General features: G+C 39.6%; 2 protein-coding genes, 2 non-coding genes and 1 pseudogene across 18 annotated transcripts; 4 read left to right on the forward strand and 1 right to left on the reverse strand.

The window, feature by feature from the left end:
- Positions 1 to 22168: 22168 nt before the first annotated feature.
- LOC122441880 lies at positions 22169 to 24466 on the reverse strand (annotated as a pseudogene).
- Positions 24467 to 26105: 1639 nt separating this feature from the next.
- On the forward strand, positions 26106 to 26176 carry TRNAG-CCC. The gene has a single exon. It is a non-coding gene; the product is annotated as a tRNA-Gly (tRNA).
- A 263-nt stretch (positions 26177 to 26439) lies between these two features.
- Positions 26440 to 63639, forward strand: TIA1 (TIA1 cytotoxic granule associated RNA binding protein). 12 transcript variants are annotated; one of them, XM_043468967.1, is made up of 13 exons: positions 26451 to 26739; positions 36971 to 37073; positions 39759 to 39857; positions 40613 to 40667; positions 40838 to 40870; positions 42113 to 42200; positions 45356 to 45431; positions 51786 to 51894; positions 52277 to 52372; positions 52470 to 52554; positions 52896 to 53019; positions 53877 to 54022; positions 60215 to 63639. In XM_043468967.1, the coding sequence occupies exons 1-13, from the start codon at positions 26714 to 26716 to the stop codon at positions 60246 to 60248; spliced, it is 1074 nt and encodes a 357-aa protein (XP_043324902.1). In that variant the 5' UTR covers positions 26451 to 26713; the 3' UTR covers positions 60249 to 63639. The 12 variants fall into 12 exon arrangements, 11 of the variants coding, with proteins under 11 accessions (XP_043324902.1, XP_043324894.1, XP_043324896.1 ...); XM_043468959.1 differs by lacking the exon at positions 60215 to 63639 and adding an exon at positions 54951 to 58011 and having other exon boundaries at positions 26452 to 26739; positions 53880 to 54022; XM_043468961.1 differs by lacking the exon at positions 60215 to 63639 and adding an exon at positions 54951 to 58011 and having other exon boundaries at positions 26455 to 26739; positions 36971 to 37067; positions 53880 to 54022.
- Positions 63640 to 64446: 807 nt separating this feature from the next.
- C5H2orf42 (chromosome 5 C2orf42 homolog) lies at positions 64447 to 101928 on the forward strand. 4 transcript variants are annotated; one of them, XM_043468954.1, is made up of 10 exons: positions 65263 to 66536; positions 78348 to 78625; positions 79095 to 79929; positions 80637 to 80747; positions 86060 to 86164; positions 87470 to 87574; positions 90717 to 90824; positions 92700 to 92800; positions 94092 to 94254; positions 100785 to 101928. In XM_043468954.1, exons 3-10 carry the CDS (start codon positions 79107 to 79109, stop codon positions 100991 to 100993), a joined length of 1725 nt encoding a protein of 574 aa, XP_043324889.1. In that variant the 5' UTR covers positions 65263 to 66536; positions 78348 to 78625; positions 79095 to 79106; the 3' UTR covers positions 100994 to 101928. The 4 variants fall into 4 exon arrangements, with proteins under 4 accessions (XP_043324891.1, XP_043324889.1, XP_043324888.1 ...); XM_043468953.1 differs by having other exon boundaries at positions 65263 to 66479; XM_043468956.1 differs by lacking the exon at positions 78348 to 78625 and having other exon boundaries at positions 64447 to 66479.
- A 34018-nt stretch (positions 101929 to 135946) lies between these two features.
- On the forward strand, positions 135947 to 136018 carry TRNAE-UUC. Its single transcript has one exon. It is a non-coding gene; the product is annotated as a tRNA-Glu (tRNA).
- The last annotated feature ends 8161 nt before the right edge of the window (positions 136019 to 144179 follow it).

A 144179-nucleotide genomic window follows, 5' to 3' on the forward strand; every position in this document is an offset into this window, starting at 1 on the left:
AAAAGACATGATGTTCAACTCCAGTAGTAGTTTAGAAGAATGCAACTGCAAATAAGGAGAAACCAGTTTTCATCAACCACATTAGGAAAAATTAATAAAAATAACATCTAAATGTAAAAAAAAACAAGGCAGAATAGATATAGATGTCAGGTACTAACTATGTTGGTTGGAGTGTGAGTGACAAAACTTTTTAAAAACAATTATTTAAAAAAAAACAATTATTTATTAAGATACATATAGAGATAACACTTAATTCATAAAGCCCATGTTTGGAAATCTATTCAAAAGAAATTAAAGAATCAGTCATAAGGATATATGTACCAGGATGCTTACTGCAACATTGCTTGAGGGCCAGGATTGGGGGGTAGGGAGGAGGAACAGGCATAAATACTAGCAGACATAAGGGAGAAACTCACTGGAACACAAAAATTAGGGGGAATTTTTAAAAATAACTTTATTTATTTGTTCTATCTATTTTTGGCTGTGTTGAGTCTTCATTGCTGCACGGGCTTTTCTCTAGTTGCTGCGAGTGAGAGCTACTTTCTGGCGGCGGTGTGAGCTGCTCACTGCGGTCACTTCTGTTGCTGTGGAGGGACTCTTGGGCTCTAGAGCATGTGCTCAGCAGTTGTGGCGCACAGGCCCAGTTGCTCTGCAGCATGTGGGATGCTCGCAGACCAGGGACAGAACCAGTGTCTCTGCATTGGCAGGTGGATTCTTTACCACTGAGCTACCAGGGAATGTCCAAAAATTGGGGGGAATTTAACACCACACTCACATCAATGGACAGATCTCCAGTCAGAAAATCAGTATGGAAATACTGGTCTTAACCAACATGGTAAACAATTGGATTTTATAATTATATAAAGAAAATTGTATTCGGAACAGCAGAATACACATTCCAGTGCACTTGCATCACTCTCCAGGATAGATCACATAATAGGCCATAAAATAAAAGTTTATAACTTTGAAATCATATCAAACATCTTTACCAACTACAACACTATGAGAATAGAAATCAACTACAAGGGGGAAATGTGAAGAAAATACAATACAAACACATGGAAGCAAAATAATACGCTACTGAACAACCAATGGATCTCTACAGAAATCAAAGAGGAAATCAAAAAATACCTGAAGACACATGAAAAAACAAAAAAGCAATGACTCAAACGCTATGGGATGCAAAAAAGTAGTTGTAAGAGATAATTACATAGCAATAGAAGCCTACCGCAAGAAACAAGAAAAATCTCTAATAAACAACCTATACTTACACCTAAGAAAACTAATAAAAGAACAAATAAATCTAAGGTTAGTAGAAGGAAAGAATTATAAACTCAGAGGAGAACTAAGTAGAAACTAAAAAAAAAAAAGAAAATACTAGTGAAACTAACATCTGGTTCATTGAAAAGAAAAACCAAAATTGACAAATCTTTAGCCAGACTCATCAAGAAAAAAAAAGAGAGAGGGACCAAATAAATAAAGTCAGAAATGAAAAAAAAAGAAGATACAACTAATACCATACAAATACAAAGGATCATAAGAGAATGTCTAAGTTCTAAATCGCTTCAGTTGTGTCCAACTCTTTGTGACACCATGGACTGTAGGCCACCAGGCTCCTCTGCCCGTATGACTCTCCAGGCAAGAATACTGGAGTCAGTTGCCATGCCCTCCTCTAGGGGATAGTCTCCACCTAGGGATTGAACCCACATCTCTTATGTCTCCTACACTGGCAGGCAGGTTCTTTACCCCTAGTGCCACCTGGGAAGCCCTCATAAGAGAGTACTAGGATCAATTATATGCCAGTTAAATGGCAACCTAGAAGAAACTGACAAATTCCTAGGAATGTGTAATATCCCAAGACTGAATCAGGAGGAAATAGAAAATATGAAAAAAAGAAAATACACACAAACCAATTATCAGTAATGAAACTGAAACAGTAATAGAAAAATTCCCAACAAATAAAAGTCCAGGACCAGGTAACTTCACAGATGAATTCTACCAAACATTTAGAGAACAGTTAACACTTAAATTTTTAAAAATTTTTAAATTTTTAAAAAACTACTCTAAAAATTGCAGAGGAAGGAGTGCTTACAAATACATTTCAAGGCCAGTATCACTCTGAAAACAAAACACCGACAAAGATACCACACCAAAAAAAGTATAAGGTGATATCACTTAGGAACACAGAGGCAAAAATGCTCAAGAAATTATGACCAAACTGAATTCAACAATTACATTAAAAATATCATACAGCATGATCAAGTAGAATTTATCCCAGGGATGCAAGGATGGCTCAGTATTCAAAAATTAATCTATATGACACACCATGTTAACAAATTGAAGAATAAAAATCATATGATCATCTTGAAAGATACAGGAAAAGCTTTTGACAAAATTCAACATGCATTTAGAATTAAAAATCCCAGCAAACTGTGTACAGAGAAAATAAAATTCAACACAATAAGGGCCATATATGACAAGCCCACAGTTACTATCACACTCAACAGTGAACAGCTGAAAGCATTTCTTCTGCGATCAAGAACAAAGAAATTGCTCTTGCCACTTTTATCCAACATATTAGTGGAAGTTACCCCAATCAGACAAGTAAAAGAGATAAAAAGAATCCAAACTGGATAGGAAGATGTAAAACTATCACTATTAGTAGATAACATGACACCATAAACACAGAAAAATCTAAAGAAACTACTAAGAGTATAAATTTAATATAGAGACATTTGTTGAACTTCTATTACTAACAACAAATTATTAAAAGAAATTAAGGGGAAATCCCACTTTCAATTACATTAGAAAGAATAAAATACCTAAAAATAAGTCTACATAAGGAGGTAAAAGACCTCCACTCAGAAAATTATATGAAACTGATGAAAAAAAATACAGACAACATGAAGAGATGAAAAGATATACCATGCTAATAAATTAGACAATTTCATATTGTTAAAATGACCATACTACCCAAGACAACCTATAGAATCAATGCATTGCCTATCAAACTACCAGTGGCATTTTTCACAGAACTGGGACATAATTTTTAAATTTATATGGAAACACAAAACATCCTGAACAGGGAAAAAAAATCTTGAGAAAGAAGAACAGAATTTTAGGTGTCATGTGCCTTGACTTCAGATTATACTATAAAGCCACAGTAATGAAAACAGTATAGTAATGGCATACACACAAAAAAATACATAGCTCAATGGAACAGAATGGACAGTCCAGAAATGAACCCACCCACATGGGCAATTAAATTAAGACAAAGGAAGCTAGAATACACAATGGGAGAGAGATAACCTCTTCAATAAATGGTGACAGGAAAACTGAACAGTGACATGCAAAAAATCAAACTGGTCTACTCTCTCACTCCATACACAAAAATAAATACAAAATGAATTAAAGACATAAATGTTAAGACCTGAACCATAAAATTTCAGAAGAAATCATAGGCAGTAAGTCTTTAATATCTGTCTTAACAATATTTGTTATATGTCTCCTCAAGCAAGGGAAACAAAAGCAAAAATAAACAAATGGGACTACACTGAAGTTAGAACTTTTGTACAGTGAAGTAAACTGTCAACAAAAGAAAAGCACTACCTACTGAATCAGAGAAGATAGTTACAAATGCTATATCCAACAAGGGGTTAATATCAAAACTATCTAAAGAACATATATAACTCAACATCAAAAAATAATGTCTGTTCAGAGCCTCTGCCCTACTGGAAAATGGGCAGAGGCTCTGAACAGACATTTTTCCAAGTAAGGCATACAGATGGTCAACAGGCACACGAAAAGGGGTCAACTTTGCTAATCATGAAAGAAATACAAATCAAAATCACCATGCAATCACCTCACACCTGTCAGAATGGCTATTTTTAAAAAGACAACAAATAAGTGCTGGAAATAACAAGGCATGGAAAAAAGGAAAAAAGGAAATCCTCTAGAACTATTGGCACATGCTAAGTTGCTTCAATCCTGTCAGACTCTGCGACCCTATGGACTGTAGCCCACCAGGTTCCTCTGTCCATGGGATTCTCCAGGCAAGAATACTGGAGTGAGTTGCCATTTCCTCCTCTAGGGGATCTTCTCGACCCAGGGATTGAACCCACTTCTCTTACCCTTCCTGAATTGGCAGGTGGGTTCTTCAGCACTAGCGCCACCTGAGAAGCCGGGTACTATTGGTAGGAATGTCACCTGGTATAGTCACTGTGGAAAACTGTACGGAGAGTCCTCAAAAAATTAAAATAGAATTGTTAAAGGATCCAGCAATTCCATTATTAGTTATTTATCCCCCCAAAATGAAAACATTAATTAGAAAATATGTATGCACTGCTAAGTTCATTGCATCATTATTTATCATGGCCAAGATACGGAAGCAATCAAAGGTCATCAGTAGATGGATAGATTAAAAAGATATGGCACATATATATTCACACAATAGAATATTATTCAGGTCAGAGTTTAAGTTTGATAAGCACTAGTTAACAAAAACAGAAGAATTTCACTTAGACTAATCCCTGCTTCTCAATTTTTGTAATCTTACATTTCCCTGACTCTACTAGGCCCCTGTTCATCTCCCTCCCTATTTCCTCATACTCCTTTTAAATCAAAATATCACCCCTGTACAAATAAAGTTTGATTTGTTCACATTGGACTCTTCCCTACAGCAACAGCATATTGCTGACTAAAATTTAAACATTAACTTGAGTCTGGCATTGTTTATCAATAACAACCCTCAAATCAATAATTCCAACACTGCTCCATAGGCTTTTTGGTTTTGGTTTGATTTTTGTTTTGTTTCTGTCTTTGAAACTACCTTGAAAGAATTTCATTTCACAACTTCCAATTTCCACACATCTGATTTTCTTCTTATTCTAGATAGTCCAAATGACATTTATTCTGTCTTAGGAATAAAAGCAAATTTTGAGGCAATAGGAGAACATATTTGACTACATAAAACATAAACATTTTCAGATGGCAAGAGATAAAATTTTAAAAGTTAAAAAATGCATGAGAATGAATATTTGCCATCAAAATGGCAGATGAGGGAATCCCCTGGGGGTCCAGTGGTTAAGAATCTGCCTTGCAATGCAGGGGGTGCAGGTTTGCTCCCTGGCTGGGTAACTAAGATCCCACATGCCATGGGGCGACTAAAGGCCCATGCACCACAACTAGAGCCTGCACACTCCAGAGCCCACGTGCCACAACTAGAGAGTCCACAGGCCACAGCTACTGAAGCCTGTGCTCGCTGGAGCCCGTGCACCACGACGAGAGCCTGTGTGCCACGGCTAGAGAATCCGTGTGCCGCAATGAAAGAGCCCACATGATGCAACAAGGGTCGTGCGTACCACACCTAAGGACCAACACAGCCAAACAAATAAGTATTTTTAAATGACAGATGAGACTGTAGTTTATACCACAAACATACAAAGAGCTCTGCAAATGGATAAGAAGGGGTAAACAACTCAATATAAATACAGACTAAATACATGAGTAGGGAAATCACAAAAGAAAGAGCAAGTACCACCGAGAAAAAAAAAAAAAACCCACACATGAATGGATGATAACTCCAATAGCACTTTAGACAAAAGCAAACTCAAACAAGAGATACTAGTTTTCATCATTTATATTGGCAAAAATTAATGATAAGAACATCTTAATACAGGAAAAACTGAGGTGGACTGGGTGGGGTTTTCAGATACTAACTATTGGTGTTATGGATGACTATAACTTTTTAAAGACAATTATTTAGTAAGATATATATAGAGAGAGATACCATTTAATTCAGAAATCTCACGTTCAGTAATTTATTCAACAGTATTTAAAGAAACAGTCTTAAGGATATGTGTTCCAAGATTCTTAATGCAACAATGATTGTAGTAAGGGGGAAAAAAATTGGAAGATGTATAATTCAAACAGATATAAAGGGAGAAATTGACCAAAACACAGAAATATTGGAGAATTTAACACCACACTCACATCAATGGACAGATCTTCCAGACAGAAAATTGATAAGGAAACACTGGTCTTAAATGACACAGCAGACCAGTTGGACTTAATAAATAAAAAAAAAGAAAATTGCATTCAACAACAGCAGAATATGCATTCTTTTCAAGTGCAAGATAGGTCACATGATAGGTCACAAAATAAGTGTCAGTAAAATTTAAAAGATTGAAACCATGTCAAACAGCTTTTAAAACCACACCACCATGAGACTAGAAATCAACAGTAATGGAGAAACATGCCAAAAAAACCCCCACAATACACACATGTGGAGGCTAAACAATATGCTACTCAAAGACTAAAGAAATCAAAGGGGAAATTAAAAAATACCTGAAGACAAATGAAAAAACAAAAACACAGTGACCCAAAAGCTATGGGATGCAGCAAAAGCAATTTAAGAGGTAAGTTTACAGCAATAGAAATCCACCTCAAGAAATAAGAAAAATCTGTAATAAACAACGTAAACTTACACCTAAGGGAACTACTAAAACAACAAACAAATTCAAAATTTACAGAGCAGAATTAATTAAAAAGAAACTAAGAAAGAATAGAAAATACTAGTAAAACAAACAGCTGGTTCATTGAAAAGATAAAACAAAACTGACAAACCTTTAGTCAGATTCATCAACAGAAAGAAGAGAAAGGGATCAAATAAATAAAGTCAGAAATGAAAAAGGAGAGGATATAACCAATACCACAGAAATGTAGATGATCATTTGAAAGTACTATTAACAATAATATGCCAATTAAACAGACAACCTAGAAGAAACTGACAAATTCCTAGGAATGTGCAATACCCTAGGACTAAATTAGGAAGAAATAGAAAATATGAACAAACAAATTGCCAGCAATGAAATTGAATCAGTAATAGAAAAACTCCCAACAAACAAAAGTCCAGGACCCTACAGTTTCACAGGTGAATTCTACCAAACAGAGAACACACTTAGCCTCCTCAAACTACTCCAAAAAATTGTGGAGGAAAGAATGCATCCAACCTCATTCTACAAGGCCAGGAGATAAGAGGCCAGAGAAAGAAATCACAAAAAAAGAAAATTACATACAAAACAAAAAGAAAGAAAATTATAAGCCAATATCACTGATGAACATAAAAATGTTCAATGAAATATTAGCAAACCAAATTTCAACAATATATTAAAAGGATCATACATCTTGATCAAGTAGGCTTTATCCCAGGGATGGAAGTAAGATTCAACATCTGATAATCAATCATAGGATATACCACATTAGCTAATCAAAAAATAGAAATAATATGATAATCTTATAGATGGAGAAATATCTTTTGACAAAATTGAACATTTATTTTTTATTAAATCTCTCAACAATGCATGCTTAGAGGAAACATACACCAACATAATAAAGGCGATATATGACAAACCCATGGCTAACATCATAGTCAGTGGTAAAAAGCTGAAAGCATTTCCTCTAAGATCAAGAATAAGACAAGAATGAACACTCTTGCCACATTTATTGATAGTAATATTGGGATGCCTAGCCACAGCAATTAGTAAGAAAGAGAAATAAAAGAAATACTAATTGGAAATGAAGAAGTAAAATTGTCACTGTTAGCAAATGACATGATACCATACACTGACCATCCTAAAGACACTACCAGAAAACTACTAGCAGTCATCAAAGAATTCAGTAAAGTTGCAGGATCCAAAATTAATATACAAAAATCTGTTGCATTTCTAAGTCCTAACAACAAACTACTAGAAAGGAAAGTTAAGAAAACAATCCCATTTACAGTTTCATAAAAAGAATAAAATATCTAGGAATAAATCTAAATAAGAGAGTGAAAGACCTGTACTTGAAAAATTATAAGACAATGAAGAAAGAAATTGAAAATGATACAAATGGATGGAAAGATATATTATGTTCACGGGTGAGAAGATTTCATACTGTTAAAATGACCATACTACCCATGGAAATTTATGACTTCACAGTAATCCATATCACAGCACCAACATCATTTTTCACAAAACTAAAACAAATAATTTTAAAATCTGAATGGAAACACAAATGACTCCAAAGAGCCAAACCAATCTAGAGAAAGAACAGAGCTACAGGTATCATGTTCCTTACTACAAAGTCACAGTAATGAAAACAGTATGGTAATGGCACACAAAAAAACAGACACATAGGTCAATGGAACAAAATAGAGAACCCAGAAATGAAACCACACTTATATAGGCAATTAATCTAAGACAAAGGAAGCAAGTATACACAATAGGGGAAAAACAGCCTCTTCGATAAATGGTTTTGGGAAAACTGGACAGCTACATGCAAAAAAATCAAATGCAACTACTCTCTAATACCATGCACAAAAATAAATTCAGAATGGATTAAAGACTAAATGTAAGACTCAAACCATAAACCAGAGGAAACCATAAGCAGTAAGCTCTTTGACATCAGTCTTGGCAGTATTTTTTTTTGGATATGTCTCCTCAGGCAAGGGAAATAAAGGCAAACATAAACAAATGAGACTATATCAAGTTATAAACTTTTCCATGTGAAAGAAAGTATCGATAAAATGAAAAGATCAACTGAATGAGAGAACATATTTGCAAATGATATATTCAATAAGAGGTTAATATCCAAAATATACAAAGAACATAGACAGCTCAACATAAAAAAAAATTCAAAATGGGTAGAGGCTCTGAACAAACATTTTTCCGAAGAAGACATACAGATGACCAACAAGTACATGAAAAGGGTCAACTTTACCAACCATTTGAAAATTCGAATCAAAACCACAATGAAATATTTCCTCACACCTGTCAGATGGCTATTATAAAACAGACAACAAATCACAAATGTTGGCATGGATGTAAAGAAATAGGAATCCTTGTATAGTATCAGTGAGAATGTAAATTGATGTGGCCACTGTGGAAAACACTACAGAAACTCATCACAAAATTAAAATAGAACTACTTGGACCCAGCAATCCAATTCTGGATATTAATCTAAAGAAAATTAAAATACTAATTAGAAAACATGTATGAACCCCTATGATCACTGCAGTATTATTTATAGTAGCCAAGATACAGACGCAACCTAAATGTCTATCAATAGATGAATGGATAAAGAAGATGTGGTATAAATAATGGAATATTTCTCAGCCATAAACAAGAATGAAATCTTGTCATCTGCAACAACATAGAGGGACCTCAAAGGTGTTATGCAATGTGATATAAGCCAGACAGAGAAAAACAAATACTGTATGATTTCACTTATATGTGAAATCTAAAAAACAAAAAAAAACAGGGAATTCCCTGGTGATCCAGTGGTTAGGATTCCACAGTCTCACTGCTGAAGACCTGGGTTCAATCCCTAGTCAGGGAACTAACACCCCACAAGTCATGCAGCAGCCTAAATAAATAAATATAATTTTTAAAAATAAAAGCCAAAACAAATGAACAAGCATAACAAAACAGAAACAGTATCATAGGTACAGACAGTTAACAAGTGGTTTTCATCGGGGAGGGACTGGGGAGAGGAAAGAAATAGGTTAGGGCAATTAAGAAGGTACACACTTCCAGTTGTGAAATAAATGAGTAACAGGTATGAAACACACAGTGTGGGGATTATAGTCAAACTATACGGTCGGCATCTTTGTACACTGACTTATGACTATAATTATTGTGGTGACTACTTTTTAATGTTTGGAAATATTCAATCACTATGTTATACAGCAGGACCCAACAGTATTGGTATTGTACTAATACTGGTATTGTATCTAACAGTAACAGTATTATAGGTAAATTGCATTTCAAAACAAATTCTTAGAAAAAGAGATCAGATTTTTGGTACCAGAGGTGGATACCGAGAGGGAAAACTGGATGCAGTCAGTCGTTAAGTATGAACATCCAGTTACAAAATAAATAAGTTCTAGGAATGTAATGTGCTACATGATAAATATAATTAACACTGCTCTATGTTATATATGAAAGTTGTTAAGAAGATAGATTCTGAGTTCTGGACACAAGGAAATACGTATATTCTTCTGTTTCTTTAACTTTGTATCTACATGAGATGATGGACGTTTCTTAAATTTACTATGATCATTACCTCATAGTGTATGGAAGTCAAATCACTATGTTGTATACCTTAAATTTACACAGTGCTCTAGGTCAATTGTATCTTTAAGAAAAAATGAAAAAAAAAATTTGAAAACATTAACATAGTTACTAACAGCTCCAAGCTGCATCCTTGGGATGACCCCAGTGCGCTTTTTAGTGCCTGAGAAAACACAAAGCTGCCCAAAGAAATTACTGTTTGTGGGAACTTCCCTGGTAATCTAGTGGTTAAGAATCTGCCTTGCAAGGCAGGGGATATCAGTTCCATCCCTGGTCAGGGAACTAAGATCCCACATGCCCAGGTGCAACTAAGCCACTGCACTACCAACTACTGAGCCCATGCACTGTAACTGGTGAGTCCATGTGTCTCAACAAAAGGTCTTGCAAAATGCAATGAACATCCCACACGCCACAACTAAGACCCAACCCAGCCAAATACATACATATATTTTTAAAAAAGAAATTAGTGTCTGTTCCAGCAAACACTTTGAGTCCCTGCATGCCTGCTGTCGCTAAGTCGTATCTGATTATTTGCAACCCTGTGGACTGTAGCTCATCCAGCTCCTCTGTCCGTGGGATTCTCCAGGCAAGAATATGGGAGTGGGTTGCCACTTCCTCCTCCAGGGGGTCTTCCTGACTCAGAGATCAAACCCACATCTCCTGCATTGAGAGGCGGATTCTTTATCACTGAGTAACCTGAGAGATAGAGCCCCTATCTTCTAGCCTCTTAGGAATGGTATGAGTCTAACTACGATAAGCACAAGTTAATGAAACCCTAGTTTCACTTGAATTAATCCTTGCGTCTCATTTTCCAAAACTTCTACTTCCTTGACTCTACTGAGCTCCTAATTATTCCACTCCCTATATCCTTGTGCCTTTCTAAAACAGCAGATCACCTCTATACAAACTGAAGTGAAGTGAAAGTCGCTCAGTTGTGTCCGACTCTTTGCAACCCCATGGACTATACAGTCCATGAAATTCTCCAGGCTAGAATACTGTAGTGGATAGCCTTTCCCTCCTCCAGGGGATCTTCCCAACCCAGGTATTGAATCCAGGTCTCCTGCATTGCAGGAGGATTCTTTACCAGCTGAGCCACAATGGAAGCTCAAGAATACTGGAGTGGGGCTCAAACTGAGCTATCAGGGAAGCCCCTGTACAAATTGAAATTGATTTCAGTTCACATTGGAATTTCTGTATTGCAATAGTATATTACTGATACAAATTTAAACTTAATTAGTGTCCACACTGTATTCAAACTTAACCTTCCCCTACTGTGATAGTATATTATTGACTACAATTTAAACTTTAAATATTGTCCAACATTTTTTATATTTGACAACACTGATATTTATAACTCTGCCAAAGCTCCATGTTTCTTTCTTTCAAACCACCTTGAAGAAATTCATTTTACACCTTCTCATTTCCCCATAGCTCATTTCTTTCTTATTCTAAGTAGTCTAAATGATTCCTTATTCTGTCTTAGACAGCATGTTGCAACCTGGCGGGACATAGACCAGAACCTGCCCCATGACTCAAGGGTGCGGCAAACTGTGCCCTCCTGATTGTCCTAGTAAGCATGCTTAAGGGACATTTTTGGGCGGGACATGCTCTCTGCTCCACTTCACTGCCTACCCCTGCATCCGTCCTCATGGAAACAAAACAAGATATTCCTGATCAACAGCAGAGCCTTCGCTAATCAAACTCCCCAGTATAGCTATTCCCTAATGATCTCATGTGACTCCTGGTAATAAAAGTGTGGGCTGAAAGGACCCATTTTGTCTTCCTGCCATGGAGAGCAGGAAGGCCCCCTGACTCCCCGATTGCCAAATTACACGTGTCTGTCCTTTCATTGCACTCGCCCCTGTTTCAGGTCTTTCTCACCCGCTATGCTGGATACAGCAACAATACAGAAAATTCAGAAGCACTATGAAAAGATAAACACATTTGATTACATAAAATTTAAACATTCTCAGATAGCTAGAGATAGAATTTTTATAGTTTTTAAAAAGACATGAGAAAAAATCTGTCACTAATGTGACAGGCAAGATTGTAGTTTATATCAGAAATATACACAGAACTTTACATATGGATAAAAAGAGGTAAACAACTCAATATAAATACACTAGGTATATAAAAGGCAAATCAAAAAAGAGAAAGCAAGTACCATTGGTCAAAAAAACACACATGAAGAGATGCTAAACTCCAGCAGCAGTTTGAAAGTGACAGTCACTCAGTTGTGTCCGACTCTTTGTGACCTATACAATCAGTCCCCATGGACTACACAGTCCACGGAATTCTCCAGGCCAGAATACTGTAGTGGATAGCCTTTCCCTTCTCCAGGGGATCTTCCCAAGCCAGGGATTGAACCCAGGTCTCTCACATTGCAGGCAGATTCTTTACGAGGTGAGCCATAAGGGAAGCCCAAGGGAAGTAGTACTTTAGATGAATGCAAATTCAAACAGGGAGATACAAGTTTTAATCAATCATATTAGCAAAAATTAAGACTAAAAACAATTTAAAGGAGAAGAAAATGAGAGGAAGTAGTTGATGATCTCAGGAACTGACTTTGTTCATGTGGATGTGAATGAATAAAACTTTTTAAAAACATTAGTTATTAAGATATGTAGAGAGAGATACCACATATTTCAAAAATCCCAAATTTTTGAAAATTTTCCAAATAGGAAATCTATTCTATAGAAATAAAAGAGCTAGTTACAAGGATATATATACTAGGATGCTTATTGCAACATTATTTGTAGTTTAGGGGGAAAAACAGGTATAAAATAATAACAGACCTAAGGGAGAAATTGACTGAAATGCAATAATAGTAGTGATGTTAACATCCCACTCACCAGGACTTCCCTCCTGGTCCAGTGGTTAAGACTCCCACTGCTGAGGGCCCAGGTTCAATACCTGGCTGGGGAACTAAGATCCTGTAAGTAAAGCAGCACAACAACAACAACAAAAAAAATGACAACACATAATAACTGTTGGTGAGGATGCAAAAGAAAGGAAACCCTTGTGCACTGTAGATGGGTATGTAACCTGGTGCAGCCACTGTGGTAAACCATTTGGATAGTAAAAAAAAAAAAACCAACATGGTCAAAAAAAAAAAAAATTAAAACAGAAATACTATACAATTCAACTGCTTCACTTCTGAGTATTTATCAGAGAAAAATAATAATAATTCAAAAAGATATGTGCACCTTCATGTTCACTGCAGTATTATTTACAAATAGCCAAGATATGGAAGCATCTTAAGTGCCCATCAATAGATGAATGGATTTAGAAGAAATACTGTATGATTTCACATATGTGTGGAATCTAAAACAAAACAAATGAATAAACATAACAAAACAGAAACAGAGTTATAGATACAGAGAATGACCAAGTAGTTGTCAGAGGTGGAGGTCATGGGTAGGAGTGAAATAGATGTAGAAAAACAATTAAAAAAAAAAAGTAAAAAAAAAAAACAGTGGACCTTGAATGTATGTCAATGAATGCTATTTATGGTCATTTATTCAGTTTGCCATTGAATAAATTGTGGCACATTCTATGAACTCTTTGCAGCTGCCTTCTCAGTACTCTGCAGGTATCCCAGTGAGTTCTCATACCGAGATCTTAATTTTTTTTTTTGAATATTTACTTATTTGGCTGTACCGGGTCTTCATTGCTGCATATAGGAACATTTAGTTGCAGCCTGTAAACTCAATTGCAGCATGTAGTATCTAGTTCCCTGACCAGGCATCAAACCCAGGACCACTGCATTGGGAGCACAAAGTCTTAGCCACTGGACCACCAGGGAAGCCCCAGAGCGTATCAAATGATGACCTGAAAATTTTATTCTTGGAGACTTAAGGGGCACTGGTACATTTCTTAGGCAGGGACATAATGGGATCTGAGTGGGGTGCTCAGGGAAACATAGGTGGCCATGTTTTTGTTAAATCTGGCTTAATTGAAAAACAAGTAGATACATGGTCTGAACAAACTGCTAGTGAAATGAAAGGCTGAATTATTCTGCTCTGAAGGAAAGGGACACTTGCTCCTTCTGGCCACAAGATGTCCTCAGGCAACTGAGAACCTAGTGGAAGCGTCTGAAGATCAATCCTTCCAACGTGGACCAGTCTCACAGGGAATCTGAACACAACCATTAAGTGAATGTTGCTCTTCCTGAGGCGCGCTATGTAAAGACTGATCATCTAGAGCCCTGAGCACCCAAAGCAGCTTTAAACTATCAGAGGGAAAAACAGAGACACGTCAAAGAGTCAAACCAATCCAAGGCTAACTCTTTGGGGAGCTTAGACTCAGAAACAGTACACATCTGATCCACCACACTCTTCTCAGAAAATTGTTCAGATCGTATCTGAGTTAGGATACCAAATTAATAACAGGAAATTGTTCCTCGAAAGCCTAACAGCTCCCTGACAGGCACCTATGGGAACCCCCGTAGGGTTTATATACACTTATGGACAGGGAAGTCTGGTGTGCTGCAGTTCATGGGGTCGCAGAGTCAGACACGACTGAGCAACTGAACTGAACTGAACCATGGACAAAATACTTGCAAATGCTTATTTAGTTGGGAACTGAGGAAAGTTGTGCCCCCAAAACGACCAAGATGGAGCTCTTCTCACCTTTCCAGACTGGCTTTGCATATGCTGTTACATAATGCCAGCTTGATCAACATCTTTTCAGAATTCAGACCCTAAGGGAACAAGTTCTTCTGGGAGGAACTTGCTTTTTTCTCCCTAAGCCTTGAGATGTAAATTTTCTACAAGGGTTCTCAGGAAGTCTTACCTTACTCCTATCTAAACCATCTCTAATTCCTGAAATTGAGAAGAAAAAAATGAAAAAGAGGCCTTTTTAAACTCATGCAAATAAACTTAACTACTCCAATTGTTGGGGCTTCCCAGATGGCACAGTGGTGAAGAACCTGCCTGCCAATGCAAGAGACAAAAGAGATGTGGGTTTGATCCCTGGGTCAGGAAGATCTCCTGAAGGAGGGCATGGCAACCCAGTCCGGTATTCTTGCCTGAAGAATCCCATGGACAGAGGAGCCTGGCAGGCTACAGTCCATAGGGTTGCACAGAATCAGACACGATGGAAGCAACTTAGCATGAACGTACTCCAATTGCTATTTACAAACTAGTGAGTTTATATTGTAATACCTGATTCATGACTAGATTTGAAAATTAAGTCATGAAATCTCTGGTTGTGTCTGTCTACATGTGTGTGCGTGCTCAGTCGCGTCTGACTCTGCAATACTGCAGTGGGTTGTCATTTCCTCCTCTAGGAAAGGATCAAATCCATGTCTCCTGTGGCTCCTGCATTGGCAGGTGGATTTTTTACCACTGAGCCACCTGGCAAGTCCTGTATGTATATAAGTTATAGATATGATATATCTTTACTGTGAATGACTTTACCAAAATTAACTTGTAAATTAACTGTATTTAATTGGCTCAAAGAAAACTAAACTCTTAATGTAAATACTCAGAAATAGAAAAGAAACTAACTCAAATGAATTTTAGGTTCATATGATTTAAAAAATACTCAAAAACAGTTTTACTAGAAGTCAAATAAGTCTTATTATATGTTAAAAAAAATATCAAGAAAAAGAACTTGATTTGATGAAACCAAGATTCTTTCATCAATTGCACTGTAATTAGATCTTTAACCATCCCTTTTAAAGACTTTTGTCATTTAACAGACAGCTATTGTTGCTCTCTGATGCTTTGGAAAAAGATGCTTCATCCTCAAGAATATTCATAGTAAGGACCTTTTGACAAGTACAGGTTTCTAATAACTTTCAAATCATACCACTAATCTGAGTAAGAAATTAAAGAATTCTTTTTTTTTATTGCACATCACTCCTTTATTTTATACTGATCTGGAAAAAAGTTTTAGTACAGTTATGCTCAAATGAGTACTGGGTCCAAGTGCTGGGCCAAGCAACTGAAACACGATTCAGAAGTCAGGCACAGTGAGAGACACACTTGGACATGATCAAGAGGCATTCCGCTGCCATAAAACAGTAAGGCAGGGGAGGGATTCTAAAACACACAGCAGGATGAACTCCTACACCTTAGAAGTCAAGGAGCTTATCCCATGAGGGTGTAAGGAATGACTTATTTGCTGATGACCACATGTGGGAGTATTTCAACTGCCACTAAAAACCCCAGAAGGGTTGTTTTTTTTTTTTTTGTATATATATATGTATATATATATATATTTTTAAGTAAATGCAACACAAAAACATTCAGGATTGATCCAGCCTTTTAGAGTCAGGGAGGAATGTTTGATTCAATCACCATGCAGGTTACATTCATCTTCCACTGGAATGACGAGCCCTGAGTCACCTAACAGAACAGTGCCCAGCTGGCCTCTGGGGACACGAATAGGCTCTTACTTCTCCTCATTGGTCACACCTCAGCATGGTTTTCTCCCTGTCCCCTACTCAAGCAGCTCCTTAGTACTAAACCACCATCAAACCCCGAAATTAAAGAATTCTAATGGAAAACTGATGATGGTTTCATAAACCCTTAACAGACAATCAAGATCAACAAGAATTAGCTACAATAGGACTGAATGAACTGATGAACATGGTTATAATTTTTATGACTTTTTGTCTGAAATACTATTGGTTTTCAATATTTGCTTTCCAGTTTTAAGGAAATCTTTCCCCTTAAGCTAATAACGACTTACAGCAACTCGGTGTTAGTCACTCAATCCTGTCCGACTCTACAACCCTATGGACTGTCCATCTCTTTGCAACCTTATGGACTGTCCATAAGCTCTTCTGTCCATGGAATTCTCCAGGCAAAAATAGTGGAGTGGGTAGCCATTCCCTTCTCCAGGGGACCTTCCTGACCCAGGGATCAAACCCAGGTCTTCTGCATTGCAGGCAGATTCTTTACCATCTGAGGCACCAGGGAAACTTGTACCTTTTTAAGCAGAATTGAAATATTTATCCTTTCTCCATAACTGCTCATTCCAGAATTTGGTAACTCTTAGTGAAAATTCTTATTTTTAGGCAATATAGTTATTTGATAAGTTTAATAAGAATTTGTCTTCCTTACAACAGCACATAATTGGAAACACTGGTAATATTACTTTGGCTTTGATTTGAATGTCATATTACAGGGTATTTATAGAATCAAATATGACCAAACAGCTTTGAAGAACTAATGTGAACTTCATAAAGCCCCTTGGAAAACAACCTGGTACTCTGCTTGCAGGGTTCTCAGCAGCCTTACTAGGTAAATAAAGAAGTTCACCTCCTGGCTGGTAAAGGAATCTCCAGATATTCATTCTGGAGACCTCTAGAAGACAGGAATTCACCCAAATCTATAGATACTGCAGTCAGAATCTACTAGCAAGCCCTTAAGGTGGCTTTCCCGCCCTTGAGAAGCCTTTTAAACGTTCAGCCTGAGATTCCTTATGAAAACTTCCAGCAAAACCAATTTAGAGTCTATAGAATCAATTCGAAAAAAAAAAAGAATCAATTCGGAGAAGGCAATGGCAACCCACTCCAATACTCTTGCCTGGAAAATCCCATGAGCGGAGGAGCCTGGTAGGCTGCAGTCCATGGGGTGGCAAAGAGTCGGACACGACTGAGCGACTTCACTTTCACTTTTCATTTTCATATTTTGAAGAAGGAAATGGCAGCCCACTCCAGTATTCTTGCCTGGAGGATCCCAGGGACTGCGGAGCCTGGTGGGCTGCCGTCTATGGGATCGCACAGAGTCGGACATGACTGCAGCGACTTAGCAGCAGCATAGAATCAATTGCTGCTGCTAAGTCACTTCAGTTGTGTCTGTCTCTGTGCAACCCTATGGACTGTAGCCTGCCAGGCTCCTCTGTCCATGGGATTCTCCAAGCCAGAATACTGGAGTGGGCTGCCATGCCCTCCTCCAGGGGATCTTCCTGACCCAGGGATCGAAGCCACATCTCTTATGTCTCCTGCATTGGCAGGCAGGTTCTTTATCACTAGTGCTTTATGTAAATAATCAGGACAAGTTTATTGAAACCAGGTTTATTTTGCAAACAAATTAGTCTTAATTTGGCTATATTTAGTGGAAATGAGGATAATTTTATTTTTCCAGGTACCTTTTATTTAATGAATTAATTAATTTTAATTGGAGGCTAATTACTTTGCAATATTGTAGTGGTTTTTGCCATACGATGACATGAATCAGCCACGGGTGTACATGTGTTCCCCATCCTGAACCCCCCCCTCCCACCTCCCTCCCCATCCCATCCCTCAGGGTCATCCCAGTGCACCAGCCCTGAGCACCCTGTCTCATGCATCGAACCTGGGATGTTGCTCTGTTTCACATATAATATACATGTTTCAATGCTATTCTCTCAAATCAGGAAATGAGGATAATTTTAGAGAGAAAAAAATTATGTTTCAACAATATAACTTTGTGGATATTAAATTCTAGTGTTCAGTTGTTGTTTTTTTTAATTTACTGCCTAACACTCATTTCCTGAATGGCTTCTCATTACTATGTTATAGAATTGTTAACTTTAAATTTTTAAAGGGCATTCTAAGTTTCTTTCTGAAACTTATCACAGTAATCTATCTTTAGGTGAAGATCAAGTACCACATGACCTGCAATCAGGCAGATTATGCATACTAGGAAAGACATTATTTAAAGGACTATCTCCAACCTAGATGGAAGACTCTTACCAGGTATTCTTATCTAACTCACATACAGTAAAACTAAAGGAAATTGACTTTTGGATTCTTATTTCCCACTTCAAAAGGGCCCTGCACTGGGATAGTCTATGGAGAAACCTGCTGACTGCAACTCACTTTATTTATTTATTTATTTATTTTGGGGTGTTCAGTTGTTGCTTTATTCTTGGTTCAGGTGACCAAGGAGGATAGCCATCACTCCCTATCCATCCCTGGAGACTTGGTGGGGGAGGAGCTTCCATCCCTCCACCCCACCCCCTCAACTCACTTTAATACATTGCTCACATAGAAAGGAAACGACACCCACACTAGGACAAGAAGACAATATCAGAAGTAGACAGCTATCCGAAGATGCTGGACCTGACTTGTATGATCATTTATAGTTTTTTTTTATTTCTTGGACTTTTGTATAAACCAACTTTTTTCTATCACGGACACAAATCCTATGTAGAGTTTTAAATTAATTCAATTGTTTTACAGTCAATAGCCTATATCCAACTTTTCCAAGTGTACCGTGGTAGACTTCTCTCCAAGGCTCTAATTGGATGACCCTTAGAAATTTTATTTTAGAAGAAAGATACTCTAGGACTGTATAAACTACGGTTGATATCACTAAGTGGGACCCTCTTACCCAGCCAATTAATGACATTTGTTTGGAATATGGCCATAAATACTCCTTTTCACTAGATGCTAAATATATTAGTTAGCTCCTACCAAGATCCAGTGGATTCATGGAACAAATTTATGGCCTTGGCTCTCCCCAGGCTGCTTAGAAAGATGCACTATCAGTTTTACTCATGCTCAAGGTCACCTAGAGGAGGTAGCCTTTGAAACTGCCCCATCAATCTGCCTTTAAAGTGAACACACAGGGATCAATCAGTCTTCCACTGGTATGATCACTTAGTCACGATATTTATCCTTCATTTGAAATAGAAGATGTCATTATTCACAGAGACTTTAACAAAATTCACCCAGCAAGCCTTAAATGATAGTAACCAAGCCATTAGTTTGCTTAATTCAGAAGTTTCCATAATGAGAAAATCCCGTAGCCCTTGATATTTTAACTGCTTCCCAAGAGGCTTCTAATATAACCCATATTGTGACACAAATGAAGACTCCAATTTCCGTTCTGAATGACCTTCTTTCGCGTTTAGGGGAGATGCAAGGAAAATGGTTTGGTTTGGGAAGGAAGAGATCGTATCTTTACTAACGGTATTGTTACTCTTTTTAATATATTTATTTATTTATTTGGCTACACCAGGTCTTAGTTGCAGCATGGGGCATCTTCAATTTTCATTGTGTCTTAGTTGCAACATGCAGGATGTAATTCCCTGACCAGGGATCGAACCCAGGCCCCCTGCATTGGGAGCCCAGAGTTTTAGCCACTGGACCATAGAGAAGTCCCTGACATTGTTATTCTTTTTTGCTGTTATTGTTGTTATTCTTGATGGTAATTTTGATTATAGCTTGTGTGACTTATAAAGTGATGGCTTCCTGCATTTCATGCTGTGTATCACCAACTTCTACTGAGATAGTAACATCTAAACTGCTTGAAATTATTGATCACATCTATAGTTCCCTATAAAATAATGAACATTCACAATGCATATACAATGTAAAATTGGCTTAAGTTCTATTGGACAATTTGGAATTGACTGTCAGTCCAACTCTTCTTAGACACTATGGACTATACCCCACCAGGCTTCTGTGTCCATGGGATTCTCCAGGCAATAATACTGGACTGGGTTGCCATGTCCTCCTCCAGGGGGTCTTCCCAACCCAGGGGATGAACCCGAGTCTCCTGTGGCTCCTGTACTGCAGGAGCAGGCAGATTCTTTACCACTGAGCCACAGAGGAAGCCCCTCTACTAGTACTGCTGCTGCTGCTAAGTCACTTCAGTCGTGTGTGCGACCCCTTTGACGGCAGCCCACCAGGCTCCCCTGTCCCTCGGATTCTCCAGGCAAGAATACTGGAGTGGGCTGCCATTTCCTTCTCCAATGCATAAAAGTGAAAAGTGAAAATGAAGTCGCTCAGTCATGTCCGACTCTTAGCGACCCCATGGACTGCAGCCCACCAGGGTCCTCTGCCCATGGGATTTTCCAGGCAAGAGTACTGGAGTGGGTTGCCATTGCCTTCTCCGCCTCTACTAGTACAATCCCCCCTACAAGGAAAGAAAGAGCAGGCTTTTAGAACCAGGAATGGAGGGATATGATGGACCTAGGTAAGCAACCATTCTGGGTGGCATCTAGGGACCAAATATTTGATTACCAAATGCCTTCTATCAAAAGATTAAGGATCAAAAGAGGGAGGTGATGAAACAAAATAATTTTTAAGGCACGCCAAAAAAAATTTAAACATAAAACTCCTTCTGCTCACTTAGGCCGCTACTTCTCTTTAGTGTGTACCCTGCTTCCGCAATTATGTGTTAACTAGATTTCCTTAAAAGACACAGGAATTCCTGCTTGATGGTAAAGAGCAATTATTTCTGGCACCAGAAAAGTAATTCCTTAAGATATAACGTGAGGTATTGAGCATGGGGGTGTTTTATTTCTTTTCCTCCTCAACTGAAGAGGGTTTTCATTTCCAGCTCAAATGTTCTTATTTTATTTATTATTATTATTTTCTGGCTGCACCATACACCTTGCAAGATTTTAGTTCCCCAACCAGGGATTGAACACAGTCCTGGGCAATGAAAGCACTGAGTCCGAACCACTGGACCTCCAGGGAATTCCCACATTTCTTTCTTAATCCTTAATCTGCATCTGTACATGCAGATTTGGATGATGCAAACTGTCATCATTTGCTTTGTCTTCAAAATGTATATAACCATGCATTAATTTCTTTCTTTCTTTCTTTTTTAGTGCTAACATTCCAGCAACAGCACAAGATGAGCTGTTGCTGCAGCCACAGGAGGAGGACTATGGGCAGGGCAGGAGGAATGCTCCCTCATTCTAGGAGGATGGGAACAGTTCTGGCTGCCCCAGAGTGGGATGTGTGTGGGTCTTTGGCCAGGCCACAGTCTACATAGGGAAACAATCAGTCACAAAGTTATGCGAATGCCACATAAGCTTGGCTATCAGCCTGGGCACCACAAAGGAGCCCAGGGCAGATCCTCTGCACATTCGTTGTTAAAAACTCTGCAGGGTGAGGCTGAACATGAGTTTATTACAAAAGAGTTGTACTTAACAAAAATCAGTATACACAGGTGAAAAACTCTCAAAATTCTCATCTATGTGTCACAAGTTGCTAAGCCAAAATATTAAAAACAGGGTAAAATGATAAACTTCTCAATTCTTTTCAAAAGGACTAATATTCTTAAGACACATATGCGACTTTCTTTCTTTTTTTTTTTTTTTACATATGCTACTTTCTTTAGCAAATCCCACAGAGAGACTGAGCAGCCCAGACCTTCTTGAGCCCCAGAGGCCTTGCGCCATGAATGGGCCTAGCCAGGAGACACTGTCCAGAGTCAGGGCAGGGGAGCCAAGCCCACAGTGCAGAACAGAAAGCTGAAACACACACAAAAGAAGGAACATGCCTTTAGCTAACACCTTGGCATCAAATGAAAGAGGAAAACAGGATGGAAAAATGCAGTCCTACCAGCCAGATCAGGGAAGAGTTAGGAAACAGGCAACCTTTCAGGCTGGCTCCAAGAGCAGTGGGAACCAGGCCTGGGCACACACCTTGATGGTAGAAAGTTGTGTTTCAACCAGTTGGGTGTGCCTAGTAGGCCTGGCAGGGAGCACATACAAGAAAGAAACAGGGAAGGGTAGGTGGGCCACCCTGGCCACAACCAGCTCATCAAGTAACTAATGTGGATGTAGTGCAAAAAAAGTCACCACTAAGTACTATGGGCATGCTCCCTGCTTGCCTTCATGGCCACATGGCCATGTTGGTCCAAAGGCAGGACCTTGTCCTTGTCCTGAATGCCTGTGTCCTCAATCACAGAAGGAGTCCCAAGAAAGACTTTTCCCAGTGTGCGTGGGACAGGAAAGACAGAGCCCTGTCTCCTCACATGTTAGTTGAGAGCTCCTGGGTCCGGGTATCAAGGTGCAGAGTTGTGCTTCTCTTTGTAATCTGTGTCCCCTGTTGGCACCAGCAGGTGAGAATGGGGGACAGAGGAATATCTGGACCTCTTACCTCATGGCAGAGCACCCAGTCTGAGCCACACCTTAACATATCACAATAGCCCTTCCACACCGGCGAGGTGTCCAAGAAAACCCAGAGGGTGGCCTGCTGAATATTATGTGATACACAGTTCCATGGAGGAGCATGGGTCCTGATGTTCCTAGGGTACAGCTCCATGGTTCTCAGGTGGGCACCAGGCCTGGAGGGCCACAGAGAGTCACCAAGGCAATGTGGTTGTTCTGCCTGACCTCAGAGACCATCTGTTGAAGGCGAAGCAGAACGTGGAGACAAATGGATTGGAATTGTTTGGGCAGGAGGACTTGTGCAAGACAATAGGGTTTTTTTTTTCCCACAGGATGGCTCAGAAGCTCCTGAATGTTGACCCACTTGCGGTAGGTCATGCGTGTTTTTGTCTGACCCTGTGTTTTCTCTCTTTACAGATAGTGGAATCTTGAATTCACTGTAGTGATACATATTAAAATTATAATGTCTAAGGTAACTGGTATGTAGGACAAACCTCTTCATTTTGTGTGTATTCACATCAAGGCAGATGTTCATTCTGAGAGTAAAGTGGTTAAAAAGCAGTCATGGGACTTCCCTGGTGGTCCAGTACCTAAGAATCCACCTTCCAAAGCAGGACATGGGTTCCATCCCTGGTGGGAGAACTAAGATCCCACATACCCCGGGGCAACTAAGCCCACGTGCTCTAGGGCCTGTGCTCCACAACAAGACAGTTCACATGCTGTAAGGAAGACAGCACAGCTGAAAAAAAAACAACAGTCATTACACTTGGATGGAACTTGCTTGTGAGGTGAAGGAGAAAGAATCTTCATCTTGTCTTCTGACTTGTAGAAGTCCTTGTGTGGAGAGCCAAGCGTGCTAAGAACATCTTGGCAGGAATCGCCAAAATATACTAAGATTTCAAATACCTGCATCTGGGCCATCTGGTAGTAAGTTGGGTCCACAACCTGCAGCAAGTAGGCAAAGTTGTAAACCTGAGGATCCACTTCCATATCAAAGATTATCTACACTCTCAGCATACATATTGCCCAGGAAACATCTCAGGGGCATCATGGGAGCCTTGGTATCCTGTAGGCTGTTTCCACTATACATGTAAATTCATCTCACAGTTGCTCTATGGGTTACCTGGAGAGAAGCCAGAACATGGGCAAAATTGGGATCATACTTGGGAAATTTGGTGCATGAGTCCAGCTGAAAAGAGAAAGACAGTCCTCTGAGGTTGAGCTGAAAGAGCTGTGCAGTGGAGCTGTCCACTCCAGGATGGGTTGCACCGAAGACTGGTCAATCTGCACAATTAAAATGCACACCACAATAGTTTAACTGTACTTTAGTCAAGTGGTAAATCTGAATCACCTTAAGTCTCTGATTGAAAGCTTCAAACAGTAAGTAGTTTGATCCTCTCCTGAGTCAGGTTAAGGATGAGGTCATGCTTAAAAGAGGAGACCAGTGCAAATACCTATTGCTCTTTTCCCAGAGAGTGCTCAGGCACCACCTCCAGATCCACCATTGATTGGGCCCGCCAGGCCAGGGTGGCCTCCTAAGGCAGTGCACAAGGGCTGGAGCTCCCTCACCAGCAGCAGCATGGGGCAGCCCTGTGCACTAACCCCTAATGGGCAGAAAATCCTCAGAGCTTGCTGAAAGACTGTTCCCGGGTTATAAGCCTCTTGATTATAAATTGGCTTGAATAAAATTCTCTATTTCTTTCTTTTTTAAAAAAATTACTCCTTTATTTAATATCTGGCTGCACCAGATCTTAGTTGCCATATGCAGGAGATATATATATATATATATATACACACATATATATAATTTTCAGTTGTGGCCTGTGGCCTCTTTAGTTGTGGCATTTGAATTCTAAGTTGTGGCACATGGGATCCAGTTCCCCGATGAGGGAACACAGTCTTAACCACTGGACCACCAAGGAGGTTCCTCTATTTCTTTCTTAGATTAACCATTAATCATTTTTTTGTGGACAATGTGAAATGTGCAGAACAGGCAAATCTATAGAGAGGGAAGATTAGTGGATTGGGGAGGAGGACTGAGATGGGGTATTGGGAGTGACTTCTAATTGGTAAGGGTTTCCTTTGGTGGGGGGTGAAAATGTTTTAAAATTGATTGTAGAGTGGCTGCATACCTCTGTAAATATACTAAAAAAACCATTGGATTATACACTTTATACACTTTTTTTCCTTTGACTGCCAGTACACAGTATCTCAGTTCCCAGACCAGGGATTGAACCCAGGCCATGGCAGTAAAAAAAACAGCCCAGAACCATAACTTTTAGGCCACCGGAAATTCCTGAATTATACATTAAAAAAATTTGTATTGTTCACCCTCAAAATATTAATATTTGATGTCTCTGAATAAAATCCCAATAATGTACCACAAATTCTAAATTCAATTTCAAAAATGATTATTTAAAAGTGCTGCAGTCTAAATGAACTACTTCAAAGAAAACATCACATTTTTGGGCATGTACACTTCCCAATGTTTAAAAAATTTTTTACATAACTTAAAATGCAATACAAAATGCATAATGAGTATACTGATGTAATTTTTCTGCCTCCCTGGAAGAGGTTAAAATTTGTATATCTTCTTATTCCTTCAGGTTTAGAACTCTTGGATTGATTTGTACTAAATGACTGTTTCTTAAATATTTTCCAGTGTACATTGATTATACCAAGGAAATTCAAATATAAAGAAAAATTCCTCAAAGATCTGGAAATATATTCCTGGCTCAAAAATTTGGTTAACACCAAGAAGACAAATTCTTAATGAAACTCTTACTTTTTTTTTCCAGCTGCGCCGCGTGACTTGGGGGATCTGAACCAGAGATTAAACCTGATTTCGGCAGTGAAAGCGTGGAGTCCTAAATACTGGACTGCTAGGAAATTCCCGGAAACTCTTTTAAGCTAAAAAAAAAAAAAAATTTTTTTTAAGTGAGATTTTTCCATACAGAAAAAGTAGGGACATCCATTCAACCGTACCAAAATGAAAGAAACGAAATCATCTCTTACCTGAAAAGTAACAGATTATATAGACTCTCGGTAAACTTCTATTTTTAAACGAATAAATCTTCCTCATTTGGGAACGAACGTCCGCGTGTACTTGGTCCTAAGGTATTTCAGCAGAAGCCGTTTCCGTCAGCGCCGCTGGTGTAGTGGTATCATGCAAGATTCCCATTCTTGCGACCCGGGTTCGATTCCCGGGCGGCGCACGCCGTTTTTGTCCCCGCTTTGCGTAATTTTTATAGTCTTTCTTCTCCTGGAAACACAATTTTTCATTTCCATGAAGACTTATATTTTACTATAAGCCACTGTTGACACATTCGAATCTGGAGGTGGAATTCAAAAATGTTGACTCAAGTTATTAAACAGTTAACCTTTACGCCTGCGCAGTCCGAGACAACCCCCTGGCGTCGTTGGAAGCACGGCTGCGCAACAAGTGAATATATGGACTGAGGTGTAGCCTGGCGGCCGGGAGGTTGAAAGTGCAAAATTTTTCTGCGCCTGCGCGGCCCGGGTCACTTCCCTGGATGTTCCAAGGCTGCCGGCTCGCCGCCATCTTGTATTGGGGCTTCATTGTTCGTGCTGGGCCCGGCAGTTTAGTGTAATTGCCGCCGAAGAAGGAGGCGGGGTAACCTCCGGTCAGCCGAGAAACCCGGCTATCCCGCAGCCATAGCCGCTCAAAAGATTTGTGAGGTAGTAAAGGGTAGGGAGCTGGACCTGGAGGCGCCGCCGCGACAGCAGCAGCCATGGAGGACGAAATGCCTAAGACTCTGTGAGTCTGGGGCAGCGATGAGGGGGGCGGGATGGTGATCGTCCCGGAGCGAGCCTTTGGTTCTGCGCCGCTCCCCAGCCTATTGTTCCCCGTGGACTCCGCGTTAGCAAGGTTACCCTCTGTGGCGCTCACCTGGATGTCTAGGGACCGAGACCCAGGCAGTGAGGACGAAATGGAAGGAGAGGGGGCTCAGCCTCTAAATTAGCCCGTACACCGTAACTGCCCCTACAGCGTGGCCTTTGGCCTCGTCCCAGGCCCTCGGCGGCTTTCGGCCTGGAGAAAAGACTTTCATTCAAACCTCTTTTTAGAACTCGGCGAGCCTTTTTGTCCCATGCTTTCTTTCTCTCCCGCATCCCCTCCCCCGCTTCTCGATTAACCTCTTCTGATTTTTACAGCCGTCTCGCTTTCATTTTACTTTGATTTTCTCCAGATACTCTTTTCATTTTCTTTTCATTGATAAGAATTTTTGTCTTGAAAATCTGTGTACTTATTTTCAGGGGTGTAAACTTTATTCTCGCACTTGCCAACTGGGAAAAAGCCAGTTGTTTTTTCTTAAACTTCTCTTTGGCTCTTTTTCTGTGGCAACCCCCCATCCCCGATCTGAAAGCCCCAAATCGGACCCGCTAAGGATTTTGAAACTGCTCTTTAAAAATGGAACTCTCGCCCGGAGGTATATATCAACTGAGGGGAAGTGGATTTAATGCTTTTTTATCTTCGCTTGCTACTTTTGTGATTGACATGTCGTTGAAAGAGCGGGGAGTTTTTAATGAAGCAACAATTGATAAGTACCTTAAGTAAAATATTTAGTCACCTCTGTGAATTTTTGTAGTGTTAAGTGGTCTTAGTTTGGGATCATTTTTTTGTAGCGTAGCTTTCCCTCCCGCCCCAGGCATTCTCCTTTGTTTTTCGAAGTACTATCCGATGAGGTGATCCTGCCTTTGTTGCTTTCCTCGAAAAGAAGAAAAAGCCCAAATTTTGACGTAGCTTTCTTATTTTTATTCTTAGAATATTGGCAATTTGAGAACCCTCTGCTTTAAAAAAATACACTCTTAGGTTTCTTTTTGCAACTCTGGATATTATAGTTGTTAAGAAATACAATGTAGTCAATTTTTTTCAGCGCCAAAAAAGTTTCGTTTTTTAATCTATGAGAAATATAGTCACTCTTTTCTTAATAAATAAGTTTATCTCATGTTAGTGACCTTTAGTGTCTTTTTACTAGGATGCAGCAATCAGCACGTGACTTTTGTTTTTTGTAATATTGTATCTGTAGATGAGTACTCCCTAAAAAACAAAGATCATTAACCCCATAGAGTTTATGGAACTCTTTTTTTCCCTTTTGCTTCTTCACTACAAGTATGATGTCCAGCAGCATACTAGATTAAGAAACTGCCTGTGTTTTTATATTATAATGTCTTCAAGGTTCTTATTTCAAAATTTTTAATTTCAGAAACTGCCAAAAATAATCTGAGAACTTAACCTTTTTAGTATGTTGATTTGGGAATATCAAATAATGAAGACAACTTCAGCTTTCCTAGGCCAGTCTACAAAAACATGTACTAGTCTGGGGACAGAGGACCAGCCATTGTGGGAGAATTAATGAAGGAAGTTTTATTCAACAAATACTTGTGTTCACTGTTAAGTCCTTCATGTGCTTGTTTAATCCTCATCAGAATTCTGCAGTAAATGTGTCCATTTTGCATTTGAGGAAAAGCTAAGATTAGAATTTAAGTAAGTCATCCCAAGTCATAGACCTTTTTGTTCATCAGCCTGCCATTTTGCTGTCCTCAACTTTGACTCAACATTTATGACTGATTTTGCCTTGTATACTACCAGAACACCCCATCCAAGAATCTTTTCCCCAAGTTGTCCATACTCTAGCGTTTCCTAATATCTCCTCCCTTCCAGTCAAACCAATCCTGATTAAATATGAGTAGGTGCTCATCCCTAAGTTTTGCCAGCAGTGTTTTTACTTTTAATATAAAATGTTTGTGTGAATAATTTGGGAGTCAGAGACTCTTAGTATGTTCTTAGCAATGTCTGATCCATGGTAAGTGATCAATAAAATTGTTTTAAAAACAGGTACAGTTTCAAGCAGTGAATCAAGATTTTACTCATTCTTCAGGGTAAGATATAGTCTGAATTTCAGTATTGCCTGTGTACCTAAATGGCTCAGGAAATATCTTCATTTGCCCCAAATGAGTGTTCAGTACTGCTGCTTTATAGAGACTGCCAGTATTCAGTTTCTTGTCAGCAGTACTCTGGAAATGGTACAGTTTACCCTTGAACAATGCAAGGGTTAGGAGCTGTAGCCCTTGAGCGATCAGAAATCCATGCATAACTTTTACAGTCAGGCCTCTGCATCTGTGGAATCAACCAATTGTGGATTGTGTAGTACATATTTAATGAAAAAATCCATGTACATGTATGAATGGATCCACGCAGTTTAAACCCCTGTTGTTCAAGGGTCAACCATATTGTGAGAAGTGATTTGATTCTGGATACGTTTTGAAAATAAAGCTACTGGAGTTGCCAGTTTGATGTTGAATGTGAGAGTGAAGTTGACAATAACTTTAATTTGCAAATGCGTAATTATCAGTCATCTAGAATGTTAGTTTGTTGCAAAATAAAATTAAAAATGAGAACTGTCTTGAGAGCCTGGATGTCTTAGTAAGTCTTATGGGCATGTGTGTGTGTGCTCGGTTGTGTCTGACTCTGTGACCCCCATGGATTGTAGCTCGCCAGGCTCCTCTGTCCGTGGGATTGTCCAGGCAAGCATACTGGAGTGAATTTGTTTCCCATCTCCCTTATCTTTTGTGTTGCATGCTGATTCTTTACCTCTGTGCCACCTGGGAAGTCTTTTCTTCAGACTGATTTGTTTACAATTGGCACTTTGTATCCACTGATGTGGAACCCTCAATATAATAAGCCAAATTTAAGAAACTTGAGCATCCATGGGTTTTGGTATCCAGGGAAGAGGCAGGTCCAAGAACCAATCCCTTCAGAGTAACAAGGGATGGATGACTGCGTATGGTCTAATACCCAAGTGAAGGAGATGCCAACTAATAAAATTAGAGGGTTTCTGCTATTACGCAGCAGACTGTCTTTTGTAAAGAAGAGACAGTTGTTAAATAATAGTAAGGTTATGATGCTGGCATATAACATTTATATTATGTACTACGTGGCTCTTACCAAGTTCCACCCTCAACTTCAGTGGACCTTGCCAGATTGTTCATGGAGAGATTACATACTATCCGGCAAGAGTAGAATCATCTCCCCAACACATGAGAAAAGAACAGACACTGGCCTGCACCCATTTTATCCTCTTCTGCCTGTCCAGCCCATCATGGCAGCAAAAGGTGTCCCTCCTCCCATCAGAAGCAAACCCCAGGTAAAGGACTTAGATGTTAAGGAAACCAGAATATTGTCTTGAGCTGCAGACACTTCGGGGCTTCGCAGGCAGCTCAGATGGTAAAGAATCTGCCTGCAATGTAGGAGACCTGGGTTTGGTCCCTGGGTCAGGAAGATCCCCTGGAGAGAAAGATGGCAACCCACTCCAGTATTCTTACCTGGAGAATCCCATGGACAGAGAAGCCTGGCAGGGTACAGTCCATGGAGTCGCAAAGAGTCAGACACGACTGAGTGGTTAATACATACATATGTACTATGTACAACAAGTATTTACTGTTGTACATAATTTCTGCTTAAATTGAAATATAATTGATATACTGTATTATGTAAGTTACAAGTGTACTGTTTTAAAGGTTATACCCCATTTATAGTTATAAAATATATTGCTCTTTTAATATAAAATATGGACTATATTCCCTGTGGTGTACAATATATCCTTGTCATAATTTCATAATTAGTAAGAGACATACACCTTTTACCCCTGAACTATAACAACTCTGGCAAAATGGATTAATTTTCTATCACATTGCAAATGTTCAAAAATACTTCTAAGAGAATACAGTTCCCTCTTTTAAACTTTTATTTTTTTATTGGAGTACAATTGCTTTACACTGTTGTGTCAGTTTCTGCTGTACAGCCGAGTGAATCAGCTACAGTTATCTCTTTAACAAATGTTTATAGAGCACTTAGAATATTCCAGGCAGAGTTCAGGTAGTAGATATGAATGAAAATATGTCTCTACTCTTATGAAATTTATCATTAGATTAAAACCTATTTCTTCATGTTTTTCACTCAAATTTTCAGAGGCCTCATATCAAATTCTGCATTTTCATACAATGATTGTGGCTCAAAACAAACTCAATACAGCATTCTGCCTTGCAGATTTTTCTTTGTAAGTTAAATTTTCCAGAGCTGTACTAATGAATACTTAAAATGTTTTAGATTCCAGTGTTACAACTATCTGAACTTATTATCACCTAAAAATAATGTATATGTTAAATTGACATGAAATCCTATCCCAGAACTGTCAACTTTTCACTGGCATTGATGACTTTTTCCATTGAAACTTCTCAGGTAACTTTTTATTTTGAAAAATTTAAAACCTATGGAAATTAGCAAAAATAGTGCATTTAAGACTTAGATAGATACCTTTCATGTGGAATTACCAGTTGCTAATAGCCACATTTGCTGAACCGTTTGAGAAAACATCAATACACTTAGGGCTTAAATAAATCTAAAAATTGGGGCATTCTCTTATACAACCACAGTATAATTTTCATACTAAGGAAACTACATTGATAGAGTGTTTTTAACCAATGCATAGTTCATATTTTATCCAGTTGCCCAAGGAGGACATTTACTCTCCAGTTCTGTGTGAGATTGGTGCATGATCTCAGAGGTGATGTTATAAATATCAACATGAGATTCTTCATCTAGGCTGTTAACAAGAAGTTCATGGAACACCTAAAAAAGGATTTTTTAATAATGTTCTTGAATAAAAAGCATCTTGAAAACTATAACTACATAAATGTAAGAAATTTACATTTTGGTTTAGTAGTCTAGTCAACTCTGTGACAGGGAATCTTGGCTTTCAACTGCTCCAGAGTCAATTTTGGTATCCATCAGAATTTCTTAAAATGCATTGCTGCAAAAAAATTTAAGCATGAAAGTAATTTGGGTTTTTTTTGTTTTTTTTTTTTTTTAAAGATACTGGGGCCATACTCTTGTCTGTGAAGTGTTTCTCTGTGAATAAATCCACTTGTTACCTATCACTTTGTCTCACTGAGTTCTTTCTGCAGTGAGACATCAAGAACCTGAGCTTCATTAGGTCTTTGAACCAGACTTACTGGGAGGTTAGAGCTGGGAAATGAATGAGATACACATGCCCAAGAGTTTGCACTGATAGTTCCAATTCTAGTCTGATGCTACAGAGTTCATTCTGTTCTTTCCCCTCTCTGTATTTGTAACTCCATTCTCCCAACTGTGAAGAACTTGGTTTCTATTGCCAGTGTATATATTCCCAGTATATTTACTTGTTTGCTCAGTCTTAGAATTTCAAAAAGTAGCTTCAGAATTGTTCAATCATGCTTCTTTAAAAAAAAAAAAAATATATATATATATATATGTATAGAGAGAGAGAGAGAGGACACTTTCAGAATTTGGAGGAAGTTTATGGAACCTGGTTTAGAAAATGTTCAGGAAAGAGGGACAACTGTCAGGCCCACAGTCCTAATCAAACTACAGAGCATCCCAAAAAGGATACTCCAACCACATACAGTGAGGGCCTGATATTACAACTTCAGCTTCACTGGACCTGGGACTCTGCTGCTGTTTGCCACCAAAGTAGATTCTCTTCAGTTTCTGCTTCTCTAACCCCTGTCTTTGACTTCTGTGTTCGGGGCAGGTACCTCTAATATGACCTAGCCCAGATCATATACCTAGTAGACTATATAACCGTATTAAAGCCTTTCATCTTTTGAAGAGGAGTCAGGCTTTGCCATAGGGTGAATGTAGGAAGATGTTTGGCAGCCTGAAAGGAAAAAAAAAAGAAACTTACATATGTAACTTAAATCTATACTGTTGATAGGAAATCCTTTGCTTCAGAAACAGAATAATATGTGACAAAGTATGGGACAACTAAAGAAACTTGTTTTATAAAACTGAGACTGTTACATATGTTAACTTAAGGTTTATTGTAATGGTGTCAAAGGTTGAGAACAAGTTGTTTGTGTAAACAGCTGTGTGTAGTTAATTGATAAAGGCTCCGGGAATTTACATTATATAGCAGGCCACATTAAACACAAAGGCAGTACAGACCTTAATGCTTTTTAGAGTAGCTTTTATTAGCCATCTTCAAACTGGGAAAATCACTTAGAAATTTTGAGTTTCTGAGAAAAAATTTGAGAAAATTTTTTTCTGAGAAAAATCTTGAAGTTTTGCAGAGTAAATGACAGCCTCCAGGTTCCCTACATACTGTCAGTTTATCACTGGATTACCTAGCTTTAGCAAAGTAGATGTTAGAATTAAATTTTCAGAAGAGCCATTTTTTTCCCTTAGACATATGCAATCCTTAGGGTTTCTTATAGGCACATGAGTTGGGTAAAAATAGACACTGAAGAGTTAGAGATGGTTCAGAGTTTTCACTTGACCATCACCCTTCCCTTAATGTTAATATCTTAAGTAACCATAGTATGATTATCAAAACTAAGAAGTTAATAGATTGGTACAATACTATTAACTGCAAGTTTTATTACTGTTTTCCCGTTTTTCCACTAATGTCCTTTTTCTTTTTTTTTTTTAAATGTCCTTCTTCTATTCCAACATCTAATCCAAAATACATTGTGTTTAGTTGTCATGTCTCTCTACTTCCCTATAACATGTGGGGAGATATCTTTCATTGTGGCACTTATGAAGGGTACTGTTTCTCCTCTATATCATTTTAGTTCAGTCACTCAGTCATGTCGAACTCTTTGTGACCCCATGGACTGCATGCAGCACGCCAGGCTTCCCTGTCCATCACCACCTCCTGGAGCTTACTCAGACTCATGTCCATTGAGTCAGTGATGCCATCCAACCATCTCATCCTCTGTCATCCCCTTTTCCTCCTGCCTTCAATCTTTCCCAGCTCAGGGTCTTTTCTAGTGAGTCAGTTCTTCACATCAGGTGGCCAAAGTATTGGAGTTTCAGATTCAGCATCAGTCCTTCCAATGAATATTCAGGTTTGATTTCTTTTAGGATGGACTGGTTGGATCTCCTTGCAGTCCAAGGGACTCTCGAATCTTCTTCAACACCACAGTTCAAAAGCATCAATTCTTCGGTGCTCAGCTTTCTTTATGGTCCAACTCTTCACATCTATACATGACTACTGGGAAAACCATAGCTTTGACTAAACGGACCTTTGTTGGCAAAGTAATGTCTTATGTAATGTCTGCTTTTTATTATGCTGTCCAGGTTGATCATAGCTTTCCTTCCAAGGAGCAAGTGTCTTTTAATTTCATGGCTGCAGTCACCATCTGCAGTGATTTTGGAGCCCAAAATAGTAGTCTGTCACTGTTTCCATTGTTTCCCTATCTATTTGCCTTGAAGTGATTGGACCGGATGCTGAGATCTTATCTCCACTATATAGTGACTGCCTTTTTTCTCTACATACCCTGTCAGAATTGAGTCACTAAGTGTTGCCCACACTCAAGGAGAGGGAAATGAAGCTTCACTTCATAGAGGGAGGTGTATCAAAGAATTCTTACCCGTAACATTATTACTAAGGTGTTTTAATGATGATTTCCCTCATTTCTTATGCATTTATTAATTAGAATTCTGTAAGAAAAAGCTATTTCTCACCCCCTCCCTAATCCAGGATTCAGTCAAGGATTATTCATTGTAAATATTAAGTTGTCAGTGTCTTTTAAGTCCCTCTTAATCAAAAGTAGTCTTCCTTTCTTTTTACTATTTTTTTTAAGGACGGTAACCTTTAAGATAGCAAATAAGTCACCTTATATAATATCCCAGATCTGAATTTGTATAATTGTTTTATATGCCCAATATCCTGTAAGCTTAGATCTGAATTTAAGCTTAGCTAAACTCAAGTTAGATCGTTCTGACTTGAATATTTCATATATGATATTGTATAATTCATATTGTATACACAATGTTTAATTGTTCATTCATAACATGACTTAAAGTTTGATCACAGGGTCAAAGTGGCCTAAAGATCTCACTTTTTTCCTTTATTTTTTTATTGAAGGATAATTGCTTTACAGAATTTTGTTGTTTTCTGTCAAACCTCGACATGAATCAGCCACAGGTGTACATATATCCTCTCCCTTCTGAACCTCCCCCCCATCTCCCCATCCCACCCCTCTAGGTTGATACAGAGCCCCTGTTTGAGTTCCCTGAGCCATACAGCGAATTCCCCTTGGCTCTCTATTTTACATATGGTAATAGAAGTTTCCGTGTTACTCTCTCCATACATCTTACACTCTCCTCCCCTCTCCCCATGTCCATAAGTCTATTCTCTATGTCTCTATTGCTGCCCTGTAGATAAATAAAATAATAAATTTTTCTATATTCCAAATATGTGCGTTAGAATACAATATTTATCTTTCTCTTTCTGACTCACGTCACTTTGTATAATAGGTTCTAGGTTCATCCACCTCATCAGAACTGACTCAAATGAGTTCATTTTTATGGCTGAGTAATATTCCATTGTGTATATGTACCACAACTTGTTTATCCATTCATCTGCCAATGGACATCTAGGTTGTTTCTGTGTTCTAGCTATTGTAACTAGTGCTACAATGAACAGTGGGATACATGTGTCTTTTTCAACCCTGGGTTCCTCAGGGTATATCCCTAGGAGTGGGATTGCTGGGTCATATGGTGGTTTTATTCCTATTTTTTTAAGGAATCTCCATACCATCTTCCATAGTGGCTATATCAATTTACATTCCCACGAACAGTGCAAGAGTGTTCCCTTTTCTCCACACCCTCTCCAGCATTTATCGTTTGTAGACTTTTTGATGATGGCCATTCTGACCAGTGTAGAGTTCTCACTTTTAAGGTGAATTTTCCCTTTGCAATTGTTAAGTAATCTATGTGACATCTTAGGCACCCTGCACATATCCATTTTCTTACCAGCCTTTCACCTAAGTTTTACATCTATTTCATGCCTGAATCAATGATTTCAGTAGGGCTTACACATCGTTAATTTAATGCTGTCTGTCTACAGTTATTGTCTAGCATTTTTCTGTAAACGAATTGTTCATTGTTCTTAAGACTCGGCACTTCTCTCTTCGCCATTTTAGCCTATTCCTGTGCCTTCATAGTAAGCATTCAATAGTCTGTTGAATGGGTAAGTGGAAGGAAGAAATTGAATCCACACTTTCTGGCACGTATAGGTGTTTTATTTTTCTGGGGAGAGTGTCCGTACCTTTCATCACATTCCCTGAAGGATTCTTGGCAGAAGAATTAAAACATCTACAGTTATTGGGAGACTACGTTTTCTGATTTCAGAAGTAATAAAACTAATATACCTAGAGGTAATTGCATTTCAAAATCCCATTTTTAATATTTATAAACCCTTTAAATAAGGATTATAAAAAAAAAAGGATTATCCTCCTCCCCCCTAAAAAAGTAAGGATCGTCCCAGTCATGTTGTCTTGTAATACGTTATTTACAGTAGTTTAGTTAGTCACCAACTTACATTATCTGTTAAAAGTCTCTCCTAGAACCTTTCTACTTCCTTTCTGCTTCCACTGATCAGTGATATTCATTAAAAGGCTTCCCTTTCTTTTGTGAGCATGTATAACAGCTGATAGTGATTGATTCATGATCTTTCAAAAATATGTTTACTGTCTAAACCAAAGTATACCTCAGTTGGACACTTTTAGGACAATCGTGAATTAAACGTTGAAATTTTATCTAATGTTCTCAGTAATGCTGTAGAAGGAGAATAATTGCAGAGTTTTCTAGGATTGATTGTATGAATTGTTCTACATGTCAAATGATTCATTTGAGAAATTTTAGGTATATCTTCCTAAGATAAGCCTAGAAACTTAAAGTAACAGGTTTAATTTGTGCATTCTTCACTAAAAACAGATACTTACTAATTTCCCTCTACTAACTGTCTGGTATATTTGTAAGTAACATATCTTACATCTGTTTTGTAAGAGATTTTGAAGTTTTCAAACTTTTATAAGTTCCTAAATAGTGTGGTACACAGCAAAGATCTGCCTATTCCCCCAATTCACTGTTCAGTACTCAACTTTAGGAACTGATTTAAAAGAAGCAAATTTTAAGTGGTGAATTGTTTTCCTTTGTGTTTCAGATATGTTGGTAACCTTTCCAGAGATGTCACAGAAGCTCTAATTCTCCAGCTCTTTAGCCAGATTGGACCTTGTAAAAACTGCAAAATGATTATGGATGTAAGGGTATTTTACTTAGTTAACTTTCTTCTTCTTTTTTTTTTTTAAATACATTCTTTAAATCCATTACTTCTAGGATCTCTTAAATTGGTTTATACAGTCTAAATTCATAAAGGTTTTATTAAATTTGTAATAAGTCCATTTTGGCCACCAAGTTTGTTTTACTCAGTAAAGAGAGACTAGATCTAATCATTTCCAAAACAGATGAGAACTGTATGTGGGGCTCTTGTTTTAAAATGTACTGAGGCATCAGAATTGTTTGTTTTGTATGTGGTGTCAGTTGATTAGCAAATCTATAAATTCAATTATTAATTAAAATGGGAAATTAGGCAAAAGAAATAGTAGACTGATACTGTGAAGATGTTTTAAACTTTATTTTTAAAGGTCACAGTTCAAGTCTTTCTTGAATTGTGGCAGTGCCCGTTCATCAGACCTTAATGTATAGAAAAAACATCAATTCACTCACGTAATCGGTAATTAATCCTGAGTCATAATATGTGTAAAAAGGCAGCTTCAAATTCTCTTGATGAGAAAAACAGTACTAAAGAGAAATCCTTTTATCCCATGGTCTTTCCTGCATTTAAACTTTTAGTTTTTGTTTCTCTGGGAAAGAAAGTCATGTATGTATTGGTATCTACTACTTTCTCTTCTATTATATTCCAGTTTAACTTCTTTTAACTTGGTATTTTTAAAAGTAATTATTTAGCCAGTTGTCTTTGGTTTGTTGTCTTGTATTTTAAAATGTCAAAACTTTTCTCCTAATGTGGCAGAGTCACCTACACATAATACAGATGGAGTCAACAGATGTTTTTATCCTTTACATAACTCTTCTGAAGTGTTCTGTTAGTCATATTTAATATCTGTATGCCTTTGGGTAATGAATCAAAGATTCCCATACCCATAGAGAAAGATAAGAGGGAGAGATATAGGGAAATGATGGAGAATTTAAAACCAGTCTTTCCTTCATCTAGGTCTCCTTCCTTATCTTAGTAATAGCATTTACGAAATCCTTACAGCCTATCATTTTCATACTGATGCCTCATCAAAAATACTCAATAGAAATATTATAAAGTAGATGTTATTCCTGTTTAATATATACAGAAATGAGGCAAAGCAAGGATGTAAACCCAGATTGATCTATTCTCTCCATAGGTCTATAGGCTGCTATTCTCTCTCCATCTAGGTCTTTCTCGATTTGCTGGTAAAGATCGCTAGGCAAAGTGTTAGTGACTGCTGCACCTACAGAAAAGACTAGCTAGGGGAGCCTCTGCCACTTTGTATAAATTGGACTTTGGTCACTGAAAGACTTAAAATTGACTACTCTCTCTCCTGCTTCTTATCATTATTTTATTATTATTAAAGTCTAAATTCCAGTCTGTTCACACTGTTGGACTAATGTTCATATTTATTAATTTTATACTCCCTAGAGTATGAGTTGGAGAAGGAATACTCCAGTGTCCTTGCCTGGGAAATCCCACGGACAGAGGAGTCTGGCAGGCTACAGTCCATAGGGTCACAAAGAACCGGACATGACTGAGTGACTCAGACTTCAGAGTACAAAGGCTGATAATGCATATGCTTAGAATTTTTTTTTAATCTAAAAAGTGTAGTTTTTCTGGACACGAATTAAGTAAAATGAACATTCTTGTTTGTTTGACTGCCATACTCTTAGGTGTAAGCCACTTTTTTAACCACTCTTCTGATTCTGATGCTGTCAACATGGATCTTGGTAGTAGAACTCCCATTAAGAATAGCATTAGTTTGAATTATACAATTTTAAAAACACTTACATTTTCTCTAATGCTTTTAAAATAAAATAATGGATAGTTTCAGTGTCATCAATTTGGTGGTTGCCTCTTTACTCTAAAATTCTTTGAAATCATTGCCAGGGACATTTTTTTAACTGTTAAATTGTGCATGGAATAAAATGGCATATATCTTTATTTTATTATCATTCTAGTCTTTTGAATTAGTTTCTTATTTTAACAATTCTGCTTGGGCGATTATGGAAAGAATTTTAAAATGGACTATGAAGCCATTTCGTGTTTTACACCAAGAGGTGTGAAAATATTGGGTGTTTTTTCTACTTCTTTATAAGAAAACATCCAGGCTTTGTCTGTCATCAGGCTTCAACTACTTCAAACACCAACAGAAGAGAAGAGAAAATTTCTGGTTGCACTGCACAGTGGCTTGCGAGATCTTAGTTCACCAATCAGGGATTGAACCTGTGCCCCCAGTAGTGGACTCACGGAGTCCTAACCACCAAACCACCAGGGAATTCCCAAGAATTTTTATTTTTAAAGACCTTCTAAGCAGGCAAAAATTTTGATGTCAGAAAGTCCATGTTCTAAAACCTATTCTAAAACTTTACTTATCTGAGAATGTCTTCAGTTTTTAGAGTGTATTTACTTCTATTTTAGTAATAGGTTTAAGAAGGTTAATTAGAACGTTTAGTCATTAATAAAACACTAAATTACATATAGTAGAATAATAGAAGCTGTTGAAGAAGATAGCTTTCTATAAAGATAATTTTTTGTTGTTGTTGTTTAGTGCCTTATCCTAAACATTTACTTGCAGAACAGCCCCTCATTCTTCATGGTCTGGTACTGAGCTGTATAAAACTTTGTATAGTTTTAAAGTAAGGACAGTATATAAAGCTTAAAACTGACTTTTGTGTCTCTTCTTCAACAGACAGCTGGAAATGATCCGTATTGTTTTGTGGAGTTTTATGAGCATCGTCATGCAGCTGCAGCACTAGCTGCTATGAATGGGCGGAAGATAATGGGTAAGGTAAGCTATCGTAATTAAAGAAGGTGACATACACTGGAAAATTCTGAGTTGTAAAAGGTTTTGTTTTCATTTTAGAAGCATTGTATTTGTTTTACAGAAAATGATCACAAAAAAAAAAACAAAAAAAGAAAACGATCACAATTAATATTAAAAAGATGGGGTAAAGCTTTTAGAGCATGTGTTTGTTAGTATTCTTCATGGTGCCTTGCACATGGTAAATACTGAGGTAACTGTTGAATTACCAGGCTTTATTGAAACATAGGAATGCTGACTACTAATGGGGAAGAATAAAAGAGAAAAAATTCTTTGGTTTTTTAGGCAGCTTAGTTGAATGTTAATAGAGAAGTTATGTATAGTTAGGATTTGTTAATATTATTTGAATGTTAATAGAGAAGTTATGTATAGTTAGGATTTGTTAATATTATTTGCAGAAGTGTACATTAAAAAATAAGTATTGAAGGGAAAAATGAAATAATTCTGAGATTATGTCCTTTCTGCATTTTTCCTAATGTTAAGATGCCTTTTCTAAAAAAAAAAAAATTGGCAATGATAACAGATGGTAATGATTTTTTTAATGTCCTTACTTAATGAAACAAAGTTGTTAATTCTTTTTTTTTAAGTATTGAAATTTTGACCAGAAAATTTTGAATGCTTCTTGTCAAACATATACCTTTGTAGTCATAGATGCAAATCTTGTAATACCTGATTATGACCTTTATTTTTATGAAATATAAATGTAGAAAAAATTTTTTTAGGAAGTCAAAGTGAATTGGGCAACAACTCCCAGCAGTCAAAAGAAAGACACAAGCAGTAAGTATATTTTATACTCTTTGACCTTTTGTGTTTATTGTACATAGTAGTTTTCTTGTAAAGCATATAAACATCATACATTTGCAGTAATGTTTTGATCGTTATCCTAAGATATGATTGACTGTGTTTGTGTTAATAAATTTAAGAACAAATCTAATCTTTGTCATCAGGTAGTACCGTTGTCAGCACACAGCGTTCACAAGGTAATTGTATCTTCTTAAACATAAAATGAAATCTCTTGAAAGGGTATTCACTAACCACCTGAAGTTTTTTTGTTTGATGTTGGGGGGAGCGGGGAGGGAGGGATAGTATTTCTATTTGTCTCTCTGGCAATATTTTTCCCCCTTTTTCCCAGTGTTGACCAAGTGTGGCTTGTCCACTACTTGGGTGCTATTTCAAGTTCTCTGATTCCCCCCTTGGTAGCAGCTGATGCCTTAGAAATACTTCACCACTGAAGGGCAAGATACCCTGTTTCCTTGAGGTCAAGTTCTGTGCTTCATACGGAGATCTTATTGCTTGAGTTGCACTTGAAACTATGTCTCCCAAATGGCAACCTAATATGTTGCTTAAGGCCTGCCAAGTAGGGGTAACTTTTCTTTCCAGATATACTTTGTCAGAATTGATATGTATGTCCATTTAAAGTGTTGATCCAACTATTTTGTATATTTAAAGTGTTCTTTTTTTTTTTTTTGAACATTGTCTTTTTAAGAAAACTTCATATATGGGATCATTATTTCTCTCCAGTGCTTTTTTAATGACTCTGATATAAAGTGAAGGGATTACTGTTTTCATTCTGTTGCCTTCAGTCTTAGTTCACTTGCACATGGATTCACATAAACTGAATGGTGTAATGTCTGGGCAACCAAAACTGTTGGCTTTTGAGAAAACTCAAATACTTTAACATCAAACTGTTGCAATGCAAGGTATTTCTTTGATTGTTCTTCACAAAATATGGTTAAACCAAGTATATCGCATAGCTAGCTTCAGTAAACTGTCTTAACTGAGGCAAATCTAGCCTAATAACTCATAATACCACTATTTTAATTTGTAAAGATTTAATGTAGTGGTAAACTGAATAAATGTGAATAATTACTATTAGAATGGTAATTAAGTCATTTATTTATATATATATACTTTTTTTTTTGCAAAACTTGTTATATATTACTAGTTTATTTTGGCCAGTATAATAATTGGTTATAAGTAGAAATGTAACTATCAGTCTCCCATTAGATATATCATAGGAGAATCTTTCCTGTATTGTCACCTTGATTCATTATTCATTATGTTTAAAACTGATAGAATTTGTCTAGATATAGGATAGTTTTACTTATACTTTATTGTAATACATAAATTACTTTAAGAATACTTTATTGAATAGATCTTAGCATTTTTTTAAATTCTAAAATTGTATTTTTCTTTTCACTTCCCCTTCCTTCCCCCATAAGATCATTTCCATGTCTTTGTTGGTGATCTCAGTCCAGAAATTACAACTGAAGATATAAAAGCTGCTTTTGCACCATTTGGAAGAATATCGTAAGTAACAGAAGATTAAATTTAAAAATGCTTTTAATTAGAAACAATCTTTTATAGAAGTAATTTGAAAATCTGTTGTGAATTTTTTTGGACATTAATTTTAACACCTGAATGTAATGTATTAATATTCACTTGAATAAATGTATTGTTTAGAGCCTATTCAAGCAGTTAACAGCCAAAGATTATTTTCCCATTGATAAATCTTTGGTCTTCAATTATCTTAAAATTTTTTTTCAATTAGCATTAGCTTTTAAGAGACGAATGTGCTGTCCTGCATCCTGTTTCTTGTATGAATGTCTTGCTAGCCTGGTCATAATCTTTAGTGAATTTGTGCTGTGACTAAGAAGTTTAGACCCTTTGGCACTTCTATGATACCATGCATTTTCTGTTAATATATTTTAACAAAAAGAAACCTTAATAGTTTAAAAAGCAGTTATTAAATATTAATTCCAGGATATCTGTCCTTTTGTTGTTGTTATTTTTGCTATTAACAACAATAATAATGCCTCTTAGTATTTTTTGAAGCACTGTATTGCTTGCATTGTTATTAATTGTACAGTTTAGGCCTGTTATAAATAGCTCACTCAAGTATTCATCATAAAAGAACTTTAATATTGTGAAAAGCATGCCTGTAGTAGAGTAAGAATAAGTTGATTATTGCACTTTCTTAGAAGTAATTGTTGAATCTAGAAAACAAAGTTTTTAGAGTTTCTGGTTGCTTTATTATTGGTGTCCCAGCTAGAAGAGTAGAAAAAAGAAAATGCTAGCTTTGATTTGGTTTGATAAACAGACCAACAGCAGAGATGAGAAGGAGACTGGAAAGTAAATGCTGGTGGCATTGATGTTGAATTTGGGAATTTTCATTTGAAGAGTTTTAGTTCGCTGGTAGGAGGATGAAAATGGATAGAGACCAAAGAATGATCATAAGTAAGGGGCCAACTTTAAAGGCAGTCACAAGATTAGAGTTTATAGATGGGCTCTTCTTTTAGGTGACATTTTTCTTGATCTCTTAGAACTGACTTTAGGAAAATAAAGTTCTAATTTCTTGAATGTTCTTTTTAGTCTGTTTTAGGGTTTTGATGATGGTTAGCTGGCTTTCAAATGTCTAGATTGGACAGTCTTAACCTTTGACCTCTTAAAGGCTCTATAAATTTCTGTATGCAAAATTTTGTGCTTGTTTTCATTTTGGTGTGTAGTATCTTTGTAAATTTTATCCACTTTCAGCATAGTCACAGGACTGTAAAGGATTAAAGAACTCTGATCTGTATCTTTGCTACTTCTTCCTTAGAGAATTCTTTCAGATAATATATGAATCAAGGCTAACATTTCCTGAAACTTAACTTTAAGAAGAAAAGGCTTTTCTAACATTTTAACAGATTAAATGCTATATTATTAAATGTTTAGATTGAATGTAGCTTTTCTGAAAGCGTGGATATTTAGTTTGGGGTTAAGATAAAGATTGTTTAACAATTGGTGAGTGTAAGTTAAATGACATCCAAATTTTAGTAATTTCATTACTTTTTAATCAAGAATCAATAATTTCTTTTTGTTAAATATGTTGGTATCATAATTGCAGTCTGTAGATTTTCTTAGAGTCTACTATGATTACTGATGTATATATGATTTTTTTCTTGATAAGACCTTTAAGTTTTATAATTTTCAGTTGAAATAATGTCTAAGCTTTAGGTTGTCCTAAGAGTTAGTGTTTCTAAATTTGAAGGAACCATTTTCAGTTGGTAGCATCACTTCTTGATTTTTTTTTTTAATTAAAGGAGATACGTTGATAAATACATATATTGAGAGATTCTCATGATAGTCAGGTATTGTCTGTAGATTCTACAACAGTGCTTGATTTATAAAAGTTGTGTAGTAAATGTTGGCCTATTAAAATATTTGGTATAAAAATTACAGCACTTTCTTTCCCTAATTTATACAGCTTAAATTTTTCCTGTTCCTTGAGTTTAGGGTAGTCTAACAGATTTTGCTGTAGAAGAATTCAGCTACAAATTAAATGCATGTGTACCATAAATATTTTTACATATTGAGAAGTGACTTGCATTAGTTTTCCTCTTTCACCATCACCTCTTGTCATTTTGACCCTAAGCACTTAATAAATCACTCCTAAATTTATCAAAATATGCTTATGTATACTTTAATATAAAATTATATTGCATGGCTTTCTGACTTGGGTTTTTGTTGTGAAAGTGCCTGTTTTGTTCATGTGTCCTGAGAGAACAAGCATTGTGACATACCTGGCTAACTTAAAAGCAGATTGCCTGCGAAGCACAATTTGAGTCCAATTTTTTGAGGTATGGAGTTTTAGCTATCATGGCTGGGTTTTTCACTCAATCTCAAATAATAGGGCTCTGGTTATTTTGCAGAGTATCTCTGAAGAATGGACAGAATTGCCCTGGCTAACTACAAGCTACGGTTCACAGTGGATAAATGTTGGCGTGCTTTTTTACTTTCTGACTTTTTAAAATTTTGCTTTTATGTCTTGTAGTTTCCAATCAATCTTATATGATTGCTATTTTAGAATTTAGTATAAAATCTTTTCTTATATAGAATAAGACTAAAGTGTGTGTCTAGTATTTTTCTTCAATAGTTTAACATTTCTGAAAATGTCAAGTTTCAAAATTTACCCATAGTTCAGAAGGGGGGTGTGAACTGATCTGAGAAAATGAAAAAAATTAATTGATTTAGGGAATATACAACTTTTTCATTCTTTTAGTTTCCAGTTTTCTATTTTAATTTTTTAATGATTAGGTAGTATATAGTGTAAAATAGCAAATTATAAATTGCATGGTTAAAGAAAGCCATTCATTTAGTGTGCCAGTGAACCCTATAAGTTAAGTAATTCATGTGAATAGCTGCTTTTACCATGCTTAATATTTAAAAATGTAAAAACTTTTTGAAGTGGGAGGCAGTTTCTGTAAAATGTATACATATATATTTTAAAAGTTTTTGATTTGCATGTTTATAAAATTAAGCCTCATTTGCTAATACATGATAAATTTTGTAGAATAAAAGGTAAATTTGTATTAAAGGTTCATGTTAATGAAGATGAAACATGAAAATGAGTTGTGTATGAAATTCTCACTTGATATCCAGAGGAGAGTTTGCAAACCTAAACTTCTGATTGTTTCTGATTTCAGAGATGCCCGAGTGGTAAAAGACATGGCGACAGGAAAGTCTAAGGGATATGGCTTTGTCTCCTTTTTCAACAAATGGGTGAGCTCAATAAAAAGTGCATGTGCAGTATAAGAAGAAAGAACAAAAACGTTCATTTCATTTCAATTTTTAGTCATTTTTGTCATCTACCATTTGTTCATATCACTGATAATTAGTACTCTTACTGGAGTATACCTTCTTTCCCCTGTTTGGTTATTTAGTCAACATTTATTTAGCACCTTGGGCTTACCTGGTGGTTCAGATGGTAAAGAATCCCCCTGCAATGCAGGAGACTGGGGTTCGATCCTTGGGTCAGGAAGATTCCCTGGAGAAGGGAATGGCCACTCTCTCGAGTATTCTTGCCTGGAGAATCCCATGAACAAAGGGGTCTGGCAGGCCACAGTCCATGGGCTCATAAAGAGTTGGACACAACTGAGCAACTAAGCACATGTATTTAGCACCTGATGCATGCAAAGTACTGAGAAAATGTTTTCAGAATATAAAAAGTAGAGGTGTTGGACTTCCCTGGTGGTCCAGTGGCTAAGACTCTGTGCTCCCAATGCAGGGGTCTCGGGGTTCAAGCCCTGGTCAGGGAACTAGATCCCACATGCCACAACCAAAGAGTTCACGTGCCACAACTAAAGATTCTGCATGCCACAACTAAGACCCAGCATAGCCAAATAAATAAATACAGAAATAGTTCTTTAAAAAAAAAGAAAGTAGAGGTGTTTAAATCATCATCCAAAAGATAGGACCGATATTGAGTATCTCATTTATATATTTGATTTGTTTTCTCCCTGTTTTATATTCCCATGTTAATTTAAAAGTAACTAATAAAATGTTCCAGTGGGTGGAAATTTTTCTAAAAATAGTATATTAATGTATTTGAAAATGTCTCATCATTTCCTTCATTCAGTAAACACTACTGAACATGAATTTGCATAGGCTTGAAGTTTCTGAGTTTTTCAGAGAAAAGGAAGGAGTGCATAGTTTGTCAAATGAGAGGTGAAAGGAGGTTATAGAGAAGGAAAGGCTTATATTTATGACAGCTGGATAAAATCTTTGGTATGTTCTCCATACAATGTAATACTGTGCTGTTTACAAAAGGAAAACTAATAAGGAACTCTGTAAGTACTGGTTATGGAAACATTTCCATGGGATATTGTCAGGTGAAAAAACTTTTTTGTGTAAAAAAGAAGAGAGCATATTATATGTGTGTGTGTGTGTGGCAGGGGGCAGGGTGGGGGTGATTTCTTTTCCCCCTGCATTCCCCCTGCAGAGATTAGCAAGACACTTGTAAGGTTTCCTGTTTGTGGGCTAGGTAATGAGAGGCACATGGGCAGGAGGGCAAGAAACTTCTTGCTGTTACTATGTGAAGTTTGAACCTTGTAAATATGTTACTAATTCAAGTAAATAGTTTTTTTAGTGTGATAACTCAAGGTTCCAAACAGTTAAATGCAGAGATATCACACTTCTAAAAATACAGAGGTGGATGGTAGGAGACTTTATATGCATTAATACTGGATTATACACTCAGGTTTCATTAACCTTTAATTTTATTGTATTGCCTCTATGTTACGATTGTTTGCCAGTGATAAGTGCAAAAATATGGTATTTTTTGTGCAAGAGTGCCTTAGAATGAGCCATTAAAATTTTTGATACTATGAAATGTATTTTAGAAAGGATTTTCTTTGATAAAGGGAGTATTTGAAATAGGTATCATTTGAAGTTATCATTGATAACTTCGGGTGAAATTTATTTATTTTTATTAGTTGGAGGCTAATTACTTTACAGTATTGTAGTGGTTTTTGCCATACATTGACATGAATCAGCCATGGATTTACATGTGTTCCCCATCCTGAACCCCCCTCCCACCTCCCTCCCCATCCCATCCCTCTGGGTCATCCCAGTGTACCAGCCCCAAGCACTTGTCTCATGCATCCAACCTGGACTGGTGATCTGTTTCACACTTGATGATATACATGTTTCAATGCTGTTCTCTCAGATCATTCCACCCTCACCTTCTCCCATAGAGTCCAAAAGTCTGTTCTATACATCTGTGTCTCTTTTTCTGTCTTGCATATAGGGTTATTGTTAACATCTTTCTAAATTCCATATATATGCGTTAGTATACTGTATTGGTGTTTATCTTTCTGGCTTACTTCACTCTGTATAATGGGCTCCAGTTTTATCCATCTCATTAGAACTGATTCAAATGTATTCTTTTTAATGGCTGAGTAATATTCCATGGTGTAAATGTACCACAGCTTTCTTATCCATTCGTCTGCTGATGGGCACCTAGGTTGCTTCCATGTCCTGGCTATTATAAACAGTGCTGCAATGAACATTGGGGTACACATGTCTCTTTCAGTTCTGGTTTCCTCGGTGTGTATGCCCAGGAGTGGGATTGCTGGGTCATATGGCAGTTCTAGTTCCAGTTTTTTAAGGAATCTCCACACTGTTCTCCATAGTGGCTGTACTAGTTTGCATTCCCACCAACAGTGTAAGAGGGTTCCCTTTTCTCCACATCGGGTGAAATTTATAAGCATCATTTATTGTACCAGTTCCTTCCAAGTTTTTAAAAACGTCTGTTTGCAGTTATGCCAACTAGTGTCAGATTGTCTTATATTTTCTAGTTCCTGTGTCTGCTTATATTGAAACTAATGTCTGGTTATTCCTCCCTATCCAGATATTCGCTGTAACAGCCAGCTTGCAGCCATTTTACTTTTCCAAAATTTACTTTTCAAATAAAAAATCAGTCCTAAAAATGTTAACATGGCTTTTTTTTTTTTTTTTAAATTAATGTCTGTGCCAGGTCTTTATTGGTACAAGAGGGCTTTTTCTAGTTGTGGACAGTGGGGGGCACAACTCCTTGTTGTGGGCCCTCGAGCATGCAGATTTCAGTAGTTGTGGCACACGGGCTTAGTTGCTCCTCAACATATGAGATCTTCCTGGACCAGGGATCGAACCCATGTCCTCTACATTGGCAGGCGGATTCTTACCCACTGCGCCACCTGGGAAGTCCTTAACATGGCTTTTAAGTTAAGGCAAAAGAAGGCAGAATACACTGTAATTGTGTGTCAGCGGTTCACACAGTGGCATCGTATCTTTTGATCAGATTCTTTTATAACTATCATCTTCCTCTCATGAAGTGAAAGTGTCTTCTAAGAAGCAGGTATTAATCTAAGAGGTCAGGAAAAATCCGTATATTAGAAAAATTGCAAATGGTAAAGCATATTGAGAGGTGAAGATGTAAAAGCTCTGTCATGTATGATCCCATCTACTAGGTGTAAAAGGAGATGAAAAAATAAAAACTATGAGACTGTAACTAGTTCTTAAAGCTTTACTGTTAATCACAGCATAATATTTAGGGAAGATAGAAGAATACCTCATGCAATGAACTGATAGCCACATTTACCTTAAAGGACTGATAAATAGGTTGTCAATGTTTTGTGATACCTGGTGATACAGGTTGAGAGCTTTGGGTGGAGTAAAAACTCACTTTTTTGCATTATGGAATTATGGAATATGGAATTATTATGGAATTATGGAATATATTCTGCTGCTATATGTCACTATTTAACGTATAGTTAGTATAAAAGTCAGATATAGCAGAGGATGTCTGTGTGTGACCTCTGTAGTTACCAGACATGGATTATAATCCTGACAATCATCACACAAGAGGTATATAACTTTGAATAAGTGATACAATTTGATCTTCCCACATTTATATTTTAGTTTCTATAACTTTGTGCTATGTGACTGGCAGGCATTCTCTGGTGTTGTGAAGTGCCACAGCACTGATTGCAATTGAACCTGGCTCCCTTGCCTCTCCTGTGTTGTGTGTCCTAGGCAAACTCCAGGGCTGGTTGAGCATACCTCCCTGCTTACTCTGAAGTAACTGAGTGTTGCTAGAGAGAAATTAAGTCAGCTGGTTTCACTTCTAATTTAGTGGTTACACATAGATAAATACGTGGTACTGTCTTTGTAAACCTGTGTTTCTCTAGTAAAACTGATTCCCTGTTCTTTGAAAAACTATTTCATGCTCCCTCATTTCTCCTCAAATATTCCTCATTCTTTTTCTTCATCATCACCCTGAGCTTCAAATGAGAAAGTAAAAGCTATCATACAGAAATTCCCTCAGCTTTCTACCACCAAACCTACATTAAATGCTCTCACCTTCTCCCTCTTCCTCCTGTTACAGTGGAGGAAGTCTTTCCTGTCGTTGTATATGAGCATATAATTATATTTGTTTTCTAGGGCTGCTGTATCAAAGTAGCTGAATGACTTAGAACAATAAAAAGATTCTCTTAAGTTCTTCTAGAGGATAGAAGTCCAGAATCAGGTTGTCGTCATGGCCATGCTCCATCTGAAGATGCTGGAAGTATCCTTCCTTCTCTCTTTAGTTTCTGGTGGTAACTGGCAATCCTTGGATCCTTGACTTGTAGCTGCATCACTCCAGTCTCTACCTTTGTCTTCACATGACCCTCTTTCCTCTATGTGTGTCCTTGTTAACTTCTTATCTTCTTATAACAACCCCTTCTTTAAAAGGGCCCACCCTAACTTGTATGACCAAATCTTAACTAATATACCTGCAAAGACCCTATTTCAAATGCAAATGAGGTCACTTTCACAATTATAAGACTGGATAGATAGGACTTCATATAAATTTCAGTGACACAGTTCAGCCAACAACAGAGAGTTATTAAACATCTTACGAGTTCAGACTGGTTAGTGTGGAAAGCAATATTTGTTTCTTTTTTAAGAATCATTTCCTTTTTATGTGTCTCAAGAACAGCTTTTAGCCTTAAACTTACCTGTTCTTTTGTGCTAGGTTAAGCCCACATAAGCTTACCAAAGCTATGGTTTACACAGGCTAACCAAAGCTGAACCCCACGTCCTTTTCAGTTTATTCTTAAGTTGGCTTTATTCTTACTCTATACCAAGGCTACTCTTCTCAAGTTCACTTATTGATTTCTGCTTGCTTGGCTCTCTGACAGTACATTGTTGTGGGTTTCTTCCTTCATCAGTAGCTATTCCTTCTTAGTCACCTTAGCTCGCAATTTCTCCGTTACCCAGTTTTCACATTTTGCTGTTTTTCAGGGCTCTATCCTAGGACACTCTTTCTTCGTGGCTCTGAATCTTATATCTGCAGCTCCACTTACTTCACACTTAACCAACAAACTGTCTTCATTTAGATGTCTTACACGTACCTGAAACTTAATGTGTCTTAAATAATTGTTTCTTCCTCAAACTTGTTCCTCCAGGCTTCTCATTTCCGTAAATACCAGCACTGTCCTCCCTACTGCCCAAGCAGGAACCTAGGAGTTGGCTTTGATTCCTGCCCTTTTAGTTACTGTGCACACTGCCCCCCCACCACCCCCATCTGTTGACTCTTCCTTTAGATTACATCACTGCTACTATATTAGTCCTGGTCACCAGCATTCTTTTTTAATCTGAATATTACATTAGTCTTAGAAAGTGTCTTTTTACTGTCTTATCTCCCCAAACTGTTCTCCTTAAAACATAAGGATGGCCTTCTTAAAGACATAAATTGGATCATGATAATCTCTTACTTAAAATAATCAGTTTTTTCTTCTCATACTTTTCCTTTTGGCACACTAGATTCCAGTGAAACTAGTCGTGTTTCACATGCTTCTTTTAGATGTGTACCAAACTCTTGCCTGCCTTAACACACTTTGCAGTGGTTTTCCCTCTACCAGGAACACTCTGCTTTTTTTATTTTTCTAGCTCCTTTTCATCTCGTTTCAGCTTAAAAGTCATTTCTAAGAGACCTTCCCTAATCGTGCCGCCCTAAGGTAGATTCCCATCCCTGTATCTCAGCATGGCATATTCTTGCTCTCAGCCTTTTGTTTCTGTCATGGCACTTAACCATAACTAATAATTACTTTATTTGTCCCCTCCAAAAAATGGAAGCTCCATGGCAGCAGAGACCGTGTCTGCCTCTGACTGTATTGCCAGCACTTGACGTTAACTGCTGTCTAGAACATGATGACTGCTCAGTATTTACTTGTAAGATGAATGAGTAACCAAACACTATTGTTGAAAGCTTGTTAGATTGTATAAAGTGAGATTTTCATCCATAATAGTCTGGGTTGTTATGTGAACTTGACAATGGCTACCTCACAAGGGCTTTTGGGCTCGAGTCTTTCAGGTGATTAAAATTCCCAAAAGCCCTTATGAGGTAAAAGAAAGACAGTTTAAAAGCACCATTGTAAAATAAATGAAAGCACCATTGTATTTTAGGAAAGCTGTCATATATTGTGTATATCATAAAGTATTCCATTAAGAAAACATTTGTGGAAAGCAACCATGAGTTTTCTCTTTTGCACAAAGTTGTTTAACATCAACTAATAGTGGCTTCTTTGTCATTTCTAATGTTGTGTGGAACAGGATGCTGAAAACGCCATTCAACAGATGGGTGGCCAGTGGCTTGGTGGAAGACAAATCAGAACTAACTGGGCAACCCGAAAGCCTCCAGCTCCAAAGAGTACATATGAGTGTAGGTGTATTGGAGAAGAAAAGGAAATGTGGAATTTTGGAGGAAAAAACACTAGATTTTAAATGTTAGAGCTGTTCCCGGAGACTTATTGCAGAAATAGATGAGAAGCAAATCAAGACTACTGTTCAAAAATGTACTTAGTTTTCATTTTTGTAATTATAAATAATAAGTAATATCTCTAATGTCAAGTCTCCTATTAATTAGAGAATACTGAGTAATATTTAGATATTCTTCGGGGAGGTTTAATCCTTAATCAAATTGTAATATGTATTAAACAAGCATTTTGATCAAGATAAATATTACCATTACAGTAGTGTAGTTAATATTGCTTTCCTCTTTCTGAACATTTTATAAACTAAAAATATTAAACTTTTCTCCCCAGCAAACACCAAACAGCTATCATATGATGAGGTCGTAAATCAGTCTAGTCCAAGCAACTGTACTGTGTACTGTGGAGGCGTCACTTCCGGGCTAACAGGTATGGGGACTTCACCTATGTGGCATCTTAAGATTAATTTTAAAGTACTTTATTTGTAGGATTTTAATGCAATTCGGTTTTGGTTTTTGTCTAACAGAACAACTAATGCGTCAGACTTTTTCACCATTTGGACAAATAATGGAAATTCGAGTCTTTCCAGATAAAGGATATTCTTTTGTTCGGTAGGTGTGGTTTTTAAAAAACACTTTTACCTCCAGATCATTTTTGAACTTTTAGTTCAAAAAAAGTTTAGTGGTTTTCTTTAAAATTTACTTTGGTTATAAAGAAATAGAAATTTTTCTAGCTTTTATTAAATTCACCACAATAATTCCTTCCTTCCAACACAAAGGCAAATCATTTTCTATTAAGAGAAATTTCTCGAAAAAATGAAAACATAGGCCATTTTATTCTCTAATATTAACTTCCTGTTATACCTCAGGCCCAGTTTGATTTTTTCAAATATGTTTTATTTATAAGTACCTTAAATAGTTTATATTGTAATTCTTAATACTATTTTCAATAGGTTCAATTCCCATGAAAGTGCAGCACATGCAATTGTTTCTGTTAATGGAACTACCATTGAAGGCCATGTTGTGAAATGCTATTGGGGCAAAGAAACTCTCGATATGATAAATCCTGTGCAACAGGTGAGAGGGTTCTTGACTTTGCAGAGTAATGGCTGGGTAATAGGTATTTTTAAATGAAGTTGTTAACAATCCTTGTTAATGTTTCTAGCTACAATGATGGCATATAGGGGCTCCTCCTACATGTATAATATTACAGTTCCAGAGTGATGGTTCATGGATGCAGTGACATGATGAATGTGACTGCCTCAACTAACTCATGCTCACACCACAGTGAATTTTAAAATGTTCTAACAAACCTAACAGGGTATCAAATTTTTTTCTAATTCTTAGTAGACTTACATACTATTTGGAGAACTCACAAGCATGTTTGAATTCAGTTGAAACAAAAGCTATAAAGATATTTAGGACCTTGGCGTTTTCTTCCAGATTTTGCCACCTTTGTTTTTCCAGGCAGCTCTAGTAGTTCAAACTTGATCCCACAAACATTTCTATGAGGAAATAGTAAATGAAACATCAAGATAGGATTGAGAAAATCCTAAACTATATAACTTTATTAAGTAAACTGAATATAAGATTAGTCTTCATATCTTCCTTATCTAAAGGAAACAGTCATATGGATAATTTACAAAACACTTAAATGTTATCCTGAAAAAAAAATGTTATCCTGAGTTGAATATTTATTTCCAGGGCATTACCTGCTGGCTCAAAGAATATGGCATTTAGAGCATCATCGTAGAGTTGAAGCAGTATGACCTCACTGTTTTTTAGCAGTGACAACTTACTCTTGCTTATCCTTTAGTTTTCATTGTAATGATGACTGTATGTGTTATGGCTGTTTATTTGTGGTATATAAGGACTGTATATGCACCTATAATTTCAAATAATACTAAATTATCTGTTATAACTTTACTTAACAGCAGAATCAAATTGGATATCCACAAGCTTATGGCCAGTGGGGCCAGTGGTATGGGAATGCACAACAAATTGGCCAGTATATGCCTAATGGTTGGCAAGTACCTGCATATGGAATGTATGGCCAGCCATGGAACCAGCAAGGATTTAAGTAAGCACACTTGTTCTTTTCCTTTATTATTAACCTTTGAAAATGTCAAGAACTTAGGAAGAGATTTTAAGTAATTAGCAGGTAATGTGGCCTTCTATCTAAAGCATAGCCTTTGAAGGACTTAGAGAGTTTTTTACTTTATGGTTTTAAGTGTGTATCTTTAAAAAATTGCCTGCAAATGTGTTGCTTTGATTTATAACCAGCATTATAAGGACTTTGGTAATGCTTGAATGACTCAACAAATATTTAAGTAAAAAATAGGAACTTAATAGCTGTTAAGGTTTTTATGTGACTAATGGTCACTAGCCTTTCTTGGATACAGTTACTTTGATCCTAGTTGCTTTATTCATTAGACTTTTTTCCTGTGCAGAAGGGTTTATTCATACATTGTTATACAAAAGCTTCTTTATATATCCTGAATTGTGCAATTTTACTTAAATTTCTGAAAAACACTTTGCAGTTTTTATTTTAAATGAATCTTGTTATGTTGAAATATTTATAAGCTTACAATACTAATATTTTAATTTCTTCTTTGAGTATTATAAATGCAAGTCCATATTATACCAGATAATCGAGATTCTTTCAGACAGTGACTTGTTCAACGTATGTCAAACCCCAGGAGAACAGTTCTGAGATTAAAGATGAGTTTTTCTGAGTTCAAAGGGAATAAATGTTTATAGATAAAGGATGTTTTCTTAGCTCTAGTTAAACTAACAGAACTAAACTGCATAAATTAAAGCTACATGGATGCTTATTTTTAAAAGAAAAAAACCTTTTGTCTTTGCTTTCTCTGACATAACAATTATTCTTATATTTGGGCTTAAGAAAAAGGATATTTCCCACATATGTGTAATTTTTTCTTGGCATTACATTTTATTTTAATCAGTGGATTTCCCTTCCCCTCTGCTTCTTTCACATTCTCCACCAGTCAGACACAGTCTTCTCCACCATGGATGGGACCAAATTATGGAGTGCAGCCACCTCCAGGACAGAATGGCAGCATGATGCCTAATCAGCCTGCAGGGTATCGAGTGGCAGGGTATGAAACCCAGTGAAAAAGGACTCCAGAATCTAAAGTCAGGGGCTTAAGGCTACAGGGAGTAGTAAAGCCGTTGTTTACTTACAGATTTATCAAATCAGTCAGAGCAAATGTCAGATACAGTGTATTTATTTAAAAGATTCATTTTTCAATCATGAAATTACTTATCATCCACATTGTTTTAAAAAGAAACAAGATGCTGGATGTCTGCCAATTTTTGCCTTCATTACCTTTTTTGATAAAGATTCTCAGATCCTTGTTTCAAATACAAATGCAGGGATTGCTGCCACTTTTTTAAAATTGAGGCAGAAAATTGCACAATGTTGAACTTTTTTCCACTGAAGTAGTGTGCAGTTCTAGTTTGCATTCCTGATATGATTTAAAACATGTAATATAAAGATGTAAAAAAAAAGAAAAACCAAAACTGTGCAGAGTCTAGAAGTTCTTTGTAATCTTCAGCTAATGCACAATTCTGTTTTAGGTTTTTTTGAAATAGACATTGTTTGAGCTGTCCCATCGCCACTATTTCCCTCTGCCATTTTTAAATATAAATTATTAGTTTACATCATTTTTGTATCTACATTTTTTCACAAATTTGTCTTGCCTTATTAAAGTTCTGTAAAATACACTTAAATGGGGAAAAAAATGATGTTCATTTAGATTGAAAACTTTTCTCAGATGGATTGATAATTGTATTCATCTTGTGTTTTATATGAGAAGGTGCCTCAAGAATTCCCTGTTTAATCTGTTTAAAAGGGTTTTTATCTTCTGTGATAAACTTTGCTGTGTACCAGGAATTATAAAAACAAAAACTTGTTACTAAAGAAAATCTCTGAAATGTGATAAGTTCTTATGAACCCATGTTAATTTCATATGTCAACTTCTATATTTACATGTATTATTTCATTATGTAAAATGTTTTAGCAATTTAATATTTTGCACAGTTACCAAACTTTGTATGTCATTTCCTCCTTAAAGGCATCATGCAGAGTCGACAGGAGATTTATAAAGTTTTGTTTGCATGTGAATATCAAATACACACTTTGGTAGTCTTTGAATACAAAGTCATCATCAGCTCTTGTTTTTCAAGAATTTTGAAACACAAAGTTGTATGTAAAAAAAAATATTAATTTGCCATATTCTAGTTATATTTACTCAAAAAGAGTAAATCAACTTGATTTGAATATGTACAAACGATAGCTGTGAAACTGTAGAATGTCCTTACGTCAGGCACAGGGGTTCCTTGTGAACTCCAGAAGTAGCCTGAATGACCAGCCAGGCAAAGCATTTTTTAAATGTTCAGAGGCCAAAAGATCAACAACAACAACAACAAAAAACCCTTGAAATCCTACCTCCTTAAACAGCCTTCAAAGAGGAGAATCCTCAGTGCAATCATTACTTTGATTCTTTTGGTACCTGTTTTCCTGTAGTTCCTAGTTTTATTATTTTGGGTTGGCTCCAAGCATTAAGAAGTTTAATTTTTTGATGGCATTGTTCTAGTTTTGAAATTTTAGTACATTTCAGAGTCTCTTTGAACAATAGTGGGAGATTTTGTTTGTTTTGTTTTGTTTTCTGTAAAAGTCACAAACTCTCCTGTTTGACTCACAAAGGGAAAGGATCCCCAGTATACCTATTTGGATGCTTGGTTGTTCTTTTTAAGACCAGAGAGCTCCCAGTGTTTTGTTTAGGAACAGAAAAGGCCCGTCGAATCTTAAGAGATTCCTGGCCTGTATTCTCCAGGTAGCAGCAAAGGAGCCTAAACTGGTCTCTAAGCCAATACTCCAGTAAACCAGAGCCCAGGAAAGACAGCTCATAAATGTGTAATTCTCTGGGGCTCAATTCTATGCAGTTATAAACACTTGGGAATTTTATTTCCTTGTTAACTTCTACAGATCAGGGCATGCAACCAAAAGCAGCTTAAATGAAATACTCAAAAAATGAAATAATAGGATGCTGTTTTTAGATTCTTCTGGTTTATGTTCCTGTTTTAGGACCCTCGTCGTTTTTCTCTTATTCAAAAAAATTTTATGTCGTATACATCTGTGGACTGCAGGGTAAATTATTTGGGCATAAATAAGCAAAAGTGTAGTTTTCCTTTCATTTTGACTGTCTCAAGTAATAATACTTTTTATTAGCCAATATTTTTTTATTGCACAATTCTAAAATGTACAGACTACTTTTTGAGAAGAAAGTAGTATTACTCAAAGGGTTACTACTGAACAAATTTGCAATTCAGGAACATTGCTAACTTTGCTATAAATCTTATTCTCAGTGTTAAATCACTTTAAAAATTTACAGTCTAAAAATCATACTGGTATTAGTATCCAGTAAGGAAATTACAGTTTTTAAAATGAATTCATTCTCTGCAATATGCATTCAGATTTTACTTTAAAATACATCTGGTACTGTAAAGAACCTGAAGTGGTTCACACTTAAGGGGTTCATTAATCCAGTATTCTTTGCCCTGACTGTTTGGATATTAAAGTTCCTTTATGTTTTCTATAACCTTTGGGATCTGCTTGCAGTGATTATTGTGTGTGAGATTTTTTTTTTTCTTTTTGGTCTAGCCATATTGTTATATTCACTCAGGTATTTGTTCAATTTCTTTTTAATCTTATTCTAGAAACCATGCTTTGCATTGGGATACTGCAAAGAATTGCTGTAGAGAACTTACTATATGAAATCAGGATCTCATTTTCCTTGTGTGATATTCTCTCCCTGTGGAAAATGAGATTCACATTCTTGTTTTATTCCTGTTTTGTTTCTGTGCTTACTCAACTTCCTTTTGTATGTGTTTTAAGAGTTCTGTTACTTTGGAAAAGACGGTTGGTAAGGACTAGTTTGCATAGAGAATTAGAGTTGAGTTTACTAAGAGCTACAGGGTGCTCTTGAGGTTACAGTTGAATTGGAAAAATAAACTGTGTTTGTAGGAAATAAAGAGCAAACCCTTTCAATGAAAGAGTGATGATTTCTAAACACAAAATCTTTTTTGTGTACAGAGTTATTGCATTTTTTTCCAGTGACTACATTTTGACTGTTTAGAACTTGAAGAACATACCTCTAAAACAACAAATTTTAATTTAAGAACCTTGAGTAAAATGTATATGAATGAGTCTCTGTTGAGTAGTACTTTACACTATGGCCTCTGAAGTTGGAGGCTGAAGTTATTCTGATAGCAATTCACCTAGAAAAGGAAAAAGTAAATTTTTGACTCAGGGTTAATATGCTTAAATGAGTTACTGCCCAGAAAGTAGGAGTTAAGCAGATTTACATACTAGATAAATGAGATCCCTAGCTTATCTGTTTTCAGCTCTGGAAGACCAATAACCATACTTAAACATGTAAGAAATGGCAACCCACTCCAGTATTCTTGCCTGGAGAATCCCATGGATGGAGGAGTCTGGTAGGCTACAGTCCACGGGGTCGCAAAGAGTCGGACACGACTGAGCGACTTCACTTTCTTTCACTTTCACTGTGGAAATACTAAGCTGCTCTTGAGGGAAAAGACAGATGCTAATATTTGAGTATCCTCACCGACTCAATGGACATGAGGTTTTTTTTTTGGGACATGAGTTTGAGCGAGCTCCGGGAGGTGGTGAAGGACAGGGAACCCTGGCATGCTGTAGTCCATGGAGTCGCAAAGAGTCGGACACAACTGAGCAACTGAACAACAAAACCAAAAAGTAACTGGCCACCAGTCCTCTTCGAGTGGAGTGTGCTGACCAGTAAGCCCTGCCCATGTACACAAACCTTCCAAACAGGTTTTTAGTGCTTCACTTTTCAATGAAGTCAGCCAAAGGTCACCAGAAATTGAGAAGAACTTTGACTGCAAAAGGTAGAGCTAAATAAAAAGCAACTCTCAAGAATCTGAAAACTTATACTGTATTCAAGAAATTAGAACAGAATACTAATAAAATGTCACAACAAGAAATGAGAATAAATAAATTCAGTGAGAGTATTAAAAGACAAGGAGATGTTCTAGAACAGAAATCAAAAGTAGAAAAAATAAATATGGATCAATTCAGGAGGTTTATAATATAAAATCAATAAGTGTTCCAAGAAGAAAACAGAAAATAGGGGAGTGGGTAGAATTTATTAAATAAAGGAAAATTTCCCTGATGATATTTTGAGTTTTAAGATTGAAGAAAGGCTAATGTTGAGTTTGCACAATAAATAGGAAAGATCCATATAAAGCCATACCACTATAAAATTTTAGGATGCCAGGCCTCTAAGGGACCCATCCTAAAATTTACCAGATAGAAAAAGGATTGAGAAAAATACCCAATGACAATATTGAACCTAGGAATCAGTGGGGCACTATCTTCAGAAGTGTAAATGAATTATGGTTCTGGGTCACCATAGAATAAAGACTAGATATGTTAGTTCATAGAAGACTGATTCTCAGGGATAAACTGGATAAACTCCATCAGAACAAGAATAAGTCAGGAAAAAAATACAATGTAGTATATAGAAGCAGGATCAAACAGGAGTGAGATAATAGGAAGTCCTAGGATTACAGTTGTGAAGAGACTTGGCAGCCAATCCAGATTGATAGTCAGCAGGCCAGACTTAAGGCTCTCTAGAGGTCAGGCTGTGTATTGTGAGAAGTTTCACAGAACTGTGGAGAATGTGAGACTAAATACTGGAAAATCAGGCAAATGGGAAGAGACAAGCCAGGGAAAACATTGTGTAAGAAAAGAAACATTCCCTGAGCCAAGTACATGTACCAAGCTAATATTTCTTGTTTTCCTGAATTATATTCATAAATATTTGTACTATTCCACTGCTTTGGTTTTCTTTGGCAACTCCAATTGTATGTTGGATTTCCTCTGCCTGTCATTGATTTCTATCATTTGTTCTTAATTATTTTTTATCTTTTCATTTGCTTTTCTTTTTTGGCCCCGTGACATACAGTATCTTAGTTCCCTGACCAAAGATCGAACCCGCGTCCCTTGCTTTGGAAGCATGGAGTCTTAACCATTGGACCGCCAGGGAAGTCCCTGCGTTTCTCATCTCTAATCTCTGTTCCTTAATGTGCTTCCTGTGGTATCCTGACTCACTTGTGTTCCTTTTAATGTAACCTTCATTTCTGGGGAAAAAAAAAATTTTTTTTTTCTGTTTCCTAAATTCTACCAATTTCTGTTTCACTTTAGGGACAGCTCTTCCCTGAATTCTTGTATTTCTTAGCTGCATTTGCTTCATTAGATTTTTAAAATTTACACTGGAAATGTCAGTGTACTATTTTCAACTGCTTTATGGGAACATTTTCTTGTGAGTTTTCTCCGGGGAAACTCTGGGTAAGTTTTGCTGTCTTTCTTATTTTTAATTACAGTGTCTTGGTACAAATGCTGTGCTTACTCCTTTCTGTTTATTCATATTTGAAATGGTTGGTTTTTTCTAGACCAAGTACCAGCAGGAGGAGGAAGGGGAAAGACCCTGTCAGGGTTTCTTGCCTCCCTTCTCTGTGGCTACAATGAATTGTCTCCTTAAAAGTGTAGCCATGGTTCCTCTCTGGGATGAGACCCTGTTCAGAAGTTCTGTGCCAGCTGAGCGCCCTTGATTCCTTCATGTGCTCCATTAAGTGACAAAACTCTTGACTTCAAAGAGATCCCCTAACTTGCTTTCTGAAAGACATCTCCTCTGGACCCTTTGGGCACTTAACACATCTTCCCTCCCTGCCTCTTCCAGTGCTCACATGCTAGTTCAGTCCTTCCTACGGCTGGCTCCACTCACGGGTTGGCTCTCAGACTGAATATTTGCAAGTGATTTCTGAGGTCTGCCACTACCGGCCCCCTCCTCACTCCCTGTCCTTCCCCTACAGCACTCAGTTGGCCTCCCATCCAGTACCACACTTCTTCTCAATGTGGAATGTGTTGAATTTTCTCTGTATCCCTGGCTTCACTTAAGATACTGTTTGTGGGAGTCGGTGGTCATAGGTTTTCCTTATTGCTCCCTGTGGTTTCCAGGAGAACGGTAAAGATCCAGGTACCAGACTGCTAACCTTTCTGCCAGAATCAGAAGCCCAAAGGAATCTTTTATAAATTTAGATCTGATCATGACTCTTCCCTTCTTGAAAGTCTTTGCTTCATATTATATTTAGGATGTAATCTAAAATCTTAGGAAAAGACCATGATGCTGGGAAAGATTGAGGGCAGGAGGAGAAGGGGGCAACAGAGGACGAGATGGTTCGATGGCATCATTGACTCAGTGGACATGAGTTTGAACAAACTCCAGGAGATGTGACAAACAGGGAAGCCTGTCATGCAGCAGTCCATGGGGGGTCACAAAGACACGACTGGGAAACTGAACAGCGACCAAAATCTTTAATACGGCCTGCAGTTGTCTTCTAAAGTGCTTACTCAACTTCACTGCAAGCCACTTTATATATCAGAATCCCACCAGAAGACAGAGACCACCACTAAAATTTGAAAAGGGAAATTTTAGTGTAAATAGTGAAAAATGGTTAACCCCTAGAAGGAGTCCAAAAATTGCAAGTGCAAAAAAAATAAAAGCTACTACTTCTAAGCAGAGTGGACAGTGCAGAAGCTAAGGGTTCAGGAGAGCACTTGAAGTTTCTAACCTCTTCAAAGTAGGCTTGATTATCACAGGAACCTGCAGCCTGGTAAGAAACATACCAGAAGGCGTGGGCCAGACCTATTCCTTAGACGCTGCCTACCACTGGCCAGAGTTGATCTTTAGAAATGGTCCACCGGGTGAGGGAGCTAGGGTTGCCAGATTTAGCAAGAGAAAGCACAGTCCAAAATATTACATGAAACATACTAAAAGTTATGTGATGTTTAATGGTGTCCTGTATTTTATCTGTCAGCCTTTGAGGATGTTACAGGCTGGTGCAGCCAAAGCTGCCATAGAAGCAGCTGCAAGTGAGGAAAAGTGTAGCCTGAGGGTGTAGCAGGGGCAGGTCCAGAGAACCACTGAGGGGAGCACCCCTGTGTCATCTGTACACTGATCCATTGGCTTGCACACTGAATACAAAGATTGAACCAGAACCCATAAGGAACATTCCTTCCTGTCATTGCCTTGTGTGTTCCTCTAGTTCCCTCTGTTGGCAGAGCCTAATAGTGAGCCGGCTGGCACAGGTGAAATGCTTCATAAAGCAAGGCATAGCAGGGTGGATTGGGGATCAGGACTCCCATTGCAGAACCCTGCCGTGTGAATGCCTTTTGTCTGTCTGCTGTTTGTCTTCAGCTCTCCACTTAAATGTCTCTTCCTATAAAACTTCTTCCTTTCTCTACCCACAATCTATATCAGGAGCCTCTCAAGTCATCTTATAGTTTTCCTTAGAGCATTTGTCATAATTTTAAATTATATATTTATGCAATTATATCTTTAAAACCTGTGTTCCCCATTAAAAGCTGGTGACTGTTTTCTTCAAGTATATATACCCTGTAGGTAGTAAATCATTTAATTGATTTAATTATCTCAATCTCATTTTAAACAAATGGCTTTCTGCTGTGTGCTGATAGTAAGTACTACCACCTAAAATACTGGGTGTGAGGTGATAAGAGCTAAAACCAAAGGACCAAACCAGGGCCAATTCTGTGAGATCTACCTTCCAAAATATGGGGTGTAGGCACCTAAGACATTCAGGTAGAAATATCCAATAGATAATGGTGTAGAATTTGGAAGGGAGATCCAGGCTGGAATAGAGATGGGAGCCATCAGCATTTAGGTGGTAATCCAGCCCAAGGACTGGCAGTCACCCAGAGAGACAGTGGAGTGAGAAGAGGACTGAGGACAGAACTCAGGTCTATCTGCATGGAAGGGGGCAGAGACAGCTACGCTTGCAAAGGAGAATGAGGAAGAGAGCTGCCTGATGGGGGAGAAATACTGAAGGCCCATAATGTGGTAGAGATCAGGAAGGAAACAAAGAAATAGTAGTCAAGGGTCAGGTGTGGCAGAGGGAAAAGTGTTCACTGGATTAGCAATAAAGAAGAAATTGGTGACTTTAAAAACTAACACTTTCAGCGAAATAGTATGAACAAAATGTGGATGCAGTGGGTTAGGGAGTGGGAGGTGGGGATGTTTTAACTAGTGCAGACTGCCTTCCTGATTTAGTGGGCTGTAAAGAGAAGGAAGCAGAGAGGAAGGAGCAGATGGGTTTAAGAAAGCAATAATTTTTTTAACATCTCAAGACAATAAATTATGAATAAATCACAAAGGTAAGTAAATGATCACCAAAAACAAAACCTCTACTGTTCACCCATTTGGAAATACACAACAAAAAGATACCTCTGTTTTATATAAAAAACTGGAACAACAGTTCAAGAATGCGTTTGTGTGCATGTGTGTACTATTTCTCTAGGATACTTAGAATTGAGAGATGGATTAAAGAATGTAAAGTGTAAAAACTGTATGATACATATTGTCAGATTGCCCTCTTAAAAGTTGTATCATTTTATACTCCAACCAAAAATGTCTGAAAGCACCCATTTGCCCTGCTTTTACCAATGCTGATTGTTATTAAGCTTTCATTTTTGCCAATCTGAGACATGTAAAATGATCTCTTTTATTTCCCTGATTGCAAGTAAAGTTAGTGATTTTTTTTTCCCCATGGTAATTGGTTGTTTGTGTTTCTTTTCTGTGACTTTTCTGTTTATGTCCTTTTGTCTTTTTGACCTCCAAGGACTTTTAGACATAGTGATTGCATATTGAATAATAAATTACTGAAGCCCATGCGCCTAGAGCCTGTGCTCCACTACAAGAGAAGCCACCACAGTGAGAAGCCTGTGCACTACAATCAGAAGCTCCTACTCGCCACAAATAGAGAAATGCCCTTGGAGCAACGAGACCCAGTACAGCCAAAAAATATATATATTTTTTTAAGAATAATAGTATCTTATGTTAAGTGACAAAAACAAGTTGCAGGAGAAAGATAACATTTATCTTTGAAAGTAATAGAGGAAGTTTTGAAAACAATACTTTTGAACTAGACAGCTTTCTTAAAGAACTAAGTATAATTAGAGTGAAAGCTAGGCTCATGCAAATGGAGAAACTCTAGATTCTTAAGGTCAGGAAGACAAGGTTATCTACTATTACCTTATTAATTAATTATTTCCAGGACTTACCTGGTTGTCCAGTGGTTAAGAATCCACCTTCTAAAAAAAAAAAGAATCCACCTTCTAGTGCAGGAGACACAGCTTTGATCCCTGGTCAGGGAACTAAGATCCCACATGCCTAGGGGCAACTAAACCCACACGGGGCAACTGCTGAGTCCGTCCACCCTAGGACCTATGCTCCCCAGGAGAAGCCCACACACTGCAACAAAGACCCAGGAAAGCCAAAGAAGAAAGAAAAATAAAAACCCCAAACCTATGACAATTAGAAAAATACTATAAAACAATGAAAGAAAGAAGTGGGTAAAAAAATATTAGCATACTGAAATAAAGGCCCCTATTTGTATAAAGTCCTTATTTGAAGAAGGAATTGAAGAACCCAGCGTGCCTGGCTTGGAAGAAAGAAACCTCTTTTAGAATGAGGTTGTTTGGAACATATAATGTGTATCAGCTGAAAACCCACAGATCTCTTAGGATGCATTTGGGCAATTTCATTGGAAAAAAATTTAAACACACTCCCTTTACAACAGTCAGTTGTGACACTGTTAACATTTTGGTCCAGATAATTCTTTGTTGTAAGGGCTGTCACCTATGGCATCTACTAGATGTGTAAGCAGTGCTCCCAACTGAGAACAACTGCTTTGTGTAATCACTTGACACTAATATCAACAACCAGACGTTGAAAGCCCACCGTATTATTAGGTGATCATTTAGATGATCCAGGATATACTTTAAAAAAAATTTTTTTTGGCTGCACAGGCTCTTCATTGTATACTGTGGACTTTCTCTAGTTGTGGCGCATGGGTTTCTGTCTTGTGGCACATGGGCTCTAGGGCGTGTGGGTCAGTAGTTGCAGTGTGTCATGCAATGTCATGCAGTCCCTCCATGACATGTGGGATCTTAGTTTCCTAATTAGAGATTTAACCCACCTCCCCTGTATATTGGAAGGCATATTCTTAGCCACTGGACGGCCAGGGAAGTCCCGATCCAGGATATTCTGATGATCATTTTAAATCTTGAAAGACAAAATTGGAAAAATTTCGTGGAAAAGAAAAAATGTGCCCTTCTCACCCTACCTCCAGATTAAGAAACAACATAGCAAATCTTAATCACTGAAGGGACCTCTTCTCTTATTAATAGTTAAGAAGACTAAGGTTCTGCCAGCTAAAGAATGTCACTCACCATCTGGCTCTATAAGGATTAAGTCATTAGCCACTGCAGTCACTGACCTTCAACACACCTTGAAGGGAGTTCAGGGTGGAGATCAGAAACAAGGCACTCTGTGCTCTGGAAAAATTGGGAGAATAGGACTTCATATGGATATTTTCAGGAGATTTATGAACCTAGTTTCCTGCATCTTTCCATACTTAGAAAAACACTAAAATCATTAAGATACCTGTGCTTTGTCACCAAAAACACCCCTCTACCAACTTGTGCTTTATGGCACATACCCCTTCTCCAAAATCATAGATGTGCTATGCCTTCCCCCCAACCTCTTCACATCACTTCCTCAGAGCTGAGAGACTGTCTCATTGACTACAGTCCTCAGTAAGCCCTTGAATATAACAAACACAGCTCTCACCTTTTTATTTATTCGTATTATTTCATTTGACAGTTCTCAGGCGACCAGTCCACAGTGCAAAGATTAATAAGTAGCAGGATGAAGGCTAAAGGTGCAGGAAATCTCATTCCGGGGTTTTTCAATACATGCAAGCCTCACCCTTAACACATTGGTACTCAGCAGCTATTGTCAACAAAGAGTATGTAGATTTATTCTGTGCAATTCCATGGACCAAAACTAGGTCATGCCGAAACTCAACTCAATTCCAACCCCTTCTAAGGGAAAACGTTCAAGTAATACGTCAGTATAATTAAGGGAGAAAAAATAACTTGATACAAACACACAAGTGATAGAAACAGCGAATACTTTGGTGGACAACACTCCCTTGACAAAACACTAAATCGCAGCCGACATTGCTAAAAATATAGAAAATCTAAGACTTGCATCAATGACGGATGGAATTCTACTCAGAAACAGGACTCACTCAGGCCCGAAATAGCCATGACCAGCCCTAGAATTGTCTGTGCCTTCCAGTACCAGCAGAGTTGTCCAGAGCACTCTTGCCATAGCCAAAAAAAATCTTAAGTGGTACAACCGCCTGGTAGGAGCAGATTCCACCACTTGATTCCGCAGCGATTGTCCGCTGCCTCTAGGAGGAGGAAACTACAACTCCCGTCAGACAACGCGAACTGAGGCGGGGCGGCTCTGACCAATAACGACTGTCGTTACAGCGAACAGTTTGGCCGCGTTTGTAAAAGGCCGCGGCAGGCGAAGAGAGAGGAGGTGAGGGCGGTCATCAGCGTGGGAGCCTGGGGCCGCAGGGTGGGGGGCGCAGGGCAGGTAAGGGGACTGTGTTGACCGAAGGCGTGGGCGACAGTGGGACAAGGGCGTACAGCCGGGAATCCCGGCGGATAGCGTTTCCCAAGAGCAGGGTGCTGGCCGAGTGATGCTTCTACTCGGGCCTACTTAGGACCGGAAGTGAGCGGTCGCACGGGGAGGATGCCGGGAAGTAGGTTCCCGGGTGATGCGGCTGGGGGCGGGCTGCGTCCTGGAAGCCAGGTAGAAGGTGCGGGACTCGCCGGCCGGGTGACGGGGGAATCTTGGCCTTTCTCCGGTGTTCCGAGGTAGCGCAGGGCAAACGGAAGCACCCTGGACCTGAAGTTGAGAGTTCTGGCTCTAGTCTTGCCCCTTCCTCTCTTTTCTGGTTGACAAAGAGTCCAGCAGATTCCAGACTCACCTTAGATTATCTAGAGGCTGGCCGAGGAACAGGAATCAAATCCCTGCTTTCTCTGGGCCACTGGTAAAATAATACCTGTTTCAAAGTATCATGGTGAGCATTCCATGAGTAAATGCATGGGAAGGGCTTACTTGTACTCAATAAATGTTAGCAAGTGTATGTTTTATTCATGGTGCTCGTTCACTTACTGTGCTTCACAAGAATTAAACAGCGTTCAGCGAACTGAATATAGCTCTACAGCCAAATGGCACACGGCTGAAAGCCCGCCACCACGGGGAGTGTTCGTGGGGTAGCTCTTCCAGCCCGTCCCTGTACACCATCCGAGGAGGCTGTTCAGAAAACTTGCCCGGAAAAGGAGACCCTTCTTAAGGCAGAGCTCAAATACAGATTCTTTATGAATCTGCATTCCTTCTCAGGTGGGGCTCAGCCAAAACTCAATCGGACTTGACTTAGGAGGAAATGGGAACTCACTATGTTGATCTTTTAATTAAAACCGTTCAATAGTGTCAGGACTTAGTGAAGCTCAGAGAGTTAAGTGTGAGGCAAAGTGGCCGGTAAAGAATGAGTTTATTAGCATAGGAGGCTTGTGAGAGATAAAAGACAAGCAGGCCAGCAAGGGAGCACAACCCTGAGAACTGTTCAATAGGGCTGCATTTTTATAATCACAGGAGAAGTGGGGAGGAGAGAAGACCACCTTCTTCCCCATTCTTGGACCAGCATCAGGGCTTACATCATTAGTTCCTCCTTTGACCGTCTCTGGCCTAACTGGGACTGTCCTGGTGCTAATTAAGTCATTTGTATATTAGCAAAAGGCTGGTAAATTATACTAAAATATAGCGGGATTTCTAAACTTAACTAATTATCCTACTCTATCCGTCTCACTTACAAACTGTGTTACTTGTTCATGTATGCTTTCTGTAAGAGGTAATACTCGTGGTCAGTTGCTAAGTCGTGTCTGACTCTGTGTCCCCTTGGACTGCAGCCTGCCAGGCTCCTCTGTTTATGGGGTTTTCCAGGCAAGAATACTGAGTGAGTTGCCATTTCCTCCTCCAGGTGATCTTCCTGACCCAAGGATCAAACCCTCATGTCCTGCATCTCTTATATTGATTGGCAGGCGGATTCTTTACCACTGAGCCATCTGGGAATCCTAAGTGATACTAGTACAAGTTTAAAATTCAGATGTTACAAAACAGTGAAATGTGCATATCCCTCCCTCTTTCCATTTCCCAAGTCCCCAGTCACTTCTTCTGAGGCAATACATTATATAGGCGTGTGTCTTCCCTGTTTCCATTTTTCTCTTTTAAACCAAGAGTATCACATTAAACATAAAGTTTTATACCTTTTTTTTCACTCCACAGTGTATCTTGATATTTGTTCCTTATCAATACATATAGATCTGATACTTTTTAATGGTTCTATGGTAGCATATTTTATAGTTACACCATGATTTATTTAGTTAGCTCTTAGATTGTTTCTGTTCTCGTGCAGTTATGGACAACCTTGCATGGAGTACCCCTGTGCATGTTTCATGTTCATGTGAGACTTGAACTCATAGAATCTTAAAAGTGGAATTGTGAAAGTGTGTTTTATTTTATTTACATCCCTTTGAAGACAATATTGCAGTTTACATTCCTACCAACAATGCAGAGTGTGTTTCTCCACATCCTCCTGTGATAACATCTTTTTGTCACTTTGCTGAAGTCCTGTTTTAATTTGCTTCTTGCTTATTTCAGGGTTGAGTTTTGGACATTTAAAACTTTTTTTTTTTTTTTTTTTAAATCCCCTGGTGGTTAGGACTCTGTTCTGCCACTTCTGAGGACCTGGATTCAATCCTTGGTTGGGGAACTAAGATCTCACAAGCCACACCACCAGAAAAAAATTTTTTTCTTTTTTTTTAACAAGATGTCTTTCCGTGCCCTTTACTCATTTTTCTAGTGGGATTGCTTCTTTTTTATTGATTTGTAAAATCTCTTATTTTAGGAAATTAGCCCTTTGTTATTTGCATTTCAAATATTTCTCTTTTCCCATTAAATATAATTTTTACTTTATCTTAGAATATAGTTGATTTACAGTCCTGTGTCTCAGGTGCACAGCAAAGTGATTCTGTACACACACACACACACGCAGAGACACACACACATATATATACACATACATATATCCACTCTTTTTCAGATTCTTGTCCCATCCAGGTAATTACAAAGTATTGAGTAGAGTTCCCTGTGCTATACAGTAGGACCTTGTTGATTTTCAATTTTATCCTTTTGTTTTTAGTGGCATATTTATTGAAATTAAATCATATAACATAAAATTCACCCTTTTAAAATGTTAAATTTGGTGATTTTAGTATATTCACAGAGTAATGCAACCTTCCATCACCCCATAAAGAAATGTCACACTTATTAGCAGTCATTTGTAATCCCCACCATTCCCCTCAGACCTTAGCAACCACTCATCTGTCTCTATGCATTTGTTGATTCTGGATGTTTCGTTTAAATGGAATCATACAATGTACGGCTTCTTATGTCTGGTTTCTTTCATGTAGCATAGTATATCAAGGTTCATTCATCCATGCCATAGCATGTATCAGAACTTCATTACCTTTTATGGCCAAATAGTATTCCATTGTATGGATATATCACATTTTGTTTACCCATTCATCAGTTGATGGACATTTGGATTGATTGTACTTTCTGGCTTTTATAAATACTACTACAATGAGCATTGTGTACAAAACCACCAATTTTCTAAAGTGGTTGCACCATTTTATAACACTCAACAATGTATGAAGGTTCCAATTTTTCTTTATCATTATTTATTGTCTGTATTTTTTTAGTCATCTTGGTGAAATGGCATCTCGTTTTGATTTGTATTTCCTTAATGGCATGATTTTTGAACATCTTTTCATGTGTTTATTGGCTCTTTGTATATCTTCTTAGGAAAAATGTCCATTCATATCATTGGCTCATTTTAAAATTGGGTTATTTGTCTTTTTACTGTTAACTTATAAATGTTTTTATATATTCAGGATACAAGCCCTTTATCTTATATATGACTTGCAAACATTATCTCCCATTCTGTGCATTATCTTTTTACTTTCTTGAGGCACCCTTTGAAGCACAGTTGTTTTTAATTTTGATTAAGATCAATTTTTCTATTCTTTTCTTTTGTCACTCAGGCTTTTGGTATCATATCTAAGATACCAGTGCCTATTCCAAGGTCATGAAGATATATGCCTGTATTTCTTCCTAAGAGTTTTATAGTTTTAGCTCTTACATTTATGTCTACGATCCATTTTGGATTAACTTTTATATACAGTGTGAAACAGGGATCCAACTTCATTCCTTTGCAGGTGGCTATGTATTGTTCCAGCACCATTTGTTGGTGGGACTGTTCTTTATCCACTAATGGATCTTGGCATTCTTGCTGAACATCAACTGACCATAAATGAGAGAGTTTACTTTTTAATTCTCAATACTATTTCATTGGTTTCTATATCTATCTGTAGGTCTATTGTCACATTGTCATTTCCCCCCCAATTTTATTGAGATGTAGTTGACATATAACATTGTGTAAATTTAAAGTGAAACCCACTTACATTGCAAAATGATTACCACTACAACATTACCTAATGCTTCCATCACTTCACATAATTACCATTTCTTTTTTCAAAATCATTTATTCTTTTTGGAATAAAGATTTCAAAGCACTGTATCTTCATTGCTGCTCCCAGGCTTTCTCTAGTTGCAGTGAGCAGGGGCTACTCTCTAGCTGCGCTCTATGGGCTACTCGTTCTGGTGGCTTGTCTTCTTGCAAAGCAAGGGCTTTAGGGTGCACAGCCTGTGGCTCACAGGCTCTAGAATATGGGCTCAGTAGTTGTGGCACACCGACTTAGTTGCCCCACAGTGTGTGAAATCTTCTGGACTAGGGATTGAACCCATGTCCCCTGCATTCAAGGTGGATTCTTAACCGCTGTAACTATGCTGTACGTTAGATTCCCAGAACTTATTCGTCTTAAAACTGAAAGTTTGTACCCTTTCACTAACATCACCCAGTTTCTCCAATGCCCTAGGCCCCTGGCAATTACCATTCCATTCTACTTCTATGAGTTTAGTTTTTTTAGGTTCTACATGTCAGTGATGTAATACAGTATTTGTTCCTTCTCTATCCACAGTCTTAATTTGCTGTGTAGTAAATTATGAAATCAGGAAGTGAGAGTCCTTCTACTTTGTTCTTTCTCAAGATTTTTCTGGCTCTTCCAGGTCCCTTGCATTTCTGTATGAATTTTAGGCTCATCTTGTCTATTTCTGCAAAAAAAGGTATCTAGGATTTTGATAGGAATACATTACATTGGATCTGTAGATCAGTTGAAGAGTAGTGCCATCTTAATAAGATCAACTCTTCTGGTTCATGAACATGAAAAGATCCCTTTCCATTTTCTAGGTCTTTAATTTCTTTCAGTTATGTTTTGTAGTTTTCACAGTATAAGTCTTCCACTGCTTTGGTTGCTTAGTTTGTTTTCATCTTTGAACTTAGTCTAAGGTACTTTTTTCCATAAAGAAAAATGCCATTTTCATGTAATCAAATGAGTCATAATTTTAAACTGGGTCAATTATTTGAATAGTTAATTCCCCAAAGAGATAGACATATGACTAGATAAGCATGTGAAATGTTGCCAACATCATTATTCACTAGGGAGATGCAGTAAAAACCACAGTGAGGTACCACTTCACACCCACTATAATCTAATGGCCATAACCAAGGAAACAATAACACATGTTGGCCAGGAAATGGAGAAAGTTTGTGAGAATGTATAATGGTGCTGGTGCGATGTAAAATGGTACAGTCACTTTGGAAAACATTTTGGCAGTTTCTTAAAACGTTACATTTAAACTTGCCCTGAAGTGTTAGTCACTCAGTCGTGTCCGACTCTTTGTGACCCCACGAACTGTAGCCTGCCGGGCTTCTCTTTCCATGGGATTCTCCAGGCAAGAATACTGGAGTGGATTGCCATTCCCTTCTCCAGAGGAACTTCCTGACCCAGGGATCAAACCCTGTTCTTCTGCACTGCAGGCAGATTCTTTACCACTTGAGCTACAGGGAAGTCTGACTACTCCTATTTATCAGTTCTTTTTTTTTTAACTTCTTTATTGAGGTAAATGTAAAATTACCCTACCACTCAGTAATTCTAATTCTTGGTTTCTACCCAAGAGAAATGAAGACAGTTGTCTACACAAAGACTTGCATGTTAATGTGCTCGACAGTATTGTTCATGATAACCCTGAAGTGGAAGCGGTCCAAGTATGTATAAGGTGATCAATAGATAAACAAAATGATGTAGCCATACAGTGGCATGCCATTCAGCAGTGTAAAGGAATGAAGTACTGATACATGCTACAGTGTGGTAGAACCTTGAGAACATTATGTTGAGTGAAAGAAGCCAGACATAAAAGGCCACATATTGTATGATTCCATCTATATGAAGTGTCCAGGAAAGGTAAATCTATAGAGACGGAAAGAAGGTTAGTGATTACCTAAAGGTGGGCATGGTGATTGACTCCAGAAGGCAAGAGGGCTCTTTTATGGGGTGATAGAAGTGTTCTAAAACTTAATTGTCATGATGGATACCCAACTCTATAAACAATAAATATTACTGAATTTTACACTTAAAATGGGTGAATGTTATGGTATATAAAATATACCTCAATAAAGAAGTTTTAAAAAAAACACTGATAAATAGGAAAAATAATCATTTCTAGATTTAATGTTTACTATTTTCTGGATTCTGGATTTTGTGTCATGTAGGCCATCTTCAATCTGATATCCTTAAAAAATATTTTAAGAAAAAATTCCCTACTCTTTTTGTTCTAGTGTATTGATGGTTCCATTTTCTTGTGTTTGAATGTTTTATCTGCTTGGAATGTATTTGAGTACAGAAAGTGAGATAGGATGAATAAGACAATAATAACATTTTTAGAAGTCAGACTTCTTTCTCCCAATAAAATTTTATTCTGTACCCAATAAATTAAGAAAACTAGGAACAATGTTCAGAATCTTGCCTACTGAAATACTTGCACCTATATACTAAAGTCAGTGTTTAAGATGTTAATTGCAACATTGTCTAGAACTAAAACTCATTGGTAGAGATGGTTCAACTGTGGTAAAATATTAAGAATGCAAACTTGAGGACATTGAGTATAATATAACTCAATTTTTCTAAAACCAAAATCCCACATGTGTATATATATATATTTATTTATTCATAAACACAGAAAATAGTCTGATGGATATATGCCAGCCTGTTAACTGTATTTACTCTTGAAAAGTGAGGATATGTGGGGTGGAGGGGCAAGTGGGGGTAGTGGTAGTGAAAGCAGGGCGTAAAAGGGTCATTAGCTCTTTAGTCTGCTTTTGCAAGATCATAGACTTAAATGATTTATTTACAAAATAAACTATAACTGGCAAATAGTTCCTCCCTTAATGAGCAAAGTTGTTCTGTTTTTTCACTTTAATAATAATATGAAAATCATCATCAGTGTAATTTTAAAATTGATTTATATATAAAGAAATCTGAAGCTCAGAATTTAAAAGATTTGGTCATAGAGATAATCAGCTTTGGAACAACATTCTTTCCAAGAACCCGAGTTTGACTGATTGAGAATACCTACCAAAAAAGTGTATTGACCTCAGAAGGAAATGCTGTGTAAACAGGCTAATGTGTCTAGCTGTTTTTAAAGGGGTGACTTTGCCCCCCAAGAGGACATTTAGCAATGCCTGGAGACTTTTTTGTTTTTTATAACTTGGGGAGGGCACGGTGACTGCCACTGGCATCTAGTGGTGGAGACCAGGGACGCTACTAAACATCCTAAGACACACAGGATAGCCCCCCATAATAGTTGTTGTTGCTCAGTTGTGTCCGACTCTCTGTGACCCCCATGAACTGCAGCATGCCAGGCTTCCCTGTCCTTCATTATCTCCCAGCATTTGCTCAAACCCATGTCCATCGAGTCTTTAATGCCACCCAACCATCTCATCCTCTGTCGTCCCCTTCTCCTCCTGCTCTCAGTCTTCCCCAGCATCGGGGTCTTTTCCAGTGAATCAGCTCTTCACATCAGGTGGCCAAAGCATTGGAGCATTAGCTTCAGCATCAGTCCTTTCAATGAGTATTCAGGGTTGATTTCCTTTAGGATTGACTGATTTGATCTCCTTGCTGTCCAAGGGTCTCTCAAGAGTCTTCTCCAGCATCACAGTTTGAAAGCATCAATTCTTAGGCACTCAGCCTTCTTTCTGGTCCAATTCTTACATCTGTTCATGATGAAAAGACTATAGTTTTGACTATATGGACCTTTGTCGGCAAAGTAATGTCTCTACTTTTCAATATGCTGTCTAGGTTGGTCATAGCTTTTCTTCTGAGGAGCAAGCATCTTTTAATTTCATGGCTTCACTCACCATCTGCAGTGATTTTGGAGCCCCCAAAAATAAAAAGCCTGTCACTGTTTCCATTGTTTCCCCATCCATTTGCCATCAAGTGATGGGACCGGATGCCATGATCTTTGTGTTGGTTTTTTTTTTTTTTTTTGATCTTTGTTTTTTGAATGTTGAGTTTTAAGCTAGCTTTTTCACTCTCCTCTATCACTTTCATCAAGAGGCTCTTTAGTTCCTCTTTGATTTCTGCCATAACGATGGTGTCATCTGTATTTCTGAGGTCATTGATATTTCTCCCAACAGTCTTGATTCCAGCTTGTGCTTCATTCAGCCTGGCATTTCACATGATGTACTCTCCATATAAGTTAAATAAGCAGAGGACAACCTTGACGTACTCCTTTCCCAATTTTGAACCAGTCTGTTGTTCCATGTCCAGTTCTAACTGTTGCTGCTTGACCTGCACACAGGTTTCTCAGATGCAGATAAAGTGGTCTGGTATTCCCATCTCTTTGAGAATTTCCCACAGTTTGTTGTGATCCAGACAGTCAAAGACTTTAGGGTGGTCAATGAAGCAAAAGTAGATGTTTTTCTGGAATTCCTGTGCTTTTTCTATGATCCAGCAGATGTTGGCTATTTGATCTCTGGTTCCTCTGCCTTTTCTAAACCCAGCTTGTATGTCTGGAAGTTCTCCATTCCCGTACTGTTGAAGCCTAGCTTGAAGGGTTTTGAGTATTACCTTGCTAGCATGGGAAATGAATGCAACTGTGCAGTAGTTTGAACATTCTTTGGCTTTGCCCTTCTTTGGGACTGGAATGAAAACTGACCTTTTCCAGTCTTGTGGCCACTGCTGAGTTTTCCAAATTTGCTGGCATATCGAGTACAGCACTATAGCAGCATCATTTTTTAGGTTTTGAAATACCTCAACTGGAATTCTATCACTTTCACTAGCTTTGTTCTTAGCAATACTTCCTAAGGCCCACTTAACACTCTAGGATGTCTGGCTCTAGGTGAGTAATCACACCATTGTGGTTGTCCAGGTCATTAAGACCTTTTTTTTGTATAGTTCTGTGTATTCTTGCTATCTCTTCTTAATATCTACTGCTTCTGTTAGGTCTATACTGTTTCTGTCCTTTATTGTGCCCATCTTTGCATGAAATGTTCCCTTTTTCTTGAAGAGATCTCTAGTCTTTCCCATTCTATTGTTTTCCTCTATTTCTATGCATTGTTCACTTAAGAAGGCTTTCTTATCTCTCTTTGGTAGTCTTTGGAACTCTGCATTCAGATGGATGTATCTTTCCTTTTCTTCTTTGCCTTTCGCTTCTCTTCTTTTCTCAGCTATTTGAAAGGCCTCTTCAGACAACCACTTTGCATTTTTTGCATTTCTTTTTCTTGGGGATGGTTTTGGTTACCACTTCCTGTGCAGTGTTACCTCTATCCATAATTCTTCAGGCACTCAGTCAGATCTAATCCCTTGAATCTATTTGTCACTTCCACAGTATAATCATAAGGGATTTGATTTAGGTCATACCCGAATGGCCTAGTGGTTTTCCCTACTCTCTTCAATTTAAGTCTGAATTTTGCAATAAGGAGTTCATGATATGAGCCACAGTCAGCTCCTGGTCTTGTTTTTGCTGACTGTGTAAAGCTTCTCCATCTTTGGCCACAAAGAATATAATCAGTCTGATTTCAGTATTGACCATCTGGTGATGTCCATGTGTAGAGTTGTCTTTTGTGTTGTTGGAAGAGGGTGTTTGCCATGACCAGTGCGTTCTCTCAGGAAAACTCTGTTAGCCTTTGCCCTGCTTCATGTGTACTCCAAGACCAAACTTGCCTGTTACTCCAGGTATCTCTTGACTTCCTACTTTTGCATTACATTCCCCTATTATGAAAAGGACATCTTTTTTTAGTGTTAGTTCTAGAAGGTCTTGTAGGTCTTCATAGAACTGGTCAACTCCAGCTTCTTTGGCATGAGTGGTTGGGGCATAGACTTGGATTACTGTGATATTGAATGGTTTGCCTTGAAACAAACCAAGATGATTCTGTCGTTTTTGAGACTGCACCCAAGTACTGCATTTTGAACTCTTCTGTTGACTATGAGGGCTACTCCATTTCTTCTAAGAGATTCTTGCCCACAATAGTAGATATAATGGTCACCTGAGTTAAATTTGCCCATTCCCATCCATTTTAGTTCAGATTCCTAAAATGTCGATGTTCCCTCTTGCCATCTCCTGTTTGACCACATCCAATTTACCTTGATTCACGGTCCTAACATTCCAGTTCCTATGCCACGTTGTTCTTCACAGCATCGGACTTGACTTCCACTACCAGATGCATCTACACCTGGGTGTCGTTTACACTTCAGCTCAACCTCTTCATTCCTTCTGGAGCTATTTATCTGCTCTTCTCCAGTATCACATTGAACCCCTAACTGACCTGGGGACTTCATTTTTCAGCATTACATCTTTCTGCCTTTTCATACTGCTCATGGGGTTCTCAAAGCAAGAATGCTGAAGTGGTTTGGTATTCTCTTCTCCAGTGGACCATGTTTTGTCAGAACTCTCCACCATTACCCATCTGTCTTGAGTGGCCCTACACAGCATGGCTCATGGTTTCATTAAGTTACACAAAGCTGTGATCCATGTGATCAGTTTGGTTAGTTTTCTGTGATTATGGTTTTCATTCTGTCTGCCTTCTGATGGATGAGGATAAGAGGTTTGTGCAAGCTTCCTGATAGGAAGGACTGGCTGTGGGGGAAATAGTCTTGCTCAGGTGGGTAAAGCCATGCTCAGTAAGTGTTTAATCTAATTTTCTACTGATGGGTGTTCCCTCCCTGTAGTATCCAGCCCTAAATGTCTGTGGTGCCAAAGTGGAGAAACCCTGCTATCAGTCATATTTCACAAAACTTCATTCACTCAGCAGATATTACATGGGGGGTTAGTTCTTAGCACCACAATGTAGGCATTCCTAGACTTCTTATTTGTACTTTTCAATTTGTTAATTAGTGGACTAGAGAAGATGTGAAAGGAGAGTCTTTTATCAAGACCATTCTTTGGGAACTTCCCTGGTGGTCCAGTAGTTAAGAATCCACCTGCTAATGCAGGGGATATGGGTTCGATCCCTGGTCTGGGAAGATTTCACATGCTCCGGGGCAAGCAAGCAAGTAAGCCCATGCACAGCGACTCGAGAAAGCCCTCACACAGCAACACACCTGGGGGGGAGAAAAAGACTGTTCTTTGGGGTCAGAGAGCAAAAGCAAAGCTCACACCTTACTTCAAAATCATAAGCAGATTTACCTTTTTAAAAAGCATTAAAAATATTAAACTTTAGTTAATAATATGCACGCTGCTGATACCTGCAGCTTACTTTGAAATTCATTGAAATATGAAAGGGATTGATAGATGAAAAAATGGATATGTAATAAACAAATATAGTAAAAGGTTAATTTTATAATCTAGTGGGTGGGTATATGAAGGTTGACTGTAAATTCTATTTTTTTATATGTTTGAAATTTTTCATAATGTTGGGGGGAAATCAGAAACAGAGATTCACATTCTTTTTAGCAGACACTGGGTTAGTGGCAACCACACTGCTGATTTTGATAGGTGGCCTCAGGCAAGTTACTTAACTTTTTGATTTTCATCTGAAAAGCCATTGTTGTTTGGCTCCAATGAGACACTAATATGGTGAGGTTCAAATGAAATAATGAATGTAAAAGCACGTTGAAAAGCATAAAGTGCTCTAAAAATGCCGTGCATTACTGTTAGGAAGGCTGAGTGTCCAACTATTTATATCCCTGGCTCTAGGTGTTTTTGAAAGCTCCCTGTGTAATGACATTAACACTGTTTTACCTTCTTGTGATTGGAAGTATAAAACAACCATGATAATTTCTATCAAATATTTCTCAAATATTTGTGAAAGACTTTCCTCTTCTAAAAGGAAAGAGTCACTCTTTGTATAACTTTAATAGTTTTTTCCTGTTTTACTTACAGGCTGCCATGGTCTCCACTTAGGGCAGTGGGAATCTTTGACTATGGAACACTGGGCATGAGCTTTGCCATTGGCTGGCCCAGAAGGAGGAGGCAGAATGTCTCCATTGTTACACCACAGAGTTCAAACTTCAGAAGACTTGAGTTAAACAGTGTTTTTCACTCTGCAAATTGTTGCATCTTCACTTGTCCTCTATGATCATCACAAACTAATGAAACACCCTTTAGGTCTTATGAATTCAGGTTATACTGTTTTCGGGATACTCTGGCAATTGATACAGGTAAGATTGGTCTGGGTTTTGTGGGGAATGGTGGAAGAGAAAGAACTTATCTTTCCCATTCTCCAGTCGCTCAAGTCAAACATCTGTGCATGTTGAAATCAGGTTAGCTAGGGAATTCCTTGGCAGTCCAGTGGTTAGGACTCTGCTTTCACTGCCATTGATCCCTTGGTGTGGTCAAAAAAAGATTAGGTTAACTAATCTAGCTTGTTGTATAAAACAAGACTGAATCTTGAGAAATATTTCAGTTATTACATTAGGCCTTAAAAAGTAGAGAGATGCAAAAGGCAAAGTTTCCTACACTTTTATTTTATTTGAGGGTTTAAATGGATGTTTTCTTTGAGGGTACAGTTTGAAAATAGTGGATAGCTTCTTTTCATTTTACTTTCTGTACTAGATATTGTAAGTGATTTTAACTGTGTGTGTGTTTGTGCATGTATACTCAGGCTGATGAGCTTATTGTCTTCTCTAGAACCTGTGAAAAATGGAACCAAACTCTCTAAGGACCAAAGTTCCAGCTTTCTTATCTGATCTGGGGAAGGCCACGTTGAGGGGGATCAGAAAGTGTCCCCGATGTGGCACATACAATGGAACCCGGGGACTGAGCTGTAAGAACAAGACATGTGGAACCATTTTCCGGTACGGTGCCCGGAAGCAGCCTAGTGTTGAAGCTGTCAAAATCATCACAGGCTCCGATCTGCAAGTCTACTCAGTGCGGCAAAGAGACCGGGGCCCTGATTACCGATGCTTTGTGGAGCTAGGTGTTTCAGAGACAACCATCCAGACGGTGGATGGGACCATCATCACTCAGCTGAGTTCTGGCCGGTGTTATGTCCCCTCATGCCTGAAAGCTGCCACCCAGGGCGTTGTGGAGAACCAGTGCCAGCACATCAAGCTGGCAGTGAACTGCCAGGCAGAGGCCACCCCTCTGACTCTAAAGAGCTCGGTCCTAAATGCCATGCAGGCCTCCCCAGAAACCAAGCAAACCATCTGGCAGTTGGCCACGGAACCCACAGGTCCCCTTGTACAGAGGATTACTAAAAACATTTTGGTGGTGAAATGCAAAGCAAGCCAGAAGCATAGTTTGGGGTATTTACATACATCCTTTGTGCAGAAAATCGGTGCCAAAAGCTTGCCTGAACGCCGTTTCTTCTGCTCCTGCCAGACTCTAAAGTCACACAAGTCGAATGCTTCCAAGGATGAGGCGGTCCCAAGATGCATTCATTTCTTTGCTTGCATCTGTGCCTTTGCCAGTGACGAGACATTGGCTCAGGAATTCTCAGACTTCCTAAACTTTGATTCCAGCGGTAGGTGGTGTGGTTGACACATTTACTCTGTTTTTCTAAAACGGCAGTGAAAGAGTCCCACTGATGGCATTTGGAGATTGTCCTAGCAACCTTCAGAAGCAGTTGCTAGATAAATCCAATGAAAAGCATTCCTCCTTTTAATTTCAGTCAGCACACTTGCATGAAGGTTGGTTGGTTGGTTGAAATTAATGATCAAGAAACTTGGGCGTTTTCATTGAGACAATGAATCAAGCAAAGTTAGCTTTGCTTTGATTTTTTACTTTTCTACAGATGCCCTATGTTAGTAAAAACAAAGAACAAACAACAAGTACCTTATATTTTGTCTCGCTTGCTTGTTACTTATGTTTGAAGATGGGGAAAACTAGGACCTTGCTCAAAAAATCTTTTAAAGTTTCTACATCAAGACTTATGTTGTTTTTAACATTTTCATCTTGTGCTTTTATTTTCATTTCTGAATGATCTTTAGCTGGCAGCAACTCCCAAATTTTTTGTTTTATGTTTCTCTGTAGAACCTTTTATCACATTAATGGCCCATGAACAAGAACATATATTTGGGGAGTTCTTTAAAGGAACTGATTTTAAAGCAGGCAGTCAAGCTATAATTTGTTTTGGGGATTTGGATTTTTTAGAAATTAATTTTTCTCTAGGTTGGGACCCATAGTTATTCATAGATAGTATTAATAATTCAGAAATTTATTATATTTTAGGTCTAAAGGAGATTATTGTGCCCCAGTTAGGTTGCCATTCAGAATCACCAGTATCAGCTTGTGAGTCTACGGCCTCTAAGCCAAAGAAGAGGAAAAAGGAGGAAGTATCTGGTGAGAAGCTGTTTCATTTGTTTGTTGGTGGTGTGACCTTTAGATATTATTTTACTGTGTTTTATATGTTTCACTGAATCTCAGCAAATATAAGAGGTAATGTTGTTTTCTGAAAAAACTTTTACCCTTATTGATAATTCTTTGTCAAGCTAAGAGTTGGTTCTGTTGGCCAAGTATAAGATCCACTCAAACTCTGCTTGTATTATTGATACGTTTGTTCATCCCTGAATCATTTTCAGACCAGTTTTACACCTTAATCTGCCTTAGGATAGACTTACGAAGTTTTCTTTTTTCTTTTTTTTTTTTTACTTACAAAGTTTTCATTGATAGGTGTTTGTTTAAAAATTTGTGATAGTGTTTAATTATATTTTCCATGATACTTTAGAAATATAGTTTGTTTTCTACATTTTCAGCAGGTGGCATTATATGTGCATTTTTTTTCTTTTTTAATTCAAATGTATCAGTGTCAGTTAAGGACTCATATAAATCAATGTGAAAATGCTAAAGTATCATAGTTGATAAGTGTTAAAAAAAACCTAGACTCTGAATGAAAGGAAAATATTACCTGGTCTGCACATGTGGACCAGACTCCAGACTCACTAGTGAAGAGAGAAATGCAAATGTTTTATAAATACAAAATTAAAACAAGATACTTTTGGATGCCAAGTTAGCAAAGTTTTTTTTTACATGATGAGGCCACAGGCAAATTGGCCTCTTCAGTGTGGCTAATGTAGTGTAATTTGCTTTAATCATTTGTAAAAGTAGTTTGCAGTATTTGTTAAGAACCTTGAAAAATGTTCCTATCCATAGAGGGCATATTGCTGGAGGTGGGTCAAGTGGTTGTGCATAGTTTAGGTGCTGGGAAGTTGGAGAAAGATGGAGAGACAGCAACTTGGTTATTTCTGTGTTTTTGAGAGAGAGTTCTGGCAGCAATATAGAGCAGAGATTGTGGTTAAATGTTTACTTATGAGTCTTTCCGAGAAAACTTGAAATTAAAAAAAAAAAATTTTATACCCTGTAACTCAGTAATTCTACTTTTAAATAATCTTTTTTAAAGGAAATAATCCTTGATATAGGAAAAACATTTTGTCCAGAGATGCTCATTGGGTATTTGTTTATAGTAATGAACAATTAGAAACAACTAAGGTCCAACCACTAGGGATAGTTAAACAAACCACTTGATAGAATGCCAGGCAGCCATTAAAAATGACTGTAAGGACTTTGTAGAAATGTTAGGTCACTCAGGTAGCCAGATAAAGTACAGAATACTCAATTCAATTTGAATTTCATACAAACAGTGAATAATTTTTTTAGTGTAAGTATTTCCCATGTAATCTTTGGAACATATTTACAATAAAAAATTATTTGAAATTAAAAAAAATTTTTTTGCTAAATCTGGTAATCCTGGTGTAATCGTTGTTGTTGTTCGACTCTTTGCGACCCCATGGACTACAGCTTGCCAGGCCTGCTTGTCCATCACCTTCTCTTGGAGTTTCCCCAAGTTCATGTCCATCGAGTCGGTGATGCCATCCAGCCTTCTCATCATCTGTCGCCCTCTTCTACTTCTGCCTTCAATCTTTCCCAGCATTAGGGTCTTTTCCAATGAGTCCACTGTTCATGTCAGGTGGCCAAAGTATTAGAGCTTCAGCATCTGTCCTTCCAATGAGTATTCAGGATTGATTTCCTTTAGGATGGACTGGTTTGATCTCCTTGTTGTCCAAAGGACTCTCAAGAGTCTTCTCCAGCACCACAGTTTCAAAAGCATCAATTCTTCAGCACTCAGCCTTCTTTCTGGTCGAACTCTCACATCTGCACATGACTACTGGAAAGACCATAGCTTTATGGACCTTTGTCAGCAAAGTGATGTCTTTGCTTTTTAGTACACTGTCTAGGTTTGTCATAGCTTTCCTTCCAAGAAGCAGTTGTCTTCTAATTTCATGGCTGCAGTCACCATCCACAGTGATTTTGGAGCCCAAGAAGAGGAAATCTGTCACTGCTTCCACCTTTTCCCCTTCTATTTGCCATGAAGTGATGGGACTAGATTCCCTGATCTTCATTTTTTCAATACTGAGTTTTAAGCCAGCTTTTTCACTCTCCTCTTTCACCGTCATCAAGAGGCTCGTTAGTTCCTCTTCACTTTCTGCCATTAGGGTGGTATCATCTGTATATGTGAGGTTGTTGATATTTCTGCCAGCAGTCTTGATTCCAGCTTGCAACTCATCCAGCCCTGCATTGTGCATGATGTGCGTTACATATAAGTTAAATAAACACAGTGACAATATACAACCTTGTTGTACTCCTTTCTCAATTTTGAACCACTCAGTTGTTCCATGTAAGGCTCTAACTGTTGCTCTTGACTCGCATACAGGTTTTTCAGGAGGCAGGTAAGGTGGTCTGGTATACCCATCTGTTTAAAGGCTTTCCACAGTTTGTTATGATCTACACAGTCAAAGGCTTTAGTATAGTCAATGAAGCAGAAGAAGATGTTTTTCTAGAATTCCCTTAACTTTCTCTATGATCCAGCGAATGTTGGCAATTTGATCTCTGGTTCCTCTCCCTTGTTTAAACCCAGCTTGTACATCTGGAAGTTCTTGATTCAAGTACTGCTGAAGCTTAGCTTGAAGGATTTTGAGCATAACCTTACTAGCATGGAAAGTAAGTGCAATTGTCTGGTAGCTTGAACATTCTTTAGTACTGCCCTTATTTGGCATTGGGATGAAAATTGACTTTTTCCAGTCCTGTGGCCACTGCTAAGTTTTCCAAATTTGCTGACATATTGAGTGCAGCACTTTAATAGCATCATCTGTCAGGATTTTAAATAGTGGTGCTAAAATTCCATGACCTCCACTAGTTTTATTGGCAGCAGTGCTTCCTAAGGCCCACTTGACTGCACGCTTTGGGTTGTCTGGCTCTAGATAACCACCATCGTGGTTATCTGGATCAATAGGATCTTTTTTATACAGTTGTTCTGTGTATTCTTGCCATCTTTTCTTGATCTCTTCTGCTTCTATTAGGTCCATACTGTTTTTGTCCTTTGTTGTGCCCATCTTTGCAGGAAATGTTCCTTTGATATCTCCAATTTTCTTGGAGAGACCTCTAGTCTTTTCCCATTCTGTTGTTTTCCTCTATTTATTTTCATTGTTCATTGAAGAAGGCCTTCTTGTTTCTCTGTGTGCTTCCCTGGTAGCTCAGCTGGTAAAGAATAGCCTGCAATGCCAGAGACCCTGGTTCGATTCCTGGGTCGGGAAGATACGCTGGAGAAGGGAAAGGCTACCCACTCCAATATTCTTGGGCTTCCCTGGTGGCTCAGTTGCTAAAGAATCCACCTGCAATGCAGGAGACCTGGGTTTGATCCCTGTGTTGGGAAGATCCCCTGAAGAAGGGAAAGGCTACCCCACTCCAGTATTCTGGCCTGGAGAATTCCATGGACTGTATAGTCCATGGGGTCACAAAGAATCGGACACGACTGAATGACTTTCACTCTCACTCCTTGTTTCTCCTTGCTATTCTCTGGAACTTTGCATTTAGTTGGGTATACTTTTCCCTTTCTCCCTTGCTTTTTGCTTCTCTTCTTTCCTCAGCTATTTGTAAGGTCTCCTCAGACAACCACTTTGCCTTTTTGCATTTCTTTTTCTTGCGGATGGTTTTGGTCCATGCCTCCTGTACCATATTACAAACTTTCGTCCATAGTTCTTCAGGCACTCTGTTTACCAAAACTAATCTCTTGAATCTATTCATCACCGCCACTGTATAATTACAGGAAATTTGATTTAAGTTGTACCTGAATGGCCTAGTGGTTTTCTCTGCTCTCTTTAGTTTAAGCCTGAATTTTGCTATAAGGGGCTGATGATTTGAGCCACATTCAGCTCCAGGTCTTGTTTTTGCTGACTGTATAGAGCTTCTCCATCTTCAGCTGCAAAGAATGTGATCAGTCTGATTTCAGTATTGACCATCTGGTGATGTCCATGTGTAAAGTCATCTCTGTGTTGTAGGAAAAGGGTGTTTGCTGTGACCAGTGCATTCTCTTGGCAGAATTCTCTTAGCCTTTGCCTTGCTTCATTTTGTACTCCCAAGGCCAAGCTTGCCTGTTACTCCAGGTATCTCTTGACCTCCTATCTTTGCATTCCAATCCCCTATGATGAATTGGACATCTTTTTGTGTGTGTGTTAGTTCTAGGTCTTATAAGTCTTCATAGAACTGGTCAACTTTAGCTTCTTCAGTGTCAGTGGTTGCGGTATAGACTTGGATTACTGTGATGTTAAATGGTTTGCCTTGGAAATGAACCAAGATCATTCTGTCATTTGTGAGACTGTACCCAAGTACTGCATTTCGGACAGTTTCATTGATTTTGAGGGCTACTGCATTTCTTCTATGGGATTCTTGACCACAGTAGTAGATATAATTGTCATCTGAATTAAATTTGCCCATTCCCATCCATTTTAATTCGCTGATTCCTAAAATGTCGATGTTCAACACTCTTGCCATCTTCTGTTTGACCACATCCAATTTACCTTGATTCATGGACCTAAAATTTCAGGTTCCTATGCAATACTGTTCTTTACAGCATCGGATTTACTTCCATCACCAGTCACATCCACAACTGATCATCATTTCTGCTTTGGCCCAGCTGCTTAATTCTTTCTGGAGCTATTAGTGATTGCCCTCCACTTTACCCCAGTAGCATAGGGGACGCTTTCAGACCTCAGGGGTGGCGGGGAGCAAGGGGGGGTGGAGCTCATCTTTCGTTTTTGCCTTTTTGTGCAGTTCATGGGGTTCTCACAGCAAGAATACTGGAATGGTTTGCCATTCCCTCCTCCGGTGGAACACATTTTGTCAGAACTCTCCACTATGACCCATTGGTCTTCGGTGGCCCAGCACAGCATGGCTCATAGCTTCACTGAGTTATGCAAGCCCCTTTGCCACGACAAGGCAGTGATCTATGAAGGCGGATGTGATTATAGGTCCTTAAAATCACAAAACCAGCAAAATAAACTATTTATAAAAACGAAAATGGACACTACTTCACCAGAAAATTGATAGTGATTGTCTGAGAGGTGGAACAAAGGGTGAATTTCTTTCCTTCCTTTCACTTCTAGTCCTCCCTCCAACTTCCTATGAAGAGTGTAAGACACTTTAAATGTTATATATAAAGGCTAATGCTAATTCCTTTTACAAACTGAAGCTAAGCTAATGTAGAAATTAGCATAGACTTTTTATATATTTATATATATGTTTTAGACTTCAGAAATTAATGTTGAATTGATTTATACTCTGCAGACATCTTATTAAAAACTATGATGATTGTGGTTTAGGTGCACAGACAAACAGTTCCCTGCTACCTCCAGATGCAGTGAGCAGTAATCTAAGGAAAAGTGGCCTGAAAAAGCCTGTGGTTGCTTCTTCATTAAAAAGGCAGGGTAAGTGACCCTTCCCCAGAATAGGGTAAAGAGGTGGAAAATTATCCTAAATAAGCCCAGAGCAATATAATCACATGAAATGTTGCATGTTGTCCCCCAAGATAAACAATAGCAGGCACCGAGGTCAAGATCCGTGCTATCCCTCCCACTGCCTCAAAACAGGTTCACAACCAAATTGTCTTTTAAATAACAAATGCAACAAAAATTACTGACATGCTTTAGTATCATGGATATTGTAGAATATTTTATTTTTGTTGCTCATTACCCACATGCAGTTGTTATAGGTGGTTCAAAACTGAAGAAGAAACATATTTTACAGTTATACAATGATAAATATTTGTTAAGAAATACAAAATTAGTGAAATTTGAAAACACTGAAAGGACGTAGCAGGACTATTATTCTGAATTTTTGAGTCAGAATGACTTGATTTGAACATAACTTATAAATATATATATATGTCACTTTTCTGTGCAGAAGAGTTAAGCCTGTATGTTTGGGGATCAACATCTTCTTTACTCTCATATAATTTGGCTGGGTGATTAAAAATTAGACATTATCCCTACGCTCACACTTTGGTTTTGAAGACAAGACCAATAAATACATAAATAGCAGATGGTGCATATGTGTGTGCATGCTAAATCGCTTCAGTCATGTCAGCAAATTGTACAAGACCAAATCTCAATTAACTAATTAAGAACTTACACATTCCAAGAACAAACGTTTGTAGAAGGTCAGGAAGTAAACAAATTAAAAGTATCACTTTGATACAAAGAAAAAAGAAAATAGCTTTTAATCCAGCTTATCATTAGATTCTTTTACCTATGAGAATTTTAATTTTAAATGAATAGTAGTTTCGACATCTTTATATCTTTATAAAAGGGGATATATACTTCAGACACGTGAAGACATTTCAGGAGAAGAAACAGAATGGTAGGTCAGTATATAGACATACTCATCAGGAATCTGGTCAATTAATGGCTCTAAACCAACCACTCTTCAGTTTGCAGTTTGATGTTGAAAGGCTGCGAACTTTCTGTGGTTAATAGTCTTAAACCCATTAGTCTCTCAGAGCTTTCTATTTCTTTTTTTTTCCTTTCTCTAGATGTTTATTTTTTTTAGATGAATTTTTTAAAAAGAAAATCCCTGCGGTATTCCATTTCCCTTAATTTACCTACTGTCATTGAATTTTGACTTGTTGCTCTTTTATATAGTATAAATTCCTTAGCTTTTTCAGAGTTCAGTTAACTGTTAAATTCTGTAAGAAAAGATAAAAATTAATGAAAAGTTGTTTGTTTTTTTCCTAGCCTGTGGTCAGCTGTTAGATGAGGCACAAGTGACCTTATCCTTCCAAGACTGGCTGGCCAGTGTCACAGAACGCATCCATCAAACCATGCACTATCAGTTTGATGGTAAGTATTGGTCATCTAACTGTGCTGTTGCTGAAAGTCAGAGAAATTAAAGTGGTTGTGTATAGCTCTACTCTGTTTTGAAAAAAAAAGTAATTGGGCTTCAGTCTAGAGGGCACTGGACCACAAGGGGATAGAAATCTAAATGAAATAAAGGAATAATCACATAATTAAAATGCAGGACGAACAAAATTGAATTTGGTGATGGAAAAGATAAACCACAGCAAATAATAAGTAAAAGTAGACAGCCTTGGTCTTAGGGTGTGCGTGGGTGTATATTTGATGAGGGAGATAACAAGCCTTAGAAGGTCATTCTAAACCCTCAAACTTAAAGCATGGGAGGAAAAAAGTATGGAAAAAAATCTAAACATGTGAGACTAAGATAGTTATATAAAATTACATGGATATGCTAAGGGCTTCCCTGGTGGCTCAGATGGTAAAGAATCTGCCTGCAATGCAGGATACCTGGGTTTGATCCCTGGATTGGGAAGATCCTCTGGAGGAGGGCGTGGCAACCCACTCCAGCATTCTTGCCTGGAGAATCCTCATGGTCAGAGGAGCCTGGTGGGCTACAGTCCATGGGGTCGAAAAGAGTCAGACATGACTGAGCGACTAAGCGCAGTACATAGCACAGATATGCTAAGGAAGGTTGGAGAACACAAGCTGGATTCGGGTTGATCATGATAGCCTCATAGAACCTCAGCAATTTCAGAAGTGGACCATCCACCAGGGCTTGCCCATTGCCTGAAAAGCATCCTTGATGGACGGTTTTCAGGTTTTGTGCAGTGGTGAACAGCTCACTCCTTTCTGAGGCAGCTCATAACATTGTTGGACAGTGAGAGCTGTGAGGAAGGTCTTCCTCATACTAAGTGGAAATGTTTGCTAATAATACTTCTGTTGGTTTTAGTCTGTGCTCCAGCCACATGGAGTAAGTCTGTTCCTGTTTTAAAGTAACAGTCCCTGCTGCCGCACACACCCATTGGCCTGCATGACAGGTCTTCTCTTTTCCAAGTGATACATCTCAGGTCTTCAAACACTCCTCATGGCATTATTTACAAACCTCACAACACTTTGATGTTCTTTGCTGAATATGTTGAAATTTATGAAAATCATTTTAAATACAAAGCACCCCAAAGGGAATAGTAGCCCAACAGCGGACACTCAGTAGGAGGAGCTGAGTTGAAGGGTTGGAGCAGTTGTGGCTTCATGGTGAAGAGAGGAGCAAGAATGGAGATGTTGAAATACATGCTTAGTTTTATTTACCTTGGTTCAGAATAAATAAAATTTATTCAGTAACAGAATTTTACAAGTTACTTTTAGAAAAACAAAATAAACTAGGGAAGTTTAGGGATTTCCCTGGTGATCTAGTGGCTAAGACTACACAGTCCCAGTGCAGGGGGCCTGGGTTTGATCCCTGGTCAGGGAACTAGATCCCACATGCTGCAACTAAAGATTCTGCATGCTGCCACGATAGAAGATCATTTAAAAAAAAAAAAAAAAAAACTAGGGAAGGTTAAAAAAAGAGTCTATTTTTCTTTCTTTTAAAATTTCATTTATTTATATATTGTTTAAAATAATATAATAAATACCTACTAACCTACCTCCCAAAACATAAAATAGAACATTGACAATAATGTAAGCTATAAACTATGGCCCTTTTTCATCCCATTCCTTATACCACCCTCTCTCACCATCTCTGTTACCACCACCCTTGTCAAAGTCACCCTCCAGCACTGTGATTCTGTGTCTTTTACAAGGGTTCTTCAAGATTAATTTATAAACCTAAACCCTAGAATCCCATCAGCTGAGTTCTGGTGAGTTAGCACTTTTAGAGTCTCTGCATGTAGCCTATAATCTAATTTCAAGATGAAAGACTTTAAAATTCCTTTCTTCAGTGACTTCTCTAAACTGTCTGTATGGGAATTCCTTGGTGGTCCAGTGGTCAGGACTTCACACTTTGACTGCTGAGGGCGAAGGTTCAGTCCCGGTTGGGGACGTAAGATCCTGCAAGTCATGCCACATGGCTAAAAACAAAATCAAATCAACTACATATATATTAATATTCAAAAGTGTGTTAGTCGTTCAGTCGTGTCCAACTTTTTTGTGACCCCAAGGACTGTAGCCCACCAGCCTCCTCTGCCCATGGAATTCTCCAGGTAAGAATACTGAAGTGACAGCCATTCCCTCCTCCAGGGGATCTTCCCAGGGATTGAACCCAGGTCTCCCGAGTTGCAGGCAGATTCTTTACCATCTGAGCCAGCAGGGAAGCCCCTGTATTAATATTATAGTGGCTCAAAAGCAATGACAGTTTTGTTATTGACATTCTACATTCAATTAAGCAGGTAAAATCAATTGAAAGGATGTAAAATCTTAATATGAAATTCCAGGAAACCTTTTATTTTTCTTGGTTTGATCTTTATTTCAAAAGAGGTATCTGAACTGTCTTTAAGAACTGCTCTTTAATTTGCATCCAGGGAGGTGGAAGTTACCTATTAATCGACTTGGTTCTGGATGTTTTTGCTCTGTTGGAGCTTGACCCTTGGGCAGAGTTAGTAAGAAAACCTCTGAATTTTTTCAACCTGAACACACTTTCTATTGACGTTTTGTTGACCTAGTGTTTTGCAAGTTTTTAAAAGAAGTTTGTTAAGTATTTTCAAACAGTTTTCCTACCTTCAGATCAGAGAGAAGACTGATGCTTATTGGATAACATGTCCTAACTTTGCAGTCTCTGGCATTCACAGTTCTGGCCATCTGAGAGCGTGAATGCAAGCAGCAAGTGCCTGGGAGAGTGAGCAGGAGTGAATCAAGTTTACCTTCTCAACTCAGCTTCAATGTTCTCATCTCATTTCATGTCCTCTTCAAAGGGAGAAGTCTGTGCTGTGGTGGTGTTTACAAAATTGAGGACTAGAAAAGTTATTTTTGGTAGATGACAAGAATTGGTTATAATTGCAGGGGATCAGGATTAGGGCAAGTGACAGTGCTAGACTCACAAAGGTCCATCAAAGCTGGTTCTTGCCTCTGTGTAAAGAAATCTCTGTGCTATTTTTAGTTATTACTGCACATCAGTTCCATTTCCTCCACTTTTCTCTGCACACCAGAAAGCCCACTTGTGTTTCTTTAAATGAATTCTTCTTATTTCCTGTAGGCAAACCAGAGCCACTGGTTTTCCACATTCCTCAGTCCTTTTTTGATGCCCTGCAACAGAGAATATCCATCGGCAGCGCAAAGAAACGGCTTCCCAACTCTACCACAGGTAGAAGATGTTTCTTTAGGAATAGCCGTAGATGTTTGGACCTTACAGAATTATGTTTGGAAAAACTGCAGGATTTTCAGGATTAGGTCTTCTAGTTACATGCTCAGAGCATGAAGCCTTAGCCCATCAGCTCTTAGAATAATGATCACACACTTCAAAAGCCTCATGCTTATTCTAGTAAGAGTTGATGAAAAAATTCAGAAAGTACAAACTTGATAAGTGAACCACCAATGAAGGGCAATGAAGGTGCCCACCAAGAAGTTCGGTATTTTCTAGATATGAGCCAGTTTCAACAAAAGCATTGCAAGCTCCCGTTGTTATTTGGGCTGGCTTCTTGGAAGCATATTACAGTATGTGTCAAACACTAAAACTTGTTTTTCAAGATTCCTGATTTTTGATGAAGGGAGATTTTCTTTCTGGAGTGATTCTCAGGCTTGGTACATTTTACCATTACAGTATTCTGGTACTTATTTCTTGATTTTATATAATATCTTTCTACTAGAGATCTCAAGATACTTATTAAGTAGTACAGGAAAATGAGGGAGACAAAAGGAGGAAGAAAAGATTGCTCAGGGGCAAATAGCCCAAGAGTGTCTATAGCTGGAAATCATAGCTATTTCTTCAGTAAATTGTTATTTGATGATATAATAGGGACCGAAGTTTAATTCTGGAGAATTCCATAAACAGAGCAGCCTGGCAGGATATAGTCCACGGGATCACAGAATTGGACACGACAGTAACTAACACTTTCACTTTCACTTTAAATGGTACAAACTGAATCACTCTGTTTAGGGCCATAAAAATCTCCCATCTTTATGCCTTATCTCTCTAATGTTTGAGACAATGTTGATTCTTCCCGTTTATTTTTATTTATTTATTTTTCTTCCCGTTTACACTTTAGGTCTAATATATTAATTTTAACCCATCCTTTAGATATTTTTAGGCCCTTCAGTGGAACTCCTTTATAATCGGGAGGCAGGGTAATAGATTGGCAACCACATGAGCAAGGTTTAAACTCCATGTAATTATTTTAAGGACTCTGATTTGACCTCTGACGTATCTAAAGTTGTAAGAAGCTGTTTTATAATGGAGTCTTGTGTCTGTAGTTTTATGAAACAAAGAAAGAAGTTTCTAAGATGCCCAAAATTAGCATCTCAAGGAAGCATCAGAGGCTTCATATAGCAAAAATCCATATCATTTGGTTCACCACATTTTGCAAAACCCTGCTTATAGACTTGCTTCTAGAATTCCTTTTTTGGGGATTTCCCTGGCTGTCCAGTGATTAGGACTCAGTGATTTCAGTGCCAGGGCCTGGGTTTGACCCCTGGTCAGTTAACTAAGAGCCTGCAAGTCATGCAGCACAGCCAAAAAAGAAAACGTAGGATTTCTTTTTTTTTTTTTAATTTTATTTATTTATTTTTGGCTGTGCTGGCTCTTCCTTGCTGCCTGTGGGCTTTTCTCTAGTTGTGGAGAGAGTGGGGTCTACTCTCTAGTTACGTTGTACAGGCTTCTCATAGCAGTGGCTTCCCTTGTTGCTGACCATGGGCTCCAGAGTGCTCGGGCTCCAGTAGTTGCAGCTCCCAGGCTCTAGAGCATAGGCTCAGTAGTTGCGGCACACGAGCTTAGTTGCTCCAGAGCATGTGGGATCTTCTGGGACCAGGGATCGAACCCATGTCTCCTGCATTGGCAGGCAGATTCTTTACCACTGAGCCACCAGGAAAGCCCAGGATTTCTTTTTTAGAGGGCAAGATTCTATAAGGCACAAATATCACTTCACTGAACTCTCTAGAAACTAACATGACAAATTCAGTGAAAGAGCACAGGTAATGCTATTATTTTCAGTAGTCTAATTTTGTCCCCTTTTTTGCCTTAAAGCTTTTGTTCGCAAAGATGCCTTGCCACTGGGAACCTTTTCCAAGTATACCTGGCATATCACGAATATCCTGCAGGTTAAACAAATCTTAGACACCCCGGAGGTAAGAGCTGATTTCTACAACACTGGGAGGGCAGAGTGGGGAAGAGGGAGAAGCAAGCAGGAAGCACCAGCTCGTTGAGTTACGGACACTACAGAGAATTCCTCTTGTTTATCCTAAGAGATTATTCAGGAACATTCGTGACTTTATGGTTCCAACTCTGATTTTAATAGGTATTCACTGGAACTTGAGGTTGTACTCTTTTTTAAATTGGAACATCCTTTTTTCTTTGCCTTTGGGATGAGAAAACAAGGATGCTTTTTCTTGTAAATTAGATAATGCTCCCCTCCTATCTGTGGTGAGCCCTAAATAAACTGGCAGGCACCTGGGAAGTATATGTATAATTTGAGATGATGTGCTACTTGTGAAGTCAGTAGGTCCAGCACAATTTAGTGTTCTTCTCCAAACTGCAACTGAGTTCTCATTAGAGAAATGATTCTTAGTTTGTGTTCCTTTTTACAGAGATAGTAGTAGACATTTTTAAACATTTTTTTCAAGCAGATCCTAAAATCTTGAGGATTTTCCCTTCCTATGATAATGAAATATTGTGGAAAACTCAACATCATGTGATTTAATACATTAAGATTAGCTTGACTGCAAGGCATTGTTATGTTCAGAAAAATAATAAATTGGTATCTGTAGAACTTACATGTGAGCACTAGGGAAGACTTACGTTAGCCCTAAAGACAATGGAGGAACTTCTTTAAATGCAGGATGTCACAGACAGAAAACATGATGTGCAGGGAGGCACTGAAACAACGCGGAGTAAAGTCAAATTGCTGAGCCTCTGTCTGTTGCGCATCACTTACCTGTATCACCCCATTCCAGCTCACAGCCATGACTTGGTATGGACTGTATTTTGCAGCCTGCTGTTTAGTGGCAAAGATAAAATTCGGTCCAGGCTTTGTCTGACTCAGTGCCAGGGACGGTGGAAGCACACAAAACATGAGCTGTAGGTGTTGGTGTAGTTTTTAGGAGACTGCTGCCAGCAGAGCAGTGAGGAAGGAATAAAATGACTTTAGAGCAGATCTGTGCCAGCAGCAGTTATGTAGCCATGAAGGTATTAGGGGTTCAGTTCACTAGGGTTTGGCAGGAGTTCAAATTATAGAAAAAAAGGGAAGCCATGAACAATATATAGGAGAAAAGGCAGAATTGTTGAAAAAATTTACTTGAAAATACAAGGAAAACTTTTGAGTGTACTTGAAAGAGTGAATAAAACCTACTGTCATCCAGTGTTCGTCTACTTGTAAAGGTTTTTCTTTCTCACCTTTCTTGGTATTGTCTCCATATCCAGATGCCTTTGGAAATCACCCGGAGTTTTATCCAGAACCGAGATGGGACCTATGAGCTGTTTAAATGTCCTAAAGTAGAAGTAGAGAGCATAGCAGAAACCTACGGTCGTATAGAAAAGCAACCAGTGCTGCGACCCTTGGAACTAAAAACTTTTCTCAAAGTTGGTAAGTAAATTGGTGGTTTCAATAGCACACCTTCCTTTGAAGGTCACCTGTGTGCATTATGCTGTCCTGGACTTTGAGTCTTGACCTTAAGCAAAGAAGACACATTCATACATTTTGTAAAGGCAGTCATGGGGTAAGGTGTTTTGTTTCATTTGAGCCACTGCTTTTAAAATAAAATTAGAGAAGTAATCCCTGTTCATTATACGGAAATCATAGATTTCACTATAGAGCATAAAGAAAAATAAAAACCACTGATAATGCCACCCACCATGCTTCCCAAGTGGCACTAGTGGTAAAGAACCCGCCTGCCGATGCAGGAGACGTAAGAGAGAAGACAGGAAGATCCCCTGGAGGAGGAAATGGCAACCCACTCCAGTGTTCTTGTCTGGAGAATCCTATGGACAGAGGAGCCTGGCAGGCTGCAGGAAAAGCCCACCAGGGTCCTCTGTCCATGGGGTACCAAAGAGTTGGACATGACTGAAGTGACTTAGCACACAGCACAATCCCACCCACCATAGATGACATCACCATTAAGATTTTGGTGTACACTCTTTTTTTTTTCTGTGCATAGAAAGAGTTTCTGAAACATGGTATCATATCTAAATAGCTTTTTCCACTTAAAAATATATCATGAACAACTTTCCATGTCTGTCTTCAACATTATTTTAGACTTTTTTTATTATTATAAAACATATATAATATACAACTTAACATTTTAACCATTTTTAAGCATAAAATTTTTCTGCCATAAAGAGCTTTGGCATTGTTATGCAACCATCACTACCATTCATCTCCAATTTTCATCTTCCTCAACTGAAACTGTACCCATTAAATACTAATCCGCATTCCTGCCTCCCCAACCCAAGTTACCATTCCACTTTCTGTCTATATGAATTTGATTACTTGAATTATAATCATACAATTTTTGTCCTTTTGTTACTGGTTTATTTCATGTACCATAATGTCTTCAATGTTCATCCATGTTGTAGCATATGTCAAATTTTCTTTCTAAGGCTGAGAAATGTTTCATTATATGTATAGACTACACTTTGTGTATCCATTCATCTGTCCAGATACTTGGATTGCTTGATCTTTTGGCTATTGTGAATATGACATTTTTAAAGAGCTGCATAAAATTCATTCATTAAGTTATCTCACTCTGATCAACCCCGAGTTTAAGTTATATCAAACTTTTTGCTATTATAAACAATGCTTCCTTTTATAATTAACTTCCTTTTAGAAAAACCTTTTATGGCCTTATTTCCTAACTTATTTAGGATATTTTGGGGGATAAATTCTTAAAAGTTAAATTGGAGGACTTCCCTGGTGACACAGTGGAAAAGAACCCACCTGCCAATGCAGGGGACACAGGTTCGATTCCTGGTCTGGGAAGATTCCACATGCCTCGGAGCAACTAAGACTAGGTGCCACAACTACTGAGCCCGCACTTCAGAGCCTGAGCTCTGCAACAAGAGAAGCCACAACAATGAGAGGCCCAGGAACCACAGCTGGAGAGTGGTCCCCATTCACCACAACTAGAGAAAGCCCTTGCACAGCAACAAAGATGCAGTGCAACCAGAAATAAATAAAATTATTTAAAAAAAAGGAAAAGTGAAATTGGAGAGTCACAGTTTATTTACATTTTTAGGACTTTTGATTTTTTTTTTTTTTGACTTTTGATTTTTTTTGTCACACTGCTCTCCAGAAAGATGTTACTAATTCTACAGTTTACTCCTGCTAACCATGTATGAAAGAGTTTCTCTTTTTTAATCTTTGTTGATCTGATAGGCAAAAATATCCTATCATTCTTTTAATTTACATTACCCTCAAATATTAATGAGAGTAAAATTTTCAATTAGTCATTTGTACTTGATGAATTGCTTTTGCTTTGTCTATTTTTAACTGAGGTATTTTAATAATAATGACACCTGCAACAAAATGCACTTAATGAGCTCTGTGCTTGCTGTTATTTTAAGTGCTTTACATAGATTAATTCATTTAATGCTCATCAGCCTACTCAGGGGTAGATACTGTGATCCCCATTTACAGATGAATAAATCGAGGTGAAGATAAGTACAGTAACCTGCCCAGAGTTACACAGCTAGTGAAGTGGTAGAGCTGATCTTCAACCCCAGGCAATTAGAGCCTTTACTCCTCGCCATCCAGTACTCATTCACCTGTCTTTCCACTAACTAGGCTATAAGCACTTTGAGGGCAGTGAACTATGTCATGGAGAAATTTAGAATCTGTAATTATTTTGTCAAACTCCTGTGAAATATATTTTTGGCTACTCTTGTGAGTAAGATGTTTATCATGTGTCTAACTTGTTACTCCCAGTGTATGGGAAGCTCTTGATTTTGGTATGCATGCATGCTAAGTCACTTCAGTCGTGTGACTCTTTGCAAACCCAGAGACTGTGTAACCTGCCAGGCTCCTCTGTCCATGGGATTCTCCAGGCAAGAATACTGGAGTGGGTTGCCATGCCCTTCTCCAGATTTTGGTATCAGTTCAGTTTAGTTCAGTCGCTCAGTCATGTCCAACTCTGTGACCCCATGAATCGCAGCACACCAGGCCTCCCTGTCCATCACAAACTCCCAGAGTCCTAGATAGCATATAAAAAGCAGAGACATTACTTTGCCAACAAAGGTCCGTCTGGTCAAGGCTATGGTTTTTCCAATGGTCATGTATGGATGTGAGATTTTGATATAATTAGTATCAAATTGCTGTCCTTAATGAGTTCCTATTAGTGATGATAGTTGTTTACCTGTTGGTTTCTGGAAAATTAATTATATCACTTGAAAAGTGATGATAAATTTATTTTCTATCAAATGTTTATACCATTGTCTTTCTTATTAAATTACCTACAACTTCAAGAGCAACAATGAATAATAGTAAAGCTAGCAGCTGTGGATTTTCATTTTATTACAGTAAAATTATTGTTTTTACTATAGTTCAACTCCCCCAGCATAGCATTTTCCAACTGTCTTGAAGAAGAGATAGTGATAAATATTCTCTGAAAAAAGTGTTCCATGATCTGATAAGTTTGAAAATGCTACATACTGTACTTTTTTGATTTGAAGACCCTTGAATGTAAGATGTTCAGTCAACTTTGTAATAACTTTTTTGGTGGGAAAGGAAATTTTGCCACATGAAAACTTCCCTAGTTGTAAGATACACTCAGATCTCAGAAAATGTTACAATTGGAGTAGGGAGGCAGTAGTGAATAATGTCTTACAATATAATGTATCTCTCTTAGCAACTCATCCTATAAATTTGCATATTAAAAAATCCTGAAATAAAGATTTGTATTGAACTTTATGTAACTTAAATTTTCCCCAATTTATTTGACCAGTGAACTCTTTTCAGGGGAATGCCATTAGTATTTCATATAGAATCCATTTCTGGAAAAAGCTGCTCTAAGTTTCACTAGTAAATAATGAACTATTGATTATTAATTTCAGATAAAATTTTTTATTTTAATAGCATATCATATTCTTAGTTTATTAAGTTATTTTTATTAGGAGCTATAACTGATTTGTAATATAGTGTTTTTTTAATTATAATTATTTAATTATTTATTCATTTAATTTTTGGCCTTGCCACACAGCTTGCAGGAGTTCACCAACCAGGAATTGAACCTGGGCCACAGCAGTGAAAGTGCTGAATCCTAACCACTAGACCACCAGGCAGCTCCCTGGAATTGAATTTTTTTAAATACCTTTTTACCATCTTTTGAGAAACCTCTAAAGATAAACTCTACTGACCCAAGTGCAGTGAAATTTAAGTATAGTTGGTGTACAATATGAATTTTAGGAATCAATTTCTAATATTGAAATAATCTTACATTTCTGGAATAAATCCTACGTGGTCTTTTTTCTTTTAATATATATGTAGATTCTATTTGCTAATACTTTATTTAGGATTTTTTATTATCTATTCATAAGTATTAATTGCCTACAATTTCTTTTTTGGAGGCTATCTTTTTTGGGTCTTGGTAATAGTTATATAGAAAATTATTTGTAGGAGAAGGAAATGGCAACCCACTCCAGTATTCTTGCCTGGGAAAGTCCATGGACGGAGGAGCCTGGCGGGCTGCAGTCCACGGGGTTACATGACTGAGCATGTGTGCATGAGGGTGGAGGGAGATGGGCTGGTAGCAATAAAGTGGTAGAACTGAAAAAAAAAAAGAAAGAAAATAATTTGTATGTTTTGGACTGTTTTCCACTTTTGTCTGTTAAACATTCCGAACTCTTTAAAAACTTTTTCTAACAGTTTTTGGAACTTTTAAATTTTTATACCTTTTGGAATTATCAGTTAATTTTTAAAATTCATGTTTGATAATAGGAACATTTAAGGTTCTTATTATTAATATCTAAATAGCCTATAATCATAGTTTAGTTTCTGTGTTCCCAATACTTTGTATTTAAAATTTCTATTTGGTTGAGGCTTTTGATTTTTATATTCTTAAGTATCCATTCCTACTTTTATTTTTTTGAGTTCAGAAGATGTGCCTTTTCAATTTTTTTAAAGGAATTTAAAAATATTTTCTCACTAACCTAATTCATGATATGAATTTGTGCTAGCAAATGTGTTATTATTTATCCAATATAAAATCTTGTATAGCTTTAAGATTTATAAAACTTAGATAAGCAGAGCTGTAATACAATTTCCTACTACAGTTTTGTTTCTCTAAATGTCTTCTGATACTGCAAAAGCCTTCAAGTATTGTAATGCAATGTTTTTTTGGTACATTAGAGCTTTTGACAGATGTCAATGTAAATATATTATCTTAATCCATTTGGACTGCTGTAACAATACTGTAAACTGGGTGACTTATAAACAATAGAGATTTATTTCTCACAATTCTGCAGGGTGGGAAGTCCAAGATTCCTACAGATTCAATGTCTGATGAGGGCCTGCATCCTGGTTCAAAGATAGCCATCAGCAGCCTTCTCTTTGTGTCATCACATTTCAGAAAGGGCATAGATGTCTCTGGGGTCTTAAATGAGGGCATTCAATCTCACTCATCAGGGCTCTTCCCTCATGACCTAATCACCTTCCAAAGGCCCTGCTTCCAAGTACTGTCACATTGGGGATTAGGTTTTTCAATTTATGAATTTTGGGAGGATACAATAATATTAGGGAGAAATTTTAGAGAATATAGATTCAGCCTATATTAACAGTTCATCAATTTAAAAATAACATTTGCCCTTAATTTGTCTTTATTCAATATTACAACAGTGACACTGGCTTTCTTTTGTTTTACATTTTTCTAATGATTGCCATCCTTTTAACTTTTTTGTGACACTTTGTTCTTATTGAATCTTATCAGTATTATATTGTTTTTTATTTTTCTCTGATTTTAATATATCCCCTTTACTGGTATTAATATAGTTAGTCTTCTGTCGTCTTGCTTTTTTATTATTATTATTTATTATTTTTGGCTGTGCTGGGTCTTCTTTGCGGCACAGGCTTTTCTCTAGTTGCGGCAAGCAGGGGCTACTCTCCAGTTCCCCTGTGCAGACTTATTGCAGTGGCTTCTCTTGTTGCAGCGCATGGGCACTAGGGTGCACAGGCTTCAGTAGTTGCGGCTGTCTGGCTTAGAGCACAGGCTCAATAGTTACGGCTCATGGGCGTTGTTGGTCCTCAGCACAGGGTATCTTCTCAGATCAGGGACTGAACCCGTGTTTCCAGCGTTGGCAGGCAGAATCTTTACCACTGAGCCACCAGGAAAGCCCCCTGTCTTTTTGTTTTTTCTGTTTTTTGCTAAACGGACTATGTTTTCTATGTTTATTGTCTCCATGTTTTTGAGGTGATACCATATGCTTGTTTTTAATTCTGCTAGTACTTTATATTTATTCAAGAGCATTCTTTAACCTGAGTTTTTCACATTTAAATCTTTAATATTCTGGACTTTATCTTGATGTAAGTTACAAAGTAAGATTCTGTCATCTTTTAGTTTCTTCCAGATAATTATGTAGTTGATGCACCCCATTTGTTATAAGAAACACTTACTTGTATTTCTTACACTAATTGAAAATAGCATTTTGGCCTTATCTTCAATTCCTCTTCTTTTTGTATCCATTTTGGATCTTTCTTTTTTGTCTTTTCGTCTGTCTAGATATATGCCAGTACAACACTCTGGTGGTTATTATGGATTTGTAATATATGTTAGAACTATGTGGATTTTAGTTGTTTCTTTCTGGTTTCCTTGAAACTTGAACTTTTCTTGCTAGTCTCCCTTTTCATCTCATCCAGCTGTCTTTTCCTCTTAGCCTGGCCTCTCCTTATGATTCTTTTGGCCCTATTTTCATAAAGGCTGGGTCTTATTTTATTTGACAATGCCAGACAGTTTTGGATAGATAAAGCAGTAATCACTTTTCCCTTCCCTTGATTCTTCTTGTTGCCCCACCCCCTTTTTTTTCTTCTCATATAGGTTTTTTTTTTTTTAACTTCTTTGTGCTTTTAAAATTTGTGCAAATTTATTTTGGAATTGTACTAATCAATTCTTTTTTCTTTTTTCTCTTCAGGCAACACTTCCCCAGATCAAAAGGAGCCAACACCTTTCATCATCGAGTGGATCCCAGATATTCTGCCCCAGTCCAAGATCGGTGAACTTCGAATCAAGTTTGAGTACGGGCATCACCGCAACGGGCATGTGGCAGAGTACCAGGACCAGCGGCCGCCCTTGGACCAGCCCTTGGAACTGGCGCCTCTGACCACCATCACTTTCCCTTGAAGCAAAACAAAGAGTCTTGCTGCTAAATTTGCACATCCCCACCCTTTGACAACTTTAAATACTAGTTAGATACTTAGATGGCTCTGTTCCTTAGTGAACTACTCTTAGCTAAGATGCAGCTTCTCAGTGCATTCAAGTGAATTCTTTTGAAGAAAAACTCTTCTTGTAAATAGCCCTTTTGGTGCTGCTGTGTATAGCCTTCATTTAACTTGGATGATATTCCTGGGTAGAGTTTTTAGAGAAACAAAAAGAAAACCAGCTCACTTACCTTCCTGAAGGACTCACCTTTAGAGTTTGTTTCAACCTTTTCCTAATTCTCTAAGAAGTCAGCAGCACTCCACCTTATACTAACATGTTGGAAAATTAATACCTTGGTTAGGGCAAAATGTTGAAGATCATCCTGACAGAGTTCCAATCATATCCTTTTATTCTCTTCTCAAATAATGCACAGTGTCACTAGTTTTTATAAATTATATCTTGTGTTGGTCTAATTATAAAATTATAAACCTTTTGGGAGAATTAGGTGATAGTGAACCAGGAAAAAGAGATTCAGGTGTCAAGGCAATATTGATTGACGTTTCAAACTAATGCTTGTAATTGCTTGTTCACTTGATTTTTACTTCCTTCTTTACTCTCCAAAAAGCTTAACAGGTGGTAAAATTCAATTTCTGTTTTTTAATTCATTGATCACAGAATGGAGATACTGAAAGTCACAGAATAGAAGCCTGCCTTTAAGGAGAAAAGAAGAGAATGGAACATTTCCTATTTGCCTATTACATCCCAGGCATTTTCATTTCCAATCTCACTTAATCATTTTTCTTATTTAGTCCTCATCATTATTTGAGTTTAGCCACCACTCCTTCTTTTATAAAGTTAAACAGTCTCTCTGAGATTAAGTATCATACTGGAAATAGCATTAAAAATGTTTCATTTTATTCCAAAGTGCATGTTCTTTCCACTTTATCATCTTGCTTTATAAATTCTTCTTAATTCATTATCTTTGGAAGACGAGAAAAGTGTATAGGTAGGCAGTTTTGACTGCACATAACAAAAAGCCAACTCTAACCAGCTCAGGCAAAAATAGGAATGAATGACTGGTTCATGGACACTAAAACAGGGCTAGACAGCTATCCTTGGGTGAAGCAGGGGTGTGGTTAGGCCTCAGAACCCCTGCAGCCAGGGTCCATCTGACCCATCTCTACCTCTCCTGAGGCTTCATTACTATCAACACAGAGCAGCTCCTTCTGGTAGGCTATCTGGCTCCTAACACATTCTGTACAGCAAAGAGATCAATCAATCCTAAAGGAAATCAATCCTGAATATTCATTGGAAGTACTGGTGCTGAAAGCTGGAGCTCCGTACTTTGGCTACCTGATGTGAAGAACTGACTCACTGGAAAAGACCTTGATGCTGGGAAAGACTGAAGGCAAAAGAAGGGGGTGGCAAAGGATTAGATGCTAAGATAACATCACCAACTCAATGGACATGAATTTGAGCAAACTCCAGGAGATGGTGAAGGACAGGAGAGCCTGGCGTGCTGCAGCCTATGGGGTCACAAAGGGTCGGAAAAGACTTAGTGACTGAACAACAACAATAAATGCACCTGAAACTATGGCTTTCACTTCTGCTCTAGAGCAGGACTGACTCCTCTGCTCAACTCGAAAGTACAAAGTCCAAAATCCCCAAACAAAGGTCTGATGGACCTAATTGAGGTGGGAGACAGGTCTGTGAGCATTTTTGTTAAAAGAAGGACCTGTGCCCCCTACATGAAGGAGATGGGTAGGCAAATGAAGGGTTGTTTGTCCTCTACAACTGAGGGGCTGGCTTGTGTGGAGAGTTCTCAAGTGCTTCAGACAATGAGGAAGATCCTTGAGGAGAACCCAGAGGTCCAGGGAGAATTAGACTTTGTGCTGAGATTTAAAGGAGAGGAAAAGGGGAATTCCCTGGTGTTCCATGGTTCCATTGCAGGGGACACGGGTTTGATTCCTGGTCAGGGAAGTAAGATCCCGCAAACCCTGCCACGTGGACAAAATAAAAAAGGATAGGAAGGGTTTGGATAAGTATAGAGAAGAGGAGACATTATAACTAGGTGAGGCAGAGTGCCTGCCTGAAAAGTAAAAATACCCATGGAAACACAGTGGCTGGCCTATTCTAAGTCCTTCAGTCTTTGGGGACATCAGTCACAGTTTTTTTATCAAGCTAAACCTGTGAGAGGCAAATCCTGGCTCAGTCTAGCAGTACTTGACTCCAACCTTGGAGGCCATTAGAACATAGCCAGGGCAAATAATTTACCCAAAGAGGCCCCCCCTTCCAGTGCTGGGGTGTTCACCCAGGACCCCCCTGGCCCATCAACACAGTCCATCAAAATCTGGCATGGGTTCAGAGTTACATTGACACCTTCTCTACCAGGTTGAGCACAGTCCTAAGAGTACCAGTAGGGTTGCTGCACCCACTCCCAGCATCCAAATACCTTTGGGACACCATCAGCAGTGACCTCATTTCAGACGTGCCCCTCACTGCAAGAGTAGAATGGGCCTAGATACTCCCAGCAGTCCAGTGCTCTTCAAACCCTGCACCCACCCATACACACTCCCTCCTGTACCATCTGCTGCACGCCTCCTCCATTAATTGTTGGACTCTCCCAGCTCTTTGAGGGCTGCCCATCTGCTGCCTTTGCATGCTGCAGCCACTGTTTGTATTCTGGAGTGGGCAGTGCAAAACCTTCCCATGTCCACACAGCCTGCTGCCTACTGCACAGACTGACCATCTTCAGACTGAGTGTATACTGATGGGCATCCTAACTCCTCCTTCAGGCAACACCGCCAGGCCCCTAACACAGTGGGCATGGTGAGAACTACTTGCTACTCCTACACCCAGGACACTGTGGTTCACATCTGCCTTTACCAAAATTGCTAGCATCTCAACAGCTTGCTACTATTCAGAGGCATGACAGGGCACTCAGAGACCTTCAGAAAATCTGACTCTAAGAACCACCCGTCTAAGGGAAGTTCTGTAGGCCTGCCATCTGGTTCTCTCAAGGTACCAGAGGTCATCAGCTCTGTGACTTTCTGGGGGAAAGGTCCCCCTCTTCTCTCACTGATTACTGTTGTGTCTGGTCAGCCAATCACTTCCTTTTCCCTCCAGCCCACATGTCCATACACAGGCATCCACACCAGCCCCCATGCCAGGCCACTTACAGAGTGCAACCTGTATATGTCATCCCAGAGGAACTCCTCTATCACTGCCAGGTCTCCTATGTCAGAAACAGGCCAAGATTTGCCCTCCACTAGAAATCAGGGAACTCCTGCTTTATCCACTGAAGGTGAGGGAATGAATGGGCAGGGGCTGCCCTCCTCCAGCCCTTTGAATGAATGGACTCTCTCAGCCAAAAGTCACAGACAACACAGAAAAGTCAGTCACAGAGAACAGCCCTGTGTCTATTTTGGCGGCGAATTTCCCAAGATGAACCTGCTTAACTCAACGTAGTCCCCCCCCCCCTTTTTTTTTAATCTTATAGATTCTGATTTCCTACTTTTCCTCTGGCCCATGTCATGATATTTCCTGGCATTCCTTATTTGATCCTCTTTTTAAACGTCCTTAAAGGGAGTTCCCTGATGGTCTAGTGGTTAGGATTCCGGGCTTTCACTGTTGTGGCCCAGGTTCAATCCCTGGTCAGGAAACTGAGATCCCACAAGTCATGTGGCCCAGGTAAACAAAAAAACAAAACCTCCAGTCTGCCTGCCCTCCCACAACCAGGCTCCCTTCACATCTTTCTACCATCCCACCTATCTCAACAAGAAAGGGCGGGAGGACATGTTTACACTAGTGTTTTAATGTGCACAGACATCACCCACGGATATAGTCAGACCATATAGTCAGAAATTCCAGGGTGGAGTCCAAGAGCCTGCAATTTTATCATCCGGCTGGATGAAGCAAGTTGCTGGACTGAAGAAACGCTGCCAGAGTGCAAGCTGCACTTCGAATTGCAGGATCTAATTCCAGCGCTGGTGCAGACCCTCACCTTCCACTGCTAGTGGGAGAGGGCAGTGCTTCTGGTCGGTAACAAGCACATAGCGAGGTGGTTCAAGGCATATATTAGTGGGATCTGTTTTATGGCACACTACTGCAAAGCTGATCCTACGGATGAAGCCTTGCTCCTGGGAACTAGTCACCATCTGACGGTTATAGAAATACAAAGCCGGTCTGCCACCATCTATTTTCCCTGCAATTTTTCACCCTCTCCCCAGAACACCATCTTAAGGTTCAGAGTTAAACCGCTGGGTTCACATCCCTTACTCCGTTACCCGCTTATGAGCCCTGTAACCTTAGGCAAGTTTTTAAAATCTCCGAGCCCAGTTTCCTCCTGTGGATGATGTGCATAGTAAATGAGATAGTCTTGTTAAATGCTCATTAAATACTATTACCCTTAACCTATTCTGTTTCTCCTCTACCGTGTTTTTCTAACTTAGTTTTGGTGCTTTTCGTCCCTCAAGAGCTTTTGTACCTAAAACCATTGCTAAAAAAAAATTTTTTTTTAATTAAAAAAAAAAAAAAACCACTGCTATACAGGGAGTTCACAACCTGATTAAAGTAAAAGAAAGGCCAGAAGTAAATATGAAAAGGGATATTGCTATTCCTTTCCTTCATATATTTTCCTTTGCTTCCCCCCCCCCCCCAAATTTTCTATAACCAACAATGTAACTTACATTGTTAAGTTCGAGAAAAGGCAAGGTTATAACCTCAAATGAAAGGGGAATAAGCTACCACACTGTACTGATAAAAGCAGCAAAAGGAAGACGCGCCGGCGCCGAGGGCGGAGGCTGGTCACGCGGCCACCGCCCCCTCGGTTCCGCAAGCTGACGTCAGTCACGTTCTCCCCTCGCCGGCTCCGCCGCTTCCGGCCATCTTGGGGTTTTTTTCTTCCACCAGGCGGCGCCGCAGGACGTTCTGTGGCCGACGTCGCTTGCGCAGCCGCGTAAAAGCCCCGGACACGTCACCACCTTCGCGTCCTTTCTGGAGAGCGCGGGAAGGCGAGAGCTGGAGGACGGTGACGTCACCGGGGTTCCCCGCGTGGCTCTCGGGGGCAGGGGAGGAGCCGGGGACGTGGCGCGCGCCGGGTGGGGGCCGTGGGTGGCGCCGGGCGGTCCTGCCGGGACTGACCGGGCCGCGCCCGCCGCCGACGCTGCCTCGTGACCCATTGTGGGGCCGGGCCGGCTGCCCGAGCTGCGGCAAAGGTGCTGAGGAGGCGGGCTCGGAGGGGAGGGGTGCTGGCGGCCCGGCGCGAATCTCTCCTGAGGTCTTTAACCGCCCAGGCGTGCCCCAGTACCTTCACATCCTCTGTAAGGCCGGGCACCGACTTCCTGACACCCTCGTGCGGTTGGGGCCGATCCTGGACTCTGGCCGGCTGATCCGCCGGGGCGGCGGGGCACGTGGGGCCTAACTGCACCCAGAGCCGCCGCGCCAGACTCCGGGCCCCTCCCCGCCCAAGCCTCGCCCTGGCTGTCCTTCCTGGTGTGGAAGAAGGGAGCGTGGCCTCCGGCTGGCCTGTCTGCCTTGAGCGAGTCGTTCATATCTCCTTTTCAAAACACTGTCCACTCCAGAGACTCACTAGTCTGTGCCTAGCAGCCTAGTAGTAGTCAGCCAGTCAAAATGTAAAAAGTTGTTTTTCCACTTTTTCCCACCGGGTTAGTGTCACCCTAACCCTTAGAGCCACGTTGCAGGGTCGTTAATCTCTGGGTAGTTCTTTAAAGGCTTTGTGTGGTTCCCAGTACTGAGTTCTAATGGAGAGAAACTTTGCTTTTCCTAGCATGAGCTCCACAGGCTACCCAATGAGTGGCTTTAGAAGAAAAGGTGGTAGAGGGCTCATCCATTATCTGATGAGTTGAATGTGGGGCCTGATGAGAATTTACTGAAGGGTGGTTAGGGGAATTTTCTCTGGGCCCCAGCACCTGTGATACTGCGAGGCCACAGGATTTCCTGCTGGGAGCCTTGTCTAGGGCACACTGCCTTGTGGCACCGTGCAGTTGTCTTTCTGTTCTAGCTGCTCCTTCCTAGAATTTTTCATCTCATGTTACAGTGCTGTGGCCATTTCCTGGGATGGCATGAGCGAGCCATGGGGACAAGCCACTCCAGTAGCTTATAGGAAGCTGGTCTAACAGAGTAAACAGTGCAGGACTATCTCCTGGAAGGAAGAAAACGAATGTATCCTGGAGTGCTTATGTAGCAGGGACTGTGTTTCACACAAGTTAGTTCATTAGATTCCCACAGCCGGTCCTGTGAGCTAGGTTTGAATTATCCTTTTATAGAGAGGAGGAAACTTCTGGTTCAACAGCGTAAATGGTGTGCATCATCACTTCTTATAGCAAGAATGTGATAGAGCAAGTGATTTCAGAGGCCCTACTGAAGTTCCATTGCAGCACTCAGGCAAGAAAGAGGCAGTAGGAGTCAACCCTTTTCTAGAGTATGAGGTGCTCAGGACCATCCAGAGAGTAAGAGTGAAGGCATATTACACTAAAACCTTCCTCTCCGTATCCCAGTCTCTTGGCTATACCTGCCATGTGTATAAGTCAAAAAAGCAGGTTAAGTGATGGAGCGCTGAAGGGCAGCCTTTGAGATCTTAGAAGTCCCCAAAGACAAAGAAGGACCACCACTCCTGATACACACTTCGCTTTGATCATGGATGGGTTAATGGAACGACTTGTGTATCAGACTGGGGCCTTTTTTTAGCATCATCTGGCAGAAGCCACCTCTCCCGCACCTGCTCCATGTACAAACCATTGCTCATTTGCCAGTCGGCAGTGTGAAAGGCAGAAATGTGGTGTGTGTGTAAGTTAGGTTTACTGCTATCTCAGGGAGGTGTTTGGAGAAGGAAATGGCAACCCACTCCAGTGTTCTTGCCTGGAGAATCCCAGGGACGGAGGAGCCTGGTGGGCTGCCGTCTATGGGGTCGCACAGAGTCGGACATGACTGAAGTGACTTAGCTATTCTGGTGCGGAGAGGTGTTCTCTGAACTTCATCCTGAGAATGACAACCCGTACCCACTGCTAGTTGTTTATGGAACTGAAAGAGACCTGAGTAAGGCAACAAAGGCATAAGTCCTCTCTCCACCTTCTTTTGTTTCCTTTCTTTTTGTAAAATCTTGAACTTGGCTAGATCAGAAGGTAGACACATTCCCGGGATAAGGCAAACTAATAAGGGCCCAGGTATTTCGGAGTCGTTCCTCAAAGCCCAGGACTTTGTAGGTAAATATTCCCTGGTTTTGAACAAGATAGGTAGCTGTTGTGTTTCGGATTGAGAGAGCAGATGAGCCTTGTTAGTTGACCCTGGGCCACTTTAAATGGAAGGTGTTTTTTTCCTTCCTCTTTGCTGCCAAAGCAATTCTTTCTGTCTTGCCTTAGGACCTTAGTTTGAAACCTACAAGGCACCTGGTCCCCCAGGTGCTTATTTGGAGAAATTTCTTCTATTTTGCCAGTGCAGTTTACACACCACAGTGACAGGAAATAAGTCTGCTTTCGTACCAGTAAAATCCACATGTAATGGATGATGCGCTCTCCATGAGAGTAAACCTAGAAAGTGTCTGTAAATTTGTTGCCCAAATGATTAAAGACACTCCAAGCACTAATCAGACGTCTGGGAGCAGTCTCAAGAAGAAAAGGCTGGAACATGGTTGTAATTTAGGTTAAGTGATAAAGCAGTTTAGAGTCTAAACTGAGCAGAAGGGGTTTGGCCATCCTTGGAAGTAGAGCATTGGCCCTGGTACTACCTAAAGAAGGGCAGGCCTTAACTGAGGGAACTTGAGCACTGTGATGGCCTTGATCAGACTGCTCCTGTAGCAGGGAAGGGGGCCCTGCCATAAAGAGAGATGGGACTTTAGGTTGATTACTTTTGTTCTCAGTTTCTGTTAACAAAGCACTCTTCAGCCCTTGAGGAAAAGATCAGCCAGTCAGGCCAACTCAAGCATTCTAGTCCATTAGAATGTCCACAGTTCCTTGGTATGAATCATTACATTGGCATTTGGTTTGTATGCCCTGCAACCTCTGTGTGAACTTGGTTAATAGGTGTTTTAGAGGTGGATCCCTTCACATGGGACGGCTTAAACCTGTAAGGCCCAGATTTGGGTCTTGTTAAATCAGCAAGAAATTAAGTTGGGGAGGAGGGGCAGGAAGCCAGCTTTGCCAAGGAAAAACTACCCTTGTCTTATTGTTGACCTTCCTATTGCAATCACGTTCAGGAAAATTATCATTACAAGGCAGAAAGTGTTAAATTCTAGATGAGGGATACAGGCATCAGGTGTTATGGTTTCCAAGGTGGGGGGAGATTGCTGTGAGAGGTTAAAGAAAAGATGGTATCACAGAAGAGCTGGGTAGGATTTGCCAAATGGATAGGATTTCAATAGATGGAGATGTTGGAGATGGAGAAGAAATATCCTCTGCTATTTCAGTGAAGTCCCTCTAGAGCTGATGTAAAATGTATGGTCATCTGATCTCTTAACTGTTAAGCCAAAGAAAAAAAACACTGTTGTGGCAGCAGGAGAGGGAGTGGTAGGCCCCAGAGAAAAGGAAAGAAAATGAACTGTTTAGTCAGCAGCTTGTTTATTTAACCTGTCTTGAGTTTTTAGTATATGCCAGGCGCTGAGCTGTGTCTGGGGATATATAAATGAACAAAACAAACAAAAGCCCTACCTTTCTGTCTAGTGAGGAGAAAGACTATGGAAGGAGGGTGGGAAAGAAGGGTTGGATGACGGGCTATATAGTATGTCAGACGTGCTGTGGAGAAAATTAAAACAAGGGGTGGGGAGGTTGGAGGATGTACTGAGGGTTTTTTTCTTAAAATTTTTTTTTCTCTTATTTTCTTCTTTTAAATGTTTAATGAATTATGTGCAAGTTAATATAAAGGTAAAATATATGTGCAAGCTAAAGACCCAGATCTGGGCCTTTGATCATTTTCTGTGAGAAGGGGGAGCTGACCAGGTTGTGACCCAGAAGATAAAATTTGTCAGTGAATATGACTCACTGCCTGGGGAAAAGTAAGCCATGATGTATGAATGGAGCACTTCTGAAAGCAAGAAAAACCAAGTGCAATGATAGAGGAAAACAGAATTGTACCCTAAACCTCTAAATATGAATATTATGGGTCTAAGAAAATAGGTGTTGACCTTGTGAGATGTGATAGGCCTAAGCGGGGAAGAGGAAAGAGCTAGAGAAACACCTCCAGTCCTTTTCCTGCTTGGGGGAGCGGGGTCTGGGGGAGCCGGAGGGGAGGAAGCCAGGCCTTGAGACAGGGTGGCTGTGGAATCTGCAGAGACCACATGTGTTTCCTCGAGAGGTTCACTGTTCACAGATGTGCCTGTGAAGCTGGAGATACGAAGTTCGGGAGGGACCTCAACCTGCTCAGCTTGTATGTCACAGCACTATTTTTTCCTTTTCTTTTTTATTAAAAATTGGGGAAAAAATAAAAATTGGGGTATAGTTACTTTATAATGTTGTGTTGGTTTCTGCTGTACAACGAAGTACGGTTTGTTGTATGTCTATGTCTATGTGTATACATATGTTCTCTCCTGTTTGGACCTCCCACCCCTTCCACCTCTCTAGGTCACAGAGCATGAGATGAGCTCCCTGTGCTACATACAGCAGGTTCCCACCAGCTGTCTGTTTTACACATGGTAGTGTATATTTGATGGCGGTTATCTCAACTGAAAAGTCTGGTCCTGACCAACCCTGGAGTGAGAAATGGCAACCCGTGCCAGGATTCTTGCCTGGAAAATTGCATGGACAGAGGAGCCTGGCAGGCTGCAGTCCATGGGGTCACAAAGAATCAGGCGTGACTGAACGACTGAACACAGTGTATATATGTCAATCCCAGTATTCCAATTCCCCCATCCCCATCTCCCTGCGTCCTGTCCACATGTCCATTCTCTACATCTGTGTCTCTACTCCTGCCCTGCAGCTAGGCTCATCTTTACCATGTTTCTGATTCCATATATATGCATTAGTAGATGATACTTGTTTTTCTCTTTCTGATTTACTTCACTCTGTATGATAGATTCTATGTCCATCCATGTCTCTACAAATGATTCAGTTTTGTTCCTTTTTATGGCCAAGTAATATTCCATTGTAGATATGTACCACATCTTCTTTATCCATTCATCTTTTGATGGACTTTTAGGTTGCTCTGTGTCCTGGCTTTTGTAAATAGTGCTGCAGTGAACATTGGGGTACACATGTCTTTTTGCATTATTGTTTTCTCAAGGTATATGCCCAGTAGTAAGATTGCTAGGTCATATGGTAGTTCTATTTTTAGTTTTTCAAGAAACCTTTGTACTGTTCTCCATAGTGGCTATACCAGCTTACATTCCCACCAACAGACAACACTGTTTTCTGACCAAGACTCAGAGCTATAAAGTTTATCAGACTACTTGGTGCCAGAGGTGAAACTAGGACAAAAATATTGACACTATAAAAATGTTTTTATGACTTAACAGAATAGTAGAAGTAGAAACTCGTGGTTGAGGCGAGAGCAAAGGTGGTGGTGTGAATACTAGTGTTATTAGCTAGTACCCCCAGAACATGGCTGAGAGATGTACAACAGGGCCTCAAAAGTCTACACTGACCTGTAACAATAGTCAGAGTCAGTGGTCATCTCTCTTCTCTTTGAAGCTGGGGAAACTGGTGTGGCTGGTAGCTGAATTGGCTCAGCTTATACCTGTCTCCTCCTCCCCCTCTGTTAATGATAAGGTTAGGGGAAATTTAAAGGACTTCCTAATGGGGTGGGGGGTGGGAGTAGAGATCACACGGTGTTCTTGGCTGTCCCTCCCTGTTCTGTTCCTCTCTAGGTCTGTCCTTGGGCAAGTCTCTCTCCCTCTTGGAGTTCTGGCTACCTTTCTGTGCACAAAGGACTTTAATTGTTCCCTCTGACATTCTGTAAAGAGATTGGGGCCCCTTCATCTTAACCCAGCCTGTTCATTTGGACAGAGATCGGTCACTTAGAGATAGTTGGGTGTCATCCTTTTCTGAACAGTGTTGTCCTTTTTTGCTTCCTCTGCCACAGAAGAGGCAGTGGGAATAAGTGCAAGAGAAGTTCTGTGGGGACCTGAGAAGTGGCATCTTGCCCAGACACAGTCATGGACAGTGGAGACCACCAGCTTTATAGTCTCAGTCTGTGATTTTGAAGAGTCTTCAGGTTGGCCAGTAGTTTCTGCATGTGGTCTGGCTTTGCCCATGAGACATGATAAACATCAAGCATACTGTTTGACCTAAAAATGGCAGCCCCTTCTCTCCTGTCTGAGGTAGTGATCCTGTGTGCAATCACTTCTTTCCACTCCCACTGGCACTACCTTAGTTCTGCCCATCTTCGTCTCTTCCCTCAATGACTGCAGGTCATTAAGGTCATCTGGTCTTCCTGCATGCACTTTAAGCCTCTTCAAGTCTTCCCCGAAATGCCTGTCTCCTATGCAGCCCTGGTCATGTTACTCCCCTTAAACCCATCAGTGCTTAAAACCCATCAGTGGCACCTCACTGTCTTCAGATATTTATCGGCAACTAATATGTACCAGTGTCTCCAACCCCTGGGGGACACAAAGGGAGACCCAGCTCCTGCCTTAGCCTGACGGCGAGGGCCTCGGTCACCTGATTCTAATTTCCCCATCCATCCTCATCTCTTCCACCCCACTTTTCCTGCCCTCTGTTCTCTATGCACACAGCCATGGCTTCTCTCTCTCCTCTGTACCTTTGCCCACGATGCTGTCACTGCCTGGACATTCTTTGCTTCCCCACTCCCCTGACCTGCTTCTGTTTACTCTCAGGTATGCATCTCAGGCATCACTCTTCCCTAACTCTCTGCGTGCCACCGTGTTTGAAACAAGGCAGGCACACAACAAGAAGGGCAGTCACACTCAACATCCACACAGTGCTTTACTGGACTTGATCTTCTTGGCTCTCCATCTCCAACTGTGAACTCTCAAAGGCAGGGAACCAGGTCTTATTTGCCTTTGTGTTCTCAGACCCCCAGCATAGTGCTTAAAACCTCAGAGGTATTCTATAAATGTTTGTTGAATGAGTAAATGAATAAATGAATTAACAGATGAGTGTTCTGGTCTGGAGCTTGCCATGACAAGCCTGGAGAACAGGGCCCTGACTTATAGTCTCTTCTCCTTTTAATGGATCCTCTTTTTATCTTGTGGGCTTCCCTGGTGTCTCAGTGGTAAAGAATCTGCCTGCCAGTGCAGGAGATGCACCTTCTATCGCTGGGTCGGGAAGATCCCCTGGAGAAGAAAATGGCAACCCACTCCAGTATTCTTATGTAGGAAATCCCATGACAGAGGAGCCTGGCGGGTTACAGTCCATGGGTTGTGAAAGAGTTGGACATTACTTACCAACTAAACAACTTTTTATCTCATGGTTCTCCCAGGGAGATGACTTATAGTGTTCAAGATATAGCCTTATACTGTTTTGCTTAACTGAACTGTTCAATGTGGGTGGCAAACCCATGGGACAATGGGGAATTCTCAGGTGATCTTCAGAGTCACAAGCGAGACAGCGCCTACCATCTTATATGGTAATGCCTATACCCCAAGTTTGTTAAATCTTGTTGTAAATTTGGTCCAAGGCTGTTTAAGACAGGGCTCTGGAAGTTCCCTGATGGTTCCGTGGTTGGGACTTCACACTTCCACTGCAAGAGGCACAGGTTTGATCTCTGGTTCATGGGAAATAGATGGAGAAACAGTAGAAACACTGACTGACTTTATTTTTAGGGGCTCCAAAATCACTGCAGATGGTGATTGCAGCCATGAAATTAAAAGATGCTTACTCCTTGGAAGGAAAGTTATGACCAACCTAGACAGCATATGAAAAAAAGCAGAGACATTACTTTGCCAACAAAGGTCCGTCTAGTCAAGGCTATGGTTTTTCCAGTAGTAATGTACGGATGTGAGAGTTAGACTATAAAAGCTGAGCGCCGAAGAATTGATGCTTTTGAACTGTGGTGTTGGAGAAGACTCTTGAAGAGTCCCTTGGACTGTAAGGAGATCCAACCAGTCCATCCTAAAGGTGATTAGTCCTGGATGTTCATTGGAAGGACTGATGCTGAAGCTGAAATTCCAATACTTTGGCCACCTCATGTGAAGAGCTGACTCATTGGAAAAGACCCTGATGCTGGGAAAGATTGAAGGCAGGAGGAGAAGGGGATGACAGAGGGTGAGATGGTTGGATGGCATCACCGACTCAATGGACATGAGTTTGGGTAGGCTCTGGGAGTTGGTGATGGACAGGGAGGCCTGGCGTGCTGCAGTTCTTGGGGTCGCAAAGAGTCGGACACGACTGAGCAACTGAACTGAACTGAACTGCGGAACTAAGATCCTGGAAGCCACACAGCACTGCCAAAAAATAAAAAGACCTTGTCTGCTCAGAATGTGTACATGGAGTCTTCCCCAGGCCCCATTGCTTGAATCAGTTCATGCCTCCTCTTTGTCTGGAAGAAAATCTACCAGTTATTAATGGAAATAGGTGATTTTCATACCTGCTGGTGAACTCCTTTGCAAACTGACCGATTTTCTGAGATTCTCAAGGACACATCCTGGCAGTCTCCCATCTGTCGACTAGCTCAGATTTTTCAGTGACAAAACCGTGTTTCAAGCCAGGATGTCCTGACAGGAAACCTGAGAAAGGCAACACTCCTTCTTCCTGCCGCTGTGTTTTATATGGATCTGTGGAAGCCACAGTGGTGCAGCAGCTTCTGGCTACTTCTTTCAGTCTGTGGTGTTCATTTATCCTCATCCTGGTTGGGGTTTTCCCTGAGAATAAGCCAGGGCAGATGAATCTCGTGGTGTCATTCCTGGGGATGCTGTACATGTGTAATACATGTGGGCCTCCAGTCTCTGTGGTGCCGTCTGCTCTGTTCCCAGCACATTTAGCAGCACTCGCTCAATGACAGTGTTCCAGCCCAGTACTCTGCAGGGGTAGGGCTGGTTATATGGTTCTAGACGCCTGATTCCTTGCCAAGCTCAACGCTGCTGAGAATGACTTGCTTTTTGACTCACGTTTGATTTGAGCAGAACCTTTCATTGAACGCACCTGGCATACATCTCAAATTTCCTGCATATTAGCCAAGGAATTCTAGCTACTGAAAGCTGAACACTATGACACTGTTATAACTAATTAACACCCTGAAAGGTTAGTGAATCTTGTGTGGATTACATTACCCAGAGTTTGAACTCTTGCTATGATCTTTATAATGGAAAAGCTATTTCTCAGAAGTCTTTAAAAAGGGAGAAGCTAGAGAAAACCATCCCTGTAAATTATATTTCTGAACACGGCTAACCATGAAAATGTTCACAACTTAGTGGTATAGTTGATACCTTGCAAATGGATTTAAAAGAACAAAATGAATGAGCCCAGATACATTTATGAGCTGAAGATGTCCTAACGGGGGATTAGAGATTGAGGGCTGGAGCTGGGTCTCACATTTGTTTTTGTCCCCAGCACAGGGCCTCAGACAGCCATGGATACATATTAGGTGTCAATTGACAGTCACTGAATTACTAAATGAAAATTTACTGGGGCTCTCTGCTCTGCTAAACTCGACACACAATTAGTCCTGCCCCATGGGATTCTTAGCACGACCAGACATTTTATGAGAGTTGTCACTCCGAGCTGATTGGATAGACAAAGTGAAACCAAGGGATTGTGTTTAAAACCAAGTACATTTACTTGGCTAAATTTTTATAACTGAGATGTTCTACTTTGGATGAAGCTGGACAAAATGACTCCTAACTTGAGGTTTGTAGGTTTGGGAAAATACAGTTGGTTTTTTTTTTGTTTTTTGTTTTTTTTAAGACACTGAAATGAACCCAGCAGGCCAGCTGGCAGGAAGTCAGACTGCGGTCCTTGCCTCAGAGGATGACACAGGCCAAAGGAGAGAAGGAAAACAAGGCAGCCAGAGCAAGTAAGTCATTTTGCAAAGCTTTGCAGAGCTTTCCAGGTTTTTCTGGAAAAAGGAAGAAAAGAAAGAGGAAAGGGCAGGAAGAGGATTGGTTAACAGCTGGCTACAGAAATGCTGATGAGTGGCTTTGTGTTGGTTTTGTTTTTCTAAGTTAGGAGTAAGGAAAGAGGGCGTGCTTGGCCTGGCCCTGCTTGCCTGATCTCTGTGCTGACGCTGTTGTTCCAGCCACTGGAGGAGTCCTCAGGCCTACTACCCCATGTGTCTCATTGAAAAGCGGATGCAGACTGCCTTCCAAAGATGTCTTAAGGCATGTGGAAGAGCAGAAAGGACAAAGTTTTGTTTTATTTTATTTTGCTTTTAAAATGTTTATGTGTGTTTACTTTTTTGAATTGGTAATTCATATACATGGCTCAAAACTAGAATAGTATGAAAAGGTATATAACGAGAAATCAGCGTGACTGAGCGACTGAACTGACTGAACGAAAAGTCTGTCTCCTGTTCCTGTACCCATCTGCCCGTTTCCCCCATCCTAAACAGAAAACTCTTGTTACTAGGTTTTGTTTATCCTACTAGTGATATTTATGTGCATGTGTGTGCATGCTCAGTCCCTCAGACATGTCTGACTCTTTGCAACCCCATGGACCATGGCCTGCCAGGATCCTTGGTCCATAGAATTTTCCAGGCAAGAATACTGGATACTGGAATGACTTGCCATTTCCTACTCCAGGAGATCTTCCCAACCCAGGGATTGAACCTGTGTCTCCTGCATCAGCAGGCAGATTCTTTACCACTGAGCCACCTGAGAAGCTTTTTATGCATATACAAGCTAAAATATATATTCTTCTTTACTCCATTCTAACAAATGGTGCCATGATGTACAGACCTTTTGCACCTTGTTGGGGTCCCCATCCTCCACCCCCACTTAACACTGTCCTGGAAACATTTCCTTCTATGTGTACAGAGAGCATTCTAAGTTTTATTTTTGTGGCTGCAGAGTTTTGTACTGTATTAATGTAGTGTAATTTATCTGGTTCCCCTCAAGGAGGTTTATGTTATTTCCAGAGTTTTGGTATTATGAATAAGGGCATGGACCTTAAAAACAGATGTGACTTCAAATCCTAGTCTGATGCTTGACTTCAGGCCTTCATTGCCTCATCTGTAAAGTGGGGATTATTTTATATTTTTATTATCTGTCTCATAACATTATTGTGAAAGATTAAGTAATATATAAAGTACTTGAGAAATAATAGGTACCCAGTGAAACCAATATATTATACCTTGCAACCAAGCATATTAGAATTTTATCTTGAAAAAGAAGATACTTTGATTATTCCTCATTAGAGTAATCACATAAATTTAAATACTTTTTTTCAGAACCAATGTATATTTATTATTTTTAAAAATCCAGATAAGTAAAAAGAGGAAAATACAGATAGCCTATAGTGACACTAGTGGTGAAGAACCTGCCTGCCAATTCAGGAGACATAAGAGACATGGTTTTGATCCCTGGGTTGGAAGGAAGAAGATCCACTGGAAGAGGGTGTGGCAACCCACTCCAGTATTCTTGCCTGGAGAATCCCCTGGGCAGAGGAGCCTGGCGGGCTACAGTCCATAGGGTCGCAAAGAGTTGCACGTGACTGAAGTGACTCAGCACATAATTGTACCACTGAAAAAAATTACTGATATGTTTTGATCTGTCTTTTGAGTTATTTCTCTAACCAAATGTGCATATAGTATAAAATTCTGAATGGAATGGTGCAGTACATTTTTATAACCTGCCTTCTTCAATTAACAGTGCTTGCTTGCAATCATCTCTCCATGTCATAAAATATTTTTCTCATTGTTTTTAATGACTACCTAGTATGTCATCATTTGGATTTACAATAATTTATAATTTATTAAAAATTATCTCTGGGTAGAGAATTTACTTATACATAAATATTTAATTTCTCTAGAATTAATGGTGATTCATGATATGAGTCAAGTAATCTAAATTTTTTTTTTTTTTTTTTACAAATGGTTAATTAGCAACTTGCCTGACATCCTTTATTGAACAAGCCACACTTACCCCACCAGTCTGGAATGCTATCTTAATCATATTCTAAATCCTTATATAAGCATAGATAGAATTGATTTTAGATTTTATTCTATTCTGTAGATTGACTTCTCTGTTCTCATGCAGTAATCACAATTTCATTAAAGCACACTTAAATATCTACTGGTATAAGTCCTTCTTCATTACAGTTCTTTTTTTTTTTTTTTCAAGAATGTTTTGGCCATTTTAATTTTCTTATTTTTCTTAAAATGTTAGAATAATTTTTACAGATTCTAGAAAAGTGGAATTGAATGAAAAATTGAATTGTATTTAATTTAAACATCCTTTTGGGGATGTTTTTGTTTCCTATGGCTGCTATAACAAATGACCAGACTTTATGGCTTAACAACAACAGAAATGAATTCTTGTAGTTCTGAAGGCCAGAAGTCTGAAATATGTGTCACTGAGTCAAACTCAAGGTGTCAGCAATGCCACACTCCATCTGGAGGCGAGACTCCATTCATTGCCTCTTCTAGTTTCTGGTGGCTACTGGCCTTCCTTGATTTTGAAGGTACTTTGATTGCTCCTAATTAAATAGGAATGGGTGTGTGCTAAGTCTTGTCCAACTATTTGTCTCCAGGGATTGAACCCAGATCTCCCACATTGCGAGCAGATGCTTTACTGTCTGAGGGGACCATTTTTCAGTTTCCCATGGGGAAAATTGACATCTTTATAATTGGGATATTGTGATTTATTATAATACAAAAGTATATTTTGTCTTCATCCCATTTCTAAAACCCTTGGAATTTCTTTTTTTTTTTTTAAACCCTTGGAATTTCTAAATGATGAGAGCAGGGCTTCTCTGGTGGCTCAGTGGTAAAGAATCCACCTGCCAATGCAGGAGACTTGGGTTTCATCCCTGGTCCGGGAAGGTCCCACATACCACAGGACAGCTAAGCCTGGGTGCCACAACTCTTGAGCCTGTGCTCTAGAGCCCGGGAGCCACAACTGCAGAGCCCATGTGCCCCAACTAGTTTGCTGCCTGTGCAGCAGTGAAGCCTGTGAGCTGTGGAGCCCATGCTCTGCAACAAGAGAAGCCGCTACAATGAGAAGGCTGTGCACCACAAGAAAAGAGTGCCCCTTAAAAAAAAAAAAAAAAGAGTGCCCCCTGGTCACCACAACTAGCAAAAAGTCTGTGCAGCAATGAAGACCCAGCACAGCCAAAACTAAATTAAAAAAAAAAAAATTATTAAAAAGAAAAAACACCTTTAAGTAATATGAGCAAAAAAAGTGTCTTGATATGTGTAACAGTCCCCTTTGAACCACACCTGGAGTTTATGTTAATGAGGTGACTTTTGAAAAGCATCCAAAGATGAGGGCTGATTGCCAGGGGAACAAACCATGTGATTAGAAGGTTGGAACTTTCAGTCCCAGAAGGGGAGAGGGGCTGGAGTTAAATCAGTCACCAAAGACCAATGATTTAGTCAATCATACCTATGTAGTGAAGCCTCCATAAAAAGTCCAAAAGGATGAGATTTGGAGAGCTTCCAGTTTGGTTAATCAGAATTTTCTACTTGCCAGGAGGGTGGCATATGCCATACTCCATGGGGACAAAAATTGCTGTGTTCTGGACCCTTCTAAACATGGTCCCATGCGTCTCTCTCTCTTTTTCCTTTTTTTTTTTTTGGTAGTAGAGCACTTTCATTTTATTATTATTACATATATTTTTAATTTTATCTATTTATTTTGGCCACACTGGGTCTTCATTGCTGTGCTCAGGCTTTCTCTAGTTGCAGTGGGCTCTGGCTCCTCTTTGTTGTGGTGCTCCAGCTTCTCATAGCGGCTTCTTTTATTGTGGAGCATGGGCTCTAGGTGTTTGCGGTTCTGTAGTTATGGCACAAGGACTAGTTGCTCCAAGGCAACTGGAATCTTCCTGGACTAGAGATCAAATCTGTGTCCCTTGCATTGGTAGGCAGATTCTTATTTTCTGTACAACAGGGAAGTTCATATTAATTCTGTTTTATGTTTTAGTTTTTTGGCCACAAGGCAGGTAAGATCTTAGCTCTAAACCCAGGAATTGAACCCATGCCCCTGCACTGGAAGGCGTAGTTATAACCACTGGGTCAACAGGGAAGTCCCTCCCATCTCTTCTTCTGGCTGTTCATTCCTATCCTTTAAAATCTTTCATAATAAATTAGTAACTTAATAAGTAAATTGTTTTCCTGAGTTCTGTGACCCACTGTAGTAAAGTAACTGAATCAAAGGAGCAGGTGATAAGAACCTCCAATTTATAGTTGGTCACTCAGAAGCATAGGTAAGAATCTGGACTTGGAATTGGTGTCTGAAGTGGGAGCAGTCTTGTAGAACTGAGCCCTTAAACTATGGGATCTAACACCACCTCCTAGAAGATAGTGTCAGAATTATTTCTTGTTGATGTCCACTGAGAATTAAAGAAGTGTTTGGTGGCATTGGAAGCACAGACATTGGAATAATCATTTTTTCATGTAAATCAGAATGTTCCTCTAAATATTCTTTGAAGTCTTTGGGTAATGTTTGAGAGTTTTCTTCACATAGGCTCTGGATGTTTTTTAGGTTTTTTTTTAAACCATTATATTTTCTAACTTTATGTTATTGGCATATAGAAAAATCTATCATTTTTTGTACATTTATTTTGTGGCTGTTTTATAAGTGGGATATACATAATTAACAATTTGTCTATTAATGCTAGGTGACTTTTCAGAAAATCTAATATTTTCAGGTAACGTAGCATATCATCTACAAATATTGATAGTTTTGTCTTCTTTCAAATAGAGCTCTTATTTCTTGTCTTACTGCAGTGGCTAGAATTTATAAAAAAATATTTTAAAATAATGAGCATTCTTTCCTTGTTTAGACTTTAAAGGAGTAACTCTAGAATTACTCCATTAAGTATGATCAAGGGACTTCCCTGGTGATCCATCGGTTAAGAATCTGCCTTCAAAGGCAGGGAATGAGGGTTTGATCCCTAATTGGGGAACTAAGATCCCACATGCTTCGGGGCAACAAAGCCTACGCACCCCAACTAGAAGCCTGAGTGACGCAATGAAGACCCAGTGCAGCCAAAAATAATAATAGTAAATTGAAAGTTTTTTAAAAAGTATAATCAAACTATTGGTTTGAAAACTTTTACAAGATTCTATGATCTTCTGATCATAAAGAGGTCTTCTATCAATGCCTTTGCTTCTAGATTTGAAATTAATTAGATCAGTGATAAACAAGCAAACAGGTGGCACTAGTGGTAAAGAACCCTCCTGCAAGTGCAGGAGACATGAGATGCAGGTTTGATCCCTGGGTTGGGAAGATGGCCTGCAGAAGGGCATGGCAACCCACTCCAGTATTCTGGCCTGGAGAATCCTTTGGACAGAGAAGCCTGGTGGGCTATAGTCCATAGGGTCACAAAGAGTTGGACGTGACTGAAACAACTCAGCACATGCGCAAACAAACACAGCTGATTCACTCTTTCCTGCTTTGTTTTACCCTGCTTTCAAGCAAGAAGTGCCTGTTCTGTAACCTATACTTTGTTGTTATTTTAGTCATTAAGTCCTGTCTGACTCTTTTGCAGTTCAATGACTGTAGCCCTCCAGGCTCCCAGGCAAGAATACTGGAGTGAGTTGCCATTTCCTTCTTCAGGGAATCTTCCTGACCAAGCGATTGAGCCAGTGTCTCCTGCATTGGCAGGCAGATTCTTTAGCACACAGGGCCTCATATATCACAAACATATAAAATAATAAATTTATTTAAAGAACTCACAGGAATCTTTGTCATTGAGTATCTTGTATTCAGTGCCAGTCCAGTCCCACTCAGAACCCTAAATATCTACGCTTATTACTAACTGTATTCAAGCCTTTAGAAACTCTCTTCTCCATCTGTTAACCTGTGCTCTCAAAAGAAAAGGGGACTGCGACCAAATGCAATGAAGTTTGTGGGTTGTGTGCCTCTATGTTGGAAGATTGCTTTGGCATTCAGGAAGGATATGAGGAACAGACCACTTTATTATTAAGAGAAAAAACAAATTAAGGACTTCCCTGGCAGTCCAGTGGTTCGGACTTTGTGCTTCCACTGTAGGGGGCAGGGATTCAATCCGTAGTCAGGGAACTAAGATCCTACATGCCACAAAGTGTGGCCAAATACATAAATAAACATTGAAACTATTTTTTTTTTTAATTGTTGGATCCTTCTTCTTAGATGGCAGAGGTATTAGTTTCCTATTGCAGCTATAACTAATTACCACAAACTTAATGGCTCAAAATGACACAAGTTTATTATCTTCCAGCTCTGGAGGTTAGAAGTCCTAAAACTGAGGTGTTAGCAGGGAGAAGCTCTAAAAGAGTCTGGTTTCTCCCCTTTTTCTAATTTCTAGAGGCCAAGTATATTTCTTAGCTATGGCCCTATCCTCCATCTTTAAAGCCAGTGATGTAGCATCTTCCAATCTATCTTTCTCTCTTTGACCTTCCTGCCTTCTTCTCATATGAACCTTTGTGATTACACTGGCCCCACAAAGATAATCCCCCCCCCCCATTTCATGATCCTTACCATAATCATACCTGTAAACTCTCTCTTGCCATAAAAAGTAACATGTTCACAAGTTCTGGTGATTAGGATAAGGCCTTCTCTACCATCAATGTACCATAGTAGAGATACAACAGATTCCTGAAAAATAAAGTATGGTTTCCCAGTAGTGCAGATCATCAATTTTCTTTCTTCTCCTTGTTCATGGTTACAGATGTACTCATAGTTTACCAAATATTCACAGCATTGCATATGACAGTTTAGGAAATGAACTTTTTCAATATTAAAAGACTCATATTACTCTTAAATTTTCATAAATATATCTGTGATGTGCATAATTCTTTGTCAAGTCTATATATATATATATATAATCCTAGAATTATTAATAGTTCTAGTTTTATAGAAATTAATGTCATTCTGTTTAAACTATTTGTTAAAAATTAAATAAAAGTCTGGATTCACTTTAATGTATTTAAATGTTTGATATTCATTAATTATGATCTATATTTTTCCTTTTAATTTAAAAAAAACTTTAAAATTATTTTTTTGGCCACATCGCGCAGGATGTGGGATCTTAGTTCCCCGACCAAGGACTGAACCCTCACCCCCTGAAGTGGAAGCTCAGAGTTCTAACCACTAGGCTGCCAAGGAAGGCCTTTTCAGTGTCTTAGAAAAAATATTATTTATGAAAACTTGAAAAATAATTTAAATTTTTTATATTTTACATTCGTTAAAATTTTTGAGTTATTCACATTTTATACACTTCAAATTCATTTTAATTTTTAATCCTTAGGTCAGCACTGTGCTATGGAAATATAATGCAAGATAAAAATATAACTAAACTTTTTGTCGTATGTCTTAAAAGTAAAAGGTATAGGTGAGATTAATTTTTTTTAAGTATTTGTTTATGTTTGGCTCTGCTGGGTCTTGGTTGCTGCTTGTAGGCTTTTTCTAATTATCGCAAGCAGAGGCTTCTAATTGCGGTGGCTTCTCGTTGGGAAGCACTGGCTCTGGTTGCTCAGGCTTCAGTAGTTTGGGCACACAGGCTTGGTTGCCCTGTGGCTTGTGGAATCTTCCTGGATCAAACCTGTGTCCCCTATAACCAGGGAAGTCTGGTGAAATTAATTTTAATAATATATTTTATTTACCAATGTATCCAAAATATTATAGCTTCAATATATAATATATACATATTTCAATGAGAAACTGTGCATTTCTTTTTTTTTTTTTTTGCAACAAGTCTTCAAAATTCATGTGTATTTTACACTTACCACACATCATTAGCTGGAGAAAGGAAACGCTACCCACTCCAGTATTCTGGCCTGGAGAATTCCTTGGACTGTATAGTCCATGGGGTCGCAAAGAGTCGGGCACAACTGAGTGACTTTCACACACACATCATTAGAGGTTTTGCCAAAATGAGCACAAGAGAAATAATCTCATGGAATGTATGATAATTTAAGAATTATGTTTCTGAGGACTTCCCTGGTGGCTTAGTGGTAAAGAATCCACCTGTCAATTCGGGAGACATGGGTTCTACCCCTGGTCTAGGAAGATCCCATGTGCTGAGGAGCAACTAAGTCCGTGAGCCACAGCTATTAAGCTCACATGCCACAACTCCTGAAGCCGGTGTGCCCCAGAGCACATGGTCCGCAACAAGAAAAACCACTGCAGTGCCCACGCATCATAACTAGGTAAAAGCCCACGCAACAACGAAAACTCAGAACAGTCAAAAAGAAATTTTTTAAAATTATTTTTTAAAAAAGAATTATGTTTCTGTTTATTTTATCTATATTGCTAGTCTTATCAAGGTATACCACAATTTATGTAAAATTAATTAAATTCAGTTGACTTTAGTGAAACTTGCAGTTGTATAAAACCATAGTTCATATTTTGTGATTTTGCTTTTATGAAGGTATGTGGCATTTGATAAGGGGGCCTCCATTTACACTCTCGTCCCTAGCCCCACTCATGCTAGGACTGGGCCAGATGACTGTCTCCACCATGTGGAGGTGCAACTGGAGGGGAGAATATAGGCAACTTAGAAGAAGCCTTCTATAGCAGTGCTTACCACTGTGCCTTCTTATTCCTGAGCAGCTTCCCATGTTCCCTCTGTGATTCTCCTCAACTGTTTCCCTTTCAATGAATAAGTATTATTGACTAAATAAATTCACATAGGTTATTTTTGCTATCTGTCAAACCTTTCACATATATATCTACTTGATAGATAGTAAATGCCATGAGGAAGGAAACCACAGATAAGGAAACAGGCTGAGAAATATTAGGTGACCTAAGTGTAACAGTTAGTAACCAGGGCTTCTCATTCTAAGTTGTTATTTTTTCTATTTCATTTTGTTGCGATTCCATACAAGGCTCTGTGCTAGGCCCTGGAAGATGTAGTCATGGGAAATCAATTCTTTTTGCCTCAATTTTATGCTTCATTCCCTGGAGAAGGAAATGGCCTGTGTTGATGAAAAATAGAATATGTGGCAAAGGATAGGCCTGTTTTGATGAGCCCTTAGATGTCAACTTTGGGATTCTGTATTTTATTCTGGTGATGGCCTGAATCCCTGAAGACTTTGCAGACAAGAAAAAGGCCTGCTGAGAGCTCCACATTAAAAAGAGGAAAAGTCAGGAACTTCCCTGTTGATCCAGTGGTTAAGAATCCACCTACCAGTGCAGGGGACACAGGTTCAGGTAAGCCTGTGCGTCACAAATATTGAGCCCACGCTCTAGAGAAAGCCCGTATGCAGCAATGAAGACCCAGTGCATTCATAAATAAATAAACAGTGCTTTAAAAAAATAGTATATAAATACTCAATTTGTGTGTGTGTGGTCAGTTGGGTCTTTTTGTGACCCATGAACTGTAGCTCGCCAGGCTCCTCTGTCCATGGGATTTTCCAGGCAAGAATACTGGAGTGGGTTGCCATTTCCTACCCCAGGGGATCTTCCCGACCCAAGGATCGAACCCAAGTCTCTTGCATCTCCTGCATGGGCAGGTAGATTCTTTACCACTTTGGCACCTGGGAAAATACTCAGTAGAATATTTTTAAATATATATATATATAGGAAAAGCCAGGAGCATGGAAACCAGATAAAAGACTTTTTAACAGTCCAGGAGAGACTCAGCCAGGGTGGAGGCGGGAATGAAAATAAAGAGACATCTGTGGGACACAGCCTGGCTGCAGAATCTGTAGAAACTGACCACTGACTGACCGTGGAAGGTCAGGGGCATGGGTAAAGTCAAACAAACCATACTTTTTATCCTGGGAAAGAGTGTTTTTGTTCACATTAGCATCGAAGTCACAAGGATAAGGTGGTCAAGAGAGGTAAGGCAGGAGGGGGTGGGAGTGATGGAAAGTTAGAGAAGTGTTTTCTTGAATTATATTGAGTTTCTGTGGGACATCCAGGTACAAATAACTGGTCAGTTGTTGGAAAATCAGTTCTGTAGCTCAGGAGAGAGTTTTCATCTGGGGGTAGGATTTAAGAGACTTGCGCTATAAGAGACTTGTGAGACATTGGAGTTATGGGATTGAAGGAAGGCATGCGGGAGAAAAGAGGACCAAAGGAAAAAGCCTCAGGAGAGGACATCTTTGCGAACCGAGGGGAAAAAAAGGAGGAAGTGAGGGAGGTGGAAGAGTACCAGGGAAAGGGGAAGTCCTTTGTGAGTGACGAACCTGAAGAGTTCACGAGGAGTCTCACCCTTTTGTCTCCCACATCCATCACTATGCTTGGCATACAGCAGGCACGACTGAGTGAATAAACGAATGAACCAGAGGAGAGATATATGCCCCCTCCCTACCCACCCACCCCACCCCCCCCACAAAAAGGAAAAAAGGCTTTTCAGAAGAAGATGGTTAATAATATAAATGCTGCTGAGAGGAAAAGAGTAATATTGACCAATAAGAGGCTCTTGGCTTTCTCCCTCTCCTTTTCCTCAAAACTCAAGTGGTCACAGGAACATGTTCCAGGTGGGACAGAGATAGTGACCAGACAGGAGAGAACTGTCTCAGGGAAGAGTTGAACCCTAAGGACACTGGGGCCTGGGGAGCTGTTGGAAAGGATACCAAATGAGGCCCACGTAGTGCCTTCCCAACCCTCCACCCCCACTGTCCTCTTTGGTTCATGTAGTTGCCGGTATTTGGGTGCTGGGCTCCTCCCTCTGAGTCAGGAAAGAATCATTTCTAATCCTTTGGCTGACTAAAGTGAGGGACCTGTGTTGGCTTCTTTTAATGTTGGACTCCCAGTGAATGGGGGAGGCAGGGAACACCCACACATGGAAGCTGGCTTTACCTGGAGTGAGGCACGTTGGTCCCTGGACTGTAACTGAAGACATCCCCAGCCCTGGCTTCCAACATAACATCTTTTAGAATGTTTACTGAATGTTCAGAAGGCTTTTCCCTCCAAGGTGGGGCCTGGAAGTGCCTCAAGAGAGGCATTTTGTGATGCAATAAAACAGGGTTTCTTTTTTTTTTTTTTTTTTCTAAAGCAGGGTTTCAACTAACCATCCTCTCTCCTATTTGGGCCCCTGAGCAATCTAGGAACTTCCTAGAAGTGTATGAAGGGAGACAGAATAGGGTCACTGCCGAAGACTGGCAGGCCAATCCACAGAGATTCTCCATGGTGTCAGCTCACTTCAGGGCTTAGTCAGACTGGCCCTCAGCCTTGCCTGGCTTGAGACCTCATGTATTAACACACACAGTGGATCAGCTCTCTGGGGGCTGATTCATTAATCCAACTTTCAGATACTCATGTACGTGCAGGGATGATATTTTGACCTCCTAACCAACGTATTTTTTTTTCCTGTTTCCTGTAACTCTCCCTCCCTTTGAGATGACTGCACCATGAGGCATCTTTCACCTCAAGGCTCCTGCCATAGAGCAGAATGCAGAGACCCAAAGGCTGACTTAGTCTGAGGGAGTTTCTTCCCGCAGCCCTAGATCAAGTTTTCCCAGACTGAAAAGTGCAGGACCCCAGGCACCTGTGGAGGATCCACACTTGCCCCTTGAGTATTCTTATGCCTGAGGGCGCAACAAAAAAAAGCAAACACCATAACAGGTGGCAGAGACTGCAGAAGAAAGGAAAAAGCTTTTTTCCTTCTTTTATGAAAAAGAGATCCCACGTCTTCATTTCGCACTGGGTCCCCCAAATACATAGCTGAACCTGCTGGCAGATAGAGCATTCCTGAAGAAGTTAGCCAAAGTCTAAGAATATTCTGGGGGTTTTGTGGCTTAAGTAAGAATGTCAGTTAGCCCTGCCCAAATTTGGAACAATGTTGGGACTATTTCAAGCTACATGAAATGTCAACAATAGAGGTGAAGGACTGTTACCAAAGCAAATATGTAATGACTGCACAAGGAATAAGGAAACATAAATCAAACTTGCTAAAAGGTGTTTGTGGCTATTCAGCTTCCTTTGGAATAGGGACGAGGTGGATAGAAAGGCTGTCTGGCTAGCTTCCCCTTGAAGCCAGAACTCTGCTTGTTTACCCTGATAATCTAGGAGTATATCTGAGGATTGAAACTTCAGAAAACCTTGATTTGAAAAAAGAGTCGATCTCCCCACCTCATCTTCAAAATTAGGTGCCACCAAATTCTGGTTGTTGCCAATTTGTTACTGAGCAATGGTATCATGTTTATTTTCATTCAGTTCCTAGGATAGCTGAACTTATTTCAAATGGGTCTTCCTTAAAAAAAAAAAAAAAAAATCAGATATTGGTGTCCTTTTTTGAATTCTCCACTTAAATTCTTCATATTCTTTTTTTTTAAATTTTCATATTCTTATTTATTTGCAGGCACTTATTAAAAATAATATTTGCAGGCACATATTAAAAATAATATTTTGCTTATCATATATGTTGCAAATAAGTTTTCCCAGTTTGTCCATTTCTTTTAACTGTCCCTCTGGACTGTCCCCAAAGCACAACATCTGATGGGAATGAATGAAGTCACAATAACACCAAAATTCATTAGTTCAAATTAGTAGCCATCTAATTTACCTCTAATAATCATCTACATCTACTGAGTACGTACTAAATGCTTCATGCACCATTGAAAGTGTTAGTGAAAGTGTTACTCAGTCCTGTTCCACTCTGTGGGACCCCATGGACTAGGGTCCGCCAGGCTCCTCTGTTCATGGGATTTCCTAGGCAAGAATACTGCAGTGGGTTGCCATTTCCTTCTCCAGGGGATCTTCCTGACCCCGGGATGGAACCTGGGTCTCCTGCATGGCAGGCAGTTACTTTAACGTCTGAGCCAACAGGGAAGCCCCATCTACCTTACAATGACCTTACTTACAATGACCCTATAGGTTGGGTACTGCTGTTAGTTCCATTTTATAGATGAAGAAACAGGTGAAAGAAGACAAGTAATTTGTGTTTACACAGCCTAGTAAGGGATGAAATATGGGTTTTGATACCTGTCTGACACCCACCCCGGGTTCCAACCCATATGTGGCTATTGAGCACTTATATGACCTCCCCAATCTTGAAGCCCAAGGATGAAAGAATGATATATATCTCATTTTTTAAAAAATTGATTATATGTTGAAATAATATTTTTACTACATTGGACTAAGTAAAATGCTTTACTGCTTTGAAATTTTTGTTAATGTGGTTACTAGAAAACTTTATTTTCTTGGCCACCCCACTTGTCTTGCAGGAACTTAGTTCCCCCCAGCACCCTAGACAGTGAGAGTACAGAGTCCTAACCACTGGACTGTCAGAGAATTCACTACTTTATTTTACTTTTTTTGTTTTCCTTTTTTTAAAAAAATTAAATATGAGTCACTTTACATTTTTATTGACAAGACAGTTCTAACTGCTTTCCTCCACTCCCATCCTTCACTTGGGTGTAGTCTTTGCGGTCCCTTGATTATTTTCCAGCTGCACGCTGTTGGCCTCTCTTTTTTTGATGGTGTAAACAACAAACATTTATTTCTCACAGTTTTGGAGACTGAGAATTCCAAGATCAAGGTGCTAGCAGATTCAGTGTCTAGTGACAACCTCTTCCTGTCTCGCAGATGGTAAACCATCTTATTGCTATTGCTGTGTCCTCAGATGGAGGAAAGCAAGCCTTTTAATAAATGTTAAATTGAAATCTCTAGGATTTTGTGTATTTTCTTAATGTTTTCTTTCCTTTTATTAATTTTAAAAATATGCATTAAAATGGTAAATTTTAGGTTGCAAAAAAAAAAAAAATGAAGTCCTCATACACAACAATAGTGAATCTTCAAAACGTTATGCAAAGCAAAATAAACCTGACGCAAAAGGCCAAATATTGTGCGATTCCTGACAGAGGAGATATCTAGAACGGGCAAATTTGTAAAGATGGAGAAAGTAGATGAGAGGTTACCAGGAACTGAGGGAGGTGGGGGCGGAGCAAGGGGGGATAAAAAAGAAAAAGGGGGTGCGGAACAAAGGGCTGCTGGGCGGCCCGAGAGCGGGGCGGCAGGGCTCGGCGCCCGAGGCAGGCATCTTTGTCCGGACGGGAGGCGGCGGCGGCCCTGCGGCGGGAGGCGCGAGGCCGAGCAGAGGAGCGGCGACCGCGGGGGAACGCCAGCCCGAGCGTAGGGCCCGGCCAACCGGCGGAGCGACAAGGCGAGGCAGGGCCCGGCCGCCGCCCGCGCACCCTCCCCTGCCCTTCCGCAGGGGCCGGCGGCGCACGCGCCCTGCCCTCTCCCGGTCCTCCTTAACAAAGAGCCGGGAGGAAGCCCTTTCCCAAGCCCAAGAATTGGAAATAAAGCTGCCGGGCCCTCCCTCTGCTCTGGTGCGCCTCGGCCCGCGCCCCGGGCTTCTTGGCCTCAGGGACTTTACCGCGGATCTCGGGTACTGGGTGGTTCCTGCTTTTGTTTAGCACTTGCTCCTTTTTACTGTGAGTAGGAAGGAGTGCCCCCTCTGCCTTCCTCATCTTCCACTATCCCAGTTTTAACCTGTATACGTCCGTGATTTTCCCCATGACCACGTAAAATCTCGCTCTCGCTCTCTCTCTCTCACACACACACACAGTACTCCTTTTGTTTTACACACACGGCACTTCCTTTTGTTTTCCAAAATGGCATCATATAATATACACCGCTCTGCATCTTTTCTGTTTCTCATGGGAACCCCAAATCCCAGATGGGATTCACTTAATATTAATCCACGGCATGAAGGGACCTCCTGCCATGCCGGGTTACTTAACAGTTCTGTCGTTTTACCACCGTAAACGGTGCTGCCTTGAATGTCAGGCCCCGAGAGCAGGAGCAATTCCGCTTTTCACCAGGGAGGTCTGAGAGGTCGTTCTCCCCAGGTCCACGAGTGTGTTGCCGGCCCGCCGGCTGTCAGTGTCACGCCCGCTTTCTGAGCGGAATCCGCGGGCAACACTCCCTCCATTTTCCTCTTTCCCACCCTGCTCTTCCTAAACGTCTTCCTCCTCCCTGGCAACCCGACTTCCTCGGGGCCTCGGAGCTCTCTCCTCCCACTCCCGGGCCACGGTTCACTATCCCCTCCCCCTCACATTTTCAAGGTGCTCAAGTCTCCCCTTATGAAGGAAAAAAGAACCGTTACTCCTTTGTGTTATTTTCTTACTTCTTTCCTTCCATTTTCTATACAACTTGAAAACCTTTTTCTAATTATTTTGCTGTTAGATATTGCGTGCCCGTGGCTCATCATCCAAAGAGGTATATCTGAAAGGGAGAGACCACAGACAGACCCCTGTCTGCTAACCACCCATTTTTCTCCCAAGGCCCTGAGTGATACCACTTTTTTGTGTATTTTTCCAGAACAATTATAGCGACTTATGTATCTTTCACAAACAGTAGCCAGAGGTGCAGACTGCTCTTCAATGCTGCAGGATTTTTTTGAAGTCTACCTGGTTTCTCTGGCTCCTCACTGACTTCTCCCCACCCCCACCCCCCTCACACCATCAAGCTGCCTTCTCTGAGGGGCTGGAAACTCAGATATAGTCCCTTCTCCATTCCCTCCCTTATCTGATCAGGTCCTGGCTGTGTGACCTTTGCAATATTTATCTCTCAGTTCCCTCCTCTTTGTTCCTCTGACTCCTCCTCCTTCAGACCTCCTCTGTCACCTTGCCAGGCCACTGCGGTAGCCTCCTGGCTTTCTCCTCCCAAGGTCTGGTGCTGATCTCTCATTTTGCTGCAGGTCCTAGATCCATCGCAAAGACTGTGCCATGGAAATGGCCCCTTAGATTCAGGAGATCAATCAAGTTTATTGCAGGGAAGAAGCACTGGCTTGGGTGACCAGAGGCTAGGGTAGAACCAAGAACCTGCCCTTTCCTCCCCTCCTACTGCCTTCAGCAAATTCCTTCCCGTCTCTGGTTTCCTCAGCAGATGAGCTCCAAGGCCCTCTGGCTCTAACCTCTGTGAGGCTACAATTACCATTCCATTCCTCTCAGCCCCACCCCACCTACCTCTCTCTCTGCTGCTCCTTTCTCTGTGCAATCAGCCACACTTTCTTTTCGCCCTCGCTGCGCCTCTGGAAAGTCCTCCTTCTTACTCTAAATGTCCAGATCTTACTCCTCTTCAAAGACCTGACTTTCAGTCATTTTTCTCCAAAAACCTCTATAGTGTCCCCCAGTGAGAGGAACTGCTTTGTCTTTGCAAGGCCCATGTTGGTGTTACTTTATCTGTTTGTCTCCAGTGGCATTCACCACACTGCTTTGTAGAGTTGTACCATACTTGTCCTTCTACTGCTGTCTGTCCATCTCCTCCCCCAGGACACCCTAGCCTAATACTTTGCACATCATAGAGGATGTGGTTTTAGGAGTCCCAAGACCTGGGCCCAAGTCTAAGTTCTGACACTCAGTAATTGTATTGAACATGTCATGTAGCCTTTCTGAGCCTCATTTCTCCAAATGTAAAATGGAAATAACAGCCTGTTTCATAGTGTTGTTGTGTCCATTAGATGATGTGGGGAAAAGAGGTTTATGAACTGTAGAGCTATATACAGATCTAAATAATAATAGTAAAGACAAATATAACTCACATGATGGTGAGAGTGATTGCCCTTCCAAAGAAGATTTTTTTTTTTTTTAAAGTAAGGAAATCTTTGAAAAAGAACTTTTCCTCTTGGTTGTAGTCTCAAAATTTGGGGATTGCATTCTAATTCTTCCTTTTAGATCAGATATATGGTATTTAATATGAAGTAAAAGCTAGAAATACCCTACACTTTAACAATGGGGGAGTGATTAAAGGATGGTTAGGTAATGAGAATAATATATGTGATCATCAAAATTATATTTTTGAAGAATGTGTAATGACATGGGAAACTAGTCATAATTTGACTTGAAAGCTTATAAAGCAGGATACTAAACAGTGCGTGTGGAGCAGAGGTGTAAGAGGGAAAGAAGCTTTCTGCATTTTTCTTTGTAACTTTTTATTAGACCTCCAAATCAGGAGCCTGCTGCCAAAGAACTTGGGATACATTCCTGGGCCATGGCTTATACAAATAGTTCACTCCCTGCCTCCCCAGAGTTGGGGCTTCAGGACAGATGAACCAGGAGCCCAGTGCCTCAGGGGAGGCCACGGCCTATCCCAGATCCAGGGCCAGCCTTTAGCCTGCCTGTGTCCCCCTGGCTGACATTCTCTCCACCACTTCATCCAGCTGAACTGTGGCCTCCAGACAAATAGAACCCTCCAAGGCCTGCTTTGACAGTTTCCAGACTGGGTTTACAGGACCACTCCCTCCAGTCAAAATGCAAGCTCCGCACACAAAATCTGGAGAACTATGCTACAAAAGTGAATAAGCAAAAATAAGCCATCGCAGGGCCCTGGGGGAGCTAAGGGACTCCAGAGAGGAGGTAGCATTTCTGCTAGCCATGGAAGGATGGTAGGAATTTGGCAATGGGAGATATTAAAATAAAGCCCTGTGATTGTTATCTTACCCATATTTTATATCCCAGAGCGGGGGAGGAGAGATGTTTTGTTTAAAATGTCTTTCCTACTGATGATAACTTTTATTATAGAAAATAAAACAAAGATTAAAGAAGAGAGTCTCCTATAACCTATGACCAATGTAGAGCTGTGGTTTTCAACCTTGGTTAGCATCTTCTTGGGAAGCTTTTACGAAATATCATGAACTATTTGCATGCAGACAATCTGATTCATTTGGGATGAAGTGGGGTTCCCATGTACACACACACTCACACACAAACACACATAAACCAACATCTCACCCCATCCATTAGCAACTCCTGCCAGTTTATCTTCAAAGTATATCTAGGATATGAACACTCTTTACAATTTTCTCTGCCATCATCCTGGTCCAAGTTACTGCCTTCTGCCTGTGTTATTGCTGTAGCCTTCTAACTATCTCCAGTTTCTATTTCCTGCCCCCATGCCCGACCCCAAAGTCTGTTGTCTACATTGCACTCTGCAGAGTGATCCTTTAAAAGCATAACTCAGGTCATGTCCCTTCTCTACTCAAAAATCCCATTATGGCTCCCTGACTCATTCAAAGTAAAAGGCAAATCCTTAGAGTGGCTATAAAGGCCTACCTGACCTGACCTGGCTGCCTCACTGACTCATCATCTCTCACTCCCCTCTTTGTTCACTGCATTCCAGCCCCAAGTCCCCTTTGCTGTTCCTCCAACACAGAAGTGTGTTGATGCCTCAGGACCTTTGTCCTTGCTGTCCCTTCTGCCTAGACTCCTTTTTTATTTCTCACCTTTCCTTCAGGTCTCTGACAAGTGTCAGTCCATTAGAGGGGTCTTCCCTGACTACCCTCGTGGAAAAGAAAATGGCAACCCACTCGGTAGTCTTGCCTGGAAATCCCATGGATAGAAGAGCCTGATGGGCTACAGTCCATGGGGTTGCAAAGAGTCGGACACAACTGAGCAAGCAGCCAGTTCCTGACTACGCTAAATAAACTTGCAAAGTACCCACCTCACCCACACTCCCTGTACTCTTATCTGCTTTACTTTTCTCCAGGAAAGTTTTCACCACTACGCTTACCTATATTGTTAATCCCACGTGCCAATTTAGTCTAAAAAGTCCCTCATGAAAACAGTTTTTCTGCTTCTATCTCAAACCTCTTTTTCCATATATTTTCAAAGTCCCATTGTCTGCCTTTTCCTAATCTTGTGTTCCTCAAATTTCTTCTTTCTCCTGCCTTCACCTGTCAGCTCAGGGAAATGAATTCCAGAGGAGTTATCAGTCTTCCAGCCCCACAAATGGCCCAGACTCTATGCCCAGACTGGACTTAACTAGGACACTCTGCTATGCACGTTATTTATTTCAATTTTTACACAAAGAAGACCTTAACGCTCCTATTGTTGGACAGTTAGGGTGTTTTCCAAGTTTCTGCTATTGTAGCAACCTTGAACACACCCATCATTGTTTCCTTGAGATAAATTATTTGAAGAGGAATTATTGAGTCAAAGGGTACATGATATTCAAGGCTTCTGGTGGGGATTGCCAATTTTTCCTCCAGCTTATCTAATTATAGTCCCACCAGCTGTATGTGATGCCTTTTATATTCTTACGTCTTTGACAAAACTGGGTATTTAAAAAACACTGGGAGGTGAAAAAAATATTTTGTTTTAAGTAACATTATTGGTGAAGTTGGACATCTTTGCATCTCTCCCTTTTTTGAATGATTTGCCTTTACCCTTTTTCCTTCTATTGGAATATGCAGACTTTTATGTATAGCCATTTTAAAAATATTTTATTGAAGTATGGCTGATTTACAGTGTTGTGTTAGTATAGTCATTTTTATATTAATAACATTGACTTGAAATGTGTGTGTATTTTTTTCAGTTTGTTTTTTACCTTTCACTTCTATTTTATACTTTAAAAAAATAATTTAATTAATTAATTAGTTTTTATTTATTTAGTTTTGGCTGCGCTGTGTCTCCGTGGGCGCGTGGACTTTCCTCTGGTTGTCCTGTGCAGGCTTCTCATTGCAGTGGCTTCTCTGGCTGTGGAGCACGGGCTCTAGGGCACACAGGCTTCAGTAGTTGCCACTCCTGGGCTCCAGAACACAGACTCAATAGCTGTGGCCCACGGGCTTAGTTGCTTCACGGCATGTAAGATCCTCTCTGACCAGGGTTCCAACCTGTGTCTCCTGCATTGGCTGGTGGATTCTTTACCACTGAGCTACCAGGTAAACCCTCTCTTTTATACTTTTTAATGCAGAACATTTAGAAATATTTTTAAAATCTAGTTTCTAAATCTTTTCTTTCCAGCTTTTGGTTTTGGTTTCATGCTTCTACATGGCAAGTTTTAAATAACCCCCATGATATTCCCTGACAGCTGAGACCTAGTATAAAATGCAGAGGTTTATAAACCTAGGCATTCCAGCTCTCAATCCACTTAGCCAGTGGTTTTTAAACTTTTTTTTTTAACTGACTTGTTGTAAAAAATAAATAAATAAAAGGTTTTTTTACATTGCAAGCCACTACCCTCAAAAATGTTTATTTTTAAAAATTATTTTAGGGAAGTACCTGGTGGTCCAATGGTTAGGACTTAGCACCTTCATTGCTGGGGCCCGGGTTCAATCCCTGGCCAGGGAACTAAAATCCCACATGGCGTGGTCAAAAGTTTTTTAAAAATAAAAAAGTATCAGTCTTAGTAAATTGACTTAGCCCATCAGTGAAGCCTGACACAGAGTTTGTAAAACACAGATCAGAACCACGAAGAGGCTGCTTTTCTCTCTCCCCAAATCTTGCCCACTTCCATGCCACTTTCACTCATCTCCCACGCCCAGGGGTGACGGAGAGGCCAGACAATCATCAATCCATAGAGAACACTGAAGACCTTGTGTATAAGCACTGAAGCTGAACTAAGCTTTGATTGACATCTAACAGGCAAAAGCAAAAACTGGTTTTGGATTTCAATCCTGAGGTTTAGAATAAGGTTCTCTCTAGTTCATGGTCCTGAAACCCTTACCTTAACTATACTCACTTTAACGTAGTCCTAGAAAACCCCTCTTGTCTACTGTATAATCCGGGATTTGGCAACAAATGGTCAACAGGATCTGCTCCAGCTCAGCTGTTCTAGCAATCAGAGCATAGGGAAAGGGTGACAGTATTTTCTTGGGCAGAGAAACTAATCCGATGCAGTCTTTAAAGGTACCTTTGTATGGAGAAGTCAGCCCTTCTGTGTAAAGGTGGAGAATCATTAGGTAACATACTCTAGGGTCAGAAGACTGAATTCAAGTCCTCATTCTGTCTGGGATTCCCCAAGATTCTGTTCTAGGGCCAAGTCAGAACTCCTCTGTGTCTCATTTTTCTCATCCTTCAATAGTTGTAATAACAGCTTTCTCAGGATTGTAGAGACATGCAGTTGAACCAGCAGTAAGGTGTTGTGCAAGGGTAGTTGTTGCTGCTGCGGGTTCACTCACAGGCCTTCCTGACTTTGAAAGGCTGGCCATTTAATGTGGTTAGTGATCTGTGCCTATAAGCTGAACTTGCGTTAGAGTTAATGGTTCTAATAACCTTAAATGAGTTTTAGAATTTAGACCAGGCTTGGTTATTGCTAGACAAGACTGGCCGTGGGGGCAGGTCATCATGCAATGAGCCCAAACACAAACAGCTAAATGGAGTCAAATGCATGAAATACATATTAATCATCTTTTTCAGAGAGCCCTCCAGGGTTCCTGGAGAGTGAACACAGCCTGCCACCCAGACAGCTCTGAGCTTTCTAGATTGTTGTAGGCCTTCATTTCTTCCTCCCCTGAGCAACCCTCTGACCACTAAACCCCCCAGGGTTCCTTTGGAAGGCAAATCCTAGAGAAGACACCTTGGCACAGGTGAGATGAATTTTAACAGTTTTTGAGAAGTCCGCTGAGGTTAAAATTGCAGATATGCTGCCAAAGTTTGTAACTCTGAATAATGATGAAACCATGAATGGAACAATATGCAAAGCTTAGGCTGAATTTATATAGCTCAGAGCATTTCCACAGGGGCCTCTCGGGGTGACAGGGCACTCCTGATGCCTTCTTCCCTCCCCCAGAAAGTTTCCTTCTAGGGACACACCTAGAGGTCTGCCTGGCCCACAGGGACTCCCCCCACTTGTCTGAGAAGAGAGCCAGCAGCACCCAGGATGAGCCCCAGTGGCCCAGTCTGGGGTCCAGAACTCCATTTCCCTGGCAGAGCTAATTGATACATCTGGAGACACCTAACCCAGGCAGGAAACCACATTCTCCTTCCTGAGAATTTGAAACCTGAACAGAGAGTCTCTGAGCCTGGTAAGCTCAAGTGTGTGTCACATGAACCACTGCATTCTAGATAGAAGGTCCCCTAGCCGCCTGGTTCCTGCCAGTCTGGCCCTGTTTGTTAGCTGTTCCTTCAATTCTCTGAGCCCCTAGTCTCCTTCCAGTAAAGTCCTATTTGGATCAAGCAGTCAAAGTTGTTTTGAGAAAACAAAATAAAAGCCATACAAACTACTATGTATAAAATAAATAAGCAACAAGGATATATTGTATAGGGAATGTAGCCAATATTTTACAATAACTTTAAATGGAGTGTAATCTATAAACATTTTGAATCACTAAGTTGTATACCTGAAACAAATATAATATTGTAAATCAACTATACCTCAAAAAAAAACGGCACAAATGAAATAAAAACCAAACCAAGTGATATAAGGAAGACCTTATAAATATTACAGCATCCAGGAAGTCAAATCGTAGTGAAATCGAAAGAGCATGAACTTGAATTTTTTTTTCTTTTAAAACTCTTTCCACACTTGAAGTAGTCTTGAATCTTGGTTCTTTAACTGGCCAGGTGTATAAATTTAGACAAGTTACCCTTTCTAAGCCTCACTTTCCTTGACCATGAAGTGGAGATTGCCAACCTTATAAAATCAGCTGTTTAATTAGTCTAGTGACATTTATTGTGGTCACTCAAGAGGCTATTTTTGCTTATTTCTTAGATCTGGGCTGCATGACAGCTGAAACTTCTGGCAATTAGTGGTACTAGGGTACTTTGAGTATCATTGCACTTGAACATTTTGTTAAACCAGGAATCTTCTCTTTCTCCATTTTCTTTAGGAGGCATTGTGGTCAGAATGGTCCTTTTGAAAAAATGGTGGTGAAAGACACGTAACATAAAATTACTGTCTTAACCATTTTTAAGCGTACAGTTCAGTGGCATTAAGTACATTCATATTGTTATGCAACCAGAGGATTTACTAAACATTTTTATGCTTTACTAAAAATAAACAAAAACCTTTCAAACCCTTTGTCAGACCACTTGTCTCTATTTTTTCTGGATTGGAAACTGCAGTGACTGTTAGTATGAACAGGGTCACATTCTAAGCAGGTTTGAGCTTGGTCCAGGGGAACAGTTCTCAGAAGCTAGTGCCAGAAGAGAATTTAGGAATTGTCTTGTCCAGGGGCCTTAATTTACATGATAGCTCAGTTAGCTGGTCATTTAGGCAGCAGACCTTAACTGAGCCTGTGTCCCGAGAGCCGGGATGGGTGCCGGAGGGTGGACACAGCTGGAGTGGCCCAGCCACCGTCCGTCCTGCTGGAGCTGCCCAGAGGGGGATATGACACAGGACAGTAGGAGGTCAGCAGGTTCGGTGGGCTGGAGAGTAGGAGAAAGGCACAGATCTACACAAGATGGAATAAAAATTGTAGCCTGGGACCAGATTTTGAAGGGCTTCAAAGGACATGGAGAAGAACTTAGATTTTACTGATTTTTTTTTCCTACTGGTCATGGAGGTGGTCTGGTAGGAGTCAAGCTGGAGACTGATTTTAAGCTAGGGAGGAACATGGTCAGATGTGCATTTCAGAGCACTCACTGGCAGCATGCAGACAGATGGTGGGCTGGAGAGCCGCAGAATGGGACTCGGGGGTTTGGAGAGAGGCCTTTTGGCACCTAATGCTTGGAAACATGAAACATCTTTTTTCAAATGATACAGTGAGAGAACCAAGTCCATAGCTCAGTCCCATGTTCTTTCTGAGTGACCTTGAAGTGAAGGGTTTTTCAAATCTTTGCATATCAGAATATGCTGATGTTTCCTTTCCAAGAAGACTCCCCCACCCTGTCCTTGTTCCTGCCTACATTCCATCACAGTTTCCCCAGGGTCTTGTTGGAGGAGAAGTCCCTGCTCTGAGAATATGGTAGGAATAAAACTTGCCAGAAAAATGTGAAGCATGCAGAACCATGCCACCTCCACACTAGCCACAGGCTTTGCAATGCTATCTTTATGCCTCCAGATAAAGAGATCAAAGTTTCTCCAAGATCTGAGTCCCCAGGCTAATTTACATGAGGAGGGTGGGGGTGGGAAGGGTGGGATAAGCAAGATAGGATACAGAGGGAAATTTTTGTTTCACAGGTGATGTCTCCATCATGGCCAACAGCACAGGATCTGCTGTAGAGAGGGGACCTGCCCTGGGGAATCAGACACAAAATTTAAGGCAGTCTGCCCTCAATCTAGAATTCTGGAATGGGGACTTCCCTGGTAGTAGCTAAGATTCTGAGCTCCCAATTTGGGGGCCTGGGGTTCCACCCCTGGTCAAGGAACTAGATCCCACATGCCACAGTTGAGTTCCCATGCCACATGGCACAACCAAATAAATAAATAAATAGAATTCTGGAATGTCAACACTAGAAGAGGTCTTCAGTTCAGTTCAGTCACACAGTCATGTCCGACTCTTTGCAACCCCATGGACTGCAGCAGACTACAATATTTTGGCCACCTGATTGGAAGAGCTGACTCATTTGAAAAGATTCTGATGTTGGGAACGATTGAAGGCAGGAGGAGAAGGGGACAACAGAGGATGAGATGGTTAGATGACATCACTGACTCAATGAACATGAGTTTGGGTAAACTCCGGGAGTTGGTGATGGACAGGGAAGCCTGGCGTGCTGCAGTCCAGTTCAGTTCAGTTCAGTCACTCAGTCGTGTCCATCTGTTTGCAACCCTATGAACCGCAGCACACCAGGCCTCCCTGTCCATCACCAACTCCCGGAGTTTACCCAAACTCATGTCCATTGAGTCGGTGATGTCATCCAACCATCTTATCCTCTGTCATCCCCTTCTCCTCTCGCCTTCAATCTTTTCCAGCATCAGGGTCTTTTCCAATGAGTCAGCTCTTCGCATCCGGTGGCCAAAGTATTGGAATTTCAGCTTCAACATCCAGTCCTTCCAATGAACACCCAAGACTGATCTCCTTTAGGATGGACTGGTTGGATCTCATTACAGTCCAAGGGACTCTCAAGAGTCTTCTCCAACACCACAGTTCAAAAGCATCAATTCTTCGGTGCTCAGCTTTCTTTATAGTCCAGCTCTCACATCCATACATGACTACTGGAAAAAGAAGAGGTCTTAGGCCTGCCTAAGCCAACTCACCCATTTTACAGATGGGGAAATTAAGATCTCTGAAGTGGCAGACTGAACTGGAGAGGAGTGCTCTTGGCTTTTTAAAACATTTTTTCCAATTGAAATATATGACATACAACACTGTGTGATTGTGTAAATTTAAGGTGTTCAACATGTTAATTTGGTACCTTTATATATTGTAATGATTGCCATTGCAGTAATAATTAGCATTTCTGTAATGATACATAATTATCCTTTCTTTTTAGTGGTTGGACATTAAGTTCTGATCTCATTAGATATGATGATTATAAAACAATACTGTTGTCTACTGTTTACTACACTGTGCATTAAATCTCTGGAGCTATTTACTACTCTTTGCAAGTATTCTTGACTTTCTGTCCAGTGTACTTTCCACAACTTCCTGCTGATTTCATCTGCTAGCATATGTGTATGTGGGTATAGATTTATAAATACATAAAACTTGAGCAGTAAATACAGTGGAACAGAGTTTGCCGTAGGGTAGCTGTATTTAAAAAATGCCCAAGTTCAGAAAAAGTCCAAGTCAAAATGCTCAGCCTTTACGAAACGCTAGAGCTTTGTCCCCTTTCTTATATTGAGTTCCGTTCACCCCAGCAGCCTCTTGTCATGAGTTCAGGACATGGGCACACTTCAGCTGGTCAGGTGGGCAGAATGAACCAGAAGCAAACAAATGAGAGAGCCTGGGGTTGGGAGATCCAACCTCCATCTGGACCAGTTAACTTTTTACTCCGGTGATTCTCATCCACGATTGCACATTAGAACCACCCCTGCCTGGGCAGCTTTAAAAAAACCCCAAACCCAGACCTGAAACCAGACTAATTACATCAGAATCTCTAAGGATGGGGCCCAGGTGTCAGCACTGCCCCAAGCTCCCCAGCTTATTGCACTGGGCAGCCAAGTGGAGAACCACTGTTCTTTCCTCAGTCACATCCTGAACCTCTTCCTCTGACCAGCATGTCAAAAAAGTTTGGCAATCTTTGTTAAAAAAAAAAGGGGCAGGGGGAAGGGGGAGAATGCAGCTAGATGGCTGTGTGTTTCAATTATGTTAAAAAAAAAAACATCTAAAATGTACATGATCCTGAGGGTGAGTCTTTAACTTGGATATCCTCAGCTGTGTGACAGTCTCTTTATGATGTCAGGGCAGTCATCTGTGATGTACCCCAACTAGACCCCAAGGTCTTTACCATCAGGAAGGTAGCTTGGCCAATTGGTTAATAATGTGGGTTCTGGAAGTCAGTGCACTTTCTTAACTAGGGCAAGTTACTAAATCAGTGCAAAGTGCCTGGCAAGTAGTCAGCCTTGTAAAAACTGGAGCCATAAAAAAAAAAAACAAAACTGGAGCCATTATTAATATTATATGGCTTTGTACCTTCACGCTTCCTTGGGCAAGGTAGGTGTCCAATAAAACTTCATTGGGTGAAGGGCATCTGCCAGCACTGTCGAATAGAAATATGAGGGAAGCCACAAATGTGATTTCAACTTTGCTAATAGCTACATTTTAAAAAGTAAAATGAAACAGGTGAAATTAATTTTAATAACAGGTTACTTACTATGTGCAAATATGATTATTTCAACTGTGTAGTCAGTATAAAAAAGTATCAATAAATGATTAATGAGCTATTTTACACATTTTTCTCCCTCTGTACTACATCTTTGAAATCTGGTGTGCATTTGACATCTAATTCAAACCAGCCACATTTCAGGTGCTCACCAGCCACATATGGCAACATATGCATTGGGCAGCATAGGTTCAATGTTTCTTTCCTGTCTCAAAACCTGCACATTGAAAGTGGCCATTAAATGTGCTTCTCTGGGCTGTTCCTACCTCCTGACCCCTCACAGGGGCATCCATGCTCTGCAGCCCTTCTCTTGTTCCATTGGAGCCTGTGTTGAAAAAGGTCACAGTTTCTGACCTAATATTGTTAACCTGATCTTTGTGTGAACATCCCCAGGGCTTTGTAAGATCTTTGGCCTCATCCTTTCTTTAGCTTGTGCGCTTCCACCAGAAATTTGCTGCCGTAAGTGGAAAGTTGCATTTTTTGTCTTAGTTTTTGTAAAAATATTTGCTTGACCCAAAAGGCAGCCTGCCCAAGGGCAGGGTGGGAAGTTCACAGGAGCCACTGTACCTGCAGTTCTTCCCTCTCAGGCCCTGCCCACTAGGGGTGGCAGCCTCCTGACCCCTGCAGCCAAGCCGCATGAGTCATCCTGGTCACTTGTTCAAACCTCCCCTCTGGTCTCAGAGCTGCTTTTGTTTTTCAGTTGAATAGGCAGCCTGAAACACACACACACACACACACACACACACACACACACACACACACACTCTGAGTGAGCCCGGCCGAGGGCTTGGTTCTTAAGTGGGAAAGCATATTGTTTGCCGTAACTACTGTCATATTCCTCAGCCTGGCATTCTACTGCCATTCCAGAGGGGCCCCTCTGGAATGGCCAGGCCATTCCAGGGTCTCTCTGTCAGGGAAACTTTCTGTGCTTAAGGCAGGAAAGGAATTCAGATCCTGACCAAAGGGCAGAACAAGGCAGGAATCTGTCCTCTTGTGACTGGGGGTATGTCCACACCCCCACAGGACACTGAGGCTTCAGTCAGAACTACTGAGCCTCTCTTTATCCTCCCAACTAGGTTTGGGGTCTCTGTATGCAAAATGTACTTTATTCTTTGTCCTTGTGGTGTGGCTTACAGGATCTCATTTCCCTGACCAGGGATCGAACTTGGGCCCCCTGCACTGGTTAAGCATGGAATCTTAACCACCGGACTGCCAGGGAATTCCCACAAAGGTACCTTTTGATCCCAGCAATACTCAATCATGGTTGCACATTAGAATCACTGGGGCAGCTTTTTCTTTTTCTTTCATTTATACATATTTATTCATTCATTTATTTTAATTTTCAGTTTATTAATGTACAGTTGATTTGCAATGTTGTTACTTTCTGCTATCCAGCAAAGTGACCCAGTTATACATACAGATAATTTCTTTTTTATATTGTTTCCCATTATGGTTTGTCTCAGGATATTGAGCATAGTTCCTTTCTTATGCTATATAGTAGGACCTTATTGTTTAACAAGGGGCAGCTTTTAAAATTCCTGATGCCCAGGTTAAAAACCAGACCAGTTAAACTGGAATCTCTTTAGGCCTTTACTCTGACCAGGTGGGTTTATGATTTCCAGTTTCAGCTGGAAGCCTAAGTCTGCCCAGTAGCCCTCCAGGCCTCCCTGTTCAGCAGGCCCAGCCTGTGATTCTCCACCCCCCACTGCCCTCCAGACTTCCATCCTTCTTCCTCTGCCAGTCAGGGTCAGAAAGGACAGAGGTGGGGAGTTACTTTCTCCTGAGACTCCCAGTCCTCACCCAT

This window comes from Cervus canadensis, chromosome 5 (genome assembly GCF_019320065.1).
Source record: "Cervus canadensis isolate Bull #8, Minnesota chromosome 5, ASM1932006v1, whole genome shotgun sequence".
Classification (NCBI taxonomy): Eukaryota; Metazoa; Chordata; class Mammalia; order Artiodactyla; family Cervidae; genus Cervus; species Cervus canadensis.

Bases quoted from the DNA above. Each gene is read 5' to 3' on its own strand.
- TIA1 (XM_043468958.1), top strand. From the start codon at position 26,714: ATGGAGGACGAAATGCCTAAGACTCT. The intron at 52,373-52,469 runs GTATGGGGACTT...TTTGTCTAACAG, and splicing joins CGTCACTTCCGGGCTAACAG to AACAACTAATGCGTCAGACT. The intron at 54,023-54,950 runs GTAAGCACACTT...ATTCTCCACCAG, and splicing joins TGGAACCAGCAAGGATTTAA to TCAGACACAGTCTTCTCCAC.
- C5H2orf42 (XM_043468956.1), top strand. From the start codon at position 79,107: ATGGAACCAAACTCTCTAAGGACCAAAGTTCCAGCTTTCTTATCTGAT. The intron at 86,165-87,469 runs GTAAGTGACCCT...TTTTTTTCCTAG, and splicing joins TTCTTCATTAAAAAGGCAGG to CCTGTGGTCAGCTGTTAGAT. The intron at 92,801-94,091 runs GTAAGAGCTGAT...CTCCATATCCAG, and splicing joins AAATCTTAGACACCCCGGAG to ATGCCTTTGGAAATCACCCG.